This window comes from Populus nigra, chromosome 5, assembly GCF_951802175.1.
Source record: "Populus nigra chromosome 5, ddPopNigr1.1, whole genome shotgun sequence".
NCBI classification, from domain to species: Eukaryota; Viridiplantae; Streptophyta; class Magnoliopsida; order Malpighiales; family Salicaceae; genus Populus; species Populus nigra.
Genome location: NC_084856.1, coordinates 6,137,585 through 6,275,970, shown reverse-complemented (window position 1 = coordinate 6,275,970; position 138,386 = coordinate 6,137,585). Strand labels below are relative to the sequence as shown.

General features: G+C 33.1%; 11 protein-coding genes across 13 annotated transcripts; 5 read left to right on the top strand and 6 right to left on the bottom strand.

The window, feature by feature from the left end:
* Positions 1-837: 837 nt before the first annotated feature.
* LOC133693528 (proteasome subunit beta type-3-A) lies at positions 838-3,915 on the bottom strand. The gene is made up of 7 exons (XM_062114754.1): positions 3,729-3,915; positions 3,454-3,635; positions 3,021-3,128; positions 2,715-2,804; positions 2,014-2,098; positions 1,286-1,380; positions 838-1,138 (listed from the first exon to the last, which is right to left on the bottom strand). The coding sequence occupies exons 1-7, from the start codon at positions 3,732-3,734 to the stop codon at positions 1,090-1,092; spliced, it is 615 nt and encodes a 204-aa protein (XP_061970738.1). The 5' UTR covers positions 3,735-3,915; the 3' UTR covers positions 838-1,089.
* A 12,915-nt stretch (positions 3,916-16,830) lies between these two features.
* LOC133694666 (beta-galactosidase 16-like) lies at positions 16,831-24,857 on the top strand. Its single transcript, XM_062116293.1, has 19 exons — positions 16,831-17,445; positions 17,732-17,827; positions 17,917-18,029; positions 18,162-18,228; positions 18,335-18,427; positions 18,513-18,656; positions 19,295-19,389; positions 19,756-19,861; positions 20,057-20,141; positions 20,221-20,339; positions 20,451-20,615; positions 20,860-21,041; positions 21,145-21,236; positions 22,001-22,110; positions 22,501-22,593; positions 22,698-22,799; positions 23,073-23,218; positions 23,486-23,768; positions 24,305-24,857. The coding sequence occupies exons 1-19, from the start codon at positions 17,281-17,283 to the stop codon at positions 24,413-24,415; spliced, it is 2,367 nt and encodes a 788-aa protein (XP_061972277.1). The 5' UTR covers positions 16,831-17,280; the 3' UTR covers positions 24,416-24,857.
* LOC133694667 (N-glycosylase/DNA lyase OGG1-like) lies at positions 18,429-26,552 on the bottom strand. The gene is made up of 4 exons (XM_062116294.1): positions 25,743-26,552; positions 25,460-25,670; positions 25,144-25,366; positions 18,429-18,780 (listed from the first exon to the last, which is right to left on the bottom strand). The coding sequence occupies exons 1-4, from the start codon at positions 26,402-26,404 to the stop codon at positions 18,740-18,742; spliced, it is 1,137 nt and encodes a 378-aa protein (XP_061972278.1). The 5' UTR covers positions 26,405-26,552; the 3' UTR covers positions 18,429-18,739.
* A 5,238-nt stretch (positions 26,553-31,790) lies between these two features.
* On the top strand, positions 31,791-38,457 carry LOC133694971 (SWI/SNF complex subunit SWI3C-like). Of its 3 annotated transcripts, none has more exons than XM_062116684.1 (9): positions 31,791-31,990; positions 32,123-32,683; positions 33,569-34,104; positions 34,379-34,733; positions 34,835-34,908; positions 36,567-36,652; positions 36,963-37,036; positions 37,148-37,323; positions 37,632-38,457. In XM_062116684.1, the coding sequence occupies exons 1-9, from the start codon at positions 31,960-31,962 to the stop codon at positions 38,127-38,129; spliced, it is 2,391 nt and encodes a 796-aa protein (XP_061972668.1). In that variant the 5' UTR covers positions 31,791-31,959; the 3' UTR covers positions 38,130-38,457. The 3 variants fall into 3 exon arrangements, with proteins under 3 accessions (XP_061972668.1, XP_061972667.1, XP_061972666.1); XM_062116683.1 differs by having other exon boundaries at positions 31,792-31,990; positions 34,382-34,733; positions 37,145-37,323; XM_062116682.1 differs by having other exon boundaries at positions 31,792-31,990; positions 37,145-37,323.
* A 5,266-nt stretch (positions 38,458-43,723) lies between these two features.
* On the bottom strand, positions 43,724-47,457 carry LOC133693308 (metal transporter Nramp7.2). The gene is made up of 13 exons (XM_062114498.1): positions 47,195-47,457; positions 47,015-47,093; positions 46,876-46,916; positions 46,666-46,744; positions 46,420-46,524; positions 46,093-46,202; positions 45,462-45,643; positions 45,313-45,382; positions 44,943-45,116; positions 44,752-44,856; positions 44,522-44,653; positions 44,341-44,436; positions 43,724-44,254 (listed from the first exon to the last, which is right to left on the bottom strand). The coding sequence occupies exons 1-13, from the start codon at positions 47,339-47,341 to the stop codon at positions 43,916-43,918; spliced, it is 1,659 nt and encodes a 552-aa protein (XP_061970482.1). The 5' UTR covers positions 47,342-47,457; the 3' UTR covers positions 43,724-43,915.
* A 12,297-nt stretch (positions 47,458-59,754) lies between these two features.
* On the bottom strand, positions 59,755-63,804 carry LOC133693253 (metal transporter Nramp7.2-like). The gene is made up of 13 exons (XM_062114432.1): positions 63,215-63,804; positions 63,035-63,113; positions 62,896-62,936; positions 62,687-62,765; positions 62,440-62,544; positions 62,112-62,221; positions 61,497-61,678; positions 61,316-61,385; positions 60,943-61,116; positions 60,752-60,856; positions 60,522-60,653; positions 60,341-60,436; positions 59,755-60,254 (listed from the first exon to the last, which is right to left on the bottom strand). Exons 1-13 carry the CDS (start codon positions 63,359-63,361, stop codon positions 59,916-59,918), a joined length of 1,659 nt encoding a protein of 552 aa, XP_061970416.1. The 5' UTR covers positions 63,362-63,804; the 3' UTR covers positions 59,755-59,915.
* Positions 63,805-74,333: 10,529 nt separating this feature from the next.
* LOC133693819 (uncharacterized) lies at positions 74,334-75,356 on the bottom strand. The gene has a single exon (XM_062115145.1). The coding sequence runs from the start codon at positions 75,224-75,226 to the stop codon at positions 74,645-74,647; it is 582 nt and encodes a 193-aa protein (XP_061971129.1). The 5' UTR covers positions 75,227-75,356; the 3' UTR covers positions 74,334-74,644.
* An 858-nt stretch (positions 75,357-76,214) lies between these two features.
* On the bottom strand, positions 76,215-80,122 carry LOC133693818 (replication factor C subunit 2-like). Its single transcript, XM_062115144.1, has 12 exons — positions 79,968-80,122; positions 79,797-79,875; positions 79,592-79,671; positions 79,392-79,514; positions 79,225-79,294; positions 79,055-79,128; positions 78,579-78,699; positions 78,436-78,498; positions 77,438-77,497; positions 77,204-77,329; positions 77,028-77,111; positions 76,215-76,555 (listed from the first exon to the last, which is right to left on the bottom strand). Exons 1-12 carry the CDS (start codon positions 80,009-80,011, stop codon positions 76,451-76,453), a joined length of 1,029 nt encoding a protein of 342 aa, XP_061971128.1. The 5' UTR covers positions 80,012-80,122; the 3' UTR covers positions 76,215-76,450.
* Positions 80,123-95,025: 14,903 nt separating this feature from the next.
* On the top strand, positions 95,026-98,738 carry LOC133693988 (cyclin-A1-1-like). The gene is made up of 11 exons (XM_062115386.1): positions 95,026-95,379; positions 96,087-96,447; positions 96,550-96,686; positions 96,910-97,002; positions 97,170-97,303; positions 97,416-97,491; positions 97,600-97,676; positions 97,761-97,794; positions 97,910-98,059; positions 98,145-98,279; positions 98,400-98,738. Exons 1-11 carry the CDS (start codon positions 95,167-95,169, stop codon positions 98,469-98,471), a joined length of 1,482 nt encoding a protein of 493 aa, XP_061971370.1. The 5' UTR covers positions 95,026-95,166; the 3' UTR covers positions 98,472-98,738.
* A 20,321-nt stretch (positions 98,739-119,059) lies between these two features.
* Positions 119,060-121,243, top strand: LOC133695433 (amino acid permease 3-like). Its single transcript, XM_062117429.1, has 5 exons — positions 119,060-119,214; positions 119,327-119,560; positions 119,654-119,747; positions 119,875-120,229; positions 120,355-121,243. The coding sequence occupies exons 1-5, from the start codon at positions 119,097-119,099 to the stop codon at positions 121,006-121,008; spliced, it is 1,455 nt and encodes a 484-aa protein (XP_061973413.1). The 5' UTR covers positions 119,060-119,096; the 3' UTR covers positions 121,009-121,243.
* An 11,286-nt stretch (positions 121,244-132,529) lies between these two features.
* LOC133693845 (amino acid permease 3-like) lies at positions 132,530-137,081 on the top strand. The gene is made up of 6 exons (XM_062115183.1): positions 132,530-132,702; positions 134,923-135,040; positions 135,164-135,397; positions 135,504-135,597; positions 135,699-136,053; positions 136,163-137,081. The coding sequence occupies exons 1-6, from the start codon at positions 132,697-132,699 to the stop codon at positions 136,814-136,816; spliced, it is 1,461 nt and encodes a 486-aa protein (XP_061971167.1). The 5' UTR covers positions 132,530-132,696; the 3' UTR covers positions 136,817-137,081.
* The last annotated feature ends 1,305 nt before the right edge of the window (positions 137,082-138,386 follow it).

Here is a 138,386-nt window from a genome sequence, read left to right as displayed (position 1 = left end):
TTGCTAGTTAGGATTATTTCTACAACTTGCCTTTGTAGATCTTTAATTTTTAATGGTTAATATTGTGCTCTACGACATCACTTTCTCGGGATGGAACCCCTACATCACATCATACATGAACACACCTTCTCCTGCAACTTTTTCTAGCCATAATTATCCAATAGTACACAACAATAAACCATTAGAAATATTTGAGCTTTGATACCAACAAATAAAAATGGAAACAACCAACAATAAATTAAGGTTGAAAGGTTAGCATGAAGAGCTATTAAAAAAAAGCTTCAGAAACCTTAGTAGTACTCAATTCTCACAATCGATGAACTCAAAACACATCTTCTAAACCTGATCATAGAATTAAATGAAACTCCTATGCAACATAAGGCCTGTAGGTTCATTCCATGCTAGATTTTGAAGAAAAATGTAAGCAAATATTCAAACATAGTTGTTGCAGTGCAAACATGGAATACACAAAAGGTCCTAGTTAATTAGAGTAAATGATGACAATAGAGCACACATAGAAAATCACTTTAGACAACATGATTTGTCTAAAACCAAAAACTTGAAAAGAAAAAATTGAGTTAATTCGATAAACAACCAACAAAGTCATGAAAACTAGAACATGCAGAATCTAACCAAGAACTGTAAGTGAGGGCTAATTACACCAGAATCTAACCAACAAAGGGGCTGAGGAAGATGGTGAAAGACTGAAGGTGTTGTTGAGGCTTGGAGGAGATGGTGGAGGTCTTATATTAGTATTAGTCTATTAGATGAAATTTTCTCTTTATTAACTAGCGAAGACTAAAGAATTGTTGGGAATGGAGATAGCTGCGTGCACCATTTTGCCAAACAATGATTAGGATATTAATTTTCAAAGTAAAAGCCACATCCAATACACGCCATAACTAGACAATAAGGTGAAACTTCGCTAACGCACTTCGAAATTTTATCCAAATTACATTTTTTAACCATTCCTGCAAGATAACATCTCCCATTAACAAAGAAAACAGAATGTTCCATTAAAACTCCCAAGTCTATGGTTTGGGAAGATAGAAAAACTGGTGGCATCATGGACATGGAGGAGGGCTTCCATCAATCCATCCTTCCCTTTAGGATTTTCTCTCTAATTTCATCAGGGGTGCTGCAGCATAACCATAAAATTTGTTAAGACTCGTACCAGTTAAATGACTCGATGCCAGAAAGCAATAGCCAATACACCACCTCAAAGATGTACAGTTTGATACACTATTTGAATAGGCATTGAAACAGAAATTAATGGAAGGCTTACACAATATAGATGTGTCCTCCCCAACCACTCAAGCAGTCCCGATCTACTGATGCTAGCAATGCTTGGGATACAACTTCAAATAATTCCTCAGGTTCCTGGCCAGCAATTATAACAAACAGTTAATAAATACTTTCATGACAACACATAAAGAAGAGGCTTTCGTTCAGCAATCACAATAGCAATGCCCAACCACATCACCACTTGCTTATTTGAGGTAACCAATTCCAGAACTTAAAAAATGGGATAGATGTCCATTGGAATCGCATACAAGATCTAAACGTTATATCAATAGCTTCTATGCCAAAGTTCCAGCTTGATGTGGAACATAACAATATTGTGCATTAAACTAGCAGCCTATCCATTCCTAAGTGAAAAGTGCACTATCTTTTTCCAATTGAATTAATGACAACTATCCACCTTATGCTTGTAAACTTTTCTTTTAGACCACAAGATGCCATGGTTCGAAATTGGCTTGTAAAGAAAATAAACTGAAAATTATGCGACAGCTCAGTGTTTACACTGACCAAGAAAAAAGACATTGAACATGAAAAGGTGAATTATGGTTTTTACTTAAACAGGATTATATCTTTAACCAGCAAGTATACCAATTTGTCACTGCTATTGTTGTGCACAAACAGCAAAATGATATGACACTTATGTCCATTCACTTTCCAAATTCTCTTTAGGTTTAGGTCAACTTTGAACCGCAAGGAATTAAATTAACTAACCATGTCAGGCTTAAACAATGCTTCACAGGCACCATAAAGTGACTCAGAGGCTGAGCCGGCAACAACAAAATCTTTTGCAAGTTCCCTGCATTTGGGAAAGAACGAAAATATTACAACTGAAATAAATGGTAGCACCACATCAAGAGGATAAATTTATTTAAGGGTGATTGCACTTTTGTTTATTTAACAAGGTTATTGCTTATATGGGAAACACAGCACAAAATAAAGATGTCAAAAATATAGGCTAGTGTAATTAATGGCATATAATTAGACAGCATTCACATAAATTTCTACAACCAAAGTAAACAGCTTTGAAACAGAAGTCCAATAACATCCTTCCGAGCTTTTCAAGACAAGTTACAGGTTATTTCCAATGTCCTAAAAATAACCTAAATTTCATAGGTTCAACAAAAACCTGGAGAGACAAGCAAACAAGCAAGATAGCATCAGTTATTTTTCTAATCTTAAAATAGAGTTTCCAACATGTCAAGAAGAAATTATATAAAATTCCTTGAAATAAACGGGAGAAATTGAAGAAATGGCCATGATAGTTCTTCATGTTTTGCCAATCCACAAATAAAGGATCAATGATCTACAACCTTCACTATGGACCATAGCACTTATAAGTTTCTGACAATACCATACAAGGGATTCTAAAGTTTGAAAAGATAAAAAAATTAAATGGAAGAAAAATAACATACTTGGCCCCAATGAAATCCATTGTGCAGATGAATGGCTTGTCATCATCACCCAATCCAGCAATGACAGGCTGGCAGAAATACGGACCAAACCTGAGAGAGTAACAATTGATATAACTGCTCTATAAGAAATGTGCCACAAAGAACCTTAAATTTCTACAGAATGAAAAAAATTGAAGATCACATTAATCTTTATGCTACTTGCATGCTTGAACATCACAAAGCGTTCTTGATATGCAACCAAAGATACTCTTAGTACTTATTACACCAACAGAACTTCACTCTTGCTAATTAAAACCAACTCCAAACCTTTTCTCATATAGTATAGCAGAAACAAGGCTGGCAAAAGTCTCAGGCTTCATGTCCCTTTCTTCTCGCAGCTGGTACAGTTTGTGACGGAAAACAAGCCTCTGGTACCTACACATTATTACACCCACACCCACACCAACACCCACGAAATCCAAAATCAGTCCAACCTCCAAATCACTACACAATAATCACAAAAACACCTATGATTTGAAGCATTAAGCATACTTAAATTTTTTTTTACTCATAATCAATCCTTTTCTTTTTCTCTGATGCGGTAAATCACAAAGCATTGCCTAGTCTACAAAAATCTCTACAATTCAAAAACATAAGGAATTTACCAGTAGGTTTTATCATGTATCACAAATTTTGAATTTTTTGCAAACTAAATTCAAAAAGCTAAGGAATAAATAATTGATGGGTGAGCGAGATGTACAGTGTTTGGGCGTCAGTGCCAAGGCCAGAGAGACCGACGAAGACCTTATCGTGGATTTTGTAGATTCGCTGGAAATCAGTGGCGACTGTTTGAAGGTTGACTCCAAGTCGGCGATCGCTAGCTATAGCGAAGCAGTTCTTTCCCACCATAGCAACTATGGCACTTCCATTGTACTCGAAGATCTGCCAACCAAACAAAATTAAAACGAAAAAATTGTAATAAAATGCAGAAATTAGGGTTTTGAAGAGAGAGAAACAGGTGACAAAAAACCTTACCGACATCGGAAAATGAAGAGAGAAAAAGAAAGAGAGAGAGAGAGAGAGATAGAGAGTGAATAGTAGGAGAAGAGAATGGAAGAGGCCCTCGAGGATTTCTTTAGCTGTTTTTGTAGAGGAAGTTCACTTCAATATAGAATGCTGGCTTGTGGGAGAGGCAAGGAGTTGTGCTGGAATGGGCTATGATGGGTTGGTCTCGTTAGGCCTAACTTGAACAAACTCAATCTTCGCATTTTTTATACCTTGTCTCCCAGTGTGAAAGCCCAACAATTATTCAAATTTGTTAGTCACGTGTCTTTGTTACTTGTTAGTCTTTTCGTATCTCTTCTGTGCTGGGTGGCAAAAAAAATAAAATAAAATTGACAGATTTATAAACCACGTTAATTTGTCATATTCACAAATAAATACATAATTTTTTTAAATTTCAATAATATGGTTTTTTTCAAAGTAAAATTACACGATTAAAATCAAGTTCAATTAAAAAATATAACATCAAACCTGTGGGTTTAGATAATCCGAGTTATTATGCCAAACTCATAAAATTGATCATTGACTCCATAAAATTTAATAACTTGTTTTTTTAGAATAATTTTTTATTTAATTAAATGTTAAAAAATAAAAGATATCAAGATGCCAAGATATTTTTCAATACCAATCCGATGACATGAAATTTTACATAACATTGTGGATCACAATTGACTTTTTTATAGTTTTTTTTTTTTTTGATTATCGTGGGTGTCCGGGCCAGCTTGCGCGCACCTCGACTAATCCCACGGGCCCTGAAGTTAACGACCATGTAAGCCTCCAGTGGCCATCATATGAGCAGCCATAGAGTTTGAACCTGAGACCTAAGAGGGAGCAAACCCCTTAGTCCCAAGCTCTTACCACTAGGCCACCACCTAGATGGTTACTTTTTTATAGTTTTAATTCAATATGTTCATTGAGATTTATAGATGATAATTTATTTTGCTTGAAACCATTATAACCATGTACAAAGTATAAAAAAATCATCTATGATATATATTTTTAAACCAATCTAATATTAAAGTGTAAAATTGAAGAAAAAAATAAAATTGTTTTTTTAAAATATTATTGATATTAATTAAAATACTAAATTACCCCTAGCATCAAATTATTAAAATGAAAAACCAATATGAGATCATGAATGAGCCTTTAAAGCTAAGTTTTACAATTTGTGATTTTAAGGCAATATAGCAATAACATTGTGCTTTGAAAAGTGTAATAATAATAATAATAATAATAATAATAATAAAACCTAGACCAACCTAAGTGTTGTTTTAATTTTAAAGATATTTTTTTTAGCTACACCAAAATTAAACCTAAATTAAACCTGGGTTAACTTTTCTAATTCGCAACCCGTAAAACCGCAAACATGAGTTCAATTAAAAAGTTCAATTCTCAATCAATTTAATATTAAAAAAATTAAAAACAAATCACATAAAAAAACTTACCCAAGTTAAAAAAAACATGAATAAAAAAATATCATCAAATTTGAAAGAAAAAAAAATAGAGGGTGAAATTGAAGGAAAATTTCAATTTTAGAAATTAATTAAAATAAAACAAATAGAAATTAAAAAGGAGAGATGAAATAAAAAAAAATTAACTTGAAAGGTGAAAAGTGAACAAATGAAGAAACAATCTGGTGGTGGTTCTGGCTACAAAAGGAAAAAATTAGAGAAAAAAATTAAGACAGTGTATGAATGTTGTTTGATTTTATTTATTATAGCATGTGATGAAATGTGGAGAATGAATTGAAAGGAAATAGAAATTTTGTGTTTACTTTATAATGGAAAGATTATTTATGCTTTGAATTATGAATATTGTGATTTTGTAGGTAATTATGGAACTTTTATGTAATGTTGAAGTATTATTTATGAAGAAATGTTAAAAAAAAGTGAATGTGTGTAAAACCCCGGATAATATTATTGATATTAATAAAATTTAGGATTACAAAAAATGAGGGAAAGCGATAAATTAAATTATAAGAATGATGATATATTCGAGAATCTGAATTAAAATGTTTTGTTCAAGTGTTAATATAAATAAATAAATAAATAAACATGAAAATATGAATAGAATTTTTATAAAAGTGAATTTCATGAAACTGAAAATACCAACGAGTAACTTAGTAAAATTCGATATAACCCAGGCAAGATTTGGTATAAACAGGTATTAAGATTCAAGAAATTTTACCCAAAATCATAAAAAAGTTACTGTTAATTAAACTTTTAATGGGTTGAAAGGATTCATTTGAGAGCTTAATTAAAGAAAAATCAAGTTCTGAAGCCTAATTCAGAGCAATTCATAAAGATTGAAAGATTAGATACACAATTGAAACTTTCAAAGGTTAATTTGGTGCAATTAGGGGCTTAATTGAAATAAACTTGAAGTATAAAGTTCAACTAAAGACTACAATGAAAAAATCCAAACCAAGGACCACTTTGTAAAAAGAGCTGAAATTTAAGGGTCCAATTGAAGAAGATTAAGGGTGAAATTGTAAGGAGTTCAAAAGATTAGAGCTACTTAGGAGTTCCATTGCAAAGCTCCAAAGGTTTAATGACCAAATTCAAAAAAACTGTAATTTTATATTAAATTTTTTTCTTCCCAAAAATAAAAGAAAAGGATGCCTAAATGCTCATCTTTTCAGCCTAATTTTACTATTTCATGTGCTTCTTTTTATTGGCCTCATGGTCCCGGCAATAACCAGATTCCTCTAGTGCCTTTGAACATCCAAATGTTTAAATTTATAATAAATATTTAATTTTTATATTATTTTAATTTCTTTTTATATATTTGATTTTAATTTATTTTTACATATTTGATTTTAATTATTTTTCTACTTCTGTTCAATATGTTTTTTTTAATATATTTTGAAATATTACTAACAGGGTTACCAACGAACCACATCCATCGGTATATTCCAGAGAGTTGGAAAAGAATTACTGAAAATATCATTACTACTGTTAACTCTCTGATGGAATTACATATGATATTCTATTGGTGATATATTATATCTATCGGTGATATGTTATATTTATTGATAAATATACCGATGGACAAATAAAAACGCCAACAGAATTGCATACAGTATTCCGTCGGTTATATGACAAACTTCCTAAGGGAAATACCAATGGAATGAAGCAGGTAAAGTTTGTTGGCATGCTTTGTCTGTCTGTAAATCCATTGGTAAATTTACTACCGATGAACTCACCGATAGACTATAAATTATATAAGAGAGTTTTTTCGATGGATTATTTCCGTCAATGAGTTCATTTTGTAAAATACTTACCAACAGACTGTGAGTGTAAATATTGATGGAAATTTTCATCAATAAAACTGTTAAATCTGGTAGTTATGGTTCAGGTAGTGAAGGCATGTCTAGATCAAAATTGAAGTTTAGGAAAATTAAATGCTTTGAATGTCATGAAGTGAGATACTTTTGGAAGAATTGTCATAAACAAAAATATAAGGAAAATAAGGAGGAAACCTCTTATGCTATAAATGTTGTTAGTGAAAGGGAAATTTATGATGACATTGAAAGTGTTCTGACTATTTATATTGGTAATTCAGGAGATGGATGGATTCTTGATTCGGCTTGCACATTTTATATTTGTTCTAATAGAAGCTGATTTGATACTTATAAAGTTGTTAGTGATGTTATTTTATTAGGAGGTAACAAAGGACTTTCTGTTGTTGGTACAGTTCGAATTCATATGTATGATAGAATTGTTAGGATACTAAAGATTTGTCATGTTCTAGAGATAAAGAAGAATTTGATTTTTTTTTTTTAGTCTTCTTGATTTTTCAAGGTTATGGTTATTTTACTAAATGTGAAGTTTTGAGAGTTTGTAAAGGTGCTCTTGTTATGATGAAATGAAAGCTAGTTAATAGCTTTTACCATTTTCAAGATTCAATAATTATTGATTCAACTAGTGTATCATCTATAGTTAATTAGAATAATGCTTTTATTCAATTAGGGCACATTCTATAGGGATATATGAGTGAGAGGAGAATGCCATAGTTAAGAAAACAAGATTTGTTATGTGATCAAAAAATAAGTAATTTGGGTTTCTATGAGCTTTAAGTTTAGGGTAGATAGTATAGGGTGAAATTCATCATGACTATTTGCTAAAGGTATTGTAGATTGTGTTCATTCTAATCTTTGGGTTCTTTATCTTATTAAGTCAAAAGGTAAAGCACAATATCTATTAAAATTTATCAATGACTAGTTTAGGAAAGTCTGTGTTTATTTTCTAAAGAGAAAGAGTGATGTGTTTGTCATTTTCAAGTAGTGGAAAGCTTTGATTGAGAAGCATACTAGTAAGAAAAAAAACATAAAAACTAATAATGGTTTAGAATTCTGTTCAAGTGAGTTTGATGAGTTCTTTAAAAATGAGAAAAAAAACATAAAAACTATCTGTTCAAGTGAGTTTGATGAGTTCTTTAAAAATGAGAAAAAAAACATAAAAACTAATAATGGTTTAGAATTCTGTTCAGGTGAGTTTGATACTGCACTGTCAAGGATACACTACAATAAAATAAGATTGCAGAATGTATGAACAAAATACTCTTAGAAACAACACGTTGTATGTTTTCACAAGCTGGATTGTCAAAGAACTTTTGAGATAAATTAGTTAACATGGCTTATTATCTTGTAAATAGATCTCCATCAATAATTTTAGAGTTGAAGATCGAAGATCCATATGAGTTATGGTCTGGTTCTCCTAATGATTACTCTAAATTGAGTTGAAGATGCATATTCCTAGGTTATGCATTAGGGGTGAAAGGATATTGATTGTGTTATGTTGATACCAGTTATCTAAGTTTATTACTAGTATGGATGCAACTTTTAATTAGTCTGATATGTTTTGTAAGGAAAATGAGTCGACTGGTATTGATGTTGAAATGAACTGAGGAATTAATAAGCTGGTAGAGCTTAAGTTTAGAGTTTTAAAGACAATTTAGAAAGATACTTCAATTGAGCCTATTAAGAAAAAGGTGCAAGATATAGTTGGTAAAAATACATCTGAAATACAATATTAAAGTATTGCAACTTGAAGATAAAGACAAATAAAAACACCAATTAAGTATGATTATGTTGATTTAATTGATTTTATCTTGAATGTTACACATAATCTTAATGATTATGAGTCTTGTTTTTATAAAGAGGTAATTTAGAAAATAATCTTTTCAATAAATGCTTGTTATAAACAAATAGAATGAGTCAATTTATAAGAACTAGATATGAAAGCTTGTTAAACTAACATAGGGCTAAAATATTATTTGTTGAAAATGGGTTTACAAGAGAAAATATGGAATCCTAAGGGTTGAGGATACAAGGTTTAAAGCATGCCTAGTTGATATGATTTTTTTTAAAGAAGATGTTGACTTTAATGAAGTGTTCTCTCTAGTTATGAAATATAGTTCCTTTCAGGTATTATGTTGCTATGGTTGTTTTGTTTGACTTAAAGGTTGAGTAGATAGATATGAAAATAACTTTTCTACATGGTGAACTAGAGGAGAGGATCCATATACATCAACTAAAGGGTTTCATTGCTAAAGGTAAGGAAAATCATGTGTATTTATTGAAGAAGTCATTGTATAGCTTAAAACAGTTACCAAGGTAATGCTATAAAAGGTTTGATACTTTATGCTTAGACAAAATAACTTTAAAAGTGACTATGATAGTTGTGTATATTTTAGGAAGCTCTTAGTTGATTTATTTATGTACTTGTTGTTATATTTGATTACATGTTGATTGCCTCAAATAACATATCTAAGACCACTAATTTGAATGATCAGTTAAGTAATGAGTTTGAGATGAAGGATTTGTGTGCAACGAGAAGGTACCTAAGCATTTTAATATGTAAGATTGCAAGCAAGAAAATACTCCATTTGTAACCCATTTCAAGTTATCTTTAACTTTGTCACAAAATACTGAGGAGGAAAATAAGAGTATGTCAAGTGTTCCATATGCTAGTGCAATTAGAAATATTATGTATATTATTATATACACTCATTCAAACATTTCACATGTAGTTAGTATGGTTTGTTGAAGATATAACATTCCATGTTGCATAATTCATTGCAAAATGAGGAAGCTTTATGAATTACTAAATGGTTTGTTTCTCATTCTCATAACCATCCTATTCAATCATCTTTTTTTTTTCAAATCTAGGTTTTTTGGCACATAAGTGCAAGTTTTATCAATGCACTTGAACGTTAATAAATTATATGAAAATATAATTCAACATTAAAAGGCTTGTTAAAATCATACCTTTATTGTAGTATCATGAAGGAAGCGATTTTGGAAAACCATCTGCTAAATATATACTAATAAGTTATTATTAACAAGCCCCTCTTAATGAGTATAGTAAGTTATCCTTTAATATCAAGTATCTATTTAATCTTATCAAAGATAAAGTTGACTTCAAAGTGGGTGCTTAGGTTTGTTAAGGCAACCATGAAGTATAGTCATCTAAGGAATTACAAGTTGGCACAAAGCTTTGCAAGAAGCCTTTTCTTTATGAAAAATGGATAATTTTCTCAGTGAGCCAACTATAAGAAGTAAGAACTCGGTATAATAACTTGTGGCAGTTTTAATTTCCCTTAATGTGCATTACCTACAATTATCTTATCTTGAAAAGTGAAAAAAAAATGCATAACGTGATTGCGTTGATTAAGGGCCTTTGTATTCGAAAGACATTCAAATGAATGCGCTGTGTTTCTCGTAAACAATGACAAGAGAAGAAACGCTTTGGTTATTTTTAAAAGGCATCATATAAATCACCTTCAAAGTCAATTACCTACTGGAGTGAAAAATTGTTTCCTTCAACACTACACAAGTGTGGTTCAATAAAAAATGCTGATTTTTTCCAACACATTCGCATATAATACTCCTGCCAAATAAAAGAACTCATGCATTTCTTCTCCATTTTAATTTTCTATTTTGAACAGGTAAGCATATACAAGATTGGCCAAACAAGGCAAAAGTTTGATTCAATAAAACATTGTACAAAAAAAAAAAACATAAAGACAACATTCTAGTTTTGATAAAACTTAATTGAAAAAAAACATGCTATTAGAGCGTAAGAACGCAACTAAAGATTCATTTAATACACTTTTAGGTAAACAAAGACGATTATATTTATACCAACTTGAACTGAAAACCGAGATTATATATGCCTAAACCATGTTTTCATGCACTAATATACACATTGTATATTAATGTTTTTAAATAGGTTTCCACAAAATTCCTTTGATGCTTATTTTATACTCACGCTTAACTCTATTGGATGCAATTCTTGTAACTGCCTTGAATAAGATGAGTGGGTAGTTAACAAAAATTATTTTAAATAAGGTGAGTGTGTAATTACTGAAAATTATCTTGAACTTTTTTATTTAAAGAATGAGGGGTAACTAATGAACACGCAACTCAACAAGAACTCAAATCACTTCATTGTAGTTTTATCAAATTCTCAGAACTTTCTAAACTTAAAACCTATAGGCAATAACATTGTAAGTAATAGAACAATAGGCATAACTTTGTAGGTGATAATCATATAGGCTTGTAATTTTCTTTGTAGTTAGTAGGCTTGTAATTTTAATTCTATAAATACAAAATACAAAAAATATGTTTCATTATCTATGAGTTTCAATTCATGGATGTAATTAGAGTATTAATCATTTTATGAATTTAAGTATTCTTTTTCTAAGTTATTGAGTTTTCTTTATATTCAAGTTGTTTTAATTATTTGATTACTTTTTTTAGTTGAATTATTATTTGTATGAAATGAATTTAATCATATTGATATTCATGTAACTTTGTAATACAATTTGGAATTACATGAGTAACTAGGAATAAGTCCGGAATTAGAACCAATTAATGAGCTTTGAACTAGTTAACCTAAAACTTCAATCTTAAATTGCAAAGTTTTCTTAACTAAGACAAATAAATAAAAAACCCACATCAAACAATAACATTTAGCCTTATTTATACATACAAAATCAACATATCGTAGCCTTATACGCTTGTTCACTTTAATCACAATTAAGCTCACTCTAATTACATTAAATTAACACAAATTAAACTAACTAAAGTCAAGGGCTTTCAACAATAACTTTAACTAGTTACAACATAATAACCATAACACAGACCGTGACAATTGGAATTTTCTGAGATTTTTTAAGTACTTTTGTTATAAATTTCTTTCTCTTAAATCAAACTTAACAGATATAATGGTGTTGTTCTTGATTTTTAAGATCTGCCAATGAAAGTCATGAAAATAAAAGTTTCACTTTGCAAAAGAGACTTCCTCTAAAACATGGAACCAATGATGTTTCCTTACTTAATGTGGTGATTGGATTGTCGGTACTTCTCTATCTTACCCTCTCATTTCTTCATATACTTATTTCATTAATTGCAGTCTTGAACTGTTGTCATTGTGCTCCTGCATGTCTTGGAATGTTTCATTACATAAACATAATACCAATGTTAGTTCAATTTTATTTGTGGGAAATAAGGATGAAGGGGCATATCTTAAATGAAGAGTTACTAGACTACGTCGCGTGATAATACAACGCAAACATAAACTCCATGATTTCACCAATAACTTGTGGGGATATAAGGTAATTAATTGTCTTTTAAGAAATAAGCTAATCTCATTCTATATTAGCTTACTCTTGTTTTTAATATTTTTGATATTATTGTATTCCTTTTATTTTCTAAGATACACATTTCCTATATATCATTGAATGAAATTGGATTGCCATTAATTTATGTCAAAACCTTTGTCACTTCATCACATAGAAAAGCCCTTCCTTTTCCATGTATGGTTTCTTATTCTTGGGTGGTGCACCTTTTTTTACCACATTTTCATTCATTCCTTCCATGTAATTGCCGGACAATATAAAACTGATACAACTATAATTTGCTCAAGGTTGGGTTGTTAGGGGAGAATATACAGCTTCATGATAGAAACTATGGAAGTGCTAAGGCTTAATTACTAGATTCGGTATGCAAGTTCATATAAACCACTCACGTGGCACAAGGTACATTAATTGGTCATGCTAGTTCTTAATTTAATTAGATTTATGCTTAGTCCTCATTAAATTCCTAATTTATAGCAAATTTGTAGTCTGTTTTGGCTGCACCTCTAAAAAATGATATTTTGATTGCATTGAACCTTAGTTTGATGGGCTAGGGTGAAGCTTGGGTTAATGGCCAAAACATAGGCAGATATTGTGTCTCATTTTTTTAAGTCTGATGGGAATCCCTATCAGACATGGTGAGCATCAGACAATAATATTCATTTTAGGTATAAACTATATGGCTAATACTTCATGTAATTTTGTTTAATCCTATGCTTGCATCATTATTTAAGAGGAAAATATCAACATCATTCTTTATGTTTTTGTATAACACAATCATAATAATTTACAAAATTGTTAGATATGTAACCATTGTTTAAAACAAGATTATCTATTTTTCCTTAAAGGTATCGTATTTATTAAACCCTCCTTAAACCTTTAGGAACCTAATAACACACAAGTTTTTCTATAAAATAAAATAATTTCCAATGATTTGGGCATAGTACAAGCATTCTAGCCATTTGGGTCAGGCCAAAAAGCTAGAATTTCAACTCGAAACTTCATGTTAGACTCGATGTTGACCCAGTTTATCCAATCCTACACAACACGTTTTTTTATGCATTTTTTAGGTTCTTATAAGCAACGCACATAAACTTTTCATGTACATAATTTTTCTATGCACACACGAGTTTTTTTATATAGAGCAAACAATAATTTTTACACCAATAACATAATTCATCACCAATATTCTCATCAATAACACATCAACCAATAAGCAACCATGGTTAACCATTTCAAATAGAATGAAATAGATCTGGATGAGCCCAGTATTCCAACCAAAAAGTAATTGAACCATTATTTGTCATCTCCATTCTTCAACTCGTGTAATCTAGTGTGTAAATCTAGTGTCCCAACTAGGTACACAACAAAACGAAATATGGTAGGAGGCCTAAAGTCCAGGTTCGCTGTCCCCGCAGGAGGAGGATTTCCAGTGTTCTCTCTTCTCAAGCTTTGGAACTTCTGTTGTTAATTGTAAAACTCATGCCATTGGAAGTTGCCATTCATCCAGTTCTCGGGCTACTGCATGTGGAAAAGGTGGGATCTCTATCCCTTTCTCTAATGGCCTTGTAATGAAGTTGATTAGTTTTTAGTTCGTTATTTATCAATTAAAATGAAATCATGGCTGGTTAGTCCTTTTCTCCAATATCATGACTAGCTATTTTATCCATTATGAGGCATAAACAGCATGAGTGTCACTCTCCTTTATTCTGCAGGCTTGTCTAGGTAAGGAAATATGTTCCATTCCTGTGTCAATCAAGAACTTCCATGTCCAGGCATTGCAAAGCCTTTGCTCGTTGATGCTGAGTGCACATGAGGAGGGACACTTGGGTGTTTTCCCTCTGGCGTGATTCAATTTGCAGTCGCAAGATTAATAACGTAATGTTTTCACCATCAAATCAAACCGCAGAGATAATTTAGTATAAACTGTACTTCGATTCGGTTTAATTGTCTAAGCTTTGCTTGTGTTTCTATCAACGGGGGTTGCTTCATGTCCATGAGCAGCATCTTTTCTTGGTGGGCTAGAGCATGCCCAATAAATTACTGAAAACGATGCCATTTATGTTTCAATTAGTCAGCGTGCCTCAATTAATTTGCAGGGATGAGATGATTACTGCTTCCACATTTTGGTGCCTCGAAACCGGCAGGTTTTTGTGCCGTGTCATGAGATCTTGTCAGAAAATATGCATTTAAAGTCGAAGACTACAGTATATGTTGCTGACAATCATAGATTAATATAAATTTGATCGGTCCATGGTTTAGATTCTTCTTCAACACAGTCTGTACGGCCTGCTAGTCCCAAGATTTTTTCTTGAAATCAGGCAATTTTTTGTTTGCTATGTTAGTTAAATCGGACAAAGCAGATCTTGTTGAGCAGCTTCTTCAAGAGAGCTGCGATTAGGGTAAAACAAAACCAAAAAACTGATTAAAATGAAAAAATTTTAAAAAAAAACTAAAAAAACCAAATCGTAAAAAAAAATCGATTAAAATCTTGAAAAAACCGGTCGGTTCGGTTTGATTTTATAAGTAAAAAATAAAAAAAAATGAACCGAACCGAACCCAAACCGAACAAAATCGAAAAAAAACCGAGCCAAAACCAAGAAAACCGAGCCAAATCGGTTTGAACCAGTTTTTATCCTAAAAAACAAACTAAAGGTGGAAAAAAAAGCCAAAACCAAGAAAACCGGTTTGAACTGGTTTTGTTCTAAAAACCGAACCGAAACCGGTTGATTTGAACCTGTTTCGATTCAATTTCAATTTTTTTAAAAAAAATTAATTTTATTATTTTTTTTAATAAAAACCAAACCAAATAAAAAATAATCACCTCTAACTACGCTCTATATGTTTGTCAAGTCGAGCTTCATCCACATGCATTATAGTCTCGAAAGTCGATGCTCCACTTTGCAGATGGAGTTATATATATATATATATATATATATATATATATATATATATATATATATATATATATATATATATATATATATAATATCTGAAAGGTGATATATATAGTTTTCTTAGTCATTTTTTAGATAGCATAAAGTCTTAAAATTAAAACTACTCTACAGGCAAGGGAAATATCGTTTCCATAGCGTTGTAGACACATTCGTGGACACTATGGAATCACTTTGTTCACAAGTTTTTCATAATTTAGCTAAAATTATTAAGAAAAATAAATGATAGACGAATGATCACAATGCAAAACTCGAAAGAGATGAATGATGTTTTCGAAATTTTTGGCAAAATATTCCATTTAGTAATCATACTTTCCAAATTATAGAAGGTCCTTTTCATTTTCAAAATTTTAAAAAAATTAATTTCAATTCAAAACTTTATTTTTTTTAGTTTTTTTATGAGGAGTGAAACATTTTTTTTCTAAGTTTTTTTTTTATCAATTACATCTTTTTCTATGGTATAGTTTTTTTATGGTACAGTTTTTTTTTAATGTTCATATAGTGTAGTATTATTTTTCTAGTCAATAATTATTTAATTATCAATATATTTGCCAATAACACTTACGGCAAAGCAGCCCTCAATTTTCCATGAAAATATCGTACAAATTATAAACATGTCCTTCGCCATGCAAGGTTACGAGTTCGAGATTTTAAGATCCTGTTTATTTTTATATTTTAGAAGTAACTTTTAAAATTTTTTAAATTTTTTATTTACTTTAAATTAATAATTTTTGGTGTTTTTAGATCACTTTAATATGCTGATATTAAAAATAATTTTTAAAATAAAAAAAATATTATTTTAATACATTCCTAAATGAAAAACATTTTAAAAAATAACTGTAAACACATTTACAAAAACAGGTTAACTCTGAACTTTATATATTGATTACAAGAAATAGATATGTATTCTCTAAAATTACAATTTTTTTTTCTAAACATTATTCTCTCCTATTACAATTATTAAATTAAATATCAAAGGGTTTCATATTTCAACAAATTAAAGAATAATTTTTCAGGAATAACGCAGATCAAAACGAAGATCTATGTTAAGCTCATCACTCCAATTCAAGACGCAACTATAGAAACCTCAATTTCTGTTGGAATTTGCTCCACTTCATCACAATTATAATCACTGATCTATAAATAGAACAGTCGCAGTAAATGCTCGTATATTAGGAAGATAGAAACTCCAAGAGGACGTGGTACATGTACTCTGTATATCATGAAATTAATTAATGGACCATGAATCATTCGCTATTTCCTATAATTAGTTGATGGATAATGCAAGTAAAATCAAATTAAATTAGAAACAAACCAAGCAAATCCGCATTAACTAGCTCCTAATCAATTATTAATATCCATATATGCTCTTATAAAAAGGAAAAGAAAATTAATGTAGAGAGAGAGAGAGAGAGAGAAGCAGTGCCTGAACTGGCTAGTTGCTATTTCCTATTTCGTGGATGAACCTTGCAAAAACTCTGAAGCAGTCAACGCAAGTTAAAGCATAGACATCGTCGACATCCCACGTTCATCATCGTCAAGTAAACAGTCCACATTCTGGATTGCTCCCTCCTGTTTCCTCTCCATGATTTGAATCTTTCTTTTCTTTTTTATCAGTTACGTTCGATCTCTTATTAGTAATTTCAATATCTAAAGGCACGTCATTCTCCATTTTTTTTTAACACACAAGTGTTTCTATATATTTATAACCTTGGTTTTGACCCGTAGCAAACTAGCAGTTATGAAGAGAGGGGGGGAAGTAGGTCACATTTTTTAAGGCTACGCTATCTCAAAGGCAGTTGAGATCAGTATATATCAGTATAGTTTCGTGAGAGACTGTATATAAAGAGGTGGAAGCTGGAGACTCGGGTGTGTGATCACCAAGAAGAAGCTTCAGGTCACTAAATTAATAAGTAGATATTTAGAAGATGGAGCGCATGCTCTATTGGTTTACTGCAATATTGCTGCTATGGACGGCGACGGGCACGGTCCGTGGAGGCAACGTAACCTACGATGGAAGATCCTTGATCATCAATGGCCAACACAAGATTCTCTTTTCTGGTTCAATCCACTATCCTCGCAGCACTCCTGATGTACGTATCTCACTGTTCTGTTCATGTAATTACGAGGCATATGTTTCCTTTCCTTTTCTTTTTAGTCTGTTTTGCCTATAGTAGCTCAACAAGCATGGCCTTTATCTATTTCTTTGTGGCCCTTCATTCCTCTATCTCCCACCTTTACCGTAAGTCGAGGACGTTGCACTTAATCTCTTCTCTTCCTTTCTCCCATGGATGCGTTTCCCTTAATTAAGAAAAGATAAAGCTGGGTTATCTGCAGTACTAAGATGATAAATCCCAAGGTACCTGTTCCTGTTTGCAGATGTGGTCATCTTTGATTTCCAAAGCCAAGGCTGGAGGCATAGACGTTATACAGACCTATGTGTTTTGGAACCTGCACGAGCCACAACAAGGGCAGGTAGCTCCTTGCGCGTTGTAAGGCCCCTTTTAATTTTCGTTTGATCGACTGTAGTGGTGAGTGACCATTTCATACCCTATTCGTTGCAGTTTTATTTCAATGGAAGAGCGGACTTAGTAAGGTTCGTGAAGGAAATCCAAGCTCAAGGCCTCTATGCTTGCCTCAGAATTGGGCCCTTTATTGAGAGTGAATGGACATACGGGTAACTCCCCTTCGACTGTTATTTCCAAATTCAGACGTGATAAACAGGCCTGTCAAAAGCTAAAATAATGTGCCACCTTTTATTTATTTTCCCGTTGAAAATTATTTTTAAATAAAAATAACAAAATTGCAGGGGACTACCATTTTGGCTGCATGACATTCCGGGCATGGTCTACCGATCTGATAACCAACCTTTCAAGGTATCGACTGCTTGTCACATCAAATCCACAAGTTCCAACACTGGATTAATGTATTTAACGGTGCACTGCTAAAATTGAACTTGTATTCTGATTTGGCCATTGGCAGTATCACATGAAAAGGTTTGTATCGAGAATTGTAAACATGATGAAATCAGAGAAATTATATGCTTCACAAGGAGGGCCAATCATACTATCACAGGTTAAGTCCACCGAAGCAAATTGAGGCATTTTATCATTGCAAAGGCCGTTATCATGGTCTCTAATATCTGTCTGTCTGCATACAGGTTGAGAATGAGTACAAAAATGTTGAAGCAGCTTTTCATGAGAAAGGGCCTAGTTATGTTCGTTGGGCTGCATTGATGGCCGTAAATCTTCAAACTGGAGTGCCCTGGGTGATGTGTAAGCAGGATGATGCTCCTGACCCAGTGGTTAGTTCCCTCGTCCTTCAATGTTTAGCATTTAGCAACTGTTGCTTCAAAGGTAATCCACCATTTTCTGGTCTGGAAGACGTTCAATCTGCTTGCTGGCCTCCTTCCTCAGTGCTGCTTAGGCCTGCCAACCAGGACAGAAAAGAATTAATTAGAGTTACAAGCTTCCAAATGCCCTGCATTAAGACACTGTTTGTCATTGCGTTTGTAACTGCGTTTCATCAAAATTTAAAAAAAAAAAAATTTGCTAAAATTGAGTATAGTTTGTATTTTTTGGATCGTTTTGATGTGCTGATATCAAAAATAATTTTTTAAAAATGAAAAAACATCATTGGCATGCATTTCGACACGAAAAGCTATTTGAAAAGCAGCCGCAACCACACTACCAAACACGCTATAAGTCTCTATAAGAGCAACTTCATAAGATTCACTAAACATACAAGTCATTGATGAACGATCAGTTTAAAAAATGTACTGAAATTTATGGTAAAAAGCAGAATATCTTCCTTGACATTGTTTGTCAAAGAATCTGCTAGTTGCTCTAACACCCTCTTATTTGTTTTTTAAATTCCATTTTGCATTATGTGCTATAATAAGCAGTTATTCCGTGATTAAAGACTAAGTCGTGCAATTTGCAGATCAATTCATGCAATGGAATGCGATGTGGAGAAACATTTGCAGGGCCAAACTCGCCGAATAAGCCATCAATATGGACTGAGGACTGGACCAGTTTGTATGTTTTTAATGAAATGCTTTATTTGTTTTTTTTTTTTTTTCCAAAATCAGATTCTACATTGAACATTAGAAAGAATTCTAAATGGATTATATCAAATGGGGAACTAAATGGCATTGACAAGTAATATTAACTTGTTGCAATAGAGAGGGCTGCCTTGCCACAGTTTAAATACAATCTATATATCCTGCAACACTGTAAGCATAATCACATAAACAACAGTCAGTAGTATATTTCTGATTTCCTTTTAAATGTCAATAAAATAAAAATAAACAAAAAAGGATGTGCTCAATATGCTTGCCAAGCCAACTTGCTAATGACATGATTTACCGAGACTACAACTAATGCCTTCATGTTTGTCTGAAGCTATCAGGTATACGGGGAAGAAACATACATGAGATCGGCTCAAGACATAGCATTTCATGTTGCTTTATTCATTGCAAAAACAGGAAGTTATGTAAACTATTACATGGTATGATAATTGCAGCCTAAACTAAACCAAAACAGTATAGTGTATCCCTTTTTTTTATTCATGATTCAATGTTTTGAAATCTATAGATGGTAGCCCAGAATACTACCCCGCATACAAACTTTTTCTTTGATTTAATGTAATCACAACAAAAAATATTGTCCAGACCTATTAACTTCTTCCCCAACACGCTTACAGTATCATGGAGGAACCAATTTTGGAAGAACAGCCTCTGCATTTACAATAACAAGTTACTATGACCAAGCCCCTCTTGATGAGTATGGTAAGTCTTGTAGATTTTTCCATGACATTAATTTGTATTTTTCAAATTACAATCTGATCTGTTTTAATGATGGGTGCAGGTTTAATTAGGCAGCCAAAATGGGGTCACCTGAAGGAATTACATGCTGCAATAAAGTCATGTTCAAAGCTGCTACTTCATGGAGCACATAAAACTTTTTCTTTGGGGCCACTACAACAAGTAAGAAAGCTAAGAACAGTTTCTTTCCTGGAGATTGGCAACTTGTGTTTGATTTCTTTCGAGAAACATTTGAGTAAATTATTTCTTGATCACTCAACCCTGAAAATTCAGGCGTATGTCTTCCAAGGAAATTCAGGACAATGTGCAGCCTTTCTAGTGAACAATGATGGCAAACAAGAAGTAGAAGTCCTCTTTCAAAGCAATTCATATAAGTTGCCTCAAAAGTCTATTAGCATTCTACCAGACTGCAAGACCATGACCTTTAATACAGCAAAAGTATGGCACCTGTACACTCAACTCAATTTTTCATAACATCAGGGCATAATATTTTATCCCCGTGTTCTGATTGTTATAAAGGTTTTCATATTACAGCATTTTCATTTAATTGACTTAACCACATTCAGATCACAAACAAAGGTATAAGAAAAATACACGATAGAAATGCATTATGCATGCAATGACTACAGAATTAAGCATCTCAAAATGTGATTCTATTTCTTTTAAACTTTTTCATGGACAGGTAAATGCACAATATACTACAAGATCAATGAAACCAAACCAAAAGTTCAACTCGGTTGGGAAATGGGAAGAGTATAATGAACCTATCCCAGAATTTCACAAAACATCTTTGAGAGCAAACAGATTGTTAGAGCACATGAGTACAACAAAAGATACATCTGACTACCTATGGTACACTTTCAGGTAAAGCACATTGAAAAGATTTAATATTAACAAGGTTGTAGTTCGATGAAAATGAAAAAACCATATGACCTGAGATGCTTACCATATGCTACGAAAAGTGCAGGTTTCAACAAAATCTTCCCAATGCACAGTCTGTATTTAATGCCCAATCACATGGACACGTTTTGCATGCATATGTAAATGGAGTACATGCTGGTATGCTTCTAGATCTCTTAATCCTTTTTAGTATGGTAAAAAATAGCCCATAAATACAATTCAGTGATTTTTGTTTTCCATAAATTAAGTTTACAAGTCTCACATATTTTCTAAGACTAGTTAGACACATAAATGAAAGAATGCAAAGTTGGTCTACTTTGTTTAAAGATGATGGAAGAAATGACCAATTGCTGAGCAAGTTTATAAAAAAGTTGTAAACTTTTATAGCTACAAATATTAGTTCCTTCTTTAACATCTATGGCACTATTACAAGAATCCATCTTATTCCATGTTGTCAAGAAGCCTTTTTTTTTCAAATTAAAGGTTACAGGGACAATTTAAAACAACTACAAATGAAATGCCTCTCTAGGCAGACCTTTTGTTTCTACATGCACACTTTTATTTACTTTTCTTGGCTATCCATAATCCACTGTACACACGATAATAGGTAGACTAAAGAGCCAGAAACAGTTCGTGTAGTGGATAACCAACATGAAAGAGTGACCTAATAAAACACAAGCATCCATCAACAGTTGACTAGTTGCTGGACAGTTCTTCTAACATGGCTTGCCTATGTATAAAAGTGAAAAATGAATATACATAGTATCTAATAATGCAGGATTCTCTATATAAACCTTGACATCTGGAATTTCAAGATGGACAGACAATTTCAATGTCCGGTTTCTATAGCCTCCACCGCAGCCTTGTGATGCTTATTTTTAAAAGTTATCAGTTTTTAACATAATTAAGCTTTTTCTATGTAGGCTTTGGCCACGGAAGTCATCAGAATACAAGTTTCAGTCTGCAGACTACAGTTCGTCTAAAAAATGGAACAAATAATGTTGCCTTACTTAGTGCAACAGTTGGATTACCGGTACTTATCAGTCTCAATGCTCTTCTTTTTCTATACAATGACTCAAGAATATGATGGCTACTTGATAGATATTTAAGGAAATACATGTGTGTTCATGTATGTATATAATTTGTTCGTTTCTTATCTCAGCAATGACACAGCAAGCAGAAAACTTTTGCTGGACCTTGATAAAAACAAATTCAACATTCATGAAGCAAATTTAGATTCACCAATAAAATGCTGATATTTAATTCTACCTTGATATGACACAGATAATACAGCACAGCAGTCAAGCTGTATTCTTTTCAACTCTGTTTCTGCTAGTGGTTTTGACTTTTGAAATTATGTGACACAAGCAGAAGCTACTTGATTTCAATATAACTTTAACAGGTCAGCTTATTTGTAACACAGGATTCAGGAGCATATCTCGAGCGCAGGGTTGCTGGATTGCGTAGAGTAAGGATTCAAAACAAGGATTTCACAACTTACACGTGGGGATACCAGGTATGCCTTGAGTGAAGGTTCACAAATCCTATTTCCTCTGAATTTCAATGATAGACCTTGAAAATAATCAGATTATACTGATCTTATAAACATATTTGACAAAGGTTGGGCTGTTAGGAGAGAGGTTACAAATTTACACGGAGAATGGATCTAACAAGGTTAAGTGGAACAAGTTAGGAACCAATCGACCACTCATGTGGTACAAGGTATGGAAATTCATTAACTGACTCTAAGTTGAATTTCCGTGTTTAATTTTGATACAAGAAAGAAAATAAGGAAAGTACAGTGTAACTACATAATATATTAAAAACCATATCCTTCCTTTGAGAACAAGAGTAAAATATGATGAAATTCTCTTTTGTTTAGCACATTATGATCAACATAAACACACAACACTATCTAATTCTAACAGGAGTTCCTCATTATGTTTGCCAGTGCTACAGTATAATACTGACTTTTCTCTCATTTATTATTTGCAGACTCTCTTTGATGCACCTGCAGGAAATGATCCAGTGGCACTAAACCTTGGTTCCATGGGAAAGGGTGAGGCTTGGGTTAATGGCCAAAGCATTGGCCGATATTGGGTATCGTTCCATACTTCCCAAGGAAGTCCTTCACAAACATGGTAATATCATTTTTTACGACAAAGAAGAACGTACATAAACACCATTTTTTTCTGAAAAAACCCTGACAATCCTTTTCAAAATAAACATCAAATGACCATTACTTTATGATGTCTTAAGTTTTGACACTTTTTTTTAATTCATAGAAAATTGATGTTTCATTTCAAGGCTTTTAAAACATACCGGTGCTTTGTCTTTCTAAAGAAGTTCTCTTAAGAGGTAACTCAACTTTGATCTATCTTTTCCTAATAGCTGAACTAATATGTCAGGTACAACATCCCTCGAGCTTTCCTCAAACCGACCGGCAACCTGTTAGTTCTGCTAGAAGAAGAAAAAGGATACCCTCCAGGGATTACAGTAGACACTGTTTCAGTTACAAAAGTATGTGGCTATGCATCCGAATCACACATGTCTGCAGTTCAGCTTAGTTGTCCTCCAAAAAGAAACATTTCTAGTATCATTTTTGCAAGCTTTGGAACCCCCTCGGGTAATTGTGAAAGTTACGCTATTGGAAACTGTCACTCATCTAGTTCTAAAGCCAATGTAGAAAAGGTAAGCTTTTGTGCGATTTAAATTCCTAATGCTTTGCTTTGTCATGAAGTTAGAGAAAATCAGAAACAAATGGGAAAGTTAAGATATTTTGGCTTAATTTCTTCTTTATCCATGCAAAGCATTGCTGTTATAAGATTATAAGTTACATTTAATTCATTTTAATATTAACATGAAAATCCTTCTCTGATATTAAAATGGCAGACAACTTAAAGCAAGGTTTGAACCCTCGAAGTTTTTTTTTTTTCAATTTCCATATTGTTGACTACAAGAGTCAGGATTGAGTAAAGTGAAATGGGTACTTTTGGTACATGCTCTACTAGAATAACTACTTGAAGCTGCTCCAAATCTCCTCAGCCCCCCAACCTTCAACAATTTTTAAAGGTGGTGGCAATTAAGAGATATATCTAGCCATTGTTGTCCCTTGCTGAAACCCAGCTAACAGTGAACTATAATTATGCATATATATGACAGGAATAAGCCACGCATCTTTTCTTGCAAATTGATTGACCCAATCAAAACTGTTATCTATTTTTCAGGCTTGTATAGGGAAGAGAAGCTGTTCCATCCCTCAATCAAATCATTTTTTTGGTGGCGACCCTTGTCCAGGCATTCCTAAAGTTCTGCTGGTTGAAGCCAAATGCACATGATTTTAAGTTTCATAGCATATTGGGCAAAGAGGTACCATGAAAATTTAAATTCAACTTTTAAATGATGTATATCTAGGCGAAATGAGTCAACTCAAGGTGTCATCATCATTCCAGAACCCACATATCCTAGTCTAGGTCTAAAACTTTTTGGTTTATTTTTTGTATTTTATGGGAGGATAGAAAGCACTGTGGCTGCGAGGGGCAACAAGTCAGGGCACTACAAGTCTAAAAGTTTAGATGATGGGATTATAGGGAGACCGATGTTGACTAATACGCGGTGTGGATAAAGCACATGAAGAACATGTAAATGTTCCTCTTGTTTTTCTCTATAAAAGTTCCCCTTTCCTTGGCTAAACAGTAAATTCTTGATTAAGTGGTTTTGTATATGTTAACTTGCAAACATAGTGTCAGTCAACTTATATTGATGATTTAATGTTCTCCAGATTGCAAGTTTATTTCCAAATTTCCTTCTTCCATATCCAGAAAAAAAATGTCGCGATAAAGAAAATGAAAATCAATCAATCTATCTATCAGAGCTTGAAAGAAGAATGGTACAATCTTGACAACTGTAAATTTACACCAATCATGCATGTAATGTAATCAAGGGGATTTAAAGACGTAAAAGAAAAAATTGAAGGAGCAGACTTCAAAGCCAAACATATGAATAAAGCATAAAGATTCTGCAAAAATTAAAGTATCAGGGATGCTTAGGTAATAGCTTCAATTACCACGTTGTGCTTTGCTGCCTCTTTTCTTAGAGGATTTCTTTTCATTGACAGTCACTGATGGTAGAAGGGCCTTCTGCGAGGGCAATTCAGCAATGAAAAGTAATGTCTGAGCCCATCCAGCATATTTCCCATACTTAGTCACAAACGCATCTGCCACACGGCCGCAGAGCTTAGGTGTCAGGCTAGCACCAGCAAGCTCAGGTACAAGGTGTGTCGTAGCAATCTACTTGAGTCAACCCCAAAACAAGCATTCTCTTATCAAAACTATAGCGAATCAAAGCTACCAAATAAACTAAAACACAACAGAGCATTGTACCCGCCACACGTGCGTATCAACAGGGATGGCATGATGTTGATCGAGAGAAAACAGAGCAATACAGGATGCCACCTTTAAACCAATTCCAGGTAATGTACAAAGTGAATCAATCACCATTTGGAGTTGTAATTTTCGAAGAGATTCAAGCCATTTCACACCTCCTTCCGGTTTCGATTGCAAAGCATTCACCGTTCCAGTAACGTATTTAGCTCTGCTAATTAATTTACAGCATTAACAAAAAAAAATAATCAACAATAACACAGTATTTAACAAACATACCTACCTATAACCAAAACCAGCCTCTCTTAGCTGCTGCTCCGTAACCAAAGCCAATCTCTCCAGGGAAGGAAACGCGTGGAACTCAAAACCCTCAACATTCCCCAAATGATCACCTAATGAGGACACGAAATCCACCATTTTAGTGATCCTCGAAATGTTATTATTCGAAGAGCATAAAAATTGAATCAAGCACTCAAGTGGATCCTGCCTCAAAACCCTAGCTCCTTTAAAATGCTGTGCCAATTCAGCGAACCGCGAATCAGCGGCGGCGAACCCGTGCCACATTTCGGTTAGTGAGATGTTGGTGTTGAGGAAACTGAGGAGAGCTGATTTGGCAGCGGATTGGGAGGGGGAATGGTGGATTTGGTAATAAACGTCGCCGTTTTTATGGTGCTTAAGGGAGATTAAGTGACGACCGAGACTGCCTGTGTATTGGAGAGGACCGGTTTGTTTCCAACGGAAGGTTTGGCCGGTGGGGAATGTGAGTGGGAGTGAGAGTTCTGACTGGGTCAGGTTGACTGGGGCCCAGTTTGTTGGCTGGAAAATTATTTTTTGGTGTTTTTTGGAGGAGTGGCGGGGTTGTGGTGGTGTTGGTAGAGGTGGTATTGGTGATGATCTGCTGGTGGTGGGGGTGGCGGGTGGCGGCGTGGGTCTGGCTCGCTTCATTGTTGGCGTTGGGAAGGAACTCCCTATTGGTGATGGGAATTTTGCGGCCAGCTATTCGTTCCCTCCCTGTGTGGAGCCTCGCGAGTGCTATCTCCTCTCATGACCGCATCATACTATCCTCAATTTGATTGTTGTGTAATTACTCTTCAGTCTTCTTCACCCATGATATCGTAAAAATATTGATTTTTAATAATATTTTGTTGAAAACAATTATTTACAAACATGCTTGTTTTTATACTCGTGTCAAACTTCTTTTTTGCTTGTTTAATAATCTTTTCCAGAGATGGGAGTACTGGATTTTCTCCATCTCCATACATTGCTACCAATACATTTCACTATATCCATTTTCTTCAAACACTCATGCGTGATCCCAGTGAGATCTCCACAAGGTTTGGTAGAAGCAACTCCATCGTTTAATCTTTGAGATCTTGAACCTCCATATTCGCTTATCTCTTGCCTTTTTCAAATTGTTGTGTTGTTGTTTTAGTTTACATGGATTAGAACTCTTTCAATAATAAAAGGAGATTCGAAGCATGGGTTTTTGGTTTTGTAAAGGAGAAGGTGATTCCTTCGTGGAGTGATGTTGATTTGATGATGCATTTGATTTATTTTAAGTTAATATTTTTATTATTATTCATGTATCTTAATTAATTTTATATTTTTAAAGTTAATGATTATGTAAGTTTTTAGTAATTTTAATATTTATAAAACTCAAATTAATGATATTTAAAAGTAAATTTAGAATCTAAATAATTAAATAATATCTTTTAAGATTTATTTTAAGTTAATTTATTTGATGTATTTATAATATTTAATAAAATGAATGAAAGATAATTTGAAGAGAGAAAACATATTCGAATATAGAGAAGAATTATTTTTGGTGCGTTTTAAAAATTAGATATGAGTGTAGTTTGATTTTTTTATTTGATTTGAAAAATTATATTGATATAGAATAACTTCCAAAAACAAAATAGAAGTAAAGTTAAAAAAAAAAACAAGTAAACTACAAGATTTTTTTTATAATTATCTGTATAAAATCCGTACAAAATTAAACAGTTCAAACTAGTAGATGTCTCAAACATAAAAGATTCAATTAACTAAAACGAATTTAATAACACCAAACTTTTGTATAAAATATAGATTATACTAGACGTGGGCTTGTGTTATATCGTGGAGACAGGTTTTTTTTAATTAAAAATGATGTGTTAACTTATGCAAATACGTTTTAAAAGGGAAAAAAATTCTTGAGTTATAATTTGATTTTATTTTAATTAGATGATAAAAAAATGGATAGAAGCATTAAATAGACCAAATAAAAAAGAATTGACCACAATAACTTGGGAAAAAAATCGGAAAGAAAAAAAAATCAATTCTTAGCCAATTAAATATGGAATGATGCAATTGGGTTAAAAAGTACAAAAAAAAAAAACATAGTTTAAATCAATCCGAGTTAGCATGATAAACATGTGACCCAATAATAAAAATCAATCCAACTCGGGTTAACCAGTCAAATTCACAGCTCAAGTTACGAGATCGAGAAAAACCAATATAAAATAACAATAACAATAACAATAAAGCCCTTTAAAAAAATAAAATGGTGAATGAGGAAATAAAAAAAAAACAATGTCAACATGTATTAGTTTTTTAAACTCGTGACTCAGGTTATTAGACTAGAAACACCTTATTTAGAAAACCATGAAGCTCAATTCCTAACCAATCAAAAGTTAAAAAATAATATTAGAAAAAAAATATATAAAAATAATAAAATAGAAATTAAAAAAATAATGATAAAAATAAAAATAAAAATAAATTAAAGAACAGCTATAATTTTTTAATTGAATGGTAAAATTGAAAAGAAAAATCAATTTAACAAAAAACAAAAAAAATCAACAAAATAAGAATTAAACTGTAAAAAATAACATATGATAAATTAGGATTAAATGATGAAATAAAAAACAAACCAGAATTTTATAATATAAATTAGAAATTAAAAGAATAGAGACCGAAGTTGAAATATTAATAATAAAATGATAACTTTGGAATTTTGAATGGCTAACACGAATTTCAAATAGATAGAAAGGAAAAAAGAAAGAAGAGTCACCGATAATAAACCATGAAGCCATCAACGCCATGCATCACTCCATCAGGAAAAAAAAATGTTTGTGACGACTCTAATGACATTGTGTAAGAGAATTTTTTGCCACTAAAAAACACCCCACATGCTTCTAGAAGATTGTGCGCGACTTTTACATGTTAGTCTATGTATCGTTGCACCTGCCAACAACTTTTTTATTTAAGTAATATTTTATGTTTATTAAAGGCCAAATTGTCCTCACCTCAACATGGCAATAACAAAAAATACATATGGAAAAAGAAAAAAAATACCCCTTAATGCTAGTTTTAAACTTTTTGTTTAAAGGTAAATTAGTCATTTTATTGTGCTTGGAAAAATAAAAAGACAAAACAACCCATAGATGTTAGTTTTAAAGATTTTGTTGTTAAGAATAATTTAGTTATTTTACTATGCTTAAAAAAAAGATATTTTTATCTCTATTCGATTTTATATTGACTAATGAACCTTGGAAAAAGATTGAATCACCCCAAACATGAAGACCAATGATTCTAGTAAATAGTGAAATATGTGTAGATGTACAATGGAAATCCCTCTCGTTTTAGTTTTTTTTTTGTTATATATGTATTCTTGCAAAATAACAAGATCTTTAAACTAACATTTAAAAACTATATCTATAATTTATAATAATTATGGAGCTTCACAACATGCATTTGTACAACTTTAAATGTGAGAAGCCAAAAAAAGCTTTTGTAAAAGATTAAGTGTGTTTGGAATTGTGGTAATTTTTTATGGTTATGGTTTGAAATATTTGTTTTATAAAAAGCATTTTTAGTTGAGGTTGGTTTGGTAAAATATATGTTCGGTAAAAACTGTGGTTGAAATTAAGGTTCAATAAAAAGTAGTTTAATGTGTTTGGTTAATAATGCTTTTCAAATTGAGGTTATAAAATAACTAAAAAAGACATATATTAATATTAAAGGTTTTTAATTGAAGTATTGTAAATTTAACTACAATAAAAAATAAGGTAATAATAACAAATAAAAAAAATATTGTGCAAAATTGAGCTAACATGTGAAACTTGTGACCCGAACATGAAATATATCCAAATTATATGTCTATTGTACGTCCTAAGTCACGAGATCATGATAATTCAATAGAAAAAAATTAACAATTAAATAAAAACAAAACTGAAAAAATTAAGAGATAAATATAAATCAAGATATTTAATCTTGCAACCCGAATCATTTGCCTAGTTATGTTTAATGAATTTATTTATTAAAATCAACTTGTAATAGAAATCGACACACACATAAAATTTATTAAATAAAATAAAACAAAAAAATACCATATAAGACTGCACATATTAAAAATATTATAAGAAATAAAACATTTTTAATTTTTTACAAAACGAAACACCTCAAAACTAGAAACAAAAAATCTTCCTAAGCTTATATATATATTTTGGGTAAAAAAAACACCTAGTTCAAACTTCTTTTATCAAATGGAATATTTGACACAAAAATTGATCATTTTAGTGGTTGAAATCTTTGTTAATGACAACTTTCTCTCTCTATGCTAGAATCCAGCGGGTCTCTCTCTCTCCTTCCACCAATAAAAAACTGAAAAATAAAAAAAATTAAGTTTTGTACCAAAATTAAATTTTTTAAAATTAAAAGAACCAATTACCTAAGAGGGAAGAAAATGAAATTTTAAAATAAATTTCAAAGCCGTTATCTATTTCACTAGTTTTTTTCACTTTAGTTATTTGTTTTTCAATTTAACTCTCTCTTCTAAAAAAATGTATAATTGAATGTTAATTTAGGTTTAAAAAAGTTAAATCATGAGAAATAAAAATTAAAGGAACAATTTAAAAATTAAAAAAATCACTAGTTCAATTCAATTGACAATGATACATAAAATAATTAATAGTATTTGTGATACAATAAAAGATCTTTTTTTACGATATAGATAGTCAAAAATGACCTTTAAGATAAAATATATTAATTAGCAATAATTGGTTACGAAACTGAAATTTTTTCTTAGCTCTTACCCTTTCTGAAAAACCAGGGGGAAACAAATACGAGGAAAAAAACGCTTCTCTTCAGACAAAAATAAGAAAAAACTTCGAGCACGTGTCACTCACTCTCCATCAGCAGCAAAAATGTATCAATTCACGCGCTATTTCGCGTGTCGTGAAATGGACACTTGCACTGCACTCCCACAGCAATACATTGGCTCGCTTCAGCTATAGTACAATAACCCACCAATAAAGGAAAAAGAAAAATGTAAAAAAGAGGGTGAATTATATGCTCGCCCTTATAGATTTACGAATGCTCCACTTCGACCCTTATAGTTTAAAATTCTTCAACATCAACTCTAATATTTCCAAAAGGTCTAACTTCAGGCACTGGACATTAGTTTTTTAAGCTTTTTTTTTGTTCAAGGTTTTCGTAAAATTATTTTAAAAATCATTTAAAACCCAAAATCTATAAATTATGAAACGAGGTCTTTGAATCTTATATTTTAACAATATGTATTACATTTTTATAGTTACAACCACCACTATAAAAAACATATCTTATAATATCAGTTACAATAAAAGCTATAACCATACCAAATATATTTTTAATGTTTTATTTAATATTGTGGTCCCATCATCATGTTTAAGCTATAAAAACCAAATTTTTTTAAATTTAAATTAAAATTTTGAATGTTTTTGGATCGTTTTGATGTGATAATATTAAAAATAAATTTATAAAAATAAAAAATATTATTTTAATATATTTTCAAGTAAAAAATATTTTAAAAAATAATCTTAATCAAACAGACTATAAATACATACTTGGTTTAAAGGTTGGTTATAATTACGATTAGAGTTAGAGTTAAAGCTGCAGGGAATCTAATTAAAAAAACCCTTATTCATAGCTTTTTTTATTATTATTATTTGAGTGTTGATAAGCTATATAAATTTATAAGATAAAAACACTTAAATGCACAAATATATTCTAAATAGAAAATAAAAAACTAATGTTAAATAATATGTTAAATCCTCTTAATTTATTTCTAGGACATTATCACATAAATAAGGATCTAGAATAAAAAAAAAATCATCATGAAAAAGCAGATATTTCTTGGGTGTTCTGAATAGCTACGAGCCACATCATAATGTCTCGAAGACACTGAGGTTGATATTAAGAGATTCAAAACTATAGAACTCAAAGTGTAGTATTTGTGAATTTATAGGGGCTAAAATATACTTTACAAAAAGGAAACAATTTTGAGAGAGGAGAGAGAGAAATGCCCCAAATTGAAACCTGGCTTTGCAAGAGACCAAACAAAGCAACAGCACAAAGCTCACAATCAGATACATAGAAGAGAGACACCAATTCTCTCTCTCTCTCTCTACCATTTCCCTCCCTTTGATTCCCCATTCAACCAATTAAAGACCCCACAAATCTCCACATTTCCCTCTACTCCAACAATGCCAGCTTCTCCTTCTTTCCCTTCCTCAGGTACTCCCTCCTCTTTTCCCACAAAACCCCCTCTCCCTCTCCACAACTCCAACATTTATTGCCCTCCCTATCCATCAATCGTAGTGTTTGTTTTATTTTATTTATTTGTTTAATTCGGTCTGATTTTGACAGATGGTAGGGGCAAATGGAAAAGGCGAAAGCGAGGAGATTCTCAAATTACACGAAAACCTCCGAAGCACCACCACCAAGAAGAACCAGAAGAACCCGAAGAAGAAGACGACGCCGTTGAGGCGGACGACAATAATAACAACGTCATCGACAGAGAAGATTCTGATGACCCGAACCCAAATCAACAGCCCAGCGGACCCGATCCAAACCCTCAAGAGACCGAGGTTTTAATTGATGGTGGGGTCCGCTTATGCGATTTCCCTCCTGTCACGAGGCTCGCTGTGAACCGCCCTCATGCCTCCGTGATGGCGATTGTGGCGGCCGAGAGGGCCTGCTTGGCTGGGGAAAGCAGTAATAGAGGGCAATTGGTGGTTAATTTGGAGAATGTATCGTACGGGCAGCTGCAGGCGGTGTCTGCTGTGATAGCGGACTGTGATGGGAGTGATTTGGAGAGGAGTGATGGAGGGAATACAGGGTATGTAGTGACGCCGCCGCAGATTATGGATGGAAAGGGTGTCGTGAAGAGGTTTTGGAGCAGAGTTCATTTGGTTCCTATGCATTCAGGTTTGAAATTATCACTCTCTTTTACTCTTTTTTTGTCGAATTTTTAATTTTTTTTCTCTTGGTTGATATTAATGTTGAAGTGGGTGTTGTGTTATTATTGTTGAGATGGATATGGTAGGGCTTTGTGTGAGTATTTGGAAGATGAATTTATTTTTGCTTTAGCTATGGAAAGTTGGTTTAAGTGGCAGTAGTGAACTTGAGGTTTTGAGTGGCTTTTGGTTTTACAGTATTGAATATTGAAAGAAAAAGAAACAGTAATTGGGGGATTTCATTGCCTGTTTGCTAATTTAAGGATTTGATTTTCTTGGGGGTTTGCCGTGTATCAAGAAAAAAATGAAGAGGAAAATAGAGAGGCAAATGGTATTTATTGAATCCTATTCTGATGATATAATTCAAAAAGGCAACTCTTATTTTGGGAAACCTTTAATTTTTTTTTAATAGTAAACGGCAATATCACTTTCGAGCCCTGCAGCCTTAATGAATGATTCTAATCCAAATTGCTATGGGAACCTGCATTTCTGAACCTCGCTAGTTGCCTTACCAACTCAAAGCATCTCATGATCTAGTGAGCTAGCTAGTAGCCGTACCAGCTCAAGGCACATAATTTCGAGGTTTGTATGGGTAAAAATTGTTAGGCAATTTCACACCAAGAGACGTGTTATGGATTTGCTTGATTGAGGTTAGTTATCACATTGTTGCTTTCATTTAGAGAACCTTAACACAAATATAACTTGCCTTAACAAATATTGAATATCTTTTGTCTGAATATTTCTGTGAATGTTTGTTTGTTTGTTTTTTTTTTTCTGTGCAAACTCATTTTTAGGTGTATTATATTCATAGTTTTATTGATTTTGGCATTTTATTGTTGGGATTCTCTGAGAGTAGATTGGTTTTCACCGGCCTTGGTAAATCGACTGGAGAGACAAGTGGTGCCACATTTTTTCTCTGGAAAATCTCCAGATCACACACCAGAGAAATACAGGGAGTGTAGAAATCGCATTGTTGCTAAATACATGGAGAATCCAGAGAAGAGGCTCACAGTTCCGGATTGTCAAGGATTGGTAGTCGGCATTGACAATGAAGATTTTACTCGAATTTTTAGATTTCTTGATCATTGGGGAATTATAAACTACTGTGCAGCTCCACCAAGTTGTGAATATTGGAATGGGGGTTCTTATTTAAGGGAGGATCCAAATGGTGAGGTTCATGTGCCATCAGCTGCTTTAAAGTCTTTTGATAGTTTGATCCAATTTGACAAGCCCAAATGTAGGCTCAAGGCAGCTGATGTTTACTCATCATTGTCATGTCATGATGATGATCTCTCTGACTTGGACAACAGAATTCGAGAGTGCTTATCTGAAAATCGTTGCAATCATTGTTCTCAGCTTCTTCCCTCTGTGTGCTACCAGTCACAAAAGGAGGTAAATCCTCATATCCTCTGTCCCTGCTTTTGCTTCCTTTCTATATCATTGTGATACTGTTGTGTTGTTCTATCCATACTTCATTCCCCTTTGCAGCCTGCGAGCTCATTCTAACAAGACTCATAATTTTGAGATCTCAAAAGTCGTCCATATACATATAGGGGCAAAACCTGGAAATGCCTTTTTAAATATTCAGTCAACCTAAATCCTTATTTTAGTTAGCTCTTTGGTTTTTTTTTTGGATCCATTCTCGGCTGATCAGCATCTCGTGTAGCAGGTTGATATACTATTATGCCCTGACTGCTTTCATGAGGGGAGATTTGTGACTGGTCATTCAAGCTTAGATTTTATTAAGGTGGATTCAACAAAAGATTATGGAGATATAGATGGGGAAAGTTGGAGTGATCAGGAAACATTACTGCTACTTGAGGCAATGGAAATTTACAATGAGAATTGGAATGAAATTGCAGAGCATGTTGGCTCCAAGTCAAAAGCACAATGCATCCTTCATTTTCTCCGTCTGCCTGTGGAGGATGGCCTGTTGGAAAACATTGAAGTTCCAAGCATGCCCAAGTCAATCAGTCCATCAAATAGAGAGGATAACAGAAGACCACACTCAAGTTCAAATGGTGGTCTATCAGCTATTTCTATTGCTTATGATTTTCTCAATTAAAAAAAATGGTGATGTGTTTCTAATGTTCTGTGGCTGCATTTCTCTTTGTTTCTGTAGGATCCTGCCTCCAAGGTGCTGATGCTGAAAACAGGCTCCCTTTTGCAAATTCTGGCAATCCAGTTATGGCATTGGTAGGTCACTATCTTTATTTTATGCTGTATTTATGTTTACTTGAAAGCATTTTAAGTATAAACAGCTCAATTTGGTTAGCAATTCCATTCATGCTAAAATGAGCTGCTAATTTTATATATTTTTCTCACATTTGTTGATTTTTCAATAGTAGCACTGAAGGCCTTAAGTAATTAACCTTGTTGCATGCTCATTGTGGATTCTGGTGTTTGTTTTTTGTGTTTTTCACTTTGTTTACTTATCGTGTCAGCAGTTGAGTAATAAAAGAAAAAAAAAAAATCTAAGCAAGATCTTGTGAACATTAGGAGAAAATAACCTAGCAACATGGTGGATCGAATCTCTGTACCTTTTCAGTTTCAGGATATATGCAGAGAACAGTATCTAGAATCACTCTTTCATCATTAAGCTCTTGTGAACTAATATGACTCCTATTTTAAAAAGTAAAAGTCATTAGCAAACTTAAATGCTGAAATTGAGTCCTCCGACACCATCTTTTGTTTTAAACTGATTTTTGCATAATGGGTCTTTTACTTCTTTTGCAATCAAAGAGCATTCAGGCTTATATAGTAACTAGGAATTTGGCAATTACTCGAAGTTGTGTTGTAAATATAGCTGTGAATCATATATTCCTCTTCCTCTTGCCCTCAGTATCTTGAAAAATTTACCACTTGATTTTAGAGCAATATTTGATACCCATCATGCTTGAGTTCTAATCACTGCAACAGTGTGTTTATGACCACACTTCCAGCATCTATTGTCTATTTAGATGTTTGATACGATGTCTTTTCCAATGATCATATAGAATTGCCCCCCCATATGATGATAAGATCATTAATTTTAGAGCTCTACCATACTTTCATATGGATTGATGGAAGTAATTTAACTTTTCTTTTCCCTGATTTACTTCATTACCAGCCCTTCTAAGATGATCCTTCTCCATCATTAACCTGCTTGGAATATTTTCCTCGATAGTGCTCTACTTCTGTTAGGTTGGTTTCTATTGAATGGCTTTCACATTTGAATCCTCTACTATCAGGACTCTAAGATCACCCATTTTTTTCACTAATTCCTTTGTGTCCTTGATTCTCCTAGAAAATTCATGTGGTCATTTGTTTCCATCCCTCTAGCCCTGTACTTTGACCTCAATTTCCTTTGGCCCAAATCTGCCAACCTGGAGATTTCCTTTTCATCTAATAAAAGTGAAGATGCAGGAAAGATGAGTTATTGGCAGTGTTGTGGAGTATCTCTGGATTGTTACGTCCTTATTGTTGGTTGAATTATGATTGGATTGGCAGGTAAAAATGGGGGTCTTGGGGTTCGGGCTTACAGAACTAGGGTGCGCAATTTGTTGGTTGAACTGGGATTGGATTGGTTGATTGATATTTCTAAGCAAAAGTTTCACCAGCTTGAATTAATTGGATCAGGTTGCAGTTTTTCTGTCAGCAGTTACTTTTAGAATTTAAAGGGTTGAACAAATTACTTTGGTGGAAAGAAGATGGGAGAATGGAGATAAATGTTGGAATATAGGTTTATTGTGGTGAATTGTGGTTCAAAATTATTGGTGAATGGTGGAATGACGCAGCACAAATGAACTTGTTTCAAAAGCTTTTTCTTGCTTGGGTATTTTGTGGATCCATCTAACCAGTGGAAAATTTTGTAGGTTGCTTTTCTGGCCTCTGCTGTTGGACCAAGAGTTGCTGCAGCCTGTGCTCATGCATCTTTGGAAGCGCTGTCTGCAGATAATAGGTGGGTGTATGCCTGTCTTAAAGAACATGAATAAACTTTCATTTCTTATGGTGTGCCTGTATACAAGTGATTTCTCAGGAGTTTGGCATTTTAATGCAGATGATAAATCTCTTTCTTCTGTTCTTTCTTCCTCTAGTATCAGGAACTGCTGAGTAGCAATGCTTTTAACCAAATAAAAGTTTCTTGCTTCTTTTCCTCTGGCAAAAATAATACGCAATAGAGGATTTTTTTATTGCTTTTATGCATGCATTATGCTTTCATGTTATAAATCCTTGTTGAATTCGATTAATTTTCTCCTTTACTTGTGAAGGTTGGGTTCAGAGAGACTACATGGTAGAGAAGGTGGTTTTCATGGAGAAGTTGCAAATTCAATTCAACTAGAAGGTGGGCCATAAGTTGCTTCCCGGTTTTACTTATCTCCCTCTCCCACATTTCTGTCTTCCTTCTCCTTCATCTAAGATTAGCAAAATATTTCTGTGGATCATACTTCAGAAGATAGCCAACATGGCTCACGGGGTCAAAATGGGGCTGAGGTTGCTCCTCTGTCTGCTGAAAAAGTTAAAGCTGCTGCCAAAGCTGGCCTTGCTGCTGCAGCAACAAAAGCTAAACTGTTTGCCGATCATGAAGAACGAGAAATTCAGAGGCTATCTGCTAATATAATAAATCATCAGGTAGAACTGTTGCCAACATTACTTGCTTTTTTACCTCCATTTTCTATGTTACTTCTTTCTTAGTATTTGTATGTTTATGCCTTGCTTGTGTATACAAGGTGAAGAGGGTACTGTTGAACCTCTTAGGGACAATCTTTATTGCATCTTTCTTTTCTGGGTACCATGTATTTTCTCAAGCAAGATACTATACTTTTATCCCTTGTATCAACTGGCATGTCTAGTGAAACTGGAAAGATGGTATTTTTGTCTGGCTTCACCATGTAATGATATATGATTAACACATTAATAAGTTGTTGATATGGTAACAGTTGAAGAGATTGGAGCTTAAGCTGAAGCAATTTGCAGAAGTGGAAACCTTTCTAATGAGAGAGTGCGAGCAAGTGGAGAAGACAAGGCAGAGGTTTGCCGCTGAGCGAATCCGCATGCTATCTACCCGGATAACACCTGCAGGAGTCGCTTCACAAATGAACCCAGCAGGTGTTGCTCCTTCGATGGTTAACAATAATGTTGGCAACAGTAGGCAGCAGGTGATGCCTTCCTCATCTTCGCAACCAAGCATTTCAGGATATGGCAGCAGTAACCCAGCCCATCCACACAACAATCAACAAGTCCATTCTCACATGTCATATATGCAACGGGGACAGCCACAACCAATGTTTCCACTAGGGCCGAGGGTGCCTGTGGCAGCTATACAGTCATCATCACCAGCTCCGTCAAGTGTCATGTACAATGCCTCTGGAAATTCACAGCCTAACCTCAATCAAATGCTGAGGTCCGTGTCAGGCCCTAGCTCTGGTTTAGGTTGAAACAGAGAAAGTGATGTAACCTTGGAGTTTTATGGTTGCTTACATTGGTTACTTGCTCTCAATCTGTGCTACAGCAGGGGCTAGAGGATGAAAATGGAAGGAGCCAAGAACGTTTCATCCGTCTTGCCTTGTAGTTTTGATCTGATTATAAATTATTCTGTGCAGTTTGTAGGCTTGTAACAGATCTCAGTTGATGTAGCATTTGTGTCGAATTATGAACGCTATCCATTAACTAGGAAATCTTATTTTCAGAACAAATAATCTAAGATATAGAATGTGTCGTGAAAATGGCATGTATGACTGCTATTTATATGTTTGTTTTGTTGTCTCTCGCAGATTAGTAAATAACTAAATCATTGTCCCCGCTGATGGATCAAACTTTTTTTGACATAAAAAAAGCCTAGGTGTTACCTTGTCTGATAACTTAACTTTTAAATTGAGTTTTTTGTTTTTTGACACGTTATATCCAAATATATATGGATTTAGAAGCTGTACTAGCGTGCAAGAGAGAGAGAAAGGAGAGAAGAGAGAGAAGGTCTGAAAGGGAGATTAGAGAAAGATGAGCTGCCAAAGCCATAACTACTTTGGTTATTGTTAGATTTGTGGAATGCCACACCCTATATTAAAAATTGACCGGATGAATTTCATCTAGTATCGTTTGAAATACAAGATATTGTTGTCGCAATATTTCTAAAAAAAATTGAGTTCAGGATAGTCTAAAAAAATTGAGTTCAGGATAGCTATAGTTGCTGGTTTGTTTTGCCCTCATTCATAGTTGGATCTGCTCTATTTTTCTAAGAAAGGTTCACTTGGATGTCCTTTTGGTTCTAGATGGTAGAGATCAAATTCTAACAAGTTTGAAAAATCTTTTTCTTCTTGGAATGGCTGTTGCTAGTTTTCAAGTCAGATTGTTCATTTGTATATCGTGACTAATCTAACCAATTAATTACTCTGTTTTTTGTATATGTTATGTTATACTTGCTTATCCTAAACTGGACCATTGTATTTTGTCTACTTTTGACTGTATTGAAAGTATTGCCTCTTTGAACTTACTTCCTAGACATGATTACCAGTAACCCAGGATTCAGTTGATTGGTTCAACAAACCTAGAAAAAGGTCTACTGGTTACCTACACAATTGACTACCAACCCCGCTACAGCCACCAAAAAACCTTCTAATACCACCCTCAACATATCAAACATCATTGCCACCAACAAAACCATCCTCTAACCTCCTCCAAACACTAAGATTACCCTTAAACAACCACTAAAGAAAGCCTAAGTTGCCATATTGGCTCACAAGAACACTGCCCACAACCCTGCATCTAACATTTTATGTCATGATAGAGTGAAGGTCTCCAACTGTACAACTTGTGCCAAGATAACCTCTTTTCCACGACAAGAGTTTGGCACCATCTTAGACATTCCAGATAATGTGATTGATGAAAGTGTATTGAAATGGAACCAATGTCTGGTGGGTTTCTTCCTAGGTTTTAAGATATCTTACCATGCTGCCAATTATATTGCAATTCGAGTATGGAAGAATTATGGCATTGAGAGTGTAATTACAACATAACAAGGTTTCTTGATTTTTCGTTTCAAAAGTGGTGATGATGCAAACTTGGTTATGAAGAAGGGCCAAGGATGTTCGACGAGAAATTCCTTATCCTTCAACCATGACACTCACATTTTATTCTTGACAAGAACAAAATTTTAAAGGTGCTCGTATGGGTTTGTCTTAAAGGTCTACCATTTCCATTTTGGAATGAGACAGGCCTAGGTATAGCTGCAAGTATTGGCTTGCGACGAACATACACTTAGTGGCACCTGACTTGACTATCTTAGATTATGTGTTGAATTGGTCGCTTCACTACCTATGATCCATGTTTTTTAGCTACGATGTAAGTTATCAATGAAGCCTATCACATTTACAATTGATTATGAACGGAAGCCATGAGCTTGTGAGATTTGCAAAGTTTTTGATCATTTATACAAGGCATTGGTTGAGGGCCCAAACTTATTAAAGGAATACATGCTCAAGATAAAAATAAGAGGGGTGTTCAACAAGCTTATAGCTCACTAATTATTATTGCTGATGGGGTTACATCCCCTTCGATTGCTAATGCTGCAACAAAATCAGTAACCTAGATAGACATATCAGGTAGAATCGATCAAGTAGTTTAGACTTGTCAGGAACCAAACAACTAGTTGAACACAATAGAGGCCTCGAGAGCTACTACCCTTGCCGATTGAGACATCAGAGAAACTAGTCGACCGGTTAAAGCTGCAGATCACTATTGAAATAGCCAAACCTATTGATGTTGAGAGGGATATGTTAAATTATGATGGGGGTTCGAAAGTTGACTCAATTTATGACATATTGCCTTTCTTAAAGGACTAACACCTACTAACTAGAATCAAAATATGTTTGGAGAACAAACATGCTATCTTCACTAACAATAGTGAAGCTAACACTTCATCATCGATATATAGTTCTTTAGATTCTATCTCGACACCTTCTCAGCCAAGTGAAACAAGTAAGCTTGATCCTTATAATACTCGTGAAATTAGGCAAAGTAAGAAAAAAACAAAATAAAAAAAAGCTTAAGGCGCTTTGATTATTTTCCTCTATTTTTTATATTTTGTTTCCTATGTCCATGTATAATATAGGAAGTTGGAATATTCAGGGTCTTAATGGCTCATTAAAACATAAAGTAATAAAGGACTGAATTAATAATTATAATCTTAGCTTAGTAGGCATACTTGAGACTAAGATTGCATCTAATCATATGAGGGGTTAAGGCATCTATAAATCCTTCTTCATAGTAGTTTCTTTCTAATATCTGAGTTAATATTAATTATTGTATTCTAGTTGCATGGAATGCAATAGTATATAATGTTGTTTGCTTGCATTTTTCTCCACAGTGAATAACTTGTGAGGTATCTAGCTTGATTGATAGGTGCTCGTTTGTTGTCATTTTTATGTCCATCCTCAATACACATTTAGGGTGTCAGGACCTTTGCGAATACTTGAGGTGCTGAGCTACTGCATCTTAGTCTATACCGTGGCTTTCTTTATAAGACTTTAATGCTATGTTGAGTTCTATTGATAAGTGTGGATGTGATCCTACTTAGTATAGTCATATGGATGATTTTGGTAGTTGTATCCAAGCAATGAAAATGGTTAAAGTTCCTTATTCAGAAATAAGATACATTTGGAACAATGGTTAGCATGACATGGATACTATTCTTCAAAATCTAGATTGGATCTTTGGTAATTCATATTGGTTCTTTACTTAACTGACTACTTGTTTTGAATTCTTACTTAGAGACTCCTCAAATCATAGTGCTATGGTTGTTCACTCCATTGGTCCTTTTCCCAGGCTAAAATCATTCTTTAAGTTCTTGAATCTATGGGTTGACAGAGATTATTTCTTGGGTTTAGTGGCAGATACTTGGCAGACTCCTTTGTATGGTAACCCTACATACAAGCTTACAAAGAGACTTGGATTGCTAAAGCCTAAGTTAAAGACTTTGCATCACCTTCACAGTAGCCATATCTCTAGTTGTGTAGTTGAGACAAATATTAAATGGGCTGCAACACTGACTCTTCTTAATGATTCTCCTCAGTTTAATGAGTATCAGAGGGTAAAGAGAAAGCTTGCTAGGGATTTTTTTCAATTAAGTAAGGGTGATAAAGCTTTTTATAAACACATATATCAGATTCAGTGGTTAAACTTAGAAGACATAAAAAACCAAGTTCTTTCACAGATCACTCATTCACAAACAAGTCAGGAATAAAATCCATTGGTTGATCGATGAAATATGATCTAAGGTTTAAGATTAGCAGGTTTTGGTTCGGTTGACAATCTGTTACTTTCAGAGACTACTTTTCACACACTCAATTATCACTTTAAAGGATGCTTCCCGTTTATACTCTAGCAGGTTTCCTCTTGACGTTACCTCTCTTTTAGAATCATGCATCATAACTGATGAGATCAATGAAGTTTTATTTTCTATCCCAGATGATAAGGTCCTTGGTCTAGATAGCTGTACCTCCTTATTCTTCAAGAGAAGTTGGGACATTATTGGTAGAGACTTCATTGCTACCGCGAGATACTTCTTTGATACCAATACTCTACCTAGGTGTGTTAATGTTACTAGGATTACTTTGGTTCCTAAGATTGAGTCACCTACCACTATGAATGACTTTAGACCTATCTCATTTTATAATATGATGTACAAATACATATCTAAAGTGATTGTAAGTAGGTTGAAGTATATTTTTCTGATGTTATTGGTCCTGCTTAAATTACCTTTGTTCCAAGTAGGCAAATATTGAATACTATCTTGTTGACTCAAGAGCTCATTCATAAGTATCACCTAGCTAATATAATGCCTAAATATGCTTTGAAAATAGATATAAGGAAAGCTTTTGATCGATATGGTTAGTTGAGAATTTATCCTTATGGGCTTAAGGGCTATTAGAGTCCCTGATGTCATGGTCAGATGGATTGAGGAATGCATGTCTACAACTTTTTTCTTTATAGTCATGAGCAAGGAGAGTCATGGTTTCTTCCCATCTTATAAGGGTCTTTGACAGGGTGATCTTTTATCTCATTACTTGTTTGTTTTGGTCATAGATGACTTAGAAGGTATATTCAGAGAGACTTTGTAGAACTTGAGTTTTAGATATCATTGATGGTGTTAAAGGACTGCCATCACTTATTTGTGCTTTACAGATAACCTTTGATTTTCTGTTGGGCAGACATAGACCTAGTTAGGATTATGAGATGGGCTTTGGATGATTTTGCAGGGTTATCAGGACTTGTTACAAATCCAGAGAAAAGCCATGTCTTTCTATTTACAAATCCAGTAAAAGGTGGTAGCAGCAACCGAGTCCATAGGGAGAGGGAATAAGAGTTTTGATTGCAGAAGGCTCTCATGCCAAGTTGAGAATAATTAGGAGACTTGACCTATTGATTAACCAACCTTTTTTATTTATATATGTAGGGCAATATATAATAATAATGGTGGATATTACAACACAAGAATATGACTACAATATTTTCTATATAGATATATTCTATAATAGTCCCAATCACTGTACGAAAGCATAAATTAAAAAAAAGAGTTAAATATTGCAATACTGTATAGATTGTGATATTTTTAACGGTAATCAAATTTACACATGCCTCCAGGTATATCAGCAGCTACGACAGCTACCTCTGCCTGCAACCAAAACTTTGGATACTCCACCTTGCACAATTCGGACAAGTATTTACCTGAAAATCCAATGCCGCAGCACAAAAATTATTGCTAGTAGTTTTAATAAATTTTAGATTTGATACCTGTCGTGAGTTTAATTATTTGAAATCTTGTTACACGCTCCACCATGTTCATGCGATGTTTGCAGTGACTTACGGTTGTAAAAACAATTTTTCTTAAGTGTTTTCTGAATCGTCATGACAAGGCCTACTTTTCTAGATGACACGTGTAACATAATTTTTTTTAGTTGTACACCATTTAGATTTTTTTATTTTTATTTTCTCTCTTATTCTTCATTTTCAAGGTAATAGCAACGGCCCTGATCGATTTGAACTGAAATAAAAGCCAACTTTAGCACTTCATAGAATTTACAAACGATGAGTCCTGCTATTAGACCCAAAAGGTGGTACACTGAAGTCTTAGTAAACCTTGAACTTCAAATAGACAAAAAGGCTTCATATTACATCATTTTAACCTCGATTTGATTAGTGGTGTCACTCCAGTAACAGAGAAAACGCTCTATTCTGGCAGAGGGATATCAGCTAAATCCTCTCTATATGGTACTCGATCCATCTCTGGGCCCTCGGTAGATTGGGTTAGTCCGTTTTCCATGTTAGCTTGTTGCTGTGGGTCATTCTTATTTGGCCCCAGAAACGTCACCACAGAGTCTTTTCTGAAGGTTAAATAGATTACTGCTAGGATATAGATTGCCATCAGAGGAAATACTATAATTGCAATGAAAACGTTCCCAACTTTTGGTAGATTGTTGTCAATTAGCCAGCCCACAAAGCCTGTGCTGAGATAATAAATATTGATGCCTATAATTCCCAGACCCAAAATCCATGAGATTACTATAATCTGTAATCACAATAAGGAAAATGATTAGTATATGAAAAGCAGCTGTCGAGTCTTACATTTATTTCAAGAAGAAGAAAAAAACTTACATAAATTGAGTTCTTGTGTGGTCCCATCTTGGTGGTACTGCTACTGAATTTAAGAAGTGGGATGAGAGCAAATGGTAGTTCAAAGGAAAGAATCATCTGCAGAACCTATGACAGTTAGTTACACTTGAAAATGGATATAATTTAACACTATGATTAGTTTGACGTCATCAATTTTTCTAACCGATGCAATGATGATTAGTCGGCCTGCGCCCGATGATCCACCAATAATCGAGACAACAAGACTAGGAGCAATGGCAATGCACCTAGTCACCAGGTTCCGAATCCATTTTCTCATCTTAAGTTCCAAGAAACCCTGAAAATTACACCGCCCGAAAGTAATTTATTATCTCCTAAGAATTATGAATAGTTGAGTTCAAATGCTAAAGTTTTAATCTTTTTATCGTCAGAGACCTGCATGATGTATTGTCCTGCATAAGTGCCTGTGATAGTGGAGCTTTGCCCTGAGGCTAACAAAGCAATTGCATAGATTTTGGAGCTTGATTTTCCCAGCACATTCTGCAAAAACAAATTAAATCAAATGGTCAATTTATCCTTGAACATATGCATTATGGTAACTCTTTTTTTTCTTATGTGGTTTCTACCTGAAGAAGGAAGGAGGCAGAGTTAAGGGTGAGATCTCCACATCGATCTGCATTTTCAGATGATAGATTTTGGGCTGAGCAAACAGTCCCAGATACGGAGATGACTGCGAGATTGATTAAAAATGCTATAAACAGTGCGAATCCACTCTCTATCAAAAAATAACGACAGGCATCCTGTAAAATCAAGAAACAAAATTATACAAGTCAATTTGCACAAGGAAGATTATGCATAGCTAACTGAGAAGAAGAAGAAGAAAAAGGAATTAAAATGCGGTGCTTGAATTTATTAATTTTATGTCATGTGAGCAAGCTTTAGCCGCCCTTGAAAAGTGTTACTACAAGGTAATCTAGTTTCGCTATTTTAGCTTACATTAATGCCACGGACAGAATTTGGCATTTTCCTGGACAGAACAAGGGCAGAGTGAAGGAAGAGGTTGTGCCTGTAGAGAAAACAGACAAATGAGTTATTTAGTATTACAAATATAAAGCAATTGAGTCATAATTGAGGATCGATCTTACGGCATGATAAGGGCACCGAGTAGGGCAATGGCATCGCCAGTGGCTCCTTGGCCTGACAGCTTGGGGATAAACATGCCCTTAAGCACATCAGTTGCAGAAGGTTTTACATAGCTCATTTCTCCAAAGAAACATGCTGCCATTACAAACACTAGCACTGCTATTAACAGTTCCAGCTTCCTCACCTGACCAAAAAATAAATGAATTCTCAGAAGAAAGTGCATTCAATTAAGACTTGTATGAACAACCTTTCATCCTAATTCTTAAAAAAATGAAGGTAATGCAGAGTCTGAGTGGGAAAATAGAGTATAATATATATATATATATATATATATATATATTTTTTTTTTTATTTGGGATAGAAGAGAACAAAATAGCAGCTTAAGTGTGAATAGTTGACTGACAAAATAACAATTAAGGAACTAAAAACTGGAAAAGCACAAGCAACGGAAACCCATTTTTCTTTTACATGTGTATTGAAACCAAACATGCAAATGCAGACAAGAACTCATGAAGACTCAAGGCTTGACATGTGTATGCAGTGGTGTCAAACATTACGTCAAAAATAAAGGGCAGGACAGAAATCACTCTCATAATTTATTTTCATTTTCCCTTTAATGAGCTACTAACTTACTCCATATTTCTGCAGGCCAAGGAGTAGGAGGGTGCTGCAACCAGTGCAAAGAACTCCAACCCATACTGGGATGTGAAATAATATGTTCAGCGCAAAAGCTGTCCCAATCACTGTAAAGAAATTTAGAAATCCCACGTTATAGTTTCCTTTTTCCCTCTGATTTCTCGACTACAATTCAGCCTGTTTGTTTTAACAGTCTAAAAGTGACGAATAAGAACACAACTGAGACGTATACGTGTCTTATCAAAACAGCATTCAATAACAGCCAAGGACATAGATAAGTATCCAATATTAATTTAAAGTAATAGAGTAATGAAGAAATTATGCCTTCGGGGATATCGGCAGCTATGACAGCTATCTCTGCTAGCAACCACAGGCAATACTTGACATATTTTGGGTACTCTGCTTTGCATAGCTCTGACAGGTGCTTTCCTAAAATCCTCACACCAAATTGTAATAATCAATACTAATAAGAAAAAAAAAAGATAAATCCCAGTTAAAACAAAGTTAGAACAAGGTTATAACAAAACAATTTTTGAGATAACCAAGAGGTGTTATGTTTGAATGTTTTACCGGTGCTGACACCAAGGTTCGCAGCAAGTGACTGGATGATGAGAGCGAAGATCAATCCGATAAGTATCACCCATAGCAGCTGAAAATACCAGATACTAAGAACATTACCGATTGCCGGTTAGTAAATTTATCCAGGCGTGCTGATTTTCTAATTGCCAACGAAAAATTATGATATTTTTTTTTTCATTTCTGTTTGTCTCTTTTAATTACCTCATATCTGTGATTAGCTCCTGCTTGCAGATCAGTTTCCACTGTTTACATGCCATGATAAAACTGTTTATAAGTCATATTGTCCCAAATACAGTAAGTACATAAGTGACAGAATATGGAGGGAGGTGCATGCACTTACAATTGCCAGGGTCTAGATAAGCCAATGAAACAAGGAAACCAGGTCCTACATATGATAGGAACTTTCTCCATCCAGGTTTCTGGTCATCAAAAAGAGAGCTCAAATGCTGATACGTAAAAGCTTACTAAAAATTAGAATTCAATCAACACGTTAATTTCCCTGAACATATATGAAAGAAACCTGATGATTTGGGTCTTCCAAGTCAAGATCATCAACCCAAGGTTGTGGCTGGCCCTCCACATTAACAGAAGCTATTCGGTTGCTTGATCCATTCCATGATGCAGGCAATGTATCATTCACTAGTTGTTGCTGTTGAATGCCTGCCATCTCTCTATCTATTGTCTCGGGGTTCCTGCGTTTTGTATGACTTGCATGCTATCTAGTGAAGTTGTGGTGGTCTATTTATAGTGGTAATTAAGGAGCATGCCGCTTGTCTGTCTTGAAGAAAGTTCTTCAGCAGCAGTCTATTATTTCTCAACCATTTGTCTCATCCTACAGTGTCTTCTCTGTAAAGTTCTGTTGACGCATAAATGATAATAAACATGTAGTCAAATATTAGTTGATGCTCATATAGGATGATGTATTAAATATTGTTGATCCTTATTTTATCCTATTGTGTTTTCAGTGTATGTAAGAAAAAACTTCCAACTTTGATCGCCCTGGGTCATGAGTCCAGTAACTGCAGGGACATGCTTATTTTTATGAAAACTGATGACAACAACACCAACATGTCCAACATTTTATTTTACCTGTCGGAGCATCACCTTTAAATTACAAACTGAGGGTATGTAAGAAAAAACTTTCAACTTCGATCGCCCTGGCTTTAATCTTAAAAGGCATTGAGTTGTGGCATTTTATTTTCAGTGTGTTCCTAAAATTACAAACTCTCTTTGGTCAAAACAGCACCAACTACACACTAATTATGTAATCACGACGAGGAGATCCATGCCTCCCTATGTCTACTGAAAGAAGAGGTGATTCATGCCTCTTATAACCACTCTTGTCTGCATGTATCGTCGTCTTCGTCGTCATCATCATCAATTAATTAATTAATTAAGTAATAATACATTAGGTAATGGTGGATTGATTTTAGATATCTTGTCGACACATTGGGCATGGATTAATGTATCATCGTGATAATCACAGCTCAACTTAAAAGTAATTGACTTTGTTTATCACTGAATTCCAATTCTGAGTTCTTGCTTGAGTTCCCTCCGTGAAGGAAAAGGCAGTCTGATCTTCCATACTTGTTGCAAATTTAAGCGGTCAACAATTTGATGTTTGATAGTATCACGCAATAAGGTGCTCAAGGCGTATCGTAAATACACTTCTAACATCTTATGAGTTATGTTACAGTGAGAAATTGAGGCAACCCAAATTATAAGGTCTATAATAACTAGCAATGCTCACCCGCAGACCAGATGAAGCACAAGACATATCCAAACACTCCATAACAGTCTCCGTTTGCTTGGCGTTAGCCTCTGCAAATAGGAGCATGTTATCTGCAAAGCATAAATGCGAAATTTTTGTACCTCCTTTACCCACCCTGAAAGGCTTCCACGCCCCAGTATCCACAGAGTTAACAATGAGCTGAGACAGCCTCTCTAGGAATAGGACAAAAAGATATGGCGATAATGAATCACCCTGGTGAATACCTCTTGTAGGTTTTAAAAGCTGCCGAAGGGTTCCCATTCCATAAAACACTGAGTGAAGAGTTCTCAATGCAGGTCATGATTAACGTAACTAGCTGAGGAGGCAGATTCACGTCTAGCGGCGTGTCCTTGATGAAATCTAGGGGTAAACAAAAAACCCGATTAAACCGAACCGTGAAAAAAACCTAATTAAACCGATTAAAATTTTGAAAAAACTAACTAGTTCGGTTTGGTTTTGGTTTTATAAGCCTAAAACTGAACCGAACCGAGCAAAACAAAAAAAACCGAGTCAAACCGAAAAAACCGAGCCAAACTGGTTTGAACTGATTTTTGTCATAAAAAACTGAACCGAACCGAAATTGGTTTCGATTTTTTTTTAAATTTAATTTAATTATCTTTTTTAATAAAAACCAAACCAAACTAAAAATAATTATTTCTAATAAAATCCCATCGCAAACGATCATAGGCTTTTTCGATCTACCTTGATTGCCATGAAACCTTTTTTCCCCTTCATAGATCGCATAGAATGAATGATTTCCTGGGCCACGACTATAGTATCTGTGATGTGCCTCGCTGAGATGAAACTACTCTGATGCTTGGTATCATGGGCTTGAGTCTATTTACTATAACTTTGGTCAGGATTTTAAAGTTCACGTTGCAGAGACTAATTGGTCGGAACTGAAATAGGGATTCAGTCTACTTACTATATCTTCGGGATCAATACCAAGCATAGTTTTTAGATGCAGTCCGGTTTAAGATATGGGTTTCAGGTTTTGACTGGGTCACTAGGTTATTCAAGTCAATTTTTTTTTAAATCAAAATGACATCATTTTAGTAAAAAAAAATAATCGAAAGTCAATAGGTTACAACTGGGTTTTTGACCGGGTCTTGCCGGGTCAACCAGGTCACCGGGTCAACCGGGTCACACCAAATTTTCCTTCTCTTATTTTTTCTTCAACCCGGCCCGATTCCAGCCCCGGGTCGGCCAGGTCCCAGGTCGACCTGCTGGGCCGAGCCGGATTTTAAAACTATGATACCAAGAATGTCCGATTGATTTCAGCTATTGAGCTTCTACCATCTAAAACCTCTCGGATGTATTTGCAGACTGTAGGGCCAACCACGTTCCACAAATTAAGATGTTGTTTTTATATGCATCAATTTTCTATCATTCAAAATTATAGTGGTGGGATTCATGATGGGACCATCCATGTTGTGTTAAAGATCTACAATGAGATGTTCCGCACTAAAGTATTGTGTTAGAGATCTATGATAATATGGTCTATAGAAAGATGTTGTGTTAAGGATCCACATACAAAAAGATACAAAAAGAAATTCTTGATAGATTTTTTTTCTAACTAAAGAATGAACTCGAGGACAAGTTCTTTCTAACCCGAGGATATAGATGAAGAAGCTTGTTTTTTAGAAAAATATATATTTTTCCTAGTTAATTCTATTTTTATATTCTACATTATTTTATTTTTGTAGTTGTTTCTCAATTTGAAGGGAATATTTTTCCTAATTTATTTTTCCTATTCAACATTATTTAGGCTTTCTAGTTTTCTCTCTCTATATAACATGTTATAATAGCCTTTTGACAAGTGGAGACTTAGATGAATAAAAATTAAATATTTTGGGTGTCTTCCTATAGTTATGGTGTTTTTAGTTTTTGAGAGTTTTGACATATAATAAACCATATTATCCTTTGCCCCCCTCGTCTGCGTTAGAGTGTATTAAAAATATATATAAGAATAATACAATGCTTGCACATTGTTATGAGGAGCTCTTTGACAGTGTTATTAAACTTGACTCAACAACTCAACCTTGAAATCTTTCATCTGACTCCTTACCTAACCCAAATTTCAAATTAAACCATATGAAGGTTGACGATGTGACCTGGTCAACTTATCAGGTCCAAAGACAACCTAGACAACTAGTAAAAAAAAAAATTATTTTAATTTTTTCAAGATGACATTTTTTTTTTTAATATTGAGACAATGATCGACCTTAATTAAAATGTTAAACTCATGAATTGAGTTATGAACTCAAAGAAGTTTAATAACTTTGTTTTTCACTATTTTTTTTATCTAATTATACATGTCATAAGCCATTGTTGACCCCGTTTCCAACATATTTTTAAAATAATTAAAAATTAAAATAATAATAATAAAAGATAAGGGAGTAAAACTATAAACTAGAAAGAAAGACGGACCAAAATGATAAATGATCAAATAATAAAATAGAAGATCATACAAATAAGAAAAATGAGATAAATGGAGATTTGAAAAAAATGCAAAAATTGTAGAAATAAATCATGCACAATTAAGAAAAAGAATAAATTAATCTTTGACTATAAAATTTTCAAATTATAAATCCTCATTCAAGAAGGAAATAATATAAAAATCTTTTAATATTACTTTTTCTGTCCGAACAAGAACCCTAAAAATATAAATAGAGAAAAAAAAACCCCTAGGGTATTGTTTGGTTACTGTTCTGAAACAAAAAAGACGGAAACAATGAGTACAAAGAAAACAAGATAGAACATAAGATAAAGATAAAATTGTATTTGGTACAGTATCTTACGTTGTATCCTATTTGATTAATGATGGACAAGACAAAATATAATATCAAAAGTCTATTTTACCTTTAATATATTTTATTGTTAAATCTGACTTTGAAGGATAAAATTGTAAAAAAAAACATAGATTAGAAAAAAACAAATAAAAATTTAATTAGAAAAAAAAATTCAAGTCAATCTTCCAAAGCAATAGTTCAAGTCATAAGCATGAGATAATCTTATTAAAAAAAATTAAAAAAATATGAAATTATAATATCCTATTTGATTAATGATGGACAAGACAAAATATAATATCAAAAGTCTATTTTACCCTTAATATATTATTGTTAAATCTGACTTTGAAGGATAAAATTGTAAAAAAAAAACATAGATTAGAAAAAAATAAAATAAAAATTAATTAGAAAAAAAAATTCAAGTCAATCTTCCAAAGCAACAGTTCAACTCATAAGCATGAGATAAACTCATTAAAAAAAATATGAAATTATAATATCCTATTTGATTAATGATGGACAAGACAAAATATAATATCAAAAGTCTATTTTACCCTTAATATATATTATTGTTAAATTTGACTTTGAAGGATAAAATTGTAAAACAAAAAACATAGATTAGAAAAAAACAAATAAAAATTTAATTAGAAAAAAAAATTCAAGTCAATCTTCTAAAGCAACAGTTCAAGTCATAAGCATGAGATAATCTCATTAAAAAAAATTAAAAAAAATATGAAATTATAATATCCTATTTGATTAATGATGGACAAGACAAAATATAAAATCAAAAGTCTATTTTACCCTTAATATATATTATTGTTAAATCTGACTTTGAAGGATAAAATTGTAAAAAAAAAAACATAGATTAGAAAAAAACAAATAAAAATTTAATTAAAAAAAAAAATTCAAGTCAATCTTTCAAAGCAACGGTTCAAGTTATAAGCATGAGATAATTTCATTAAAAAAAATTAAAAAAAATATGAAATTATAATCCCTAATAAATTTAAAGATCAATTTAAAATTGAGAAAAATATACATAACAAAAACTGAATATAACAATATTATATTGAATAATATTTAATAAAAGGGTACAATAACCTTCTAATCCTCTTCTTCTTCCTTTTTTTTTTTTTTTTTTGTTTTTGTTTTTGGTTTCAATGCACCGCAATTGAAGTGTTTGTTTGGAGCATATTGAACCATTATTACACAACAAACAATTGCCTTGAATTTCGCATGCAAATTGATTCGTCAGCATAACCCCCCTTTGCGTTCCCACGCATAGCAAAATTTTCCATCATGAGTTTTTGGGTGCGCACCTCTGCCAGTCCAAATTCTTTTTCAAAAACAAACTGAACATTTTAATTTATTTAAGAATTTAATAAAATAATATTCCTAATACATTTTAAATTAATTATTTCTTAAAAAAAGATATATCTAAATTGTTGGAAAAAAAAGGGTTATGCACGCTGGCATAGTGTCCAAGATGTCTAGTTTTTTATCACTGAAAATGTGGCCAAAAAATTGATGTGGATTTATTTGGACCTAAAAAATCATCTGTTAATGTATTTCTACCTAAAAACATTTGTATAGTCTTAATAAACTATTTTATTAACTTTAAAAAACTTTTAAAATCAATTCACAAATATAAAACCAAACTGGAAAAAAATATATCTTAACTCTGATCTACTTTTTTTAAGTAACATTGAAATTTAAAATACTTTAATGATACTTTTCTCATAAAAAAAATATTTTGACACCAAAGTTAGTTTTTTTTTTTGTCAAAAGTTTCCGACTCTTCTCTACCATTTTCTAGTGACACTCTCTCTTATCTAAACTCAGAGAGTATAATGTGAACAAATAAGTTTTTAAACAAAAATATATAATTGTCAAACTAAAAAGATTAAAAAGGAAATTGGAATAAAAATCTTAAGTTCAAATTTATCAAAAAAGGGTTGACACCATAATTCTATTTTAAAAAGGGTTGCTATTTTTCCTCACTTAAATTTTGATCCCCTCATTTAAATCTTTTACAAATAATAAAATTGATTTTCCCCCTATAAAATCAAGCACTAACTCAATATCAAGATATTATATTGAGACTGTAATAATTTTATAGAAAACGAATCAAAACAAGTTATTAAACCTAACTTTCAATCAACTTAATATAGAACAATAAATTTTTTAAAAAAATAATGATAAAAAATTAAAAAGAGCATAAAAAACATAAAATCGTTGTTCCACTAAACTAAACAATGTTTTGTGAACAAATTATTTTGAACTAAAATGTATAATTATCAAATTAAAAAGATTAAAAAAATTGAAAAATGTTAAGGAAATTGAATAAAAAAGAAATTAAGTAAAGAAAAAAAACAAAATACTGTTAAATAATGTTATGTAAGTGAGTTGAAGAGGTTTTTTTTTAATTTTTTGTAATTTTAATGTAATGTAATAAGGTAATAATTGAGCTCCAAGCGAATAAGCCGGCACCACTTGCCAATTTAGCACAAGTCAGCCCCAAATTTGAAAGCAAACGAAAAGGTTTAAATTGCGGAAGAATTCTCATCATTCAGGACAAAATAGTTGGTCTACCGGAGAAGCTCGTACTAGGAATTATGGGCAGTAAGATGCTACTTTATTTAAGAGAGAATTAACTCCTTTATTTCTCTTATTTATTTTTCAGGATAGAGAAAGATTCTTCTGCCCTGTTTTCTGCTGTAATTTGCAAATCATATTATGATTTAACTTCAAATGAAATTCATTTCTACTAAAAAAAAAAACAAAGAGCGGAAGGATCAGCATTATGAAGCCAGCTCAAATACTAGTTATGAGTTGGGGCAGATTAATTTATGAGTTAGTAGGTTAGAAGGATCATTAATTATGAGTTAGTGGGTTAATTCAAGTTAATGATTTTTTTTCTTATAAGTTTTTGGATAAAACAATGTTGTTTAGGTCATGGTTTAACTTGTTGGGTCGATCAATTTCTCTAGATTGACTTCATGGTTAATCTCGAAGGAAACCCGGCTCAATTAAACCTAGCCCTGGAGTGCCCAGGACTTTATATATATATATATATATATATATATATATATATATATAATCAAGTTGTAATACAATTTCCTATACAAACCTATTGTGGGGACTGTAAGAATCATATCATCTGTATGTATTAAAAGGGCTTTTGGTTAAGCTAAAATTAGCTAATCAATCAGCAGCTGAATTAGCCTCTCGGTATGAATGCTGCACCTAGACTACCCATTCCCTGTAAATTAAATCCTTGGATTTGGACATGAGAGCATAAGTGGCGTAAGGAACAACGTGGTCCTTTAACAAATAATCCACTGCAAGAACGGGGTCTGACTCGAGAATCAGCTTTCTGTAACCCAGCGACCATGCGAGTTCAAGTCCGATGGTCACAACCCACAGTTCAGCTCGAACTGAAGAACAGTATCCCATGTTAACTGCAAAACCGCGCACCCAAGTACCGAGACAGTCTCTAATAAGTCCTCCTGCACCAGCCTACCCTGGGTTTCCTTTGCTACACCCATCAACATTTAATTTAACCCATTGGTCGGGGGATTATGCCGAACAATCAGAGTAGAATGTCTATATCTGTCCTGTCCAACAGGATAGGAATCAAAAGTGCAATTGATATCAACCAATGTTCTGCGAATGCCTCCTAGAGGATTGTCAATCGAGGGAGAACCCGAACTAAAGACTCTCTGATTCCTGCATTTCCATTGGAACCAAACTGCAACCCCAAACACTAGCTGCCATTCTACACCGTCACTGGTTGGCTGAGGGGATGAGAGGTTGCTGACTAACCAAGGGATGAGAGCTGCGGACAGTGGCGGAAGTAGAAAATAAAATTAAGAGGGGCCAAGATTTTAATTACTTTATTACTTAAGCTAAAATTATACATATCATAAAGGGAGGGGCTGGAAAAAAAATTCCTTGCAGGGGCCGGGGCCCCTGCTAGCCCCTCCCTGGCTCCGCCCCTGGCTGCGGAGAAAGAGACCCCTCTTTCGCTTGGTTTAAGAAGTTGCAGCCAGACCTTACGTGCATGAACACAACCACTCAACACATGTAGAGAAGATTCGACCTCACGGTCGGAATGGTTGCAGAAAGATTCCTCAGCTATATGTCTTCGCACTCTGTCCCGCAACCACTGATTGTTTGAGCCCACCATGTCTGCAACTGTGCAATCCTGGCAATCAACCATGGCGTCTTGAAAAACATGCTGAAGTAAAGGACCAATGCCTTCCAACCAGTTAGCCGCCCAAAACTTCACTCCTGTGCCATTGCCAATTGACCAGCCAACCCCCCTAGACCAAACTTTGCAGATGGCCTTCCATAGTGTAGAATCATGGCCTCTAGCTTTCACTTGCGGAATCCTAACTTCATTAAAAAAAAAAGCACTGTTTAGAGGATGCATGCTCTTAATTCCCAAACCTCCCTCCATTTTCGGTTTGCACACTGAGTCCCACCTGACCAGGTGAGCTCTTTCCATAGCTTCTGAGTCTCCCCATATGAAATCCCTGCATAGTTTCTCAACCTCAACACAAACTAATTTAGGAACAATAGTAGATTGCATAGTGTAGATAGGCACCTTAGCAAGCACGGACTTACAAAGTGTTATTCTACCAGCCAAGGTTAATTGCTGGGATTTCCAGTTAGCTAACTTTTGTTGCGTGTTCTCAAGGATATAATTACAAGTCTTTTTTGTAATCTTCTGGTGAAGGAGAGGAACACCTAAATACTTCCCCAAATCATCGGTTTTTGAGAAACCACTCCTGTTGCTAATAGATCTTGCTAGACTTGGCTGGAAGTTTTTAGAGAAATAGACTTTGGTCTTAGCAATGAAGCACAAAACATATCCAAACACTCCATTAATAGTCTCCGTTTGCTTGGTGTTAGCCTCCGCAAATAAAAGCATGTCATCTGCAAAGCATAAATGCAAAATTTTTGATTGGCTCCTTACACCGTAAGATTAGATATTTTAATATCTCTCATCTTTCTGATTTTCTCTTTGACATGCATCAACATGTCGTTATAACATTTATTTCAACTTATTGATTTTTTCTTTGATATGTATCAATAACTCGTTCTAATTAACATTTATTTATATATATAATTCTTGATGTCAACTTTTCGGTTCATAATAATAATAATAAAATGGATAGAGCGTGAATTGAACTTGCCAGCAAGAAAGTCGCTCTACCATGTTCAAGCAATACAATACTTGCAACCATACTTATTAAACCCGGCCCGGCCTGGCTGGTCGACCCGGTGGCTGGACCGGTCCGGGTTTAATAAAAGACCAGCTGTGACAATAGCTCAGCCAAACCCGGGCGACCCGGCGGGTCGACCCGGGCGACCCGGCGGGTCGACCCGGGCGAACCCGGATGAGACCCGGTTTTTTTTTCTTTCAAATATGAGATTTGAAACCCATTAGTATATATACTCTATGTTCCCAAGAAAAAAGTCATGTTTTTTCAATGTGGGATAAAAACCTTTTGGTTTAAATACTTCAACTTAAAAGGATAACATGGTATCTTTTCAATGTAGGATTTGAAGCCCTTTCATATATATACTCCATGTTCCCATGAAAAAAGTTATGTTTTTTCGACGTGGGATTTGAAAACCATTAGTATATATACTCTATGTTCCCGAGAAAAAAATCATGTTTTTTCAATGTGGGATAAAAACCTTTTGGTTTAAATACTTCAACTTAAAAGGATAACACAATATCTTTTCAATGTGGGATTTGAAGCCCTTTCATATATATACTCTATGTTCCCATGAAAAAAGTTATGTTTTTTCAATGTGGGCTTTGAAATCCATTAGTATATATACTCTATGTTTCCAAGAAAAAAATCATGTTTTTTCAATGTGGGATAAAAAATCTTTTGGTTAAATACTTCCCTTTTATATATATACTCTATGTTCCCATGAAAAAAGTTATGTTTTTTCAATGTGGGATTTGAAACCTATTAGTAAATATACTCTATGTTTCCAAAGAAAAAGTTATGTTTTTTCAATGTGGGATAAAAAACGTTTTTAGTTTAAATACTTTAACTTAAAAGCTTAACATAATATATTTTTAATGTGGAATAAATTTTTTTTTAAAATATTCTTTTAAACTTCATAATATGTATAATCTATATTTACATGGATTCTTTCATATGAAAAATAAAAATTTTAAAATTTTTTAATTTTTCTAAGTTAATCCGGGTTGACCCGAGTTGACCTATGAAACCCGAGACCCGGCCCCTTGGCTGGGTTTAATAACTATGCTTGCAACGGCTTACATTAGTGTTTCCTGAATAGTCATGACGAGGCCTTCCTCCCTAGGTTATGCATGTAGCATAATTTTTTTTGATTGGACACCATTTAACCTTTTTTTTTATTTTTTTTTCTTATCCTTGATTTTTATGCATGACCTCTTAAAATTTCATAATAGCCCTTCAATTTTTTTTTTCATTCAAATTTTTTTTTATTCTTTCAATTGATTTTTTTAATTAATTTATAGAATTGAAATTTGTTTTCAATTACTTTCTTCTTCGATTTTTATCTGTTAGTTTTGGTCCTTATTCTTTTAATTTCTATTTATTTTATTTGAGATTATCTTTAAAATTGATTTTTTAAATTATTTCATCGTTCATTTTTTAGCGCCACTTTCTTTTTTTACTTTAGAAGATTTTTTGAATTGATTTTTTTATTTCATTCTTCGACATTAAATTGAGTTTCTTGATTGAGTTCAAGTTTAGAATTTAACGAGTTATAAATTTAAGAGATTAACCTAGGTTTAAGACATAAACCTGGATTCATTTGTTTTTTTTAAACTAATATTTTTTTAGTTTTATCTTTCAGCATTTGATTTAATTGGAGATTGAGTTCCTTATTTTTTTTATTTACTTTCTATAGAATTCTTCACCAACTTAAAAAATAGTCCAGAAGTATTTTTTATGTCATTACATTTATTATTTCTTATATAAAATTTTGTTTTGAATTAAATTAAATCAATTACTTAAATATAATCATGATATGCTCATTTCATGATATTTTTTTTTACTTAAATATAACTTTTAAAGATAAAAATATGTTTGGTTCAATAAGAGTGTGTTTGGTATTGCGGTAGCTGTTGTGGTTGTGGTTTGAAAAAAGTTGTTTTATAAAAAGTACTTTTAGTTGAGGTTGGTTTAAAAAAATAGGTGTTTGGTTAAAACTGTGGTTGAAATTGAGGTTATAAAATAATTTTAAAATATATATATTAATATTGATGGTTTTAAATTTAAATAATGTAGAATTAACTACTCCTATTACATCATGAAATAAATAATACTTTATATAAAATATTTTTTATTATTCCATTAAACTATTTATAATTCCATTACGTACAAAATTCAGCCGATAAGAACTACAGTTTTCATAATTTTATGAGTGTGTAATAAAATTAGATAAAATATTATCATATATAAAATTGATATTACAGTGCGAGTGAATTTAATTCAATCTATACTAATTTTTCGGGAAAAAAATATTGTTCACATCACAATGCGAGTGAATTTAATTCACGCTAAACTAGTTTTTTTAAAAAAAAACTGTTAAAAAAACTAACACACTAAAAAAACAAATACTATTCACGTGAATAGTGCAAGTGAATTGCACTGTTCACATGAATAGTGAACAGTGCAATTCACTTGTGAACCACGTGTTGAAACTTGTGAAAAAGTAGTATTTTACTGCTTCCAAAAAATCATGATCTTGCCGCATATAAATGGTGGGATCCATGTGTTTTGATTGTTTAACAATCTGTAATCAAACGGCTATTTTGTATGTTTTTAAAGAAATGCGAATGCTAACGCATAGCCAAATGGGCTCTAAATAAAAAATAGAGACATTGAATTCATATACTTTCATATTGAAACTGGAACTCTTTTATAACCAAACATTGTTTAAGTGAATATCATGTCCAAAACCAAGAGTCCTTTTTTTGACAATTTAGTTTAGGATGTCAACAAGTTGACACATCAGAAAGGAATGAAATAGTATTTTGAAAGAATTGAGGAACTCCATTAACATTTCAAGTTTCATTAGAGGCCTTAAAGATGATATCAGACCTCCATTGAAGATATATTGAAGTCTCCGACATGGGTACAAATGTTTGGCCAAGTAAGATGACAAGATGAGTCTATTAATCTTGCAATGGATTAAAAAAAAAATGGTATCTAAAGCTTCATTTCCTTTCAACAGTGGAAGACCACACCAGGTAACACACCCTTTATAACTTCTAATGCAAGAACTTATTCACCAGTTTAGGATAAACATATGCCTAAAAGATTACATGAATAAAGAGAAGGTTAGGTAAATTTTTTAAATATGTTTGCACTTGGCCATTAATGTATCAAGAATAACTTAAATATGATAGAGGGTAAAGAAGAGGAAGGATAAAAAATTTTGTATGCGGAGACAAAACAAAAACGAAAACTTACACTGCAATATCTGATTAAGACCCAAAACCACTTGACAATTCGAGGCAATAGTAATGGCCCTGATCGATTTAAACTGAAATAAAAGTCAATATTACAACTTGAGCCAAAACTACTTGACAAAAAGGCTTCATTTTACATCATTTTAACCTCGATTTGATTAGTGGTGTCTTGTCCAGTAACAGAGAAAACCCTCTATTCTGGCAGAGCGATATCAGCTAAATCCTCTCTATATGGTACTCGATCCATCTCTGGTCCCTCGGTAGATTTGGTTAGTCCGTTTTCCATGTTAGCTTGTTGTTGTGGGTCATTCTTATTTGGCCCCAGAAACGTCCCCACAGAGTCTTTTCTGAAAGTTAAATAGATTACTGCTAGGATATAGATTGCCATCAGAGGAAATACTATAATTGCAATGAAAACGTTCCCAACTTTTGGTAGATTGTTGTCAATTAGCCAGCCCACAAAGCCTGTGCTGAGATAATAAATATTGATGCCTATAATTCCCAGACCCAAAATCCATGAGATTACTATAATCTGTAATCACAATAAGGAAAATGATTAGTATATGAAAAGCAGCTGTCGAGTCTTACATTTATTTCAAGAAGAAGAAAAAAGCTTACATAAATTGAGTTCTTGTGTGGTCCCATCTTGGTGGTACTGCTACTGAATTTAAGAAGTGGGATGAGAGCAAATGGTAGTTCAAAGGAAAGAATCATCTGCAGAACCTATGACAGTTAGTTACACTTGAAAATGGATATAATTTAACACTATGATTAGTTTGACGTCATCAATTTTTCTAACCGATGCAATGATGATTAGTCGGCCTGCGCCCGATGATCCACCAATAATCGAGACAACAAGACTAGGAGCAATGGCAATGCACCTCGTCACCAGGTTCCGAATCCATTTTCTCATCTTAAGTTCCAAGAAACCCTGAAAATTACACCGCCCGAAAGTAATTTATTATCTCCTAAGAATTATGAATAGTTGAGTTCAAATGCTAAAGTTTTAATCTTTTTATCGTCAGAGACCTGCATGATGTATTGTCCTGCATAAGTGCCTGTGATAGTGGAGCTTTGCCCTGAGGCTAACAAAGCAATTGCATAGATTTTGGAGCTTGATTTTCCCAGCACATTCTGCAAAAACAAATTAAATCTAATTGTCAATTTATCCTTGAACATATGCATTATGGTAACTCTTTTTTTTCTTATGTGGTTTCTACCTGAAGAAGGAAGGAGGCAGAGTTAAGGGTGAGATCTCCACATCGATCTGCATTTTCAGATGATAGATTTTGGGCTGAGCAAACAGTCCCAGATACGGAGATGACTGCGAGATTGATTAAAAATGCTATAAACAGTGCGAATCCACTCTCTATCAAAAAATAACGACAGGCATCCTGTAAAATCAAGAAACAAAATTATACAAGTCAATTTGCACAAGGAAGATTATGCATAGCTAACTGAGAAGAAGAAGAAGAAGAAAAAGGAATTAAAATGCGGTGCTTGAATTTATTAATTTTATGTCATGTGAGCAAGCTTTAGCCGCCCTTGAAAAGTGTTACTACAAGGTAATCTAGTTTCGCTATTTTAGCTTACATTAATGCCACGGACAGAATTTGGCATTTTCCTGGACAGAACAAGGGCAGAGTGAAGGAAGAGGTTGTGCCTGTAGAGAAAACAGACTAATGAGTTATTTAGTATACAAAATAGATCGAAAAACTTGGACGTTGTATTACAAATATAAAGCAATTGAGTCATATTTGGGGATCGATCTTACGGCATGATAAGGGCACCGAGTAGGGCAATGGCATCGCCAGTGGCTCCTTGGCCTGACAGTTTGGGTATAAACATGCCCTTAAGCACATCAGTTGCAGAAGGTTTTACATAGCTCATTTCTCCAAAGTAACATGCTGCCATTACAAACACTAGCACTGCTATTAACAGTTCCAGCTTCCTCACCTGACCAAAAAATAAATGATTTTTCAGAAGAAAGTGCATTAAATTAAGACTTGTATGAACAACCTTTCATCCTAATTCTTAAAAAATTGAAGCTAATACAGAGTCTGAGTGGGAAAGTAGAGTATAATATATATTTTTTGTTTTGTTTTTATTTGGGATAGAAGAGAACAAAATACCAGCTTAAGTGTGAATAATTGACTGACAAAATAACAATTAAGGAACTAAAAACTGGAAAAGCACAAGCAACGGAAACCCTTTTTTCTCTTACAGGTGTATTGAAACCAAACATGCAAATACAGACAAGAACTAATGAAGACTCAAGGCTTGACATGTGTATACAGTGGTGTCAAACATTACGTCAAAATTAAAGGCCAGTACAGAAATCACTCTTATATTTTATTTTCATTTTCCCTTTAATGAGCTACTAACTTACTCCATATTTCTGCAGGCCAAGGAGTAGGAGGGTGCTGCAACCAGTGCAAAGAACTCCTACCCATACTGGGATGTGAAACAATATGTTCAGCGCAAAAGCTGTCCCAATCACTGTAAACAAATTTAGAAATCCCACGTTATAATTTCTTTTTTCCCCTCTGATTTCTCGACTACAATTCAGCCTGTTTGTTTTAACAGTCTAAAAGCGACGAATAAGAACAAAACTGAGACGTATACGTGTCTTATCAAAACAGCATTCAATAACAGCCAAGGACATAGATAAGTATCCAAGATTAATTTAAAGTAATGGAGTAAGGAAGAAATTATGCCTTCGGGGATATCGGCAGCTATGACAGCTATCTCTGCTAGCAACCACAGGCAATACCTGACATATTTTGGGTACTCCGTTTTGCATAGCTCTGACAGGTGCTTTCCTAAAATCCTCAAACCAAATTGTAATAATCAATACTAATAAGAAAAAAAAATGATAAATCCCAGTTAAAACTAAGTTATAACAAGGTTAATAACAAAACAATTTTTGAGATAACCAAGAGGTGTGATGTTTGAATGTTTTACCGGTGCTGACACCAAGGTTTGCAGCAAGTGACTGGATTATCAGAGCGAAGATCAATCCGATAAGTATCACCCATAGCAGCTGAAAATACCAGATACTTATAACATTACCGAATGCCGGTTAGTGAATTTATCCAGGCGTGCTGATTTTCTAATTGCCAACGAAAAATTATGATATTGTTTTTTCATTTCTGTTTGTCTCTTTTAATTACCTCATATCTGTGATTAGCTCCTGCTTGCAGATCGGTTTCCACTGTTTACATGCCATGATAAAACTGTTTATAAGTCATATAGTCCCAAATACAGTAAGTACATAAGTGACAGAATATGGAGGGAGTTACATGCACTTACAATTGCCAGGGTCTAGATAAGCCAATGAAACAAGGAAACCAGGTCCTACATACGATAGGAAGTTTCTCCATCCAGGTTTCTGGTCATCAAAATGAGAGCTCAAATGCTATCAACGTAAAAGCTTACTAAAAATTGAATTCAATCAACACGTTAATTTCCCTGAACATATATGAAAGAGACCTGATGATTTGGGTCTTCCAAGTCAAGATCATCAACCCAAGGTTGTGGCTGGCCCTCCACATTAACAGAAGCTATTCGGTTGCTTGAACCATTCCATGATGCAGGCAATGTATCCTTCACTAGTTGTTGCTGTTGAATGCCTGCCATCTCTCTATCTCTGTTGACAACAGATACATAAAGAACTCAACTTGTTAAGTTAACGAAAAACAGAAAACAAAGAACAGAGAACTTCGGGGCAAAGAACAAAGAGCAGAATAGTTTTTCGTAGGTTACTGCCATCCCTTAACTTTCAATTATAGATGAAATCAAACACTACTTTATCTCCTTTATCTAAAGAATTATGTAACTGACTAGAGTTATCCTAGATAAGTTTAAATCTAAAGAATTAAAACATAATAAACTATAGAAATTTTACTGAACATAATTTATTCATTATCATGAACTCTTTTGTAAGTAAAGTACAAGTTGCATTTAACACAAATACAAAGACTGAAAGATTTGTTTCAACTGAAGGTGTGTCAACGAAGACTCTGCAGAAGATGAGATATGCAGCGAAGGTGAGATATGCAGTAAGCTGATTTATCTGCAAAGGATGCTTATCGTTTGTGCTGTAGATAATCCTTAACACGCTCTCTCAAGATATGCATGTATCGTCGTCTTCGTCGGCATCATCATCAATTAATTAATTAGCTAATAATACATTAGGTAATGGTGGATTGATTTTAGATATCTTGTCGACACATTGGGCATGGATTAATGTATCATCGTGATAATCACAGCTCAACTTAAAGTAATTGACTTTGTTCATCACTGAATTCCAATTCTGAGTTCTTGCTTGAGTTCCCTCCGTCAAGGAAAAGGCAGTCTGATCTTCCATACTTGCTGCAAATTTAAGCGGTCAACAATTTGATGTTTGATAGTATCACGCAATAAGTTGCTCAAAGCGTATCGTAAATACACTTCTAACATCTTATAAGTTATGTTACAGTGAGAAATTGAGGCAGCCCAAATTATAAGGTCTATAATAACTAGCAATGCTCACCCGCAGACCAGATGAAGCACAAGACATATCCAAACACTCCATAATAGTCTCTGTTTGCTTGGCGTTAGCCTCTGCAAATTGTTGCATGTTATCTGCAAAGCATAAATGAGAAACTTTTGTACCTACTTTACCCACCCTGAAAGGCTTCCACGCCCCAGTATCCACAAACTTAACAATGAGCTGAGACAACCTCTATAGGAATAGGACAAAAAGATATGGTGATAATGGATCACTCTGGTGAATACCTCTTGTAGGTTTAAAAGCTACAGAAGGGCTCCCATTCCATAAAACACTGAGTGAAGAGTTCTCAATGCAGGTCATGATTAACGTAACTAGCTGAGGAGGCAGATTCACGTCTAGCAGCGTGTCCTTAATGAAATCCCATCGCAAACAATCATAGGCTTTTTCCAGATCTACCTTGATTGCCATGAAACCTTTTTTCCCCTTCATAGATCGCATAGAATGAATGATTTCCTGGGCCACGACTATAATATCTGTGATGTGCCTCCCTGAGATGAAACTACTCTGATGTTTAGAGACCAGATTCGGTATCATGGGCTTGAGTCTATTTACTATAACTTTGGTCAGGATTTTAAAGTTCACGTTGCAGAGACTAATTGGTCGGAACTGAAATAGGGATTCTGGTTTAGCTACCTTCGGGATCAATACCAAGAATGTCTGATTGATTTCAGCTACTGAGCTTCTACCATCTAAAACCTCTCGGATGTATTTGCAGACTGCAGGGCCAACCACATTCCACGGAGATTGGTAGAAGAAGGGTTGATATTCGTCTGGTCCCGGAGCCTTATAAGGCTTCATATCAAACAAAGCCTTCCTGATTTCCTCATCTGTAAATGGTGACATGAGCCCGTCTCTGTCTGTTTGGCTCACATCGCCATAAACACCTCTCACAGGGAACAGCAGAGCATAATCACTGTCTCTCGCGAATAGTCTCTGATAAAAGTCAACTGCGATCTGTCTTAGCAAGTCTGCTTCCCACACCCACTGTCCATCTTCGCCCTCCAAAGCCTGTATTCTGTTCTTCTGACGTCTGATAACGGTCTTCGTGTGGAAATAAGTTGAGTTTCTATCTCCAAATGTGATCCACTGACATCTGGATTTTAAAACCATAGGACCTCCTCCTGGGTTACAATCTTACCATATTCTTTTGAAAGTTCCTTCTCCAATTTAAACAGGAAAGAATTCCCACCATTTGTCAATGCTCTCCGCCCTCCTCCAAGTCCAGCTAGAACCTTTCTCTTGCGTATAAAAGATGTTACCAAACACATTCTGGTTCCATTCCCTCAAAAATGCTTCAAGGTCCTAAGGGTTGGAACCAGGCCTGCGTCATTCCTCCAACTGTCCCAAATAAATGCTGCAAAGTCCCCATGATTATCCCATGCTGCTTCAAAGCGGAAGGGACGTAGCTCGCCCTGAGACATCTTGTTTCCCCTATTCATCTCAACTAGAATCGGATGATGATCTGACTTGACTCTTGTCAGAACTCTAATACATGCCTCTGGGAAGCTCATCCTTCAAGCATGATTGCCATGACCCATGAACTTCAAACTTATAACTGACCAAGAAGTTCAATTTTTTAATTATTTTATCGGCTACCTCCCCACTAACTCTTGGTTCAGCTATTGCCATAACATCACACCGGTGTATTCTCTTAAAGTCATGCACAATTGAGCAGAAGCATGCACACCCTGCCGCTATCCATCTTTTGGAGTAAAAGTTATAGGCTCATGCCATGAGTTCTGTTGAAAAGACATTGTGAGTACCTGTTTTCCATATTTCATCTTGCCATTATAAGTATCTCACCCAGCCGAGTGGCACCTAGAATCACATTAATCTCAAGTGGAGCTTAGGCAGGCTAGATGGGCTCTTCTCTGTCATGTTCCATGTAAGCATGCTCTTTTACAAATTATTTTAGATAATCCTTCGCTATCATCCTCTCAATCTCTATCTTTAGTGTGAAATAATCATTTGTATCATGTCCTTTATTCTTGTGTAACAAGCAAAACTTCTTGAATGTACATGTGTGTGGAGGCGACACCATAGAAAATAAATATTGAACAAAGTATTTACCTTTGATGACTGTAAAAACTTCCATAAGAGTGGCATTTAGGGGAGTCATATGTCTCCTCGTGGGGTATTGTATGTAATCCCTTACTAGCATTTTCCGACCTTTCTTGGAATTATTATCTAGCGATTCTGTTTGAAAAGTTTCTCATCCTCAATCTCCTGGTATAAATGAGAAGACTCATGCCTCAACATATTAGCTTTTTCCACCTTTATATAATTTTTCATGACTTGTTTTACCTTCAACAAGCTTCTGTCTAGTATAGCATACAAATCTTTCCATAGAGAATGTTCTCTCATTCCACTTATCAAAGCCTTTGCGGCTACTAGCTCAATCAATTTCTTCACCTTGAGCATTTCTTCATTGAACTTTTCAAGTATGCCCTAATGGGAGAGTTTCACATCTACAAGAATAGTCTCTAGAAGGACTAGGAGATCATCAAGATGGAAAGCTTTCCATGTCATTTTGCCAAGGCTCCTCTGGAAAATACAATTCTCTCCTAGCAGAGAGGATTACTTGTGGTTGAGAGGTTGAGACTGAGGGAGCTACCTCATATGCTATGACTTATTGGGGTGACAAGGCCTGATGTTGCCTTTATGATACCAACACGACTTGGGTAAGGTCTTGCACCTACTTGATGAGTTGTTGAAACTATGATGGAATAGGCGTGCCAACAACTGCAAGGAGGTATGTGACATGTCCATCCTAAGGTTATCTTGATTGTATGTAATTAATAGTGACTAAGGATGTCAAAAACCAGTCCAAAAAGAATAATTGATGGCTTTTTATCAGTTTTCCATAAAAGATGTCAATTGATGATGTTCCAAAAATACAATATGTTTAGGAATGAAGGTTTTTTAGTGTTTGGATAGTAAGTGATCATACGTTCACTTCAATATTATCTTCTCCAGAGTTCAAAAAGTTGATGATTGGTGATAGAAGACCTAACACCTGCAAAACAGTCTTTTTTGGTGCGATTCAGAGACCCTACAATGATAAAGTCAATGACTTTAAATAAGATATTACAATAAATGAGAAAATAAACTTTAAATTTTAATAACAATAGTGTTTGTTATAAGTTGTGTATGATAAATGCTCTGAAAATAAGAGTATGAATATTTTAGAGAATAGGAAAAGTGTGAACCATTTACTTAGATGGTTCGGATGTTATATATGGTCTCTGAACTTTATCATGTTGCTTGAATTAAGAGGTTGAAGCGTTATTTTCTCCTAATAACATTAATGGGAGATAAATATTTCTCACACAATATTAATGAGAGATATATATATCTCTTACACAATATTAATGTTGATGAAAATATGGTAGGCTATTTGGAAACTTTTGTACACATAGAGATGTAAGGAGATGATCATTCTTAACTTTTAACATTTTATATTAAAACACATAAGAATAAACAAACAAATCCTCGTGGCTCAACATGTAGCCTAGAAAAATTATCACCTTCATATGTAGTTAGACCTGGAATAATTTCAAACTTAAGGGTGATGAGTCTGACAGCTTATCATATCCATATGTACTTGAGCTTAGCGCGTAACTCAACTTAAGAATGTTGGGTTTGATATCTCTCCAAACCCACATATACTACGGCTTTGCATGTAGCTGAACTCAAGGATGTTAGGTATGACTTCTTGTCAGACCCATATACACTTAGGCTCAGAGCGTAGCTAAACCCAAAGGTGTTGTGTCTGGCATCTCGTCAAACTCACATATACTCGGGCTTAACATGTAGTCGAGCCCAATGATGATGGATCTAATATTTTGTCATACCCACATGCACTTGGGCTTAGCACGTAATTAAACTCAAGAGTATTAGGCCTGGAAACAAGCAAGACCCATGTCATTTAGGCTTGGTAAGTACGTTGAGTTATTACCCTGTTTTTTAGCCCTTATAATAATGAGTTTTTGAGCAAGCTTTTATATATATCACACAATAACAGAGATGCCAAAGAGTATTTTCCATGACAACCATCATAATATGAGAAAAAAAAACTATATATCAAACACACACATATATTTGAAGAAGCTCGATCACATCTATATTATAATTAAAGTTTAGAATATCTCTATAAATAAAACTAATGAGATGTAGTTATAATACTTTCACAAAAAGCCCGGTATGAGTCCAATAACAAGTGTACTAAGAGAGAAAGGACTTGTAATTTAATTCGGTGATAAATTTTATTTGTTTAAATTATCTTTAGCCCCTTATTTGTTTACAGTTAGACTTCAGTCCCTAAACTCATTAAACCTTTTCCAAAGTACCCTTAAGTTTCATGATGATTAATGAAAGAAGCCATACGTGCTCCTTTTTATTGTTTAGTTTTTAGATTCGTTAAAAGAGTAGGTTTAGAAGTTTTAGGATAAAAATCTAATTTTATGAAAACTTCGGGCACCTAATTTTTTATTTGTAGAAGCTTATCCTAAAAATAATATCTAATCATATTCACACACGATATTTAATTGAAGGATTAAGCTTTGCCTTTTTACTATAGACATTTTGAGTTAAAGAAAAAGGTGTGGTTTGAAGCTTACTTAACCTAATATATGGTCAATCGTATCCCAACAATTACAACTTCGTCCAAATGACAGATGTGCCAAAAATTTTGAACAAAATTAACAATATAATGTGAGTGATATTATTCTGAATCACTCAAATAATTCTTTAAGAAATTTGAATTAATTACACAAAAAGCTTTGCTAGCCAGATTTTCCTGTTTAGTAATCCCGAGAACATGAGCTCCATGCGATGAAACTACATTGACCTAGAAGAATTTTAGAATACATACAGTACACATTTGTTTTGAGGAGTTGACAAGTTCCTCGCCAATTTAAGCCTTTGCCTCCTATCGGAATCTTCATTCCAAGCCTGTTAACAGAGTGGGAAAACACTATAGTTCTCAACTCAAATACTTGATCCGTTGAAAAAAATATAATGATGATTTTTCTCCTTGCATCAAAAAGTTTAAGCGTTAATATCTTTTTATAAGACGTATTAGTCATTAATAAGTTAATTAGCAGCAAGTTAGTCTTTTTATATTTTAAAAATACATGAAATAACTAAAATATTTTTAAAAGCAAAAATCTTAAAACTAGCTTCAAGAGGTAATTTGTACTTTTATAATGATTTTTCATAATTATCACGTGTATTTTGATATCTGACTAGACATAAAAAAAACACATAGTAAAACAACTAAAATATCCTTGAAAATTTAAAAATTAAAAACAACCTTAATGAGCTTTTTCATCTTTTAACAAAAAAGAAAAAAAAACTATTATTATCATGTTAGATTAGAGAAAATTGAATTTTTTTATAGATAAATAAATAAAAAGTAGCTGCAAACATTAAGGCCAAATTGACTCATAGATTCCACCTCTCATGGCAAGATGAAAAGTTGCACACTTAATTTGTATTTTGTTAGATAAATCTCCTGCCATATAATTAACTAGCAACTTCTTAAAATTTATAAACCTCCCTTTTCATCCGTTACTACTCAGCCAATCCCCTTTACCACAACTCACCTACTTCCAACTTACAATAATTTCTGAGTATTTTTGTTTATTAAAATCATTTGAAAAGGAAAAAATTGGCAAAATAATATAATTCATGCATGTCATGAAAACGTGAAATTTAAAGTTGTCTCTACTTGGAAAAATCTTACACTCTTTATGCCTGATTATGTCATCAAAACCGGTAGTTTGCAAATGCAGTGTTGTAACAATAATAATAATAAAAAAATCCTCTTGACAGAAAAGATAAAAATAATAGATGTAAAGAAACAAGATAAAATATAAGATGAAAATAGAATTGTATTTGGTAATAGTTTATAAAATAGAGTAGCTATTTTTATATTTTATTCAGTTTGTGATGAACAAAACATGAAAAAATATAAAAATATATATATATTTTACTCTTAATATATATTATTGTCAAACTTATATTAAAAAAAAACAATTAGATATTTTTTTAGTTTATATTAAGTTTTGAAATTAATAATAGTACAATAACAATAGTTGTAAAGCTCAGGCTAACCTAGCTTGTCAACTTGGGATTTAGCTGACCTAGTACCTAGACATTTCCAGGTTTAAAAAAAATAGAAGAATAATTGACTCGACTTGATCCAATCAAAAACTCAAGTCAACCCATAACTTGGGTAAAACCCAGGTCCAAAACCCGTTGACATTTTTGAATTTTTTTTATTAATTAGAAAGATGTTTTTTTTTAAAAAAAAAAATTGTTAACTCAAATTTACTTACCCTCTTAAGCCTTGTTTTAGATCAAGTTTTAAAACTATAAAAATTATTATTTTTATTGTTGTATATTTTAGTTGGATAATTTTAGAATTAAAATTTTTTTACCATGATATTTTAAGAATAAAAAATAATAAATATTGTCTCTATAGATACACCATGTACATTTAAAAGTATAGAAATTAATTCTAAAATTACATTAATGAAATATTTATTTTTATGTCTATGTTATTTTAACCCAGCACAATTTTATCTTCAATCTCTTTTATAATAAGAAAGTAACCAAACTCAACCTTAATGTTTTGTAAGTGCTTGATTGGGTAAAACGTAAAAGCAAAATGCTTCCTTTCTGAAGATTAATTTTGATGACACCAGTTAATAGATAGAGTGTGAGGAAAATTTGAAACAATTCATGCATGCAGAGGTTGTTCCTTTTATTTATTTTTTATTAAAACCGAACCAAAACTGGTTCCAACCAATCAATTTCAGTTAATAAAATCCAAATTTATCTTTAAAAAATTAAAAAAAAAAACAACAAATAATATTGTCATCAGCACCATCGTTTGTTCCTTTTACAGTGTCAATACGCATTTTCTTTTGTTCATTGATGTTCCGTTGTCCTGCTGGAAATGTCTGTTATAAGCAGTTAACAGCTAATGAGGACAAAGGAACAAATAGTTGTCTCTTGAACACAAATAAAAAATCATCGAGCACATATAGCAGAGGAAATTTCTTTTCTCGACCACTCTTGAGTAAAATATTTCATGCTACTTCTTCAAATGCTGTGTTTGGAAAAACAAAACAAAGCTGCCATGCTCTAACAGAACCTTTCTGGCTCAGTTTTAAGGCATAACAAAAAGGAAAAGATTCACGCTTCAAAGCTGTGCTGGTCCGAAAACTAGGGACGGTTCTCAAAACACAAAGCGAGCCCATTTTACGTTCAAGAGAAACATGAATACTATAGAGAGCAACATAATGATTGCCTTGTCAGCTTGACAGAAATTTTTTGAGAAAGATAGGATAATGCACCTGGATATTGGTTCTGCTGTTGTGGGAGTCCATAGTTAGTACTGCAGCAAACCTGTTGAAAGAAGATAAAGATATAAATCGATTTTCATTTCAATAGTATTGAAGATAACCTAACCACTTGCACCTGAAGATACTGAAAGAGCTTGTAATTCAGTGTTGAAGTAATTGCATCCAATGCTTTTGTACACGATCGAGTGCCAGTATCTAGACCTTAAATAACAGAAAATCTCCCAGACACAGATGATACACCAGAAATTGGTAAAGAGCTCCGTGTAACATAGCAAGTAGCCAGTATCTAGATCTGAAGTAGGAACTCCCATATGCTTCAGCATTATCTTACGTGCCATAATTGGTTTCACAGTCTTCATTTCCCTATATCTATCCTCTATACCATTTTTAATTCTCTTATCAAATTCATCACCTAGTGAATTTCCCTCTCCCACTGACTCCAATGCATCACAAACCAACCTGTATGTATACTCTCTGGGTTTCAACCAACTCAACAAGAAAATCTCGAGCCTCTCGTACCCTTCCTGCTTCACACAAAGCATGAATAATCGGAGTATAAGAACTCGTGGATGCCAAACCATGATTCATCTTCTGCATCCTCCTCAACATCTCAACTGCCTTATCTATCTCATTTACCACGCTAAAATACCTAATGAAAGAATTATATGTAACTTGGTTCGGCACACAACCCCTTTTATTCATATCCTCCAAAAGCTCAAGAGCCCTCTCAATCCTATTAGTCTTACAGCACCCATTTATCAACCAATTATAGGTGAAAACATCAGGAACAACAAGAAGAGCTTGTTGTGCTGCTCCCAAAGCCACAGTGAAAGCCATCGTTTGGTCCTCAAGGGAAGTAGCTCGCACCTCCTAAACTCTGTGAGCTTCCCCACATGCTTTTTCCTTGCCCATTTACCTCAATCTCCATATTTGTTTTACTTTCAATTTTGGTCCTTCAATACTTACTTGTTCTAAATCAGCCAAATTGTATTTTATTTTGCAAAGCCAAGCATCAAAAATTTTCATCGATAATACAAGATCCTCATATCAAGGAAGCCAAAACATACTACCTAGTCAGATCCCAAATAAAAATAATGTAAAAGGATCAAATTGAAAATAAATAAAGTTAAGGAAACCAAATTAAAAAAGAGAGATAAACTTCCCCCCTAAGCATGCACATCTGTCACTGACGTTGGAAAAAAAAGGGATGGAACATTTCTTTAAGTTTCAAATTTTATCCCCGAAAATCTAATTATTTTAAATTAATTATATTTTATTTTGTTTCATTAAACCAAGCATCAATCGAGCAACAAAATATTTTCTCGACACCTCGAGATCCTTATACATGGGTATGAAAACAAGTCACCAAGACCAATCACAAATCAAAGCAATGTTAAAGGATCAAATAAGAAGAAGAAAAAATTAAGGGACATAAACAAAAAAAATAGGAGGGACAACAATAAAAACATTATTCGAATGAATAATGTTTCTCCTCACAAGCTATAGTGAAAGACTGGTGCCTTTTAATTTTTTTTATAACTAGATTACTTCTCGTGTTACACTACATGTTGAATAAAAAAAGAATGTCCAGTCGTAGGGAGATTTTATTTCATTATCATTAAACATGATCAATTTGGTCAAATTTAAAGATTCTTGACTTGACTCCTTATTTAGTTCAGGTTTTAAATTAAATCATGTGAGAGTTATCTTAACATGACCTAGTTGACTTGACAAATCCTAAGATAAAAAAAAAATCAAAGGAAAAAACTCACATAACAAAAAAAAAAACCTCAAGCACGTGAGTCCTAAAACAACCTGAATGATCTATAAAATTATGGTTTGGCTATAAAAAAAAAACTTAAAATGATACAAAATTTTAACATTAAGACATGGACTTATTAAATTGATCGTTCAGACCTGAACTGTTGACACCAATAATGATGACTTTCATTGTCGAAAAGCAATCAAGCTAAACATTTTTTCTCTTCTCATTATTTTCATAGGACTTTGTCTCTCTTTTCTTTAACTCATAACAAGATGAATTTTTGAATCAAAATTGAAATTAAAAAAACTATAAGATTTGTGTATGAGGATGAAAAAGAACATTTCCCCCAAGTTTGAGATTGGTCATGGGTTTTCTTAGTGTTTTACACTTTGATCCTCAATTGTTGAATTGTTTTTCTTTTCTTAACAACTTTTGACAAATTGGTCATGAAACTAGGTATAGGAGGCGAAGTTTAAAAAAAAACAATTGAGGATGAAAACAAAAAAGAAATAAGTTATTTTGGATTGTTACAGTACGTTAGCCAACCATTTTAGTATATTTTGTAATTGCAATGAGCTCAGCCAACATTTAATTTTTGTCATAGTGGGGTGATTTTATTCAAATTTCATGGTCATAGAACACAGATTGGTTGCAGCTTATATTGACATTAGATATTTATTTAAAACAGTTTATACATTTTGATTGATAAAAATATCAATAAATTGAGTGTTGGTTGGAAGAATCAGAAATTACGAAGACAGACAAAATTGTTCTGATTTGTCAATAAATCAGCAAAGGCGTGCCGGGAGAAGGTTATATGCAATTGGCAGGCAGATGTCTGGACTTTCAGGCATCAAATTATCAATCATGTCCTCATGAATATAGACCAGAACAACGACTAGAAAGAGCAACGAGCACTTGATAAAAACCTTTTTTCTTCATTGAATTGCCTTATTATCTATAGAAAAACAAGACAATAGCGTCTACATAACGACATTGACTGAGATTTTGGAACGAGCTTTGATTTCTACGTGCAACTCGATAGTACTCTTAGAAAACAAAACTCCGAAACTCCATGGGAGGAGAACAATAAATATCCACAGGTCATCTTGGGCTGTAGATCCAACAAAGTGACAACACATGTGGCATAGTACTGGTACATAACTGTAAAGCAATCAAAACTTATCGACTTGGTAAACATTCCGAAGAAACAACATGTATATGTTCCTTCAAAAAAGTCCAAACCCAGCCCACTGAGCATCACTCACTGGTCGAGGTGATGACTGATACGATGAAAATGAGGAGGCTGGTGAATCACGAAATGACGAGAACGACTTCCTACTTGAAATGGACCACCGAGACAGCGTGTCAAGGTCGGAGGTATAATCAGGTTCGGATGCAGGTTTAGCCATGCCGGCGCTGGTCCTCCTCTTGCTGTCTTTTCTCCTTAATAGAGGTGATGGGAAGCACCCAGGTGAAACACATTCAGGTCGGACATGGGTGGGTTGCTCAAACCGCCAACGCCCAGAGCGGCTACGTGGAACAGATCGAAATGAGTGGGCACGGGGCTCTGGTGGAGGGAGAAAAACGGATCTAGCTGGTGGGGGCTTAAGCTTTTGCTTTTGTACTTGAGGAGTTGGTGATGGACGCCGGTGATTGAAAGGTGGTGATGGTGATGGCAATGTCGGAGGTGATAGTTCTTTCTTTTGCTGTTTTTGCTGTCGTTGGATCTTAGGGACACCAGGTCGGATCTCCCATTTAAATGGGACAGCTCCAGGCTTTTTGAAAGAATCGTCTATTTCTACTTCCATCTCAGCTGAAAATTAACTAACCACACTGAGAGCGAAGAAAGCAAGCACAGTAACAAAAATGACACGATTCTCTCTTCCTGTGTTCCTCAGAGATTGTTGATAATATAGGTTTATAAATGGCGAGGTGAAGAAAAGGTTTGGTCTCGGCGGGATTAAAGGCATGAAGCGGGGTGGCGGGGCCAGTATGGAGGTTAATGGGTCCATGCACGTAGATATCAAAAGACAGAAATTTCAAGTAATCAAATAGGACAGAAACTAAGGTTGCAAAAATTCAAACTTTAGAGATTAAGACATGAGAAGCCGACCATATCCTTGAGAAACTACCATCGGCCATGAACTGCCACGTGTATGATATCGGGGTACGTATAGACTATAGATTAAACTTTTAATACATAATATTGTCTTCCACGCCTTTAGCTTTTGTTGTATGAGCAATCCTAGCATGAGATCATGGACATTTCAGCAGATTTACTTGTAAAAATTAAACAAAAGTAGTCTGGGTCACATCAAATAAGCCGCACAGGACAAAACATGGCATCCTTGACTAATGCAGATTAACTACTACTACCATGACCTGTATTGAATTTGGACTCCAAAAGTAACTATAATGATCTTGTGCACCATTCAGAATTTCAAATATTACAAATGATCATGCATCATATGAAGCCTCTGGCTGTCTGGCAGCCCGACAAGCCTGCAACGGTGGAATTGCCACTTGTAAGTTGTGCTCCTAAATCATAATGCAAACGTGAAAGGGGCTTTCAAATACGCGAGGACCTATAATCATATCAACTTCAAACTTAGGTGGGGGTAAGGATAACCAATAAGAACGCCTTTTTGTCCCAGCTTTCAGCAGTATTTCCACTAACAACTCTTAAACCAAATAATCATATAGGCGTCTCATTGATAGATTTCTATGCCTTCCGAAGGTTGCGAGTTTCAGGCACTCGATTGAAAAGAAAAATGGGCATGTAAAATAGAGAGAAAATTGGCAACCACTTGTTTCAATCTTTTAATCAATTAGGGTTCAAATACATGGAAGTATTCTAAGTAGCCACCGATCCCACTAGGAGGAAGAAAACGATTGAAAAGCACATGCATAAATATTTTGAAGGTAAACTCTTCTGTTAAGAATTTCTTTTACAGAACAGTTTCCAAAAGTGGAGCATTATACCGTACATGATCTCACCATGTGCTGCATCTCAATCCAAGCTTGAATGCTAGCTAAATATCATAAGAGAATTCTTGTGGCATGTTGCAAAGAGCTCGCATTGTGTTGCTAACCACATCTAGCAGCTGCAAATACTCATCTGCACCATCAACAAGACACTGCAAATACAGAAAGGCAGAAAATATAAATATTAATGGGGGCCATTATGACATCGTGTGCCTTCAAAAATTTATACCCGGAAAATGAGATAAAAATAGAAACAAGAATATTTGGAGACACTAGATTGACATTGATGGGTCAAAGAAGCTCCTTGTTAAAAAAAAAAAGGGTGAAAATAGTGGGATCCAGTAATGGAGAAAAACAAAGTTCAGCGGTTCTCTCTCATATGCATCATTGGCAATGGTGGTGAGGCGGAAGGGGTGACAGCAAGGTCATTTATTCAAATACAGCATTATAACCATTTTCTTCTAAAAAAAAGAGCAAATTATGGTTTTCTATCAGCAGCAATACTGGGCCACCCAAGTTCCTAACTGGTTTATAATACAAGACACTCTTGCCAAGTACTCTTCGGCTTTTGTTATTATTACTTAATCTTGTGTGAAAAAATAAACGAGCTTCTGAGAAAGTAACCTTATCAGCAGTAGCCAAACTCTTGCATATGCGAGCCTTTTGCTCATCTGATATGTCATCTACTTCAACCACCACCTCAAATAACTGGAAGAAATCTCATATGAGTAGCATATTTATCTGTCAATTGAAAATTGACAATGGCAATGAAAGTTGGTCAAGGGTAGAAAAAACAGAACCTGAGCAAGCATCTGAGAGACTGGATATCCTTCTGCAATTACATCATTTACTTCCTTGTTCGCCAAATCAAAGTCACCATTTTTGCATGCTGCATAAATTGCCTCAGTAACCTCTCGTGGAATGGCCTAATAAACCAAGACACCATGAAAATCCGGGCACAGAAGGAATACCATGCATAACAAGAATATATATTGCCAAAACAAAAGGCCTAAAAAGTTTTTAATATAACCTACCCCTGACACACTTATGAGGTCTTTGGATGAAATTGACGATCCAAATAGGCGAGCAGCTCCCTGCAATAAGCAAATGCTGCAGTTCAACTATAACTGCGAGATAGGAAACTTGAACAGAAGACAATGCATGAGCTAATGACTGGGTATTGTCTGCTTTCAAAATGGAACTTTCAAATAAAATGATCAAAACAGTCAGAAAAACAAATGGTCACAAAATTAGGATCTATGATATTTCATGTTCTCATCAATTTGTTCTCATGCTAAGGAGCTCTCATCAATTTGTTCTCGTACAAATTCAATTCAAAAAAAGATCAACAAATTGCAAAACATACATTTGGACCCTTGTCTAGGATGATCATTCAAATATCACACACCAAAGGCTTACTAATAGTACTAGCTTTTTTATGGAAGCACTCTCCGTGAAAGGGCTTGGCTGAGCAGGTCTATCGAGAATCTCGTCTTCGATTGTGTTGCATCAGAAATTCTAATATATGGTATATTTATTTTTGAACCTATAGAAGTTTCTGATCCTGATATAATCATAATAGCCCTAATCCTCAAAAGCTAGAGACTTTGAGATTATGTTTGCACAATAAAACAATCCAATCTAGTGAAACAAGTTTTCATGCTTGATGAAGGTCAAAAAACTGTCACTCATTTGAAGCAATATTCATAAGGGCAATGGTAAACTCGATAACATTAAATTATGCTGTTCTATCTCATGGAATTAAAAATGCCGTAAGAAATCAATATTTTAATGTGAATAGTCTCAGCGAGTGATAAGGATTCAAGGATAGTCTGCTTCATGCCTTCTAGACCAAGAGGAAATGAAAAATGACTAGTATGAATTTGTAGTTTAGTTCGTACAAGTAGCAAGACCATAAATCTTGGTTAACTAAATCAGTGAGCAAAACACAAAAATAATGGAGTACAGAATATAAGCATGATAGTCATGACATGAAACGGGAAAGCAAAAGAGAAAAAAAAGCATCACTTACTTGCAAGTATGTGATAGCCCGGCGAAGATCACCTTGTGAGACAGAGCTTAAGGTTGAGAGAGCCTGCAGTGGTACATTACATGTTTTTGCTAGGAAATGAAGCCACTGAAAAAATAGGAATGAACGTGGCAAGCTTTGCATACCTCTGTGTCCAGAGTGAGGCCTTCTTCATTACAAATGTGCAATATACGATTGCTCATGATTTCTTCTGGAAGTGGCTTGAACCTGAATTTTGCACATCTTGAAGCAAGCGGCTCTATGATCCTGCAAAAAACACAATCCCCTGAATTATGAGTGCAAATCATGCAATAATATTTTTTTCTATCCAAAAAAATAGAAGATCAGGACTGATGGCCATAGAGTTCACAGAAGAAATTTGCAGTGGAATCGTCATTGCACCTAAGCATCACCCCATTGATGAACCCATACAATGACTCCTTGCTTTATTAGGAAAACAGATGCAAGATGGAGGCCATTTACGTCAGAAAACTATGTTTCACAAGTACATCGTGCCCCCTGAGTGCAGTAACAATCTTACTAATAGCAGAATCCCCAACAATCATCAAATTATGTGTAATGACATGTTGTATGAAAACTAAGCAGAGTAGAATTGGCTCACCTGCTAATGTAATTACATATGAAGAAGAATCTAGTAACTTTGGAGTAAGTTTCCATTGTACGTCTCAGGGCATTCTGTAATGTATTGCATAGATTCCAAGTGAGATGGCATCCATGTATTTCACATTATTTTTGTAAATAACCAATCATAAAGGGAAGAAAGAAACATGCCTGAGCATCTTCAGTCATCGAATCTGCCTCATCTAGGATGATAATCTTATAAGGTGGACAAGGGTAAACCCTGTAGTATTGGAAGCACAAAAGGCGAATGTGAAAGGCAAGTTGCAATCATGTTCTAAGTTGAAGAAAAAAGTTATTGCAAGAAGAAGAGTGTGCACCCTTGACGCTGACCAGAACCTACAGCCACAGCAGCAAAATCCTTGATCTTAGTCCGAACAACATTGATTCCACGGTCATCACTTGCATTTAGTTCCAGAACCCTAGACTTGTAGAGTTCAGGCCTGTAAGAGATTGTCATCAATGCAGAGAACATTTTCCAACAAAAAAACACAGAGTATTACTATAAAATTAGCAGTACCCGTAGAGCTGGTGTGCGATGGCCAGGGCAGTGGTGGTTTTTCCGGTACCAGGTGGGCCATAAAAAAGCATGTGTGGGCACTGCAAAAAGGGAAAAAAAAAAAGCAGAGTGGTAGAGCTAGGGTTTCAACTGAAATAAAAAAAACACATATATATACAGTAAAATTGAAGGGGTAATAGATAGTGAGAATCTGCATCTCACTCACATTTGCGGTCTCGAGAGTGTTGGTGAGGACGCGAACCACCTCATCTTGGTGAGCTACATCCTTTACTTGCTTTGGTCGACTGCCCAAAATAACAAATAAAAAATCAGTGTTTTAACAGAAACGTAAATACTATAATTGAAGGAATTGAAGAGAGATATTTTATTTAGTTACTATTTCTCCACCCATGGCTGTGAGCTCTGCAATAATGGCGCCATGCCTCTGTCTTGGGTTTGTTTGTGAGATATGAATGATAAATTGTGGGGAAGGAGGGAGGGAGGGAGGGTGTTCCAACTTTTCCCGCTTTTAGTAGAGTTTCGGCCTTTGGGCCGTGGGTTTGTTCTGTACAATGGTTGTGATGTCGACAACCATGAAACGCAGCGTTTATATTTATTATCCATACGATAAAAGTAAATTGGATTTAATGAGAGGCGATGTCTCTTTACCTGACACGTTTCATGCTGATGTGGTTTGTTTCCATGATGTACACACTTGACATGTGTCATGTTAACATTACTTCTATTTTACTTTTTTTTTTAAAATTACCATGAGTTTAGTCTCTCTTTTTTTTTCTTTACCTTAGTTTTTTTTTAAATCATAATTTACATCCTATTTATAAGTTAATAAAATTTTACGTAAAAAAACATTAATTTAAAAATTGAGTTATTTATAAAATTATCATTATATTTCATTTAATAATTAAAAGATTATTATTGGAATAAAATAAAATAAATATTTATAAACACATAGATTTGCAGACACGTATTTCACCCTCTTTTTCATTACTTTCCAAATCAGCATGAAAATCTAGGAACTAGAATAAGAAAGATTTATCAAAACATTGTAATTTTCCCTTTTTTTCACCAAATCAAATCAAATCATATATTGTGATGATTTATAATTAATTATCTTCTTTAACCTCTCTCTCTAATAATGAATAAACACTTTCAAATTATAAAACAAATGGCACATTCATATTAATTATTATTAATACTTTTTACTTTTAAATGAAATAATAATAATAATAATTATTATATAATATAATTTATCATTATGATATTAAATGATATTACTTACTACTATTAATACATATTATAGCTGTTATTAGCCATTCTATTTGGCTATTAAATAGAAGAATAATTGTAGGGATATTCATATAATTAATAATTGTGATATATAATTTAATTAATATTAGATTTGTTTTCTACACTACGTTGCGGGACTGGATCTAAATTAGATCACAACGAAGTGGCATGCCCGCACGCTGCTGCAGGCTTATAAAACAAATATACTTGATAGTGTTATAATTATAAACCAGCGCTAGATAAGTAATAAAAATTAAAAGTATGATGGAGCCAATATTTCATGATGGGAAAAAAAGTTGTGTTGGTGATCAAAAACTTAGAGACGGAACAAAATGATTATTTTCGCCATATTTTTTAAAAATTACAAAGCTAAATTCTCTACCAACTTAACATTAAAAAAAACCAACAAAGATAATCTTGGAGGGAAAAAAAACCATGAGAAAAAACATTGTAGCGATTGACAATGTTTTTTGAGGAAAACTATAGTGTTTTCTCCAATAAAATCGACAAAGATAATTTTAGAAAAAATCATAAAAAAAAAACATTTAGAGAAATACTATAGCAATTCATAGTGTTTTGTGAGAAAAGTTACAACACTTTCCCCATATGATTTAGCTTTATTGTAATTATAATTCTTAACCAATTCATTATTAAAAAGAAATTGACAAAAATAATTTTGAAAAAAATCATAAACAAATCATATGGGAAAACACTACAACAATTCACAGTGTTTTAAAGAAAAAACATTACAAAGCTAAATTCTCAATAAGTTCAATATTAAAAAAATAAAATTAACAAATACAATTTTAGAAAAAAAAATAACAAAAAAAACAGGGAAAAAAAAACCATGTTAGAAACATTGTAGCAATTCACAATGTTTTGTGATGAAAGCTATAGTGCTTCCCCACATGATTTAGCCTTATTTGTAATGAGTTGTAATTGTAATTCTCAATCAGCTCAATATTAAAAAAATAAAATTGACAAAGATAATTTTGAAAAAATCATAAGAAAAAAAAACATGTTGAGAGACACTCTAGCAATTCATAGTGTTTTATGAGGAAAGTTACAATATTTTCTGCACATGATTAAGCTTTATTACAAAATTAAATTCTAACCAGCTCAATATTAAAAAAAAATTGACAAAAATAATTTTGGAAAAAAATATTACAAAAAAAAAACACAAAAAAACTAGAAAAAAACCATGTGGGAAAAAACATTATGACAATTCACAGTAATTTGCAAGGAAAGTTCTAGTGTTTTTCTCATATATTGTAACTGTAATTTTTCACCAGCTCAATATTAAAAAATAAAATCAAAAAAATTAATTTCAAAGAAAATCATCGAAAATACAAAACACCAAAAACCATGCGGAGAAAAATTATAAGCAATCAACAATGTTTTAAAGAAAAAAATTACAAAATTAAATTCTCAATCAACTTAATATTAAAAAAAATAAAATCAACAAATATAATTTTGAAAAATCAAAAAATAAAAAATAAAAACCATGTAGGAAAACGTTGTAGAAATTCACAGTATTTTAAAAGAAAAAAGCAAAATTTTTAACCATATCAATATTAAAAAGGTAAAATCAACAAAGATAATTTAAAAAAAAATAAACAAAAAAAGGGGAAAGTTGGAAACAAAAGAAAAGTAATTTTGGAAAAAAAACAAAAAAGGGAAAATTTTAAAAAAAAGTAAAAAAAAAAAAGGAATGCACTGTGGATTACTTGTAATCCACAATGTATTGGGTGTGGGTGAACAATGAATTCCTCACACCCTTTAGCTTATTACTTAATTGTAATTCTTAACCAGCTTAATATAAAAAAAATAAAATTGACAAAGACAATTTAAAAAAAAAACAAAAAATATTATGTAGGATAAAACACTGTATTAATCCATAGTAATTTGCAAGGAAAGCTACAATGCTTCCCTCACATATTATAACTGTAATTTTTAAGCAGCTCAATATCAGCTTAATATTGAAAAAATAAAATCGACAGATATAATTTTAAAAAATAAAATAATAAAATAGAAAAATCATGTGAAAAAATATCGTAGCAATCCACAATATTTTAAAGAAAATAAATTATAAAGTAAAATTTTTAATCAGCTCAATATTAAAAAATTAATATTGACAAAGAAAATTTTGGGGAAAAAAATAAAAAAAGGGAAAAAAATAAAAAGTGCAAAAAAAAAATAAAGTAAAAGAAAAACAAAAAAGTGACAAAAAAAAGGGGGGGAAATGAAAAAATGCAAAAAGAAAATAGAAAAAAGAGAGGAAAAAAAAATGCACTGTGAATTACTGTTGTGAGGGAACAATGAATTCCCCCACACCATTTAGAGCATTGTATAATAATGGTTTACAAGAAGAAAAAAAAAAGAGACAAATTCTAAAGTCCAACCGATCACTTTGTGTTGGTGCATATGTTATAGGTATATTCATTGGATGTTTCTTTCCATCAACCTCTTAAAACAATATTTTTTATTTAGACAACTCAAAAATGGATACCACAGACAAATATATCATCTAATATGATTAAAAAAAACATAAAAACTACATTTAATCAAAGAAAAAGAAAAGATTACAAGTAAATTACAATATCACACCTACAATAAAAAAATTTATTCAGTGGAACATTTGACAATAAATGCTTGTAGTAGTTGATACAAAGATTGTGTTTAGTCTTGTAGCAGTAGTTGTTTTTCAAAATATTTTTCACTTGGAAATACATTAAAATATTTTTTTTATTTTTAAAAATTTATTTTTAACATCAACACATCAAAAACAATCCAAAAATATCAAAAAATAATTTAAAGAAAAACAAATTTAATTTTTTTGAGAAGCATGGCATGACCACAAAGAAAAACATGACCAAAATAAAGAAGCAAAATGAATTAAGACATAGCTACTAGCCAAAAAAAATCTATTGCCATGTCAAAGCTACCATTCACTCAGCTATTTATCCACAGTCAAAATAGTCCAGCACCTTGAAATGCATCAACCCTTATTTGTTACTTCAACAATTGCAAATACACTTTACCAAAGACAAGAACAAAGATGATAAGTAATTTGCAGCTTTGTCATAGGCATTCTTTGAAAAAGGTCAGAGCATTTGTCATTGTTTTTAATTTGATAATTTTTTTACTCATTGCCTTTCATTTGATAATTTTTTTACACAAAATACATGTTTTTCCTTGGAGGGTTATATGACTACCTAAAATGATAAATCTTTATAATGATTGAAATTTACCTAAATTGATAAATTTATGCATTAGTTATATGCATAAAAGGTAAAATAAAGTTTTTTTTTTTTGTAAAAGCCTTTGCATGTTAACATGAGATTTCTTCAATCATAACACTATAAGATCCAAAAAGAAACAAAAGCTATTTTTCATATCCACACCAAGAATTTCAACTTTTTTATATATACATTCAGAATTTAAGATAATCATGTTATAAAACTAATTAGAAGTAATTGTTGGAAATAAGTAATTCATATCATTTTCTATTTGCAAATAAAATGAAATGTCTAAACTTTTTTATAGCTTTGAAGGAACAAGCCTAACATACCCTCATCCAAGTTAACTTATTGTAATAATTATCTCTTTATTAAAAGTTTATCCTTTTTAATTTGAGATAACTTGTTAATATAGGCTTAAACCCTAAAAAATTAACAAACTACTCAACAATATGTAACCAAAAATAAACTAAGAATACTAATTTTTGTTGGAGTATTCTAAAATGAAACTTACTTGTTTCTCTTCTTCTATCTTAGCCTTGAGAAGAACAAGTAACCACTCTGGTAATTCGAATACTTGTTCCAATACCAATCTATATTGACACTTTTTTATTTGTAATAAGGGGATTGTTAGGTATTATTTTTTTATCTATAGAAAACAATAATAGTAATAGTAGTAGTAATTGTTAAGACACAAATGAGTAAATTAAATGTTTGACATATCATTACCAAAGAATAATATTAATAGCATATATAAGAGGTGCAACCCTGTCCAAGGCATCAATAGCCAACTAAAAATTTAAGAGGGAAAATTGATTTATAATTCTACAAAACAACATTGTGATAATCTATCCATAAAAATGATGGCTTTCCAAATAAGATCATGAATAGAAACAATGAGTAGTTAGACTACACTCTCTAAGTAAATGCAAAGGAGACTGTATTATTGACTCAGTTGCAAGCTCTTTCTATCAACTTTTCGTTGTAAACTAAAAGATTGGGTGTTCAAATGTATTTTCTTTAATGATTTGACAAATATTTAAAAAATCCAAGCTAACTAGTCTTACAAACCATCAATGACCTAGACACCAAGTTGGCCCTCTCACCTAGCATGCTAGACCTCCCAAGTAAGTACAATTTTATACACATAAGAAATCATAAACTATAAAGAAACAATTTAAAAGAGAATCCAACAACGAAAACACTTCCAACCAACATGAACACACAACCATTTCTTTTTTAAAAAAATCACATAAACAATCTAAACAAAAAAAAGGTCATAATCAAAGTTTACTAAAATTAATTATAGATATATCTTATTAACAGTATACATTAGTAGACTAACTATATATATTAACAAAAAAAATAATTATTGTGAAGAAACATTCACAATAATTAACCTGGGATGATAGGTATTACATAAAATAGACCACACTTAAAATCAGGTCAAGTTATAATTGTTCAAGCCAACTCTATAATACTAAGATTGGTTAAACCCTATTTGGCCACTCCAAGATTTAAAAATGGGATAATGTGCTCGATAAAGCATGAGTTTGATGTATCATAAGTATTTTCTCATAGAAAGTCCACGAATCTGATCAAATATTCTTCGTGCTTTGTGAATAAACACACACCCACATATAACCCCTGAAGTGGATGCTTTATTTGAGTTTTTTTTTCTCTTCTTTATCATAGGGTTTGCTTTAATTCTTACTTTTACTCTTAAAATTTAATAAAATATAAAAATGAATATAAATATTAAACTAATAATGAATGATAAACATCTATAATTTCCTTTGTTTCTTCAAATTATGTTTGGATGTTTGGCATGGTTTCAAGTTGAATAAATTCCACAAGTGAATTGAAGAATAAAAACAAAGATTTATAAGAATTTTCAAAATAAATAAAAGGAATAAAAATAGTTAAAATATTGGAAGAGAAACAAGGAACAATTCTAACACATTTTGGTAAAACAAATTAGGAAAATGACACAAGTTAGAAAAGTATTTAGGAAGGAACACAATTTGAACACAATCGTGTTTCTGAATATTGGTTTTGTACACAACTATTATTAAGAATATCATTTTCAAAATGCATGTCTCATGCAAATTAATCAACATGTACAAAAATCAAACCAAGACTTTATGAAGGTCTAATGGTAAAAATATGAGATTCGAGATCCAATGGCCAATATAGAAAGGAGATAAGTTGAAATGGTAAGAGAGAGAAATGGAGAAGAAAAGGAAGGGAAAGAAAGAATGGGTCACTAAGGACACACTGAGGCTTTGTTTTTTACATATCTGGTACCATTCGAAAGATCTCGACAAGACGATTCTAACCACATATTGAAAAACCATTAAACAAGGTTATAATTAACCCTAATTTATCCTCAAACAAACCCTTAACCAATTACAACCTCGTTTGGTGGTTTACCAAAGTATGGTTAGAATAGTTTTTTCAAGATATTTTTAACAGTATTAGGTATGTCAAGAACAAAACCCTAGTATGTGTCCAGTGACCCATCCTTTTTTTTCCTTATTTCTTCCTTTATTTATCTATTTTACCCCTATCAACTTATCTTTTCTCTTTTTTTGGTTATTAGATCTTTATAAAATTTTAGGTATATTTTTATACATGTTAATTAACTTGCATAAAACATGCATTTTAGGTTATGATTAAACCCAGTAGCGGTTGTGTACAAAACCAATATTCAGAAACACAGTTATATTCAAATTGTGTTATTTTCCAAATATTTTTTTTCAATCAGTGTCATTCTCCTAAAACTTTTACTAAATCGTGTTATCTTTTTAAAAACAAATTAGGTCTTTTACCATTCTAACATAATTTGATAAAATTTTTTATAAAAATAACATCAGTTATAAAAGTATTAGAGAAATAGCACAGTTTGAACACAACTGCTATTGAGAATAATGATTGTTTCAATATTCATCTCTCATTCAAATTAATTAACATATATAAAAATCAACCCAAAATTTTATGAAGATCCAATATCCAAGAAAAAAAGAAGAGGAGATGAGTTGATATAGCATGAGAAAGGAGGAAAAAGAATGGGTCATCGGAGACATACCGAGACATCGTTTTCAATACACCCGGTATTGTTATAAAGACCACCAAACAATGTCGTAATTGGTTAGGGATTTTGTTCATGGTTAATTTATAGTTAATTATAATCTCGTTTGGTGATCTTTCAAAGTGTAGTTAGAATTGTCTCGTGTAGATCTTTATAATGGTATTATATGTGTTGAAAATGAATCTCTGGTGTGTCCTTGATAACCCATTCTTTGTTTATCTTTTTTCTTCTCTCATTTTCTTTCTTACCACATCATTTTATCTCTTCTCTCTTTTTTGGTCTTGGATCTTGAATCTAATCTTTTAACTATTGGATCTTCATAAAATTTTAGGTCGACTTTTGTTTGGGTTAATTAATTTGTAAAAGACATGCATTTTGAAATATGACTAAATAACTAGTGGTTGTGTACAAAATAAATATTTAAAAATATGGTTTATATTCAAGTTGTGCTATTTTCCAAATATTTTTTTCAACCTATGGCATTCTCCTAAATTTTTTACTAAACTATGTCATTTTTTTAAATGAAATAAATGCTAAATTATTATTTAGTCTACATCTCATTCAGATCTATCTAATGTACAATTCACTTGAAAAAACCTAAATCTTTTGATAACTTGATGTTTTACCACTATGCACACTCTTAGTGGTAAAACCCACCTCTAATAATGACGAGGTAGGAAAGATGTGCCAATGATCATAACAAGAATATCTACAGTCCATATGCCATAAAAAGATCCCTCGTCGTAATTGTAACCCCAATCTTTATTTGTTTCCTCGCCTTTCTTTAAATTCTACCTATATATATTCACTTTCTCTTATCTTCCTTCTTTATCTAATGTCAAAAATTGTCGAAGATGATAATAAGGAAGATGATAGGAAATTCAAATTGTAATATTTATAACAATATTCAAATTGTATTATAATGTATCAATATATCACACACACACAGACACACACATGATATGTCTGCTTAAAAAAACAATATTAAAAGGGTTAAAAGTAGGGTAATAATCTAACATACCTAAGCTTGGTAAAATGCCAAGCCCAAATGACATAGTTCTGGCTCCCTTCTAGGCCCAACACCATTAGGTTTAGTTACACACTGAGCCCAAGTATATGTAGATCTGACAAATTACTAGACCCAACATCATTAAGTTTTGTTAAACCCAAGGATATGGAGAGGTGTTAGACCTAACATTCATGGGTCAACTATACGTTAAACTCAATTATATATAGGTTTGGCAAGATACTAGACTCAACACCTTTGGGTTCAGCTATGCGCTAAGCCCAAATACATGACGCTGAGTCCAAGTGCATATAAGTCTGAAGAGATATTGTACCCAACACCTTTAGGTTCAATTATGTGTTAAGACCAAATGTATATGGGTCTCATAAGATACTAGATTAGGTTCAACTATAGGATGAGTCCAAGTATATATGGATCCATTAAGTTGCCAGGCTCATCACCATTGAGCTAAGAATCATTTCATATCCAAATATATATGGAGTTGATAATATTTTTAGGTTTTTTTTTGTCACAAAGATTTGTTTGTTTTTTCTTATGTCTTTCAATATAAATTATTAAAAGTCAAGAATGATCATCTCCCTACATCCCTAAGTGTACAAAAGTCTCATAAATGCCTACCATATTTCCATCATACATTAATATTGTGTAAGAGATATTTATTCCTTGTTAATATTGTGTATGCGATATTTATCTATCATTAATGCTATCAGGAGGAGATGACATTCCAACCCTTCTATTCAAGCAACATGACAAAGTTCAGAGGTTGTATATACCATCTTGACCACCTAAAGGGTTCACACCTTTTCTATTATCTAAATATTCATACTTTTATTTTTAGAGCATTTATCATACGTAAACTAAGAACAAACATTCTTGTTCGTAGAATTTAAATCTCATTCTTTCATTTATTAAAATTCCTTCTTAAATGTCACTAACTTTATCATCAGAAGGTCATTAAATCCCACCAAAAGAACTATTTTGCAAATGTCAAGTTTTCTATCACTAATCATCTATTTTTTAAATTCTTGAGAAGGGAATATTTATGTAAAAATATGATCATCATCTATCTAAACACTTAAAAAAACCCTTATTCCTGAGGATATTGGATTTTCAAACATTATCAATTAGTGTCGTCTGGGAGAAACTGATCAAAAAGTTATCAACTATTCTTTCTGAACCTGTTTTTGACATCCCTAATCGCTATTAATGGTGGACAATTAAGATACCTTTAGGATATAACATGTCACATGACTCTTTACAATTACAGTCATACTTGTTGCATCAAAGTTTCAACAACTCATCAATCAGGTGCAAGCCCTTAGATAAGCCGTGTTGGCATCCTAAGGGTAATATCAAGCCGTTTTTATGACCTTCATGTTAAAAATGTGTCATGATTTAGCACTATTATACCCTTTAGGAAAAGATTCATAGAACTCTTTGGCTTTACTCAATCAAGAGAGAAGTCCATTAAGGCATATTTGAAGAGGTTCAATGAAAAAATGCTTAAGATAGAGGAATTGATTCAACCAGTAGCTTTAGAGGCTTTGATAAATGGAGTGAAAGAACGTTCTCTATAGAATGATTTGTATACTCTATCAAACAAAATCTTATTGAAGATGAAACAAGTCATGAAAAGTTATATACATGTGAAATAAACCAGTATATTAAGGAATGAGTCTTTCCCTTTCTACTAGAATATTGAGAATAAAAAAACTTTTCAAATAGAATTATTCTTCTAGCAGAGATAATAATTCCAATAAATGTCAGAAAAGATCAGTAAAGGATCATATATAACACCCTAATAGAATACATATGAATCCTTTGAATGTCACCCTTACAGAAGTCTTTACAATCATCAAAAGAAAAGACTTTGTTTGTTATCCATTTTCTATGGTGTTGCCTCCACACACACACGCCTTCAAGAAGTTTTGGTTATTCCATAAAGATAAAAAACATGATATAGAAGATTGGTTCACATTAAAGAAATAAATTGAGGTTGGTAAATAAGGGTTATTTAAAGCAATTTGTTAAAGGGCATGCCCATAAAATGTGACAGAGAAGAGCCCAACCAACCCAAGTCCTACATGAGACTAATATGATTTTAAAGCGTATTTCAGTTGAGGGAGATATTTCTAATGGCAAGAAGAACTATGGAAAACATGTCTTCACAACGACTCATTAACAAAACCCATAACTTTTACTCTATAAGATGATGTTGGTAAATGATAGGAGGTAAGTTAGCATCCTATCCAGAGATGTGATGTCCTAGATGGGGATAGATCCCTCAATGATGACTTTTGTAAAAACCTCTTTAATTAGGTTAAAGGGTTATGAACAATGAAAGGTGTTTTGGAGATCTCAATCACAATAAGCACTTACCCTAGGTGTCTTACCATTCAATAAAATTTTATGGATAAACATGGCTTTACCCTATAACACCATAATAAGAAGACCTCTCTTACACATAATCAATATAGTCATAATCACACAATATTTAGTCTTGCAATTACCTACTCATAAAAGGGTGGCTATCATGAGAGAAAATCAAAGGGCCTTAAAGTATTGTGCCTTTATATATCTGAAAGGTAAGAGAACTTTAGTTTTGAACCACTATGGGTTTTTGAAAGGGAGCGTGAAGGTCAAAATTAAGACCACATAGCAGTTGGAAAAAAGTATCTTTAAAGCTAAATAAGTGGGCTATCATCAAGATAAGCTTTACCTTGGAACCACCTCGATAGAAACTATTGACATACTTTCTTTTTACCCATGATGCTAATTTTTCTTTCAACACTTCATATATACCATGGATCAGCCCAGAGATAAATTCTCATAAACTTTAAGATAATCTAATTTCCTTTTTATTTTACAAAAAAAGAGAAATTTTAAGGGGAAGATAACAAGCAATAATTGTAAAAATAGATAAAATGTTGATTGTTGGATTTATTCACAAAGTCATATATTCGGATTGGTTGGCTAATATGGTCATAGTAAAGAAAAGCACTGGAAAATGAAGGATATGTGTGGACTTCACTAGCCTAAACAAGGTCTATCCAAATGATAGTTTTTCTCTCTCATAGATTGATAAAATTTATAGACTCTAAAGCTAACTTTGAGTTCTTAAGATTTTGGGATGTTAATTTAGGGTACCATCAAATCCCTATATATCCAAAAGATAGAGAGGAACTTTTTGCTACAAGACAATGCTTTTTAGCTTGAAAAATACAGGGGTTACTTACCAGCGGATAGTCAATAAAGTGTTCAAACACCAAATTAGGAGGAACATAAAAGCTTATATGGATGACATACTGGTGAAAAACATGATGTTTGAACAATATTTGAAGGATTCAGAATAGGTTTTTTCTGCTACAAGCAAATATTAGATGAAGCTTAATCTTTCCAAGTATGTGTTTGTCATTATAAAAGAAAGATTTTTAGTTTTTTTAGTAAGGAGTAAAGGAATCGAACCCATTTTAAGAAGATTCAAGCAATATTAAACATGACTCCTCCTCAAAAGGTCAAAGATGTTCAATGCTTCACTAGGAGACTAGCCACCCTCAACAAGTTCATATCCAAACTAAAAGAATACAACCTATAATTTTTTCCAGATCTTGAAAAATATCACCAACTTTAAATGGACATTAGAGTGCAAGAAATATTTTGAAGAGCTTAAAGCGTATCTATTCTCTTCTATGATCTTGTCACAACCAAGAGAAACCGAGAACATATTCCTCTATCTTAGGGTTTCTAACCAGGCAGTCAATTTTATATTGGTAAAGTAAAAGGAAGGCATACAATGCCCAATCAATTATTTTTGCTAAACTCTCAATGATGCTGAAACAAGATACTTAAAAGTGAAAAAGATGGCCCTAGCTTTAGTGAGTACCTTTAGAAAACTAAAATAATAATTCCAAGCTCATCAAGTTATAGTATTAACATAGTAGCCTATGTTATAAACTCTCCACAAACTATACATGCTTGGATAGTTAATGATGTGATCGATTAAGCTATAGGAATATAGACTCTTATTTCAACCAAGACTAACTATTAAAGAGCAAGCCTTAGTAGACCTCACAATAGAACACTTTCTTGAGAATGATATCCAAGATAAGCATTTCCAATATCTAAACAGTTGATCCTCTCAAGAGAAACTATAATCCCCCCCACAGTTAATACAATTAATTCCACCTTGGGAACTATATGTAGATTGATCTTCCAATTTTAAAGGTAGTGGTGTTGTGATGGTACTAATGACCTGCATGAATATGTCTTTGAGTGTGGAATTTAATTTGAATTTTTAGCCAGTACTAGAGTATGAAGTTTTCCTAGCAAGATTGGGCCTAGTAAAACCTTTGGAGGTTTCCTTTCTCCATTTGCACAATAACTCCCAGTTAATAGTGGGGCAGTGCCAATGAATATTTAAAGGCATAGAAATCGCAATTGACCATACTTCAAGAGAAGAGAATAGAAGGGTAGATCTTTTATCCAAACTAACAAGCTCCAATTTGGTTAAACTCCCTTTAGAGGTATGTATTAAAATCTTGAAAAAACGAAGTGTGTGTGCGTGTTTGCTTAAAAACACCCATGATTAAAAATGCCATAAATAGGGTAATAACCTAACATACTTAGGCTTGATAAAACATCAAACCTAAATGATATGAGTCTAACTTGCTTTTAGGCCCAACACCTTTGAGTTCAACAACACATTAAGCCCAAATATATGTGGATCTAGCTACATACTAAGCTCAAGAACATATAGGTCCGAAGAGGTGCAGACCCAACATCATTGGGTTCAGCTACATGCTGAGCCCAAATACACGTGAATCTAGCATGGTGCCAGACCCAACACCCTTGGGTTTAGCTACGCACTGAGCTCAAGTACAGTTGATCTGTAAGATGCCAGACTTAACACCCTTGGATTCAACTACCTGCTGAGTCCAAGTATATATGAGTTTTACAAGTTGTCAGACTCATCACCCTTAGTTTAGGAATTATTCAAAGTCCAAATACATATAGAGTTGATAATCTTTTAAAGTAATGAGGAATTGTTTGTTTATTCTTATATCTTTTAACATAAAATGTTAAAAGTCAAGGATGATCATTTCCTTACATTTCTAGGTGCATAAAAGTCTCTTAAGGGCCTACCATATTTCTATCAATATTAATATCGTGTAAGAGATATCTATCCCTCATTAATGCTATTTGGAGAAGATGACGTTCCAACCCATCTATTCAAGCAATATGACAAAGTCTAGAAGTTATATATACCATCTGAACCACCTAGTTATATATACCAAAAGTTAGGCCCAACACCTTTGAGTTCAACAACACATTAAGCCCAAATATATGTGGATCTAGCTACATACTAAGCTCAAGAACATATAGGTCTGAAGAGGTGCAGACCCAACATCATTGGATTCAGCTACATGCTGAGCCCAAATACACGTGAATCTGGCATGGTGCCAGACCCAACACCTTTGGGTTTAGCTACGCACTGAGCTCAAGTACAGTTGATCTGTAAGATGCCAGACCTAACACCCTTGGATTCAACTACCTGCTGAGTCCAAGTATATATGAGTTTTACAAGTTGTCAGACTCATCACCTTTAATTTAGGAATCATTCCAAGTCCAAATACATATGGAGTTGATAATCTTTTAAGGTAATGGGGATTTGTTTGTTTATTCTTATGACTTTTAACATAAAATGTTAAAAGTCAAGGATGATCATTTCCTTACATTTCTAGGTGCATAAAAGTCTCTTAAGGGCCTACCATATTTCTATCAATATTAATATCATCTAAGAGATATCTATCTCTCATTAATACTATTTGAAGGAGATGACGTTCCAACCCATTTATTCAAGCAATATAACAAAGTGCAGAAGTTATATTACCATCTGAATCACCTAGGTAAAGGGTTTATACCATCTGAATCACCTAGGTAAAGGGTTTATATATATATATATATGTGTGTGTGTGTGTGTGTGTGTGTATATATATATTTTATTCTTTAAGTATTCATACTAATATTTTTGGAGTATTTATCATATACAACTAATAACAAATACTCTTATTTTTAAAATTTAAAGCTGATTCTCTAATTTATTATAATCTTTTATTTTTTCACCCCGGGAAATGAAGATGAGGTGAGTTTTATTCAACTTGCCCAAGCTCCAAACATCCGGCTGATCATCATCAAATCTTTGCAAACAACTTTTTGGATGGAGGATTCTAATTGTAAGCAAAAAAGATAGCAGAGGGACGTAACAGATTTAAGTAACAGTAGGGGGACTCAATTGATGAAATCTACATAGTATAGGGACGGTACTTATAATATACTTTGGCCCGATATACTCGGCATTTAAAAGTTCACTTTCCAATGGGAAAAACATGACTCCGCAGAGCAGCTCAATTATTAACAAATTTGTCTACGTTGTGAAGACAAATTTGAAGGATCTAGTGACCGTTTGAATTTCGAATTCAAAACTTTAAACCTTAGTCGACAGACAGCCTGTGACTTTCCATCCAAAACCATCTACTCAAATCGGCCAAGCTCCATTAAAATAAAAAATCTCTATCCCCGTGGCGGAATCTCGTTTGTCAGTGACACTCCAAAAACAAGACCAAAAAACACGATACAGATACAGTGGTCCCTACAAAACTACGCTCCCAACGAATACCGAGCCCGAATCAACGGTCAGGATCTCTCTACAATTCAAATCAAGCCCTTCCCCGCCTCAATAGTAAGAAACAAATATTAAACAGTAAAAGTAAAACCTCTCCTTCTGCGCGAATAAGAGAAGCAGAGCCCTTTTGCTTTCTTTCAAAAAATCCAAGATTGTTTTGTTTCCTTTTAAAACTCTCGCCTTTACCTTAAATCCCCTCTCTGTTTCTTCTTACTAAAATTGAAGAGAAAGAGAGAGAGGGGGTTGAAAATGTCGACGCAGACACGCCGTTCGTCGTTTTCCTCTTCAACGTCGTCGTCTCTTGCAAAAAGACACGCGTCTTCTTCATCGACAGAGCATGTAGGCAAGGCCACGGCCGTTGCGCCTCATTTGGCCAAGAAACGAGCCCCTCTTGGTGACATTACGAATCAAAAGAATGTGACTCAAAAAGGGTCAAGAACCTTAATTCCATCATCTACTTTGGTGGGTTGTTTTTTTTTTTTTTTTTTTATTTCTTGTTTTCGTTTCTTTTCTCTTTCTAAATTATGAGAAACATTTAATGGGTTTTCTGTATCATTTTCTTCTGGGTATTTCTTGTTGCATGCGGACTTTCTTGGGTCTTTTGTCATTTATTCTTGTTAGCCCAGCAAGGTTTTGATTATTTTTAGGGTTTGTTTATTGCAATTTATTTAAAAAAAAGATAGTAAATGCTAAAAGAATGCATAATTATTTGTTATTAAGAAAAGGAGAGAATAATTTGCTTACTTGTGGGTGCATTAAAGATATCCAATTAAGTCACTGTTTGGATACTTGGTAACATAAGATTCTGGTGATCAGAATCTTGACAAAAACTGCTTCTGTGTTATGATCTGCATAGAGTGCAGTGTTATCGTCAGTGTTGAAATTAATGCCTTTTTGCATACTTAGAAACTGCATTATAATCTGATTTTGATAATGTTATCCTCAAGGTGGCATGATCAAAGCATTACCAACTATAAAAGTTTTGATCCCTTGATGGCTCTGATTTTCCTTATAAAGCAGCATTTCGTTGAGTCACCACGGACACTGGATTTATGATTAACTTCTCAAGTTCTAATTAACTCCCTCTATTGTGATGTTCAGATTAAGCTTGTGAGTTTGTTCTAGTATGCAGAGAATTAGTTGATCCTAACTGAATTTCATAAATGCAGGCACCATTCTCAAATAAATTTGCCAAGGTGAAGAAGGGACCTCCTGCTTCTAATAGCAGTACTTTACCTGCATTCTTAAATGCGAAATCGAGTGCTGTTGGTGTTTGTAAGGTGATCTCTATCTCAACAAGAGACGAAAGTGTCCCTCCTGTTGCTGCTGTTTCTGTTACATGCAGCATTGATGTTTCTCCGAGTAAATCTGATGATCTTTCAATTTCTTTGGATGAATCAATGTCCACATGTGATTCTTTTAAGAGCCCCGAGGTTGAATATATAGATAACAATGAAATAATAGCAATTGATTCTATCAATAAGAAGACCTTGAGCAATCTGTACATCTCAGATCATTTGGAAACTGCAGGTTTTTAACTTTTTTCACTCTCATTTCTGTTGTCTTTATTATATCTTAATAACTGTTGTTTTATTTTCTAGACTTCCTAATTTAGTTTGTATATGCGCGCAGAAAATGTATGCATCAGAGATACTCGTACTGATATGGAAACAGATGATAAAATTGTTAATGTTGATGACAATTACCAGGATCCGCAGCTTTGTGCAACCATTGCCTGTGATATTTACAAGCATTTGCGTGCATCTGAGGTAGAGTATTCAAGCTTATGTGCCACTTATGAGTCTCCTTTGTAGTACACAGTTGTACCTGCTTGTGGCATTGCTAAATGAGTTACTTTCTTCCATGTATAATCTGTCATCGTCTTCAAGTTTTGTTTTGATCTTGGTATGCGCAATGCATTTCCAGAGTGCTACCTGTACGTGCCTGGACTTATCGTTATTCTTTTCTTTATTGAATTTCATGGGATTTTAGATGAAGAAAAGACCCTCCACAAACTTCATGGAAAGAATTCAGAAAGACATAAATGCCAGCATGCGTGCAATACTGGTTGACTGGCTTGTGGAGGTAACATCATTGAATTGCATTACATATTTGTAAACTTGCAACGTGATTTGAAGAATGATCAATTTTTGTAACCATTCTTTAGATTGATAGACGGGTTATGGGAATACAAATATTTCTTCAGATGGACTATGAGTAATCAAATGCTGAACTTGTAATTCAAAATGTAGGTAGCTGAAGAGTACAGGCTTGTACCAGATACCCTGTATTTGACCGTGAACTACATTGATCGATATCTGTCTGGCAATGTGATGAACAGGCAACGACTGCAGCTGCTTGGTATTGCCTGCATGATGGTTGCTGCGTAAGAAAGAGTTTTCTGCGATGTCTTTGTTTGTTCTATAAATGACACCTCTTTTTTCTTATAAAAATTTTACTATCTCATGTATTAACAAGGAAGATGATGATATTGCCAGGAAATACGAGGAAATATGTGCACCCCAGGTGGAAGAGTTTTGCTACATTACCGATAACACATATTTCAGGGATGAGGTATTGTTCTTGTTGTCCAGATGCCCAAGTGCATTTGACAGATAATTCTGCCACTATACTTTTTTCTTCCTAACCTGCACAAGCATTAAGTATTTTTAATGGCTGCAGGTTCTGGAAATGGAATCAACTGTTTTGAACTACTTGAAGTTTGAAATGACAGCCCCAACAGCTAAATGTTTTTTGAGGTAATGACCAACTTATGGTTATCTACTCCATCTATTATTCCTGTATGCTATACTGTTTTCATGACTTGTCATCCATGCATGTAGGCGATTTGTTCGTGCTGCTCAAGGAATTAATGAGGTATCTATTTTTGCTCTGCTGGCCATGGAATTGTTGATTTTTATAATATCTATCACCTCCATCCCTAAAATCTTTGGTTTATTTTGGTTGTTATGTACGTGGCATCATTTGCTAGGTTCCATCAATGCAGTTGGAATGCTTGGCCAACTACATTGCAGAATTATCTCTCCTGGAATATACTATGCTTTGCTATGCTCCGTCGCTGGTAGCTGCCTCTGCCATTTTCCTGGCCAAATATATACTTCTTCCTTCAAAGAGACCGTGGGTACGTGTTAAAAAATAATGAAACTTCTAGTTCATGGGTTTTTAAACTCGCAATCATACCTGATACTCCATTTCTTCTGGAACAGAATTCCACATTGCAACATTACACACTTTACGAGCCTGTTGATTTGTGTCACTGTGTAAAGGATCTCTATCGCCTGTGTTGTGGAAGCCATAATTCTACTTTACCCGCAATCAGGGAGAAATACAGTCAGCATAAGGTGAGCAAGATTCTCATTCTGTCCCTGTTTCTCTCTCTCTCTCTCTGCATAGCATGAACACTAGTACAGAGGAATGGTCTGAAGTGCACGCGTCCTAATCTAATATTACTTTTGTCGCAGTACAAATTTGTGGCAAAGAAGTACTGCCCACCTTCCATACCCGAGGAATTCTTCCAGAACCTAAGCTGCTAGACTGTTGTATTACTCTTCCAATGCTCTGTTGGATTAACTTCAAGTGAATCAACTGCTTTTAGAGGCTCTTCCGATTCCATGCAATGCAATCCCATAGGCAACACTTTATCATTATTAACTGTAAAATGTAGAGGTCAGTAGTTTTTTAGCTTGTCTAGAGGTTTTGCTGAGTCTACTCTTTCGGCAAAGATCAACTTTCATATAATCCTGTATGATATTGATATCTTTAGTTCTTGTTAATGAATTCATAGCCAGATTTTAGCACAACTATTTACCGTTAGAAAATTTGTTTAAAACCAGTAGACTCCATTTAAGATTAAAATTAAATTAAAAGTGGGGTATATTCATCTTTATGATTGGAAATTATTTCTAATAAAATTTTTTTAACGTGAAACATTATCATAATTAAAATAAATTGTGAGTGAATGAAAAATTGATATTGAAGAATCATTCCGTGGGTATGGTTTTGTGAAATCCAAAACTTTTTATTCTATATAAAAAAAAAGAGATTGTCTTTTAATTTATATTTTGTAGGAAGATGAAGAGTTAAAAATAAATCTTAAGTAGAGTTTTTTAAGGCTTAGGTTACATGTTTGCTTTCTTGGCTAGAATTTAATTTGCTTTGTTGCCAATTTATTATTGAATTTGTGTTTGTTATAAAATAGTTTTTTGACCCATAAAATTTAATTTTTACTTGCTTGTCTGGTATATGAATTAACAATTCGAAAAGATAATCTTTTAAATACTGTGAAATTTACAAATATCAGTATGTATATGTATCCAGAATTATGCTCAACATTTTTAAAAGATTTTCTTGAGATTTTATCCATGCTAGAAGATTTACATTTTTCATATTCATTTTCAAGTTTTGGGATTAAGCCAAGATTACTTGAATTTTTCACATATTTAGAATTTATATGCCATGATCTACCATACTAAACATTCATACAAGACACATTATATATAAAAGTAGGAATTTCATTTTTTTCAATATTGAGCTTAAACATTTCATCACATGCATATTGATTAAACTTAATAATTGGTTTAAAATGAGCCTTGTTAAAAAAATATTCAGAAATCAAATTCTTGTGAATTTCAGGAGCATGCAACATATAATTGAGAGTGACTTCTCTTCCAAATGTAAATCTAATAAGAACATTTCCAACCCCCACTATATTAGAAGAGTGTTAATCATCAAACATGATCTTCTTTCCTTTTCTCATCCAAGATGGTACAAGTTTTTAACAAGGTTTTGTTATAAAAGACAGGGCTAGTAGCTCTAAAATTAATTCACCATCCATCTAAGCCTTTAAGAATATTAATCTCGGAAATCATAGCCATAAATGGCTTTACGGTATCATTAACTTGTGCAACATGCCCATGTTTTTGGAAATGACAAGTCCTAGCATTATGCCTAAGTTTACCCTAAACAAAACAAGCATAATTATTTTTATTTTAGTTGTGGTTGCCTATTATTTGATGTTGGTTTAAGATATGGTCTCTTATTTCTTGTTTGGTTAGAATGAAAATGGTTTTCATAAGGTTTTTTTCTTGTAATACTTTTTCTTTGGCCTAAAATTTCCATGAGTTTTTTGACATGTGAGAGGGGCTCTTATGAGATGTGATTAAACTTACCTGATACCAATTGATTCATTAAGTTAAATGACTTTGTCCTAGTTCCTTACCTTTTCTTCTACTCTTAAACTAGTAATAAGAGTTTCAATTCAGAGCTTTTAATTTATTTATACTTCAAAGTTTTCCAAGATTCAATAAACTTGTCAATGATGGCTACAACCTGCATTTGTTCATCTATTTGGATGTCATCGTTACGGATATAATGAGCATTCATTTAGAGTTCATAGGCTTTTTTTTTTAATTTATTTTAAACCTAAAAAACCAGTTACAAGCATACTTTTTTATGCCAACTTTTCCAGTATCATATTTTTATAAATTAAACCTTGATCATAATAATCTTAAAGCTCACCAGAAAGACAATTTAGTAAATAATTGCAACAATGATTGTTATCCTTCTTCCATTTCTTAACTTTTCTCTTATATTGAGCTAATCTTCTTTACTTATATTTTCATTCTTCTTTTTTCTAGAATTCCTTTTCTAATTAAGACATAGCTAACATTCAATAAAGTAAGATAAAACAAAGCCTATTCCTTTATCTTTTGAAGTTTTCTCCATAAAAGCAGAATGGTTTATTAAGGTCAACCACTTTAGCAAAGCTTTACCCATTGATAATATTAGTATTCTCCATAATTGATATTGTGTCAAATTGTTAGATATAAAAGGATATTACTTGATAATACGAGTGGAAAACATTAAAAAATAACTTTACCAACATTATATAGGTAATTGACTTGAGGCACAACCAAATTGCTTTTTTGAGATGATACATGTTGTCCATATAAATTCTAATTTAATAGATCAAGAAAGTGTTGCATGCCATATGTGAAATACAATAAGTTTAGCCATCTTGTCTAGTCTCATAACTCTGCATTACTTATAATAATTAAAACTCTAGAAAGAATAACACCATTTTTGCCTAAATAGAACAATAAAATAAAATTTTTGATATGGCTTTTGTTTATTGGGAGAAAAAAATTATAGCTAATAAAATGATAAATATTTAACATGTTGTTTTACATTTATATATAGTCAAAAGAGTATAAGTATTTAAATTTTAAATTGTTATAGATTTAATGACCATTATTAAAAGAAAATGGTTGTCATGCATATAATGTTTTATAACTTGCAATTAAAAGCATATAACGTTTTGTAACATGTAAATAAAAGCATATAATGCATGCCTCTAAGGCCTGAGTTGCTTTTGTTAAGTCCCTCATTATCTCAAATTGCAGAGTTATTAACCCGTGTTTCAGTTTCTATCTAAGTCCATCTCTGAATTTCTTTATCATGTGTTGCTCAGTGGGCACATAAAGTTGGGCAAACATTGAGAGGTTTGTTAAACCTCCTCTCATACTCAACACAGACATATAACTTTGTCTCAATGTTAAGAACTTCTTCTCTTTCATTTTGCAGTGATACCATGGGTAGAACTAATTCTCAAATTCTACTCTAAAATCTCCCCACGTCCATAACCCCATGGCTTTCCTTGACTGCATCGTCTCCTACCCTCAGTTCATTTGGTGCTTTTATCTGTATCAGGGTCTTCTCTATCTTCCCAATCCATCTACTTGCAACTTTCGCATCCTAAACGCATCCCGATCTCCAATAAAAGGTTCACAACCATCTCTCTTATGCTCTTCATAATCTGTACCAAGGTAACTACACTATCTGTAGGTGTCATAACCACTAGAGTTGGTGGCACTGCTGAGGCCACAAGGTCTAGGGCTCTACCCATGGTCTTCATCACTTCCATCACTATCTTTGCTATAAAAATAGGATCATCATACGGGGTACAAGTCCCATCGGTGTCGGTGGTGTAGGTCCAGCCATCTATTCCTGCCAAGCTGTCCTCTGTTTGCAATGCCCCAGCATGTCTCGAAATAGTATCGTCATGAAGCCTAGTTGGCTCATCTCATCCCTTCTAGGTAGAAGCTGGTGGCATATGAGATGCAATGTCAACTAGGGGATCCTACCTCTAGTTCCCTCCCGAGTCCACATCCCGATCGTCTATTTTTGTCGAGCTATTCTCTGTTTGCAATGCCTTAGCACAACCCGAAATAGTGTCATCATGAAGTCTAGCTGGCTCATCTCGTCCCTTCTGAGTATAAGCTGGTGGCATATAAGATGCAATGTCAGCCAGGGGATCCTCTCCCTGACTCCCACCCGAGTCCATATCCCGATCCCTCATTCTCACTGGATAGAGATTTGTACTCGTGCCATATCTCGTACGAGCCATCTTGCAACAATTTAGCATATATCAATTTCCATCAAACTTCTTGAACCTAAGCTAGGATTCTGATACCAACTGTAACACCCTAATATTTTTATGCATTTTAAGCTTTATTTCTTGTAAATAATTACCATTTTCGAGGTGACTTTTTTATATAGCTTTACAAGAATCTATCAAAATTTCAGCAAAGTCTCCTCTGTATCAAGAGATCCCAAATTATCAACATACCTGTAACATTTCAATGTACCCATCAAACATACCCAATTATTGTTTAACAATCCTGGACTCATCATTTCACAACACATCTCATCACAATTATTATAATTCATTTTAATGTCACATCATGTATGTAGTTATAATATTCAAGATTCAAATCAAAATCTATAATCATAAATTATTTGATACTATTAGTGTAAATTACAAAAAAAGCATAAGTATAACATCATACACTAGCATAATTAAGTTAAATTTATAATTACATAATTTAAGAAAGATTGGCATTCAGTATGTAACAATAATTTACCTAAACAATCTACTTTTAACTTACACGATTTATTTTCTATGTTAGTATTTCTTATTTATCATTATTAAACTATAATATTCATATTAAACTCTTTTTAACCTATATCCAATACTAGATAATTCTTGGTTCGCCTAGGTGCATATGTTATTTCCACTTACAAATAATCTAAATTCTCTACTCATTATCGGGTAAAATTCCTACATCTTGAAATCAAATTTTCATTTCTTAGTACTAAACATTAATCCTAATACCGGGAAAGATTAATTCTTCATGTCCACTACCGAACCTTATTTCCATCGGTAGAACTAATTTATTTTCCCCCTTATCAAACATTAATCCCTTCATCGGGACTAATTTCTTCTGTCATTTACCAGGCACTAATCTCATCACCAAAATTAATTCCATTGCCGCTTTCTGGGCATTAATCCCATCACCGGGACCAATTTCCACTGCCCCTTATCGGGCATTAATTCCATCACTGAAATTAATTGGAATGCCCCTTATCGGACATTAATCTTCCACTACCCCTTACTGGACATTAATCCCACCATAAGAAAATTTCTTTCTTCCACTATATGTTTTACAAATTAAAAATAAAATAGCATAACATATCCAAAATATTATAACGACAATCTTACAAGAGAAAATGTTAAGGTGTGGAACACTTACCCGTGATCAAAGATTTTAGGTGTCTCCTTGTTGCAACATAGCTTCCGAAGCCTCTCCTGTATCAACATGCATATCAATTTTTCTTTTTATATTCGTCACCAAATAAATTCTCATTTTCATTTTTTTAATATATACATATATTGAAATATCATTAATTCCAATTCTCTAAAACCCTTCATGCTCATTTAAATCTTTATTCAAACATCTAAAGTTAATTTACGTAACATTCATTTTAACAAAATCTTCAACTATACAATGACATTTCAATTAAAATTTCAAATAATTCAATTCTTTCAAAAGTCATTTCCCCCCTATAAATATATATTATTTTACAACAATTTCACTTGATTACATGCAATGCAATTATGATTTGATGCTCTTTATTCTCTTTGTTTAGCTTCTCCCTACTACTGGGTTTGCAGTATATGTCTGTCTGAAGGTCATGTTTATGTGATGGGTGACAACTATAATAACAATTATGATTCCCATGTTTGGTAGTATTCTCAAGCTGTTCTTGCTATATATCTGTATTTTTTTTTTCAATAAGACATATTAAGAATAAATTTTCTTTAGGTTCATCACATTTATACCAAGCCTCCTTTCTAAAGGACATTAATGACTTGTGCAATATTCAAATTTATTGATGTGTCCCTCCTAGGACTTCCTTGCACGCCGGAGATAATAAATTGGACGGCAATAGTACTTTTATTTCTTACTTATGAGAACTTAGAGCAGGGCTTTATTTTTAAATTTTGAGATGTATTTTCAGAATTGTTTTCTCAACATCATCGATGCTAACACTTTCTTGTGTGTTTGACATTGTTTATGGCAGGGACCTGTTGGAAGAAGAAACACTAGAACAAAGAAAACAAAGAGACTCACACGTGAGCGCGCGATAAGGAGGTTTACAAGAAACTGTAATTGCTATTCAACATTCTCCCCTCTTAAACTTAAACAAGTGGTATACCATATCAATCACATGTTCTTCATTCATTCATCATTGTTGACATGTTTGTAAGTGGTATACCAGAGGACAGGTCATCAATTTATAGTTCTTGTTGATGCTTTACAGTGGAATGAGTGTATTGCTAACACACTCGCTAGATCTATTGAACTATGAACAGTTTTATTTCCAGCAACAAGCTTCTAGCTGCTTTCAACATATCAAGCAAACAAAGCAGAGTAAATAGGAAATGCATGATTTCTCTGCTCCATTCAAGTTCCCATGAGTTTTTCTATCATGTCAAATAACCATCTCAACCCAAAAGTTTAAGCTGTTAGGTGAGGTTGCAAGATATGATTTATATTATTGTCTAACATCCCCCCTCAAGTGAAAGTCATTTGAGCTTGAAACTTGCACAGACCTACATTACCTTGTGCTTAATTTTTATCAAATAAATGAGAATGATGAGATTCGAACTCGTGACAATTTGGCTATTAAGGCTCTGATGCCATATCAAAGAATCAATTCAACCTAAAAATTTAAGCTATTAGATAATATCTCAAGATATAATTTATATTATTTTCTGACATGTTCTTTATAAACAGGCTTGCTGAGACCTAGTCAAGATTCGATCAAGAACTTGCACTCAACTCATAATCTAGTCTAGTAATTGATTTTTTCTATAAGCTGCGATGCTTGTTGCGAACAAACTGTTACTCATGACATTAGTTTCGTGCCAGCTATAAAATAGCTACTTTCGGGCTTTCTACAATAAAAAAAAGCCTATCCGGGATGGCTTCGGAAAGGGTAACTCAGCATCCACTCAAAGCAGATGGCAATCTTTCAAATCGTTTCTTGTTTTGTTTGGAACTCCTGCATGTTTTAATTGTTTTGTTACTTGTGGGCAACTTGTAATAAAAAATCTGGCTCCTCGAATGACAAGTAGGGTAAGCTATATTTAGCCCCTATAGATTTAGAAATGTTCCACTTGCGCCCTCATAGTTTGAAAACATTTTAGTATAAACTTTAATGTTTTAAAAAAGATCGAATATGGTTCCTGGCTGTTGAATACCTTGCATTTTCCCATATTCTTCATTCACTTTTTCCCTGCTTTTCTCTTGCCTTTCCTCCCGAATTCGTATGCATGTGGTAACATCCAACAAAAACTGCTTACAGACTTTAAAAATATCAAAAACCATAATTCAAAAGGGACGTAGGTCCACGGTGTTATCTATTTTTAATGATCTTGGAAATCTCTGAAAACATCGGGACAGGCATTTTATGCTATGAGCTAGAGAGGGTCAAGTTATAGTTTACCCTATCAAATATTTGCATCTCCCACGGGTAGCATAAGTGAAGTTAGTGCGTTGATTAACTAATTAGACGTAAATAGAGATGATGCAAGCTATGGTGACAGATTCACTCGGATGGACGATAAGCTTACCAGCTGGATGGCAACTGAGTGATACAATTTTTTAGATTTTTGAAAGGGTGGCATTGCAATCAGATTAGTTACCAAAGCTCCCTTTTGCAACTTTTTGGAAGGCAGGGGGGCAAGTGTGCTTCTTGATTTGATTTTAATTCTAACGATAAAATTCATAGATATCTTCACCCACCAATCCACGCCTAACTTTCCTGGTCCAAAAGTTGGCATGCATGTGAAAAAATTGTACGAGTTCTAGAAAGCTAATTATTAAGTATCTTATAAAGTGGTAAGCTGAATTCAAGATTCGTTATATGTCGATCATCATTAGGTTCCAAGAAGAGGGAATTCGAATTTGCTATGGATGTTTTTCGTGTCTTTTGTAACTTAGCACAATTAAAAATTGATTTTAGCGAATTAAGACGGGCAACAAAAATATTTAAAGAAAAAAATAACATATGTGATCTACATTTTAATTAAAACACAGTTGAGTAAACCGATTATGAACACTATAAGTATTAGAGTGATCTTAATAATAACTAAGTATTTGTAACATTCGAATCACAAATATATACCATCTATAATCTACTACTCTATATATTATCAAAAGCATTTTTCTAGTTTTTTGAAGACTTAACACAATTAAAAAAAGATTTTAACAAAATAACACAAGCAAAAATATTTAGGAATGTAATATATTTGATCTAGGAATATCTACAACACATCTTGAGTTGGTGATATCTAAAATTTTTTTTAATTAAAATAATTTATAGCAAAGTAATTCTTTTTGGCCAATACGAACCAAACCTAGACAATGAATGAGCATCGGATTTGTTTGGATAAAATAAAGCATATCATTAGGAATTTCACTTATATCTCAATACCTTTCGAATATCCATGCACCTACCACGAAGTTTAACAATGATACATATCCAAGCCTGCAAAATGGTCCAAATGGTAATCAAAATTGACATAAAGCAATAAGCCCATAAAATAATATACATGGTCCAATTAGAGGCTGTTCTCAGGATTTTGTTCTTTATTCTCGGGCTGCAGTAGTCACCACTCACCTCCACAAATTACAGTCTTGGTGCACTCGAGGCCCAGCTATTCTGGTCAATCGTGTGACTTGTTCCGTCCCCGTTCTGGGTTCGATTCTCTATGTGCACGCTTGTCACCCCCACGGTGCCTAACCTGCCACTGGGCTTGCAGGATGTCTAGTGAGTCGTGGAGAATAGTCGTGGTGCGCGCAAGCTGACCCGGATACCCCACGTGAATAATAAAAAAAAAAATTACAGTCTTGGTGATGTTCGACCATACCATCAACATGATTGACCAGTTTAAGAGGGCATTGCCCCTCCTGGTCTGGAGTTACACCATAGGCTCGATTGATCTGCATGCTCATACGAAGAGAAGTTGTATATTGTTAGGACACCATTTATGATTCGGAAGATGTATAGAACTGTGCACGCAAGAATAAATACATGAGAGATGCTTGCTATGTTTCTCGAGTCCATCAACGAGGCCGATTCGCCGCACCAACGGGTGAATCAACAGCGAGTCTACACGGCGGCCTCCGTCGGGAAAAGAAATTGATTAGTGGGATGGAATGGTGGTGGTCCATAAAATAATTCTCAAAAGTTAATATTTCCTTTCATGGACCCCCTTGCGTGATCTTTTCAATTTCTATGCAGTAGGGAAAGCAATAAATGAAGGAACCAATTATTAGTGGATGCAACTTGCTCGCACTCTTCTTCTGCTTTATTGCTTGCAGTATCAATCAGATAAGATATGAGATTTATACCCCCAAAATAATAATGTGCAATAGGACAGCCATTGTTGACTGCATTGCCATTTTTCTCTCCTTCCATGCGCGCCATATTCCTTGATTTAATAGTTTTAAGAGGTTTGGTAGTGATTTTAGTTTAAAATGGATTTTTAGTTTAGAAAAATATTATAATGATATTTTTTATTTTTAAAAATTATTATTTATATAGCATATCAAAATAATATGAAAATATAAAAAAATTAATTTTTTTTTAAATTTTAAAATTTTCTCTGTACCATCCACTGAGGTCGATCCACTGATGCTGGCGAGGGCTTCATTTTTCTTCCCCTTCCCCTTCCCTTCCCTTCCCTTTCCTTTCCTTGTCAAGACTCAAGACAGTTCCTTTCATGTCTTTTCTTGTAATCACTTCTTTCCTTTCATTAATCTCTATCTAGTTAACTCAAGATTTAACAAGAGCCTTGTTTGTTTAAGAGATCTTAATTTTTTCTGTTCCAGATTCTAGAGTTTTTCTAAATGGAATTCTTTCTCTGGATCAGTATGTACACTTAATATTTAATTTGTAGCTATTGGCTCATATAAGTGGTTTTCATGAATGCGATAATACATGCCTAAGATTCAATCAAAGAAATAATTCTAATTAGACAACTAGAATGAGATAAATTATAATATAATGAGATAAATTATAATATAAATTATACGATAAAATCTCATCTAACAACTTAGATTTTTAAATAATATTATATATTTAAATAATTAAATGAATCTTTATAATATAAATTATATTTTAAAAACTTTAATAAGATGATTCTTTAACAATAACTTCTTATTTATTATTTAATTTTAATAATCAAATAGTTTAAGGAAAAGATTGTGTTTGCGAGTTTACATTTATGTTTACTGTCAAAGAACAATCTCAATCCAATAGGTTAAGCTGTTAAGTGATGTTTTAAGATATAATTTATATTATTCTCTAACACACTCGCTCAAGTGAAAGTCTTTTAAGTTTGAAATTTACACAAACCCACATTACCTAACCGCTTGGTCATCAAAGCTATGATACCATGTCAAATAACTATCTTAATCCAATAGCTTAAGTTATTTGGTGAGGTCATAAGATATGATTTATATTATTCTCTAATTGTGATTAGCTTATTCAATATCATCATTATCATTAATGATTTTCATATGCATCAGAATTAAATAAATATACACGTTTTATATATATATGAAGAGGTTTGGTGTAAAAAAAAAGAAGAAGATTACACTCGATGTATACGGGGAATAATTATCTCAATAATATCTTAAAAGTAACACAATATACCTGTCGAGCAGACCCCCAAAAAAAAAGCATAGCGATCGACTCAAGAGATAATCCTTTGTTGACAAACTAACTTGTACTTTTCCCCTATTATACTTCAAATAGAACACGAGTTCTAACATTCTACTCTTTCCAATTTGCTGAGATAGCTGTACTACATTTGGCCCTTCTCTGGTACATTTCTTTTCACTTTAGTCCTCTTTCATAGGAAATTTCAACCCAGGATGAGCTCATCGTAAATCATTGCCCGGGTGTTTAATCAATCTCCTTCATACATTTTAATTATTGTGAGTTGTGTCTTTTCAGTCTTCTAAGTTCTATCTATATTCTTCCGTTATCTTCATTTCCAGGATAATTTTTTAAAATTAGTACGGTAAATGTAAGATATTGACATAATTTACACCATGCTTTTACAGCGTCACACTTTTAAAACACGATATGATTAAATGTTATATTTTTGAAATGCGACAACCTAAGATATCACATTCTAGAAGCAAGATATCAATTAAAATTTAAACTCTTCAAATCGAAGAACAACAACACACACACACAGACGTTATCTTTCTCTCTCTAATCACATTGATGTCCTCAATTTCTTTCTAAAACAACCAATTACCATCATAGATTTTGCTATTAAAATAATAAAATATCAAACTCATCCTAATCTTTAAGCGTTCTATGATGTTTTTGTGTTAAAACCCTATTGTTATCTTTGTTACCACCTTAACTTTTATTTCTAGTCTTACAAATAAGGTAAAAATATTGCATTGCTATGGATTTATGTTTGGTTTGATTGAAATAAAATAATTGTTTAGGTTGAATTTAAAGATTATTATGAATTGAATTCAGGAATAGTTGAATTAATGTTAAATTTATTAAGAATATTATAAATTAATGTTGATTTGATATAAGAAAATAAATTATAAATAAATTATATATTAAGTTTAATGGTACAATTTCAAGAACCCGATGCACTCAGCCATCAGGCAAAGGAATGGTTAATGGTTCTGTACCAAGTCACTTGTTATGTTTTTCTGTAAAACATAGTCAAAAGACAGACAATTTCAATCACCTCTTTACTATTCTTCACTGCTCCGTACGAAACAATTGCCTTCCTTTGAGGAAAACAGATATACTAAAAAGAAAAGGGGTAAAAACAGTGCAGGTTACTGTAAATTATGACTCTTATGCACGGTGAATTGAGAAGTGGATTTACATTTTTACCCCTCAAACCAAAAACAATTGGCTTAGCTGATGGGGTAGGTGTCTTTTGCTTTCTTTTTTAAAAAAAACTAAGAGTATGAAAATGCCACTAGACCTTAAAAAAAACAAACTTTGCCTTTGGTCCAAGGTTGGTTTCTTCTTTTCTCCTAGTTCTTTTTTTGTTTTTGTGATTACTGTATAAAGAGGCAGATTGATATTTTACATTATAAAAAATATTTTTAAAAAAGTTGTTACACGGTGATTGTTCATTGTTATTTTCGAGCAGTGTGTGTGACATCGCTTAATAACCGAACAAAAACTTTCAAAGCGGCATCCCATATGTCTTGATGTCTCTTTTGTGCTTGGTTGACAGGTGTTGTCGATGAATATCTAGTTTGGCGTCGTCGATTCTTTTTTTGTTTTACCTTCTATTCTCTTCACTTCTTGGCTCTCGTACATGGTCCTTTAAATTTTAAAAACAACCACTCAATATTTGTTTTCTTTAAATTTAGTGCATGTTATTTTGATTTTTAATTTGTTATATCCTATCTTTAAAAAGTATTGTTCCAAACCAGGCCATATTCATTCAAAACTTAATAATGTTAAATATTTTTAATAATGTTTTTAGAATACATATGAACAGTAAATATATGATTGAATCTCACATTAAGATTATAATTGAATGATTCATATTTTTTAAAAGTTTTTTTATTGTTTTTTTTCTTATTATTTAATATTAAAAAAAAACCACCTTCAAAAACCATACTCAAAACATACCATCCATACCAACCCATTTAATATGAGGTCCATACCCTCTAAAAATAACCCTTGTGTTAAAAAGGTTATGTGATTTATTAAGAAGTCCATACCCTCTAAAAATAACCCTTGTGTTAAAAAGGTTATGTGATTTATTAAGGAGTGAATAATATTGTTTTATACATTTAGGGATCATATTTTCTTTTTTTAAAAGTTAAAACTATTATTGTAACCAAAAAAATACGGCTAAAAGTTTAAGTTAATTTCTAATGTAATATATATATATATATATATTATCATTATGAATGTGGTTTCTTTTATTGAAATTTTTTTTATTCTTTACAATTAATAAAAACAATTTAAAATATATATGAACCAATAAATCAAAAAAGAGTTAATAATGATAATTAAATATTAAGATTAAAAGCTAATTTTTTAAATAAAATCAAAAGATAAATATACATGCAAATATTTAACCTTGATTGTCCTTTTGTATTTTATACCTTTTTATTTATTTTATCTTAGAGATTAATTATGGTAAAGAATTTAAAAATAAATTACAATAATCTTTTTGAAGTATTATGAAATGAAAAAAATAATTAAAAGACTAAATACTATTTTAAAGGAAGGTGAACCAGAATTATTTTTAAAAAGAGAGGATATTAATTAAAATTTAAATAAAAACATTAATGCACAAAAAAGAAGACAAAAGATAAGAGAAAGAGTATTAATTAGAATTTAAATTAAAATATTAGTCAAAAGTTATATATAAAAAAGAGGTCAATCTTGCATGCTTAATAAAGGATAAAAAATTTGAGGCTCACATGCGTAATTGTTTTTTTTTAAAGGAACATTGTTCATTCTAGTTTTTTCTTTTTTCAAACAAGCAACAAGTCGTTTGTTGCGAAGAAAAATCTATCATCTTTTACACTAGTTTATGGACATAAACAATCAAAGTTCAAGTTTTTAGATCTCATGAAACTCATTTTTCGACATGTTTTCACCTTAAAACACTTAAAAACCTTATCAAACCCATTTCAACCCTAAAACAACCTCTCTAAAAAATAACACAATTTAGAAAATGAGTAAAAAACTTTAAATACCCTGATCTACTTTTCCGACTTGGTTAAAAGACAACACCACCTTCATTGAATTTTCCTCGAAAAGATAAATTCATTGACACAAAGATCAATTTTTTTGGTAGCTAGAATATCATTATTGAAGCACTTTCTCTCTCCTCGTTACTTTTCATGTTCTTTCTTTGTCATCTCTCAACGTTTAGAGACTGAAATGTAAAAAAATAAAATTTAGGATTAAAATATGAAATTCCAAAACAATAGGGACCAAATAAATAGGTAAACTAAAACTTTAGGGAGCACATTGATCCTTGATATTTATTACCATTAACCTTACAATGTTTGAAAAAATAAATAGATATCAACATTTTTACTTAAGTTTATAATAAGCATTAGTTTTTAAAATAAATTAATATGATACTTTCTCATTCGTCAAAATCATGTTATAAAAATGTGTAATCATGAAAAAAAATTCATTACTAACAAGATAATATATTTGAATTATGACTTTTGTCATTAAATTATTATTTTTAAATATATTTAATAATTAAATCAATCATTTTATAAGTTTTGCTTTTATATTTTTAGTCTTCAGATCTAACGGTGGAAATTATAAAATGTTTAAATAGATAATTGTAAAAAGAAAAATTAACATCATTTTGCTTTTATCTTCTTTCCACTCTATCTTTCTTTCTTAGAAGGACAAAAAATTAACTAAAAACAATAAAAAGCTCCACAACCAAACATATTTTTTTGTACCTCACGTTTTAATTTTTTTTTTAATCTTATGAGAACAGCCAAATGCTATATCATATATAACTCTTTGATGGGTTGAGCTACATTGGTGAAACTCTATACAAGGGCTTTTGGTATCTCTACGCTAATAAAAAGTTTTAGTAAATTTGCCATATTTATATCACCTAAAAACAAACTAAAAGTAAAAAGAAGTTTTAGAGTTCAACCCCGCATGCTTGGTAAAGGATAAAAAGCTCAGATATATTTGGATTTTGAAGCCTAAGCCAGCGAGCATCGCTAGCGCTGGCTTTTCTTTCTTCAAACAAATGATAGGTTGTTTGTTGTGGGAAATAATCTATTATCTTCTGGACCAGTTTATGGTAATATAACATCAAGATTTGAGTTTTTAGATTCAAAAACTTATTTTTAAACTTGTTTTCATCTTAAAACACGTAAAACATTACCCTAAAAACATTAAGAAACTCGTTCCAACTTATCAATAAAAAACAACTTCTAAGCTCTCTAAAAAACCCAAAAAATAGAACATATCAATAAAAAATTTTAAAAACTTGATCTACATTTTTTGTATGGTTTAAGGGCAAAATCATCTTCTTTGAATTTCTCTTGAAAATACAAACTCATTGACATTAAAATCAACCTTTTCGGTGGGTAAAATATCATCATCAAAGCACTTTTTCTCACCTCAACATTTTTCAACTACTTTCTTTATGATCTCTGCATAAAAAAAAAATCAAGGTTTGAGTTTTTAGATTTCAAAAACTTATTTTTAAACTTGTTTTCATCTTAAAACACCTAAAACATTACCCTAGAAACATTAAGAAACTCATTCCAACCATAAAACAACTTCTAAGCTCTCTAAAAAAAAAACATATCAATAAAAAATTTTAAAGACTTGATTTACATTTTTTGTATGGTTAAAGGGCAACATCACCTTCATTGAATTTCTCTTGAAAATACAAACTCATTGACATTAAAATCAACCTTTTCGGTGGGTAAAATATCATCATCAAAGCACTTTTTCTCACCTTAATATTTTTCAACTACTTTCTTTATGATCTCTCCATAAAAAAAAAATCAAGGTTTGAGTTTTTAGATTTCAAAAACTTATTTTTGAACTTGTTTTAATCTTAAAACACCTAAAACATTACTCTAGAAACATTAAGAAACTCATTTCAACCATAAAACAACTTCTAAGTTCTCTAAAAAAACAAAAAATGAACATATCAATAAAAAGCTTTAAAGACTTGATCTATATTTTTTGTATGGTTAAAGGGCAACACCACCTTCATTGAATTTCTCTTGAAAATACAAACTCATTGACATTAAAATCAACCGTTTTGGTTGGTAGAATATCATTATCAGAGTACTTTCTCTCACCTCAATATATTTCAACTATTTTCTTTATCATCTCTCAATATTTAGGGATTGACATGTAAAAAATAAAGTTTGGAGCTGAAATATGAAATTACAAAACAAAAAGGACCAAATAAATAGGTAAACTAAAACTTTAGAGAGCACATTGAAGTTTTCCATGGTATTATTTAAATGAGGTCTCTTTTGTTTGTTTTTGTTAAATTTGATAATTCTTCTTTAAATTCCTTTTTTTTAACTATCAATAAAGTTTTATTTTGCAAAATTGATATTTAAATTATCATCAAAATATTCTTTGACACTTTGTTTATGTGAGAAAATACGAATTAAAAGAAATCTCAATCAATAAAATCATGTTAATATAACTTAGGAGTATAAAATTACAAATAAAAAAGGTTCCAATGATTGAAATGAAAAAAACTATACTATTCATCTGAATAATAGTGAAATTGAATCAAGAGGAATAAAGTTGAGCTCACCCTTTCTTTTTTCATGTTCTTTTAATATATTTGATAATTGTTTGGAACTAATGATACAATTATGAAATAATTGATTAATAATAGGAGGCTTACATGTAGCATTTAATTACTATCTTGTAACAAAAAAGATGAAGATAATGAAGACAAAAATGTATTTAGTTGAAGAAACAAAGACAAAAATATAAAAATAAATTTGTTTCTAGGACAATTTTGGAGTGAGTTTCTCCAAAACAAGAGATACCAAAACAAGAGATACAAAGAGCGCATGTTTTCAAAGACAATATTTATTTTTTATTCTTAAAATATCATTGTAAAAAACTTTTAATTTCAAAATTGTCCAACTAAGACATGTAATAATACAAATGGTTATTATCATAGTTTTAAAACCCAACTCGATGGTTGATCTAGGGTAAAGCTCGTGTCACTGGTAGAGGCTTGGGTCATGAGTTGGGTTAACCCAGGTCATCGTAAAAATAAACTGGTTATTATCATAATTTTTAAACCTAATTTAGGAGTCGACCTAAGACATTGGTCAATAATGGGGTTGATCGTTGATCTGAATCAACATAAGAACAAAAGCAGTCATTATTATAGTTTTAAAACCCGACTCAGGGGTTGACTCGAGGTAAGTCTAGGGTCACGTGTCAAAAGGGTCAACCCAGGTCAAAATAAAATAAAAATGATCATTATTATTGTTTTAAAACTTGATTCGAGGGTTAACTCAGGGCAAGATCCGAGTCACGAATTAGGAGAGTCAACCCGGGTTGATTCGAGTCAATATAAGGATACAAGTTGTTATTATCATAGTTTTAAAACTCGACTTGGGGGTCGACTAGTGCAAGGCCTAGATCACAAGTCGGGAAGGTCAACACGGGTTGACCCGAGTCAATGTATGGATAAAAATAGTTATTATCATAGTTTTAAAACCTGATTTTAAGGTAAAATAGAGTTTTTCATATTTTATTATGTTTTGTCCATCATAACCAATAAAATACGGACACAATCATTTTATCTTGTATATCATTATCAAATATGGTTTTGTCTCCTTCTTTTTTCTTTTTCTTTTTTTCATCTGATTTTATTGTTTTTTGTTTTTTTATCCCAAAATAATAACAGGAGATATCTTTTTGTTATTTGGAAAGCACCATGGGAAGGACATGTGATTTGTGTTTTTTTTTTTTTGTATATATATTATTATTTTTTATGCAACGTCTAAACAATGCTCCAAATCTTTTGCAAGGAATATGCTCTCTCTCTCTCTCTCTCTCTCTCAAGGAATTAAGCTTGTCGTGACTTGATTATTCATCACCAAAATATTCGTACGATCGCAGCTTCTTCTTCTTCTCCTTCTTCTTCTTGTTTTATGCAGGAACAATCAACATTCAATACTGTCTTCTTTTTCTTCACAAAGTGAGAGTTGAACTACGTATCCTAGAAAGCTAGGAGCTTATAGCTAGCAGCGGTACCCAGTTGACTAGATAAATTAATTCCATTCAAAGATGATAGCTTGAAGACCGATCTATTCCTTTGTCGCTGGGAACCAAAGCATCAAGCATAGGAATAAACGAATATGATACACATTGTCAAATAATTGACGAGTAATATTTTTTTTTTTGTCTTGTAATGATCAACTCTTAAGAGTGATTACGCCATGTCTCGATTGTTAGACATCAAATATTATGATGACAATGAATAAATTAAATCTTATTAAATTAAGTAAATTATGAAGGATGATTAATTTTGATATTTAATATAAGTTTACATAATATACAATATAAATGCTTTAATGCAACTATAGTACTATGTTAATCATGGTGTTGAGTTTATTAAAGTTCTAAAAGTAGAATTAAAGTATCATTTGATAACTATTTTGGATAGAAATGATGAAAATAACTAGCTAGGGTATAGAGAAAATATAATAAAAATATAATTATATTTGATAGTAGTGTACAAAATGGAATGAATATTAATATTGAAAAAAATGGAATAAAATACAAAACAAAATTGTTTGATTCTTGATATACAGTATCACTATCCTTACACTGTTTGAAACAATAAATAGATTTCAATAGTTTTATTTTAGTTTATAATCAACATTACTTTTTCTTTAACAAACTTAAAATGATAATCTCTCTGCTCATTAAAATTATGTTAGAAAATTGTAATCATAAAAAAATAATTCATAGCTAAAAAGATAATATAATTAAATTATGACTTACTTAGTCATTAAATTATTGTTTTCAAATATATTTAATAATAAAATAAATAATTAAACCAATCATATATCAAATAAAATATTTGCACAAATGTGAAAATAACATTCAATATAGTTAGAAATACAAGATAATGATTTCATAATAAATGCATTTTTTAATTATCATTCAATCTCCACCTCTTCATTATTAATTTTTTGTTAAAATCTAAATATTTTCTTATATGAGTTTTGCTTTTATATTTTCTAGTTTTAGGTCTAATGGTGAAAATTAGATTAATTAAAATCAACATATAGATTTTAATATAAGGATAAAGATTAAAATTATAAAAAATTAACTAAAAATGACAAAGACCTCTAAGACCAAACTTGGTTTTTATTTTTTATTTTATGACAACAACCAAATGCTATATCGAATATAATTTGTTTGATATTGTGGTAGCTTTTGTGGTTGTAGTTTGAAAAAAAATTGTTTTATAAAAAGTACTTTTGGTTGAGGTTGATTTGGTATTTATGTATGTTTGGTTAAAACTGTGGTTGAAATTGAGGTTGAACAATAAATAGTTTAATGTTTTTGGTTAAGAATTTTTTTTAAATTGAGGTTATAAAATAATTTCAATATATATATATATATATATATATATATATATATATATATTAATATTGATGGTTTTTAATTTAAATATTGTAGATTTAACTATTGCTATTACATCATGAAATAAATAATACTTTATATAAAATATTTTTTTCTTGTTCCATTAAACTATCTAGAAATATATCCGACAAGGACTACAGTTTTCTTAGTTTCTTAAGAGCGCAATAACATCAGGTAAAATATAATCAGGAACAAAATTGAGATTACGATCAAATTCTGCAAATGCTACATCATCAAGCAATCTTCGTCTAATTTATATAGTGTCGTTGAATAATGTTTAACACTAGTTTTTCGAATAAAACACAATAAAAAATAATAAAAAAATTATTTTACTGGGTCAGACCTGGTTCAATGCATTTTTAGTTTTGGATCGAACCCGGTTCGACCGGAACAGTAGAGAATGTCTCCATTGTTCACTGAACAGTGTAGCCATGCACTACTGTTCACGTGAATAGCGGAGCATTACTACACTGTTAATGTGATTCATCCGCGCAAAAAGCAACAAAGAGCTGCTTCTTGTAAACTTGCGACACAGTCACAGTTTATGATGGGTCCTACCAAAATAAAATTGTGTTTTTTGCTTAACTAAATAACAATATGTGTGGCTGTAGGTGAACCTTACCCACACCTACAATACCAAACAGCCACTTAGTTATATAGATGAAATTCTATACAAGGACTTTTGTCCCCTATCTCTCAAATAACCTAATAGAAAATAAATAAAATAAATCATGAAATTTAATTCTCAATTAACCATCTAACATTAAATGATGAAATTAAAAAAAAATTATAAAAAAAACAAACAAACCGAGCTAGTCAGGTTAATTATCAAACTCACGATTTGTGTTATAAGAGTGAGATAAACCAATAAAAATTAAATCTAATAATTTCCTTCACGTGTTTTTAGTGTATTGTTAATATTAATAAATACTATGGTAAGTGAGATTTCAACTCTTAATGATCATTTTATGAAGAAATATCAAGTAATGGTTGATAATTAATTTTCTAGTAAAAAAAATCCTCTTCTACAAGGAATTAATCCCATACATGTTGATTAAATCTTAAGAAAACAAATCCAAGAAGAATTACAAAGAACAAGTAAAAATACTTTGCACTCCCACACTGAAAGAGTAATTTTATATCTCAAGAACGGTTTTTTTTAAAATAAAATAAAATGAAATGAAAAGATGATGCGCCGAGGTTCATGTCAACAAACTTTCTTCATTTTTTGAATTTTAAATATTGCAACTTTCAGTTTTTCCAATGGAGTATCTCAACCATTGATTTTTTTATTGTTTATTTTAACCTTTTCAGTTAAGTATCAAGACTTGTCCTTACTGATTATTAATAATTATGATATAATTATCTTATTTATTTATATATTTATTTTCATTATAAAAAAATAGCATCGGCATGTATCATATTCAATTTGAGTTCAACTTTAATTTCCGCCAAACGAACAGTTTCTATAATTAATAAAATAAAAATATCTTTTTCTATAAATACCCTCCCGTCCCGCCCTCTTCTTCTATCCCTTCTAATTAATTACTCCTCTTTCTTTAATTCTCTTTAACTGCTTAATAAAGATGGGTGAGACTGAGAACACAAGTGCAGAGAAGCACCAGGTTTTTGATGTCTCCATTGGCATGCATCAACAAGGAAGCTCCAAGTGGTTTGATGATGATGGCCGTCAAAAGCGAGCTGGTGATTAATCCTTATAACTCCTTTACATTATTATTTCTTGATCAAGTAAGATTTTCAAGAAAATCTAAAAAGACAAAGATTATTCTGTTCATCTTGATCTGTTTCCTTACAGGAACCGTATGGACTGCAAGTGCTCACATCATAACAGCTGTTATTGGGTCTGGTGTTCTTTCCTTGGCTTGGGCTATAGCTCAGCTTGGATGGATTGCTGGGCCAGCTTTCATGTTCTTGTTTTCTATAGTCACTTGCTATACTTCTTCTCTGCTCTCTGTCTGCTACCGCTCTGGTGATCCTATAACCGGCAAGAGGAACTACACCTACATGGATGCTGTTCGGTCCAATCTTGGTAAATATTCCTGCTGCTATATGGAGCTAGCTTGATTGAATCTTTTTTAAGTTTCTGATTTCTTATTTATATGTTCATTTTTAATTTTGTCAGGTGGTGTGAAGGTCAAGATATGTGGATTTGTTCAGTACCTGAATCTTTTTGGAGTTGCCGTTGGCTACACAATTGCATCGTCTATAAGCATGATGTAAGCTTTCACTTTCAAGTAAAACAAAAAATGAACTTCCTTTTGTCTTACTTGCTATGGCTGACCATGCCTAGCTATGCTTTGAATTCTCTGGGCTAACGGTGCCTTTTCTTTTTCTACAAAACAGGGCAATAAAGAGGTCTAATTGTTTCCACCAGAGTGGGGGAAAAGATCCATGCCGCATGAATGCCAATCCATACATGATAGGGTTTGGCATAGCTGAGATACTTTTGTCTCAAATTCCTGGATTTGATCAGTTACAATGGCTCTCTCTTGTCGCTGCGGTCATGTCCTTCACTTATTCATCAATTGGTCTAGGTCTCGGCATTGGTAAAGTTATAGAAAATGGGAAAATCAGTGGAAGTCTAACTGGAATAGGCATTGGCACAGTGACTCCAACCCAAAAAGTATGGAGGAGCTTCCAAGCACTTGGTGACATTGCTTTTGCCTATTCTTACTCCATGATCCTCATTGAAATTCAGGTGCTAACATTATTATATCTTTGTAGCATACACATTTCTCTTGCTGCATAAGAACAGGATTACGTTATTTGATATTTTCATTTACAATTTAAACCAACCTACAACTTTTATATCATAATTAACAGGACACCGTCAAATCCCCACCATCAGAAGCCAAGACGATGAGGAAGGCAACTCTATTAAGTGTTGCAGTCACAACCCTTTTCTACATGTTCTGTGGCTGCTTTGGCTATGCTGCTTTTGGAGACATGTCCCCTGGAAATCTCCTTACTGGGTTCGGCTTTTATAACCCATATTGGCTGCTTGATATTGCCAATGCTGCCATAGTAATTCACCTTGTTGGCGCATACCAGGTCTTCTGCCAACCTCTCTTTGCTTTCGTCGAAAAAGAAGCAGCTGCAAGGTTTCCAGATAGTGAAATCATTACGAAAGACATAAAAGTCGCAGTTCCTGGTTTCCGCCCCTTCAATATCAACCTCTTTAGAATGATTTGGAGGACCCTCTTTGTGATCTTTACCACTGTGATTTCAATGCTACTTCCCTTCTTTAATGACATAGTCGGTCTACTAGGAGCTTTGGGATTTTGGCCACTGACTGTTTACTTCCCCGTCGAGATGTATATTGCCCAAAGGAGGATACCAAAGTGGAGCACAAGATGGCTTGGTCTGCAAGTCCTAAGTATTGCTTGCCTCATTATTACTATAGCCGCTGCTGCTGGCTCTATTGCTGGAGTTGTTGTTGATCTCAAGTCGATCAAACCCTTCCAGACCAGTTACTAAATCGGTAGAATTTCAGCAGTCAATAAAGGGGAGTAATTAGTAGAAGAAAAGTTAAGATTATATGGCGGGCAAAACCTCGAAGTTGGATTTAAACCTATGTATCTCTAAGATATACATGTTAAACCTGTTTCTCTATGGGCGGCAACCTGTGTGTCTTGAAAACGACGTCTCATAGGTGACATAGATTGAACATGTGTCATTTTAAATTATGTTATTTTTGTAAATTAGTTTAGGGTGGCGATATTTTACCAGATATTTTTTTTAATGCTGTACTATTTTTCAAAAAATAAAAATAAAAATAAATGATTAGCTTAATTACCAAATAAATGGTTATCAAGTGTTGCGATATCTTAGATATTTGAAGTGGTCTCATCTAAATCTTTTAGGTGCGAAGAAGCCCTCTCTAGCTTTTTGGAAGTGAAGGACACAACTTGTTTGGATTCTAATTAGAGAGGGAGAGATTTGAAATTCTTCGATATTTTCACTTGCCAATCTTCCACCGTACCTTCCCACCTTCAAAGTTATCTCAAATAATTTGAAAAATGTTTAGTTAATAAATAGACATCACAGTTATGTATTTAATATCCCACTAAAAACTTTTAAAAAAATTTTTATTATATAAAAAAATATAATTTATATATTTTTGAAGTTATAAAAAAATGAATGGAGACAAGTTAATTACTTAGGCTATGTTTGTTTTCCGGAGTTCATTTTTTAAAAAACCACTTTCCAAACTTTCCTGCGTTTGTTTGTCATTAGAAAAGTTGGTCAACGGAAAATATTTTCCGGTTAACGAAAAACACTTTCTAGTCAACGGAAACACTTTTCGATCAACAAAAAACACTTTCCGGTTAAAAAAAAATTTGATTTGGTTTCTAGAAAAGTGTTTTCTCTTTAGTATCTCAAATTTTTACAACCCATTTCATATATTGGCATTTTATGGAATTCGAGTTATTTTGTACATTAAGTTATTTGCAACTGTAAGCCCTAGTGCTGGTACAAAGGGGCATGAAGCTACATCGCTATGACAAGCCCATAGCTTGTCTTATCCCTTGAAGGCTTATTGTGGGTGCTCATTGTCTTGGACATATAGTTGATTTTTCACTGCGCATGCTCTTGAATTTCCTTTCGAATCTCGTTCTGCCAAAATACATGTCAACTAGCTTGGGTGGGCTGCGTAATGCGTTATAGGCTCAGGACCTCGTTGTGGTGTTCTGCCTTGTAGGGATAGTCCTTTCCTATTTATGAAAAGCTAGTTGCCACAGCAGCCCGGCGTCTTTCAGTGCTCACGCATGCCCATTTTCAGTTCAATTTATGCATGGACTGAAACTAAATCCTTTCCTGGATGATTTTAAGAGACGATCTCTATATGAATTTGATGCATATAACTTAAATCCCTCGAAATATTTGCTTCAAGATTTGAACTAAAAAAAAACGAAGAAATACACCTCTTTAATCACAAGTTCTATCATCTTAAAATTATCTTTTTATACCTTGTCATTCACCGTTGAGTGGGGAACTATAATTGAAATACTGATGGGACATTTTTCTCCTTTATTCCACTCAAGAAAAAACAACAGGATAGACATGGAAAATGTGATGAAGTCGTTTTCTATATGCTTTTTGAGATATGTAAAGTAGTTGTGTAAATTGGCTTTTATAGGATATAGTCTTTGGAAAGAAGTGCGCGTTACACTCTATGATAAAATAAAAAGCCTCTTCCCTAATAAAAATGATGTTTAATTTATTATTATAATTAAATTATAAAATCTTTAATATGATCTCGCGTCTAGTTTTTATTTATTTATTAGAGAGCATGCGAGAAAGAGTCTATAGAAAATTGATGGAGATAGTCATGCATATAATTAAAACTTGTGGAGGATCGCTCTTCATAACGAGAGTGACTCCTTTGAAGAGTGGAAATATCATGCATACTTTACATGTCATTTCGTCGTATTTCTTCATGGAACTAAAGTTGCCTTTATGCATTTAATGCATATAAAGAAATCTTATGTTGAATTTTCTATTGATGAAATAAAAAAGTGTGAAGTTGTTCTTGTATGATTAGAACAATATTGTTAAGTAATTGAACTTGTTGGAGATCTAGAGGAGTTTAAACTCCTATAGCGGGATCGATTATTCTCCCATATCCTGGAGTTTTGTCGGCCATTAAAGATATTTTTGATGAGGAGTGAAAGGGAATGAACAATTTTTTTTGTTAATGTTTTCATGGAAGACACCACTAATAAAGTTTTAAAAAACTTACAGATTATGTACTTCTCATGGTTGCATTATGGGTTGGTAAATATAGACCTTTTTCTAGCATTCCTTGAGTTATTCCTAAAAACCTAGTCCTTCATGGAAATATAGAATATTTTGATGTTTAAATCAGTAAATATATAAGGATAAAATACTATACATATGAATAGAAAGATAAAATAAAGATGATGGGGGATGCATATATGGGTGTAATGTATAGAAACTGAATAACATGGCCTAGCTCCGGTTGACTTTTGTATTGCTATAACTTGTGTGGCATATATGCACTCTTGCATGACTAGCTTATGGACTATTTTTGTGTGGCTACAGATGTGATATCTTTCTTTTTTTATTGTGACTAGAAAAATTAATACACCTATGTCTTAAGAATTCTTCATGGAGAAGGAAAACATATTATTGGTGAAGAAATTGGTGTGTTATTATTAACTAGCCATGATAGTTGTTGATTATTATATCATGTTATGATTGTTGTATCATGTGTGGAAAATAAATAATGTCTATTTTGAATAGAAAAACTCATGTATACTTAGAAAAAATCATGTTCATGAAAAGTTTTAGGGCTCAGCTCGTAGAAACCTAAAAAAATGCATATAAATGTGTGTTAGGGCAAGATTAAACATGCCATGTTTGTATCGAGTGCAGATTGAAAATTCCAGCTGTTTAGAAGGGTGTTTGTTTTTGTGATTGCTTCTAATTTTAAAGCAAATCACAGAAAATACATGTTTGGTAAAATAAAAAATATTGTTTACTGTTTATGGGCTCCATTTAATTTTGCTTTGAAAACACAAGTGAATTAAAAGTAGCTTCAAGCTGCTTCACGGGAAGTGTAAAGTGAATTTCACTCTGCATTGTTCACTTTTGCAAAGTGAACAGTGCAAAGTGAATTAATTCACTTGCACAATTCACGTGAACAGTGGATAATATCTCCACTGTTCATGGTCGAATTGGGTCCAGTTCGAACCTAAATGTATTGGACCGGGTTTGACCCAGTAAAAAAATCTATTTTTTTAATTTTTAATTGTGTTTTATTTAAAAAAACTAGTATTTAATATTATTCAATGACACTACATAAATTAGAAGGAGATCGCATGATGGCGTAGCATTTGTAGAATTTGATTGTAATCCCAATTTCATTCCTGATGATATTTTACTTGATTTTGTTGCACGCTAAAAAAACCATGAAAATTGTAGTCCATGTCGAATAAATTTCGTACGTGATAAAATTGTAAATAGTTTAATGGAACAATAAAAAATATTTTATATAAAGTATTATTTATTTCAAGATATAATAGCAATAGTTAAATCTATACTATTTAAATTAAAAATCATTAATATTAATATATATCTTTTTAGTTATTTTATAACCTCAATTTGAAAAGCATTTTCAACCAAACATATTAAACTACTTTTTGTTCAACTTCAATTTCAACCATAGTTTTAACCAAATATATATAAATATCAAACCAACCTCAACCAAAAATACTTTTTATAAAACAATTTTTATCAAACCACCACCACAAAACTACCAAAATACCATACACATAGAATTTTGGATTGGAATTGCAGTCATTTAGGCTGGCCAAAACAGCTGTAAAAAACCTTTTTTAATGAAAAACTCTGCGCCATCAGAATGGATGCTACTTCTTTCGTTTTCCCTTTAAACAAGATATTGTGTGGAAGTAAAACTCTAGAGGAGACAAATTTAGGCGTCAAATTTATCTTTGGACGGTGGAAATACAAGCTAAGCCAATACCGCCCCGAAATAGAAACGATACGAGAAACACGGGCATGGTGACCATGGTTCACAAGTCCATTAATTACCTGAACATATAGGTCTCCTCCACTTCCACTCACAAGACTCTCAAACCACCAGGCTCGATTCGCCGCGGCCACAGGTGAGTCAACCCCGCGTCTCCTCCCCATTCACCTCCCCTGCCGCACAACACTCGAAGTTGTCACGGTTAAAACATTCAACATTAACAAAGACACATTTTCTTTGTCAAAAAAATATTCGTCTTTTAATCTTGTTTTTTCTCGATGTTCAACTTGGAAGTCACAACCAACCAGTTGAGAAAAAAAAAACAAAGAATTGCATTTTTTTCATTTTTCCGCATCAATATCACTGTCAATGAGATGCGGCAAAAAAAAGGAGCAATAATTATGAACAGCCTCAGTTGACCGGCGTCGCATAACCCTCCCTTAGTCTTTAAACACGGGACCCCCTGTTCAGTTGACTTCTCTTTACCATCCACAGAGCACCAATTACAATGGACAGTACTCAACGGCTACACATTTTTTCAACAAATAAAAGTAAAAAACTGGCAACCTGTCTGTAAAAGACTGTAAACCTCTTTTTCGAAATTGAAATTTTGGGAGTGAAGAGAATCAACTCCGGCTCCGAGCAGTTCAACTTCTAATTTCATTTCCTTTTCTTTTGGTGTCATGGTATAAGGATCTACTTACCATCTGCTTTCTACCTCTCAAATATATAAAGTTAAAACGATTCCATAACCCATATAAATGTATAGCACCTCTAGGGAAACTAGGCTCCTTGGTTTTAGAGGATGTATATGTGAGTAGTAACTATCTAATATTGTTTAGATCATGAAGCCTTGTTTTATTGAAATATTTCATGTCGTTCAAGTTATAACTACTAGACATTTACAGTAAAAGAGAAGTAAAAATATATATATATATAAAAAATCACATTTGATATCAGCAAAAAATAATAAGAATTCTCTAAATTAATAAATAATTATTTTTTCAATTCCTCTCTCTTATTTCTTTTTCTTTTTGTGTCTTTCTCTCTAATTTTGTATTCTAAGTATTTATTAATTACACCTTGAACACTGTAAATTTTTTTCTTTTATTCTCAGTTTTATTATTATAGTTTTCAAGGAAAAAATCATTTTCAATTTAGGTTATCTATAATTCGGGTCAGTCATAATGAATTTATTAGCCAGTTGTGGCATTATACAAAATGAAGTACAAATATTTCTTTCAAAGTGCTCGAGGGGATTCTAATTGGTTCAATTTTCAGCATAAAATATATTTTCCCCTGACATCTAAGAGCATCACACTTTAGCTAAATAAAAACCTGTTCTCCAACTTAAAGGGTTCTAATTCAATGTCAAGATATAGTTGATTTCATGATAGTTTTTACAACAGTGAATATGAAATTATGTATGTTGAAAGTCCTTTTTTCATGTTTGTTAACGGTTAACAAATGATTTAATAATACTTTGCAAATATTTATCAGTAACTAAATAAATAAAAAAAATATAGAAAACTTAAATACACAAGATATTTCACTACTAGATTTAATAGGTTTACTGACGGAAAATTTTGTCGGTATTTACACTCATAATCTATCGGTATGTGTATTACTGATGGACTCATGGACAAAAATAGTCTTTCAGTAATTCACAGTCTTTCAGTGAACCCATCGGTAATAAATATACCGATGGATTTATAAACGGACAAAATACGCAAAAAAAAATTTACTTGCTTCATTTCATCGATATTTCCATCGGTAAATTTAACATATCACCGACATGAAAAATATATGTAATGTTATTAGTGTTTTTATTTGTCCGTCGGTATATCCATCGATAAATATAACATATCATAGACAAAATATCATTTGTAATTTCATCGGTGAGTAATTAACAGTAGCAGTGATATTTGCAGTAATTATTTTTCAACTCTTTTTAAAATATACCGACAGAGTTGTTCCGTCGATAACCCTGTTAGTAATATTTTTAAAATATATTTTTAAAAAAATATAGTGAAAAGAAGTAGAAAAATAATTAAAATAATATAAAAATAAAATATTTATTACAAATTCAAACATTTATACATTCAAATACAATAAATATAAATATAGTGTTCAAGCCTTTGTTATTCCAATTACAAATAGCAGCATCATCTCTGTTCCATTCAACAAACAAAGTTTCAAGTTTGATCCATCCTTGCTCTACTAAGTATCATATCTTCTCATCTAATGATTTGAGAAAGGCTCTTATTCTAACATTCCAATAGACATAGTTCTCGCCATTGAATTGTGGTGGTGAACTCAATGTTGATATCTTCAATCAGGAAAAATAGATCTCACTCCTATAAAGTAAACTTGCTTTGATACCATTTGAAAGTTTATTTTTCTTGTTTTCTACATGTTAACAAATGATTCCATAACACTTTGTAAACACTAATCAGTATCGAAATAAATAAATAAATACATAACACTTAAATGCACAAAGATATTTGGTAACGAAGAGAAAACCTTTTGAAAAACTCTTCAAAAGATATATAAAAAAAACCTTCTAGGGTAGCCAAACCTAGGATGGATAATTTTTCTCTAGTTTGAAAGATTACAAGAGGATATCTCTAACCATAAACTCTTTATGTCTATACTATCTTACTTGTAGAGACAGTGAACCAAGTTATGTCTCCTACCTCGGTAGCTTGCCTATACACCTGAGGATCTTTAAACTATTGTCATCTTAATTGGAATGTTCAGTTGCTAATAGTTCATATAAGAACTCCCCTTCGGAATCTGTAGGCTCTCCAACTCTTTAGAAACTAATTATTCTCGAGAATTTCCTAAACACTCCTCATGTGTCAAGAGTATGTGCCCGAAACTCTATGTAAACTTCTTAGTTGGTTGACACACTTGTTTCAATGTAATTGATGCTTTTATATTCTGAAACTCTACTTCGAAGCACATCATTTCTTTCTTCAAACTTGACCTTCCTTACATACATGTCTTATGTTATAAGGATAAGGATAATCTTCAAGCTTCCTATTCTGTTACGTTGATAACAGATTACTAACGTGTTTTACAAAAACTCTGGAAAAGTTATATTTGGATAACATTTTCTTTTTTATCTGAACTTATCTTTTATACTAACTAAACTTAATCAGATAATTAGAGATAAGATCTTGATAAACTTTTTTTTTAAACAAATTATATTTTTACCAATCATAAAAAGATCTTCACTAATCTAAACCAACAAAACCACATTTTCATATGTAATTGTCTATTTTAATATTTTTTTTAAATTTGTCCGTTCATGTTATATCTTGACCATGGATGTACTGTCTATCCCTAATTGATGACTTACCAATTTAATATGGCCTTGGTCGAGATTGCCGATTGATTGCCTTCTTGAAGAAAACAAAAGACTTGTTAATTAAAAGTTCAATATATATTTAGCATGTATGTAAACATAATATATCCCAACATGGAACTTGACAAGAAAAAAGCACATGGAGAGTTGGTAACGCTTTTCCTTCCAACCTTTTCCGTTTTTTCTTTCCTTATGTTCTTAAACATTTGTCAACAAATTGCCTAATTGATACCAACCTAAACAACAAAACCTTCTCTGATATTCTTTCTTTTATTTGGAAAATTGCTAGGAGCTCCGTGTATAACACTTTCTTTCTCTAGCATGAAGGCCGAAGATATCATGATATATAAACATCCATAAATCTCACGATTTTCTGATAAAAAATTCTGATAGATTGTATCATGGAGAAAAGTGGCGTACGTGTTGACATATTGCTAATTGATTGGAACAATTGTGATATTGGTTTCTATGGTAGATGGTTAACTATATAAAATGGAGCCCTCTATTTCCTCCCCGACCCCTTCTGACAAAACATTGAAACGCTACATATTCTCCAGATTGTTCACTTCCTAATGGCATCACGCAAGTATTTTTGCTCATGATCAGACTTGATGAGTAGAGCTTGCTAATTCTTTATTTCATGACCTGCCGTCGCAACTGATTAGCTCTATTTTAGTGTAACGTATGAATTAGGAGTCCAAGATCCAATTAAACTATGAAGCATTGATTAATCTAGTGTGGGAAGAGTCAATATACGATGCAAGCGGTGCACCTTTTGCTTTCCAAAGGTCAGCATAATTCGAGACACGAGAGCTCTTAAGGTCAACATAATCAGTTTCCCAAATGAAAATATTAGGGCACATTGGGCCCTTATGCAGCCAGAACCTATCGCTTTAGCCCTGGTCAAAGCAGGAACGATTTCTCAACTCTCATCCATACACTTCTCTGCCTCTTGGTAAGCTGAAAATCGTAGTATTATTGCTGTTGCTGGGAGTCGACATTTATGCATTAATTTTTCAAAAGGCTGGGCCGCTTCAGTTTGTATATATGTACAAAATACATTGACAATTGTCTTCAAATGCCATTATACCTTTCAAAAACCCGCCACTAAAATTCAATTTTGTAGCAGTGGTTCCTCACGACGTTATAATCGAAGGCTTAACACTATGATTTCTACTCAATTTTTCAGATTTGGCCCCTTGCATCACTTCTTTTTCTTCGCTACTACTAGCACTGGGCGTAGTGCTAGTAGTAGCGAAGAAAACAAGTGGATATAATTGTTCGCCATATATATATCTCTATGAGAATATTTGCATTATATGACTGCGAAGTTATCCCGTGAGGCTACCAGACATGTTTCATTGTTTAATTTATAGATAGGATGGGCATGAACTTTGCTTTTAATTAAAGTTGAACGAGATCTTGTATTTGGGATTTACTTTCAATAATTTTAATTGTTTGATTGCGTGCACATAACACATTGGTTTCTTAATTAAAGGCAAGGTTCCATAAATTATTGCTTCTTCTTTTTCAATCCGAATTCCATAAATTATTAGTAGAAAGAGGAATAATTAATTAAAGAGCTCAAATATTATGAAATGGTAAATAGTTCATGATACAAACAATTCTAGACAAAACAATTAATACTACCATCACTACTGAATACTGAAATTGAAAGATGAATTGCTGTCCATCTAATAAATTCTCAATTGTGTGCCTAACAGTGGGGGAGGGTGTTTCTGCCTTTATGAATACACATTTTGTACCCATTTGGTATAAAAATTCAACCTGTTTTTTATTAAATTTTAAATTATATTTTTTCTTTAAATTATTATTTTTTAAAAATCGTTTTGATTTGTTAATATCAAAAATAAATTTTAAAAAAATTAAAAAATTCATTTGAATATATTTACAAACAAAATACATTTTAAAAACAATATCTACCCTTCTCTAATAGTCTCTTCTCTAGTAGTTAGGGCTCCAGGTTAGGCTGATATATATTTTCCTCGATGTCATTTATGAACCCAACAAGGCAAACGGATATTTTTAAGCGTGAATCTTGACACAAGTGGAAGGAAGGAAATAAAAAAAGGTGGGTATTTCACAGATCACGGCAGTGTGTGGGGAAGTGGCAGATTGATTAATGACCTAACACCTATAAAAACTAACTTCTTTTAGTTTAAAAAATGTTTTGTAGAACTGAGAGATATACAAGTCATCGTAATACTTCTAGAAAAATATCTCTATGGTTCATTCGTCCGGAATTCCTTTTGGTTTTTCTTTGACAAGGATAGGCTCACAACACTCTTTCGATTCCCCACGAAAAGAAACCGATCATGCCACTTCCTTGAATACCTTCTTTCTGACATGATGATATATAAGTATTATTCTCATCTCAATAAATCCCATTTGTAGGTGCTTCGACGGCGCTTTCAAGCGAATTGGGACAAGCACTAGTAGGTTTGGAGAAAGAAAGAGAGCTCGGTCACTCTCCTTCTTCAAAGTCGAATAACTTGTGGTCAAACAATTCAGCTGTGCTAGAAGGTCTTCTCTGGTGATGCGAGGTTGGTTTGATATTTAATTTTGTTCCTTTCTTAACTCAAACCTAACCAAAGTTCAAGCCCCAGACACCTTGCTCCGCGCGTATGTAGAGTCCCAAGTATCAGCAACAAAAATGTTTCACCATGGTTAAGAGGACGAGTCTCTGCTGCAAATCTTAAGATTGCTCTGAAAGAACTAGGGCTTGAGGATGATAGAAGGGACGTGGGCATGCTGTCACCAATGATCTCATGCTTAATTCAAGGTAATTATGAGCTATTGGCAGACGCATATATACGTTGATTGATGATACCGATCGGTTAATTAGGGAACGCCGTGTACAGTTTGGACTCAAATTTGTCATGTCCAGTCCCTATTCAGCTTTTTCTCATATTCCTAACGCATGATAGTGCAGTGGTTAAAGCTTCAAGTTCATGTTTTTATTGTAGCTTTCATCTATTTGATCACTACAACGACAGGTAACTTAGCTACAAAGTGTTGCTTCAGTTGATCAACAGGCTAGCACATCAGAGCTTTTGGGATTAAAATATCAAAGGATCAAGAAGAACATATACATATATTGACAGGTGATAACAAAATACACTAGAAAAGGTTCGGATTGTTTTTCATGATGAAGAACTCGGAGGGGGGAGGTGTTCAACTTGTGTGTTGGTGGTTCTACCACGTGTATGGACAAAACGAATCGTATCCCTTAAGACAGTTGATAGTTAATCTTTTTTTTTACGGTACTCTCGGTGGGGGGGCAATAATTAGGGCGGTCGTTAATTTGTTGACAATGTTGTTTTTTTAGTTAATTAATTAATATAATTAGTATTTCTATTCAATTTAAATTAAATAATTATGATTTCATGTATAGTAAAAATTATATCTATAAAATTGTCGGATTTTTTTTTTATTAAAAATTAACTTAAAATTTTATTTGCAGCGTAAGGTGGTTTTACTCGTACTCGTGCTTCAGTGCCTACCTACAAATGATGCCAGTATAACGTTTTTAGAGCCCTTCAATCTATTCTACGCTCTGAACTACTGGCAACCCGCCAGCACAATGGAACATGCATCTAGCATCTTTCCAGCAGAAGGGCAGGAAATACAATTTATTTATTTATAATTTAAAATAAAAAAGCAACATTGAATTAAAATAAATTTAAAAAGAAAACCATATAAATTAATCATGCATGTAAAAAATTTAGATATTGATATAATATTTATTATTAGGTATAAAATAACCTTAATTTATTTCCTCGTTCATTGGGAGTTATAGACGGGAATTAGATGCTGGTTTGTCCACCTAGGAATGTTAGTCATGGTTTTTGCTTATGATCATGAAAATAAAATCCCAATCTTCTGATCTTATATGCTCTTTTCAATTCAATGGAAAATGAAAGAAAAGGGAACCCTATTCTCGGACAACATTAATCGTGGTAGAGAAGCATTTAACGCAAGAATCCCCATTCAAAGGTTGTCTTTCGAAGAGAAAATATATGTATATTATATATTTTCAAGAGGGTCAATTCGCATGCTACTATATATAGCCATTGAGGGTTGATACAAGAGAAGCACACCAGCACAGGAATTCCTCTCCCTCATAAATTCTTCTTCTACCAGTGTCTGCTCTTAGCTCTTGCTGTGAGCTTTTATGGTAAGTACTATCTGGGTGGTACACACGAGCTTTTAATTAGAAGCAGCTCAGGGTGCTAGAGAAGACAGCAGGTTACCGGGTATGAAGGTAAGACTACTTTCGAGTTAATCTTTATCTCTCTTGTCGCATATAATTCATTATTCGAAATAGGGTTTGTTCATCTTATTATAACTCTGGTGACCCCAGTTGCCACACATTTCCGAGTTTGGTCCGAGAGAGAGAATAGCTCCATTTCACTATACAAAAGAAGCGTGAAAAAGATAATTGAAAGTGAAAGGAGTAAAAAGAGCACAAATAATGTATATATATTTGCTCCAAGTTAACTAAAGCCATGTCCAGTGGCAGGGATGACTCGGAGAATCTCACTTTTGAAAGAAAAAGTAGCACAGTAACCCTTGTGATTTCAATTTTGCAACAAAAGTGCAAGGAACACCCTTGTAAATAACAAAAGAGAGGCCCTGAATTCATGCGTAGCGTAGACAAAAGTTGATTAATTTCACCCACAATAACAGGAGGTACGTAATTAGCAGCATCCAGCATCGCTTCTGAAGCGGTTAAAGAATGTTTTCATTGCTTAACGTCTTTAACTGCCTTGTCCTTAATGGGTGTAGCGTGGTGGTAAAGGACTTGAGATCTGCACAGCAGGTCTCGAGTTCGAGTCAAGGCGTGCACCTCTTGTAAGAGCCTGGGACAGCTAGAATTTTACTCACTCACCTGAGCCCACAAAGTACGCTTTCCGGGAAGTGGAGTTTTCCTCGAATCCAAAAAAAAAAAAGTCTTTAACTGTATTTATTTAATATAGGGTATGTTTATTTTCTGGAATTTATTTTTTAAAAAATTATATTTTAATTTTTTTTGTATTTATTTGTTATTAAAAAAGTTGATCAATGAAAAACACTTTCCAATCAAAGAAAAATTTAGCTTGGTTTCCAGGAAAATGTTTTCCTGAAAAATTTGAGCAAAAAACACTTTCTGGAAGTTGTGAAAAATTTAGAAATGTCATATTATTTACTGATTATATCAAATTTGATCCTCAAACTTTTGATTGCTATATATATTTTATTTTGAATATTTATTTTCGATTTCATCTCTTAAAATTTAATTTTTATATTAACTTTGATCCTCATGTTTATAATTGTTATTTGTTTTTCTCTCATTATTTTTTTATTAAAATTTTTTATCTATTAAATTTGGTCCTTATTCTTTTGATTGTTACTTATTTTATTTGAAATAATTTATGAAATGTTTATTATTATTATTTTAATTTCTTCATCTTTTATTTTTTTATTTTTTAGATTTGATCTCTATTATTTTGATTATTATTTATTTTATTTGAGATAATTTATGAAATTATATTTTTTTTCAATTTCATTCTCATTCAACTTTTTAATTTATAAGATTTATTCCTCATTATTTTAATAAACTTGAGAAAAATAAAACATTAATAAGTTATTTTCCAGCTTATTTTCCATGATATAATCAAACACTGAAAAATATTTTTCAACTTATTTTTCATTACACAAAAAATATCAGAAAATAATTTACTTTTCTGAAATTTATTTTTTAAAATAAAATTACTTTCCAGTAAACAAACGGGGTCTTAATTATAATGAAAATAATTACGTGCAGAAGAAAAAAAATAAAAGGAAAAAACGAAACAGTAATGAATTATTATTAATGCTAACTCTTTTGAAGTCAGAAAAATGAAAATTGGAAATCTGGTAGCCTCGTGATTTTACAAGTAGAAGTCCAAGAACAAGCATGAACGGCTTGAATTTGGTTTTCGAGGCAGAGTATTGGTGGTGGTGGGATAAGAAGACTTTAACACCACGTGCCTGTGCAATTTGTTTTATTTTTTGTTTTATGGGCTGGCTCGTACCTCTTATAAATTCCGCACCATCCCTTGCCTTCCTGTGTATCTCTGAATTTAATTCACTCTATTCTCCAGCTCATAAGAGCAGTGCCTCTGATACTGATAAATAAGCACACTCCCCCTGTCTCTCCCTTTTGAAGCAACGATAAAAACTAGGCTCTGAATCTATTTGGGTTTTGTGATTCTTGGGAGGTGTGTGGTTGAGCCTATGTGTCAGCTGTTGTTATTCTCGGTTTTCTGAGACTTGAACACCATACTTATAACTGCACTTGGATCTATCAAAGGAGCCCCATCACTCTCTTTCGACACTTGTGCTTCTTTTCCACATGCTTTAATGTTACTGTGTTGAGTGCACAAACTTCCATATAGTCTCAGACGCTTTAGAGGTTCTTTTATAACATAACTCACGTAATTGGTATCTTTTGTGAGCAAAGATGGGTGAGAATACTACAAAGAACCACCTCCCACCCCAGGCTTTCAGTGTCTCAGTTGACACAGATCCACAAAGTGACTCCAAGTGGTTTGATGATGATGGGCGTCCCAAACGAACTGGTGAGCTTCACTTTTCTTCATTTCCTGGACAACTCTCAAAAATAAATAAAAACATATTAGCGTTCACTGCTTTGGTTATCTTTTTTCTATCCTGATTCTCTCTTGTGCTGTTTGTTTAAACAGGAAATGTGTGGACTGCTAGTGCTCACATCATAACAGCTGTTATTGGGTCCGGGGTTCTATCCTTGGCTTGGGCTATAGGTCAGCTTGGATGGATTGCTGGACCAGCTGTGATGCTTTTGTTCTCTTTTGTCACTTACTATACTTCCATTCTGCTCTCTGCCTGCTACCGCTCCGGTGATCCTGTCAATGGCAAGAGGAACTACACTTACATGGATGCTGTTAGGGTCAACCTTGGTAAATTTGCTGACACATGTATTGTTAATGAAATTAGCATGACCCTTTTTAACTTTAAACATTATGGATCTTTTTTTTTTACACGGTGATTTGTATTTTCACACAGGTGGTGTAAAGGTCAAAATATGTGGATTTGTTCAGTATGTGAACCTTTTTGGGGTTGCCATAGGCTACACAATTGCATCTTCTATAAGCATGATGTAAGTTTTACTCCAACCAAGAATTTGTAATTAACTTTGCTCTCTTCTTCTTCTTCTTCTTCTTCTTCTTGGGCTGATTGGTCCTTGTCTTTTGAATACAGGGCAATAAAGAGGTCTAATTGTTTCCACCAGAGTGGTGGAAAAGATCCATGCCACATGAATGCCAATCCATATATGATAGGGTTTGGCATAGCTGAGATCCTTCTGTCTCAGATTCCTGGATTTGATCAGTTACACTGGCTCTCCCTTGTCGCTGCAGTCATGTCCTTCACTTATTCAACAATTGGTCTAGGTCTTGGCATTGGTAAAGTTATAGAAAATAAAAGAGTCAGGGGAAGCCTAACCGGAATAAGTATTGGTACTGTGACTCAAACTCAAAAGATGTGGAAGAGCTTCCAAGCACTTGGTAGCATTGCTTTTGCCTATTCTTACTCCGTGATTCTCATTGAAATTCAGGTATGTTACATTACATTCTCTATTAGCATAAGTGCTAAGTATACATTCTCACATTTGTTCTATGATTTTCCAGTTAAACTGACCAATTGTTCGGTCCATTTCATGGCAGGACTCGGTCAAAGCCCCACCTTCGGAAGCCAAGACAATGAAGAAAGCAACTCTAATAAGTGTTGTAGTGACAACGCTTTTCTACATGTCCTGTGGCTGCTTTGGATATGCTTCTTTTGGAGACCAATCCCCTACCAACCTCCTCACTGGATTTGGCTTCTACAATCCATATTGGCTACTTGACATTGCCAATACTGCCATTGTCATCCACCTTGTAGGTGCATACCAAGTTTACTGCCAACCCCTCTTTGCCTTTATTGAAAAAGAAGCGGCCCGAAGATTCCCAGATAGTGACTTCGTTACCAAAGATATCAAAATCTCAATTCCTGGTCTCCGTCCACTCAATATCAACCTCTTCAGAATGGTTTCGAGAACAATTTTTGTGGTTATTTCTACTGTGATTTCAATGCTCCTTCCCTTCTTTAGTGACGTAGTTAGTCTCCTTGGGGCTTTGGGATTTTGGCCATTGACCGTTTACTTCCCAGTGGAGATGTATATTTCACAAAAGAAGATACCAAAATGGAGCACGAGATGGCTTTGCCTCCAAATCCTTAGTGTTGCTTGCCTCATTATTACTATAGCTGCTGCCGCTGGCTCTATTGCTGGAGTTATTGATGATGTCAAGACTACTAAGCCCTTCAAGACCAGTTACTAGACCATTAGAATTTCATTGGTATCACAACTGATGAGCATATCACAAGAAGGAGAAGCAACCAGCCTACTTTAGGATTTTAGTCCTTGCTCATGTTGATTGATCATCTTATTTTAATATAGTTTCTTGCTGTTTATTTTAGCAGTTTAAAAACAAAAGCTGGGACCATGCCTGCAATGTAAGTGGACTGTAAACGTGTCCCCCTAGGCACCTATCCCATCTCTGTAACTCTCTATTGTTCAATGCAAATTGAAAGAATTTCTGCAAAGGATTACCCTAATGATGTCTGTCCTAACTAACTAGTTAATTCAATCCTCATTTCATTTTCATTCTTTGATAAGCAAGTTCCTTGTATTTGCTTGTTAGTCGAATGGTTTCAACGGTTGAATCTAAATTCAACTCCAATTTTGATCACTTATTATTCCAGCTGTTCAAATCAGCAGAGGGCAGCTCAAGATAGGAAATGGTATTTTTATTCTTACTTGATAAGGCATGTTTTGGCATCTCCATTTGCACCATGAAAGTGCAGCGATTTCCAATCAATAGCGACGAAAAGAGAGGGGGGAAGAACAATAATGACAATCCAGTTCATGCTGTTGAAACAGGGCCGATCATATCTAATCTGTCTTGAGGTTGTACATATATAGATCATGAGAACATGGTCAAGTGATCAAATGGTGGGTGGATCAATCGACTTGTGACAGCATTAAGCACGAGTTCGGTCACCTTTTTGTGGGGGTCCAAAATATTAGATATGCGTCTTCGTTTGAACTATAGCAACAGTGAAACGTTCAACTTTTTGGCCCAGATGCCTTGGCTAAAGGCGAGCCCTTCTCCTATATCCCCATTCCCTGCCATCCAAATGGAAAATGGATGTTGGTGGAGAACCCTGTATGGTATTGACACGAAGGTCTCGGTGAAGAGGAAAAGCAATGGCAATTTTGTGGAATTAAATTTGGTCATTCCTTCCATGAAAGCAATGGTTTCCTAAATTGTACTGTGAGATATGTAAGCTCGGAGAAAATCTACTAAGTGCATGGGATAGTGGCATTGAAACAGAGGAAGAGAAAGAAAAAGCAATGGGAAATGAGATTTTTCAGAATTGTTCTGTAGAATTTTAATATCATGTTTCATTTTTAATTTCCCTTAAATCAAGAAAAGTAGTAATAAAGAAAAGATTCCACTCCCCTAGCTAGTTCTCGAAAATTTTCCGGCTTGTAGAATAGCATGTGAGAACCATTGAGCGAAACACTCCTTGCGAATCCATTTTAGCATTTGAAAATTGAAAGCAAGAAAGCAGAACACCTGCACAATTAGCTACTTTGATCAGCCTCGTTTATTCATTATTTTCACAATTCCAATGAAATGCAATTATGCAACACTGGAGTAAAGAAATCCAAAATCTCTGATATTTTTGAGTCATGTCCTTGTCAAATGGGATGCTAGAGATCACTTACACAAGCTCTGGACTTCAATGATGATGCCTGTTACAAGTATTTAAAATCGCTAAAGGTGGTGGGCAAGGCTGCCACCTCCGCCGCCACCGCTGGATTGTCCCTCCTGAGTGGTGGGG

Bases quoted from the DNA above. Each gene is read 5' to 3' on its own strand.
- LOC133693988 (XM_062115386.1), top strand. From the start codon at position 95,167: ATGTCGACGCAGACACGCCGTTCGTCGTTTTCCTCTTCAACGTCGTCG. The intron at 96,448-96,549 runs GTTTTTAACTTT...ATATGCGCGCAG, and splicing joins AGATCATTTGGAAACTGCAG to AAAATGTATGCATCAGAGAT. The intron at 97,795-97,909 runs GTATCTATTTTT...ATCATTTGCTAG, and splicing joins CTGCTCAAGGAATTAATGAG to GTTCCATCAATGCAGTTGGA.
- LOC133693819 (XM_062115145.1), bottom strand. From the start codon at position 75,226: ATGGAAGTAGAAATAGACGATTCTTTCAAAAAGCCTGGAGCTGTCCCA.
- LOC133693528 (XM_062114754.1), bottom strand. The intron at 3,129-3,453 runs GTACATCTCGCT...AATAATGTGTAG, and splicing joins GGCACTGACGCCCAAACACT to GTACCAGAGGCTTGTTTTCC. The intron at 2,805-3,020 runs GTTTGGAGTTGG...TTACTCTCTCAG, and splicing joins GCTATACTATATGAGAAAAG to GTTTGGTCCGTATTTCTGCC.
- LOC133694666 (XM_062116293.1), top strand. From the start codon at position 17,281: ATGGAGCGCATGCTCTATTGGTTTACTGCAATATTGCTGCTATGGACG. The intron at 18,229-18,334 runs GTATCGACTGCT...GGCCATTGGCAG, and splicing joins CTGATAACCAACCTTTCAAG to TATCACATGAAAAGGTTTGT. The intron at 21,042-21,144 runs GTAAAGCACATT...CGAAAAGTGCAG, and splicing joins TACCTATGGTACACTTTCAG to GTTTCAACAAAATCTTCCCA.
- LOC133695433 (XM_062117429.1), top strand. From the start codon at position 119,097: ATGGGTGAGACTGAGAACACAAGTGCAGAGAAGCACCAGGTTTTTGAT. The intron at 119,215-119,326 runs GTGATTAATCCT...GTTTCCTTACAG, and splicing joins TGGCCGTCAAAAGCGAGCTG to GAACCGTATGGACTGCAAGT. The intron at 119,561-119,653 runs GTAAATATTCCT...TAATTTTGTCAG, and splicing joins TGCTGTTCGGTCCAATCTTG to GTGGTGTGAAGGTCAAGATA.
- LOC133693253 (XM_062114432.1), bottom strand. From the start codon at position 63,361: ATGGCAGGCATTCAACAGCAACAACTAGTGAAGGATACATTGCCTGCA. The intron at 62,766-62,895 runs GTAATTAAAAGA...TGGTATTTTCAG, and splicing joins GAGCTAATCACAGATATGAG to CTGCTATGGGTGATACTTAT. The intron at 60,437-60,521 runs GTTAGAAAAATT...TAGGTTCTGCAG, and splicing joins GACTAATCATCATTGCATCG to ATGATTCTTTCCTTTGAACT.
- LOC133693845 (XM_062115183.1), top strand. The intron at 135,041-135,163 runs GTGAGCTTCACT...TTGTTTAAACAG, and splicing joins TGGGCGTCCCAAACGAACTG to GAAATGTGTGGACTGCTAGT. The intron at 135,598-135,698 runs GTAAGTTTTACT...TTTTGAATACAG, and splicing joins GCATCTTCTATAAGCATGAT to GGCAATAAAGAGGTCTAATT.
- LOC133693308 (XM_062114498.1), bottom strand. From the start codon at position 47,341: ATGGCAGGCATTCAACAGCAACAACTAGTGAATGATACATTGCCTGCA. The intron at 46,525-46,665 runs GTAAAACATTCA...TGAGGATTTTAG, and splicing joins GAACCTTGGTGTCAGCACCG to GAAAGCACCTGTCAGAGCTA. The intron at 44,255-44,340 runs GTAAGTTTTTTT...TTGTGATTACAG, and splicing joins CACACAAGAACTCAATTTAT to ATTATAGTAATCTCATGGAT.
- LOC133694971 (XM_062116682.1), top strand. From the start codon at position 31,960: ATGCCAGCTTCTCCTTCTTTCCCTTCCTCAG. The intron at 31,991-32,122 runs GTACTCCCTCCT...TGATTTTGACAG, and splicing joins TCCTTCTTTCCCTTCCTCAG to ATGGTAGGGGCAAATGGAAA. The intron at 36,653-36,962 runs GTGGGTGTATGC...TTACTTGTGAAG, and splicing joins GCGCTGTCTGCAGATAATAG to GTTGGGTTCAGAGAGACTAC.
- LOC133693818 (XM_062115144.1), bottom strand. From the start codon at position 80,011: ATGGCGCCATTATTGCAGAGCTCACAGCCATGGGTGGAGAAATA. The intron at 79,295-79,391 runs GTGCACACTCTT...CCAATACTACAG, and splicing joins GGTTCTGGTCAGCGTCAAGG to GGTTTACCCTTGTCCACCTT. The intron at 78,700-79,054 runs GTGAGCCAATTC...TGTTTTTTGCAG, and splicing joins ATATGTAATTACATTAGCAG to GATCATAGAGCCGCTTGCTT.
- LOC133694667 (XM_062116294.1), bottom strand. From the start codon at position 26,404: ATGAAGCGAGCCAGACCCACGCCGCCACCCGCCACCCCCACCACCAGC. The intron at 25,671-25,742 runs GTAGGTATGTTT...ATTAATTAGCAG, and splicing joins GAGGCTGGTTTTGGTTATAG to AGCTAAATACGTTACTGGAA. The intron at 18,781-25,143 runs GTAATTGAAGCT...CCTGGTTGGCAG, and splicing joins AGGCAGCAAAGCACAACGTG to GCCTAAGCAGCACTGAGGAA.